The following is a 121,435-nucleotide window of genomic DNA, read 5'->3' as shown; positions in this document are numbered from 1 at the left end:
TGTCTACCATGCGCAGTGTCATCAATAAATTTACAGACCATGGCACTGTGGGTAACCTCCGTAGATGTGGACGGAAAAGTGAAATTGACGAGATTTCAACAAAAGATTGTGTGGATGGTTGATAAAAACCTCGACTAACATCCAAACAAGTTTAAATTGTTCTGCAGTCCGAGGGTACAACAGTGTCAATCCGTACTATCCGTCGGCGTCTGAATGTAAAGGGACTCTATGGTAGGATACCCAGACCCAGACATAAAAAGCCAGGCTGGATTTAGTCAAAACTTACCTGAGAAAGCCAAAAACGTTTTGTTCTCCAGTCAGACATAGAGTTTAGACAACAGAGTTTACAGAGGAAAAAAATGAGGCATTCAAAGAAAAGAACACAGCCCCCACAGTCAAACATAGTGGAGGTTCCCTGATGTTTTGCGGTTGCTTTGCTGCCTCTGGCACGGGACTGCTTGACCGTGTGCATGGCATTATGAAGTCTGATGATTACCAAAAAATTTCACAGCATAATGTAGGGCCTAGTGTGAGAAAGCTGAGTCTCCCTCAGAGGTCATGGGTCTTCCAGCAGGACAATGACCCAAAACACACTTCAAAAAGCACTAGAAAATGGTTTGAGAGAAAGCACTGGAGACTTTTAAAGTGGCCAGCAATAAGTCTAGACCTGAATCCCATAGAACATCTGTGGAGAGATCTGAAAATGACAGTTTGGAGAAGGCACCCTTCAAATCTCAGAGACCTGGAGCAGTTGGCCAAAGAAGAATGGTCTAAAACTTCAACAGAACATTGAAAGAATCTCATTGATGGCTACCGGAAGCGGTTGTTCGCAGTTATTTTGTCTAAAGGTTGTGCTACCAAGTGTTAGGCTAAGGGTGCCAATACTTTTTTCCGGCCCATTTTTGCAGTTTTGTGTAAAATGATAATGATTTAATTTTTTTTTCTTCTTCTCTTTTGGGTTTCTCACTGCAAACGAAATAAATGATTCAATGAATATATTACTACCAAAGCATTTGTAATTGCAATAATTTTCTGTGAGAAATTGAGCATTATCTGACAGAAATGCAGGGGTGCCAATACTTTTGACCAGCACTGTACATGGTTCTGTTTTGAAGGGGGGGGCACTTTATTGTACATGGTCAGTTTTATGGTCATTTTTGGAAGGAAAAAAGCCTTTTTTACCTCACTAAAAAACCTATTGAAATCAGGAAAAACTGCACGGTTTTGTTTTTGAGGGAAAGCTAAACATGATCATGGGGATCAGGGGTGTCCAAACTTTTTGCAAAGGAGGCCAGATTTAGTGTGGTAAAAATGTGGGGGGCCGACCTTGGCTGACGTCCTTTACATAGAAAAATATATTCAAGCAAATTTTAGCAAGCCATTATTTGTGTCACATTTGCTTTATTATTTTTTTTAATTAATAATTTCAACAATCTCGCAACTAGCCTTTGTGGCGTTCGCTTTCGACTCTCGGGCTCTTGCGAAATACCCCTGCTGTAAAATTAAACTAGCTTCAAGTTGCTTCAATTTCTTGCTACGTATCTTCCCTGTAATCCTGTCGTCCATGTCAGTGTGTCTTGTTTGGTCATATCGCCTCACATTGAACTCTTTAAAAACAGCGACTGTCTCTTTGCAAATGAGGGAGACACAGTTGCGTATTTTAGTGAAGAAGTAGTCCAATTTCCACCTATTCTTGAAGCGTCGGCCGTCGCAGTCAACTTTCTGTTTTTTTGTTGATTGTCGCCATTTTAGAAAATTGGGAGTAAAAGGTCACATGGGGTAATGTTGCTTTAGAGTGCTGGTGCCTTTTAGTGGGTAAATGATGAGCAGCATTTAGCGTGTAAGCTATTTCATATGCTGGTGACCAATTTATTAAGTCTGTGCGTGGGCCAGACGTCATTGATTTTATGAAAGAGGCTGGGGGCCGGATGAAATTTGACCACGGGCCGGACTTTGGAAATGTCTGCTTTACATGTTTTGTTTTTCAAGGAAAAAACGACATTGTTTTTAAAGGAGTCATTTTAGGGTCATTTTGGAGATGTTTTTCAAAAATCAACTTGTCCATGAAACCATCCTATCACCACCAAAAAAAAGTCAAGATTCCATCCCTGCAACAACACGGGAAAACAGCCATTTTGGTTCAAAGTTGTCGATTTAAACTTACACAAACACACAATATTTTTTATTTATCACAACACGCCATTATCTTCATTATCCTTATTGCATCACCAAATCCCACTTGAGCACTGTAACAATGACTCCTTTTGTTGTCAAAGAACAGGAGCGCTGCACAACAAGCTGTTTGCCATGCAGTAACACGGCACTCCAACTATTAATGAAGCAGGGAGAGTACAGGACTAACGCAAACAAGCGAAGGGGCTGAGCGAGACAATGAGGTGTGAGGAGTGGGGAGGAAGTATGACATGACAGCTTTAGAAAATGGAGGATGGGTGCGACTGATGAGATGAAGACAAATGGAAGCTGTAACCTCGCTCGGTGTCTTCTCGCACTTCCTGTCCAAGTGTGGTTTCTTGTTTTGACTTCCTGTCTGCGCAAATTGTTTGTAAATATGAAGACACCGTTCCATGATTAACTTTTGATCACATTTGCCCCCTCAAGAAAATATTCAGACGTACACAAATGTTAGCAAGCGTTTCCGCAATGAATGCAGCAACATGAACCACATATTGATTTAACCTTTGCCCTGACATCTTGCCTGCCTACGTGTCGTTGAGATGAACTCAATTTAGTGTTGAATCTCGACTCACCTTAGCTTTTGTGCGACATACTGAGAGCTAAATGAGTAAGACTCAAGTATGGACACAATTCACTTTACATTAAGCTAGCTGCTGGTAAATCTAACCATAGACTTCGAAACTCTATTGACCTGACACTTCGTCATTCTTTGTGTCACGCCCAGAGGCACCGTATAGGGGTGAAAAGTGAGACTGATTCTAAGGGCCCATGCCCTGATGGGGGCCCACAAAGAAAATTAGATCATTAGGTAATCATTTGCAAATTTAAATATTAATCATTATAATTTTAATAGGAATAAAACTAAGGGTTTTGTTTTCTTGTTTAGTTTTTGGCAAAAAGTAAACACCCAGAGAGCATATGTATCGCCAGCCACCCCCCCTTAACCCTTGTATTTTCATTAAATGGTTTGGTCCGCGCTTCCTTCATTCAGAAGGGGAGGAGTGGTGCGCACTTACACCAGTCAATGACTCGAAACGCGCAGAGCGCGGTAGTGCAGAAATGTTTTCAAAACAAAAATCGGGTTTTCAAAAGAGGAAAGAAAAGAAAGAAAAACAGGAGATGGGTAGAAAAGGCCATCAGGATGTGACAATGTACTTCACAAAGGAAGGTTGGTGTCTTGTGTCAGTAGCCACGTTTACATGCTGACTTTTATTCATACCGATTCAAATCATTCCGAATGGAAATTTCAGATCAGCTGTTTACATGTCACTTCATCTATTCCGATCCAGCGTTTACATGTGTCTGCCTTTATTTCGAAAGGACGTTTGACAACTGCCGTCTGACATGCGCAGATTAATCAAAACAAAGCGTCACGTTGCAAAACATGGAGATCGATCGTCAGAGTGCTGCTGTTTTAACTTTAACCCACTTGTTGTGTTTGTGGGGTCGTATCCGCTTCTGCTGTTTTGCTCTTTTGCCTCGTAGTAGCCGGTGTTCTGCCAAAATCTCCTACATTAGTCGAATTTGACACCCAAAGTACTACCGTGCGCTCTAAACTTGTTTTGTTTAGATGCATACAGGCATAACATACTAAAAAATGCCTGAAGAAAATACTTAAATGTAGTTAAATCAAATAAGGGTGGTTAAAATTCACTACGTGACTAATGTGGTCAACTGCTTCAAAGCTAACACAAAAAAAAAAACCAATGGTTAAAAGTATTTGAGTGTAATACATGCAAAAAGTACCTTTGAGGAAGTAAAAAGGTTCTAAAAACCTAAATAAAAACATAAATAGTGAGTTCTCGCCGCTTCTAACCGATGTGCGCATGCGTGCGGATGCTTGCGCAAGCGCGCTGAGCATTGTATAGGACGTTTCGCCACGTAGTAAGGAATGGCCGAACACCGGTTGTCAGCGTTTTCCACCGGTTTCTTATCTGGTCAACGCTCCGGTCTATTCCGGCTTCGTGTAACCTCTCGTGAACTTTTTTAAATAGTTCACTGTTCCTCGTTTTACGCCCGTCTAAGCGAGCAGTTATATTCAGTTCTTTTAAAGTTTGAATTAAATACAATCTTTCCGCCGGACTCCAATTAGGTGCGCTGTGCTTGGAAGCCATGTTGCAAGTGACGTTACTTACGTCACCAAGTGACGTCACCACGTCAGTACGGAGCATGTGCAGAGAGAACGCAACCAGACACCATTAAGCTTCCCTGTTTACATGATATAATTTTACTTCTAATCGGTTTGGGAAAAGGAATATTCCACCCCTGTGAATCGGAATGAAATTCCATTCGGTTTGGGCCTGTTCATTCCGAATGAGGTGTTTATATGGAACACATTTATTCGGTTTGAACCTCTAAACCGATGGTAATTGGAATATTTGGCTCCATGTAAACGTGGCAAGTGTAGTGCTGAAAATGAACCTGTTATCTTAGCTCCGAAGCGAGATCCCTGCTCACTCTGTAAGAAATAGGCCTACTGGATTTTCAATGAGTGACATGCACCTATTTAAAAACATGAATTCCAAATGATAACGGCATTTTTTGGTATCTTACAGATGTTGAAAGTTGGTGTGGACCTTAATGGAAAAAAAAAGAGAAAATTCCTACCTTCAATACAAGTGCATTCATTCAGTGGGGAAAAATCCCACATAAAGAAAAAAATATTTGACATCAAATAATGTGTGTCACAATTATTAGCACATCTGGTGTTAATACTTTGTACAACCCCCTTTTGCCTATAAAACAAGGTCTGGGGACTGAGATGGCCATGGGAGGAGCTTGATTTTGTGTCTGGTGAACCATTTCTGTGTAGATTTGGCCATATGTTTAGGGTCATTGTCTTGCTGAAAGACCCAGTGACGACCCATCTTTAGTTTTCGGGCAGAGGGCAACAGATTTTGATTGAAAATGTCCTGGTATTTCAAAGCATTCATGATGCCATGCACCCTGACAAGGTTCCCAGGGCCTTTGGAAGTGAAACGGCCCCACAGCATCACTGACCCACACCCATACTTCACAGTGGGTATGGGGTGCTTTTCAGCATGCGCATCTTTCGTGGCACGCCAGACCCACTTAGAGTGTTTGTTGCCAAAAAGCCCAATCTTGGTCTCATCTGACCAAAGCACACGGTCCCAGTTGAAGCCTGGGACCGTGTGTATTTTTGTGTGGGACCAAGATTGGCCAAATCTACACAGAAATGGTTCATCAGACACAAAATCAAGCTCCTCCCATGGCCATCTCAGTCCCCAGACCTTGTTTTGCATTGGCATCATAGTTCGCCATATTTAAGTAAAATATACGCTAACTGCAAGGTTTTTTTGTTGCTTTTAACCAAGAATCGATACTGTTTTACATCCATATCTATGAAGAATTGGGGGATTTAAGCATTTATTCACAAGAATTTTCACCAGAAAAGCTCTTTTTACATCAGGCGGCCACTAGCCTCATTCGCTAATATTAGCATTGTACTTGGACATATTTCCGTAAAATAAACGCTAACTGCATGGTTTCTTTGCTTTTAACCAAGAATCGAGACTGTTTTACGTTCATATCTATGAAGAATTCGGGGATTTAGGCATTTATTTATAAGAATTTTCGCCAGAAAAGTTCAGGTTACCTCAGGCGGCCACTAGCCTCATTTGCTAACAGAGTAACATTGTACTTTGACATATTTCCATAAAATAAACGCTAACTGCACGTTTTTTTTTTTTTTTTACTTTTAACCAAGAATCGAGACTGTTTTACATCCACATCTATGAAGAATTTGGGGATTTAAGCATTTATTCACAAGAATTTTCACCAGAAAAGCTCTGTTTACGTCAGGCGGCCACTAGCCTCAGTCACTAACAGAGTAGCATTGTACTTCAACATATTCAGGCGGCCACTAGCCTCAGTCGCTAACAGTAGCATTGTACTTCGACATATTTACGTAAAAGAAACGCTAACTGCACGTGTTTTTTTGCTTTTAACCAAGAATCGATACTGTTTTAATCCATATCTATGAAGAATTCGGGGATTTTAGCATTTATTCACAATAATTTTTAACAGAAAAGCTCTGTTTACGTCAGGCGGCCACTAGCCTCAGTCGCTAACAGAGTAGCATTGTACTTCAACATATTCAGGCGGCCACTAGCCTCAGTCGCTAACAGAGTAGCATTGTACTTCGACATATTTACGTAAAAGAAACGCTAACTGCACGTGTTTTTTTTGCTTTTAACCAAGAATCGATACTGTTTTACATCCATATCTATGAAGAATTCGGGGATTTAAGCATTTATTCACAAGAATTTCGCCAGAAAAGCTCTGTTTACGTCAGGCGGCCGCTAGCCTCAGTCGCTAACAGAGTAGCATTGTACTTCGACATATGTACGTAAAATAAACAACTGCACGGTTTTTTTTTGTTGTGTTTTTTTTTTTTTGCTTTTAACCAAGAATCGATACTGTTTTACATCCACATCTATAAAGAATTCGGGGATTTAGGCATTTATTTATAAGAATTTTCGCCAGAAAAGCTCCATTTACATCAGGCGGGCACTAGCCTCATTTGCTAACAGAGTAGCATTGTACTTCGACATATTTACGTAAAATAAACGCTGAATGCAAGGTTTCTTTGCTTTTAACCAAGAGTCAAGACTGTTTTATGTTAATATCTATGAAGAATTCGGGGATTTAAACATTTATTCACAAGAAGTTTCACTAGAAAAGCTCTGTTTGCGTCAGGCGGCCGCTAGCCTCATTCACCACTACTATATAATAGGGTGACCATATTTTGATTTCTAAAAAAGAGGACACTCAGCCCGGCCTCAAGATACTTGAATTTTACTCGAAGTTCACTCAAAGATGCCTATATCACTTCAATATATTTAAAGTGTGCCCCCTCACTCTGGATGGGAAAATGCAGTTTGAAAAAAAAAAAAAAAAAATATATATATATATATATATATATATATATATATATATATAATGCAGACCCATATAAATGTAGTCCAGTCAATACACATACACACAGTAGGCTATGTGCCAACTAAACATTTTTATAAATTACTATCACGACAATTGTCCTTGACAAATTGTTATTCCCATTCAATTGATGTTCTCATTCAATGTTCTAGATTGCACACAAACAAAACCGAAATAAACTGACAAACTATTCAATCAGCATGTTTCCAAACGTAGCAGTTCAAAACTACGTTTCCCATAATGCCTAGCGCGGTTTAGCTTACTGATACCTAGCTGAGGCAAAAATCAAACTTTGCTATGAAAGTTTACAATCATCGGCAGCACGCCGATGCGACACCAAACAGGATTTTACAGTCAAAGCTCCGACAGAAGTCAACAGTTGCCATTATATACGTATTTATCATTTAAAAAAAAAAAAAAAAAAAAACAGCCATTGTGGCCAAATTGTCAACCCAGTAGATGGCGGTAATGCCTCATGATAGGGGTAAACTGCCAACAAAAACAAGAAGAACTACTACTTCCCTCCATTCTTGTAGGAGCCATGTCAACTGCTGCCACCCAGCGGCCGGAGGGATTCTCATCAAAAAAAAATCATGAAAATCGTGAAAAATCATAAAAAACTGACATTTTTATGAATTTATAAAACCCGCCCGGACCACGAGGACACTACGTGAAAGTAGGACTTGTCCGGGCAAAAGAGGACGTTTGGTCACCCTACTATATAACTAACTATACAACTGTAAAATGACAATAAAGGGCTATTCTATTCTATAATAAATTATGATTGCATATAGAATTTATTAATAATCTATTTATAAATTTTTGATAATAGATTCGGCATGTTGTCCTCAAGTATTACGTTTCTCAAGTAGAAAATTGAATGATTTATTAGCAGTTGAAAATATTTAAGTTGATATTTTGGGCAAAAACTTACATGATATGTTAAATATTGCTACTGATCCTGAAAATATAGTAGATTATCTCTGCATTTGGTGAGTTGTGTGTATCTGGTGTAAAATCTGAGAATTTTATAGCCATTTTAAGTTTTGTTATACTTATATAAAAAATAATTAGGATTTTATGAGGGAACGACTTTGAATTTTTTGATGCCGCTGCTCATGGAGACTCATATATGGCTAAGGTAGGTGCCTGTTTTTGTTTAAGGTCGGTACCAGCTTTGGTTTTGAAAATATCTGAACTTTAAGTTTTTGAAAATAGGCCCCCTATGGATCGGCCCTGCGCCCAGTGTCATGTCAATATATTATGAAGTCTATGATCTAATATATTGACCAGTGGCAGAAAAAGCTAGCTAGTAATAAATAGATAAGTAGTGTTATTTACTACACACAGGTGGCGTTTACTAAGGACTGAGCCGCTAAGTCAATTTAGCAGAGACCACCTCTTGTCCTAAAGCTGCGTCACGTGAACTAAACTGAGGAAAATCAGGAACATAAAAGCGGTTAACGAATACTAATTTGTTCACCATTGATGACAGTCAACAACAACGAAACAAACTGTTTGCTTTATAAGCCTGGCGGGCAACCAGGTTTTTATTGCCCCTTCAGGCTTAAATTGTGCTACAAAATCAAGTAGGCTATAAAAAGTATATTTGAACTGTTTTATAGTTAACATGAGAACAAACATATCCCTCTCCTGCCAATGTACAGAACTGCTTTACATTTTTGTTTAAAACTACTTTTTTGTAAGACCACTATGTTTAAGTATTTTTAATAAATGGCTTGAAATAACCCAGAATTTTCATGATTTCAAAATTCCTGTCAACAAGGAGTGGGAACCTCGTTACCTCACGATAACGATGATCTGACGATATGGCGATACAACGATTATCGATACATCGGTCAGGAAATCATTTTAGGATATTCTACAAACAACTAATAAACAGAAAAACAAGGTTCTGCTGTGAATTGGAATGAGTTTATCACTAGTAGACGTCCAATCCGTTTGAACTGGGAGGGTGGCAGCGAATGAACATTCGTTCATTCGCTGCCATCCCTCCCACTTCAAATGGATTGAACGTCTATGGCAGTCAGTGACAGTCAATGCCAGGCAATGAGGTAATTTTGGACCATTTAAGGTCATTTCTCTGTTGATTTTCAGTTACTTCCTGTTGATTTTGGGGTATTTCATGGGTCACTTTCTGATTATTTTGAGTTACAGAACAGGAAGTGACCTGGGAATCAACCAAATGAATAGACCCTACTCACCAACGTCACAGAATGACGTGTCGCTGTATCCGGCCGCCATATTGTCCGTCTTTGTTTATCCGTATTCTCAATGGTTTCAATTTGTCGTGCAATTTATAATGCAATTCATGGAAGCCCCGGTGCTTTCAGACGCTGTAAACTCATTGGATGCGTTGCATAAAAGGTGTTATGTGGGAAAGCTTCAGTCTATCCATTCGCCAGATCCATATTTGATGCCTAAATCGTTATTTTTCGACTCGCTGTCTTCGCCCTCTCTGCCTGACATCTGCTACCCTGATATCTACAACTATCTTGTCCACACAAAATCAGCCAATTCTCACGAAAGTTTGAAAAACTTTAAGAGCAGCACACTAAGCAACATTACCCCGTGTGACACTTCCAATTTTCTAAAATGGCGACAATCAATACAAAAAAAAAGTTGACTGCGATGGCCGACGCATCAAGGATAGGTGGATATTGGACTATTTCTTCAATAAAACACGCAACAACTGTGTCTCCCTCATTTGCAAAGAAACAGTCTCTGTTTTCAAAGAGTTCGATGTAACGCAATATTACCAAACAAGACACGCTGACATGTACGACAACATTACAGGGAAGATACGCAGCGAGAAATTATATCAAATTGAAGCTAGTTTAATTTCACAGCAGCAGTATTTCGGAAGAGCCCGAGTGTCGAAAGAGAACGCCACAAAGACAAGACTGTTGAAATTATGAATTAAAAAAAACAATAAAGCAAACGTGACACACAGAAGGGCTTGCTAAAATTTGTTTAAATATATTGTTCTATGTAAATCAACCAAGGTAGCCCCCCGCATTTTTACCACACCAAATCTGGCCCCCTTTGCAAAAGGTTTGGATACATCTGTTTAACTGATGATCCGTAGACGAGGCCAGCTTCTTTCACTTGGTACCAGCTAAATATTATTCAAAATGTAATGATGGTGGAAGAAATAAGCATCTTGAATTTGAAACTGTATGTTGTCGGCGATTAGCCCCGCAATGATCTTAATTGTGGTTGTCAGCCCCAAACCCTCTAAATATATATTAAATGCATCTTACCAGATATAAAATGACTACTACATAATCTGTGGTAATCGTTTGGAGCCCAGTTTTCTCGTCGAATTGCGGCAGTCCATCTCGCTCTCCTCTCCGGGTCTCTCGGAATACGGTAGAACTTCAAGTCTCTCCGTCTATCTTCTCTGTTATTGCAACCAACCGCCACACACGCCTTCACCATTTTGATTATCAATGTTAACAAGCAGAAAAATGCCATAATAGGAGGAATTTACGTAGCGGTAATGCGTCAACACGACGAGTTGACGGACAATATGGCGTGGAGGCGTGGTTGTGACGTCATGTGAGTAGGCATGTGCCGGTATGAGATTTTCACGGTACGATACACGTGAGCAAAAATACCGCGGTTTCACAGTATCACGGTATTGCAATTATGGCTCCAAAATTTTGAGATGTATGGGTTTAAAAAAAAAAAAAAATTCCATTGAACAGGATTTTTTTTCAAAACATTTGTAAATTGGAACATGAATATAATGTGAAAATAAATAAATTAACACAAAATAACAAATATTTTATATAAAATTAAAATAAATAGAACCTAGACTATACCCACAGCCACAGCTCAACTTGCTCAACATTAGAGTAAGAACAAAATAATTGCTATAAAAAGTAAAAAGACTTCTAAATAAAATTAAAAATATATACTGCATGACTTTTTTTGAGGGGGGAAGCTCAAGTAAAGTTTTGCCATTTTCTGCCACCTTTTTCAACTCTAGTCTACATGATGCCATGCCTTTGTGTTAAAAAGAACAAAGAATTCATAAGTTAATAAGTTAGTTAAAAATGTATAAGTTAGTTTTATAAATGTTAAAATGTAAATATTGTTGAGGAAAGGTTTCATCTAATTAAAAAAAAAAAAAAAAAGTGAGGAGTGAGACCTCCTTTCTCAATTAGCAATCTTTGACGCGATTCTTTTTCTTTCCCCCCTTCATTCAAGCTTGTCTCTCTCTCTCAGCGGCTGTGAGACATAAAACCACAACGAAGCTGCTCTCCCAGCTTAGCCTAGGCTAACATTCGTCTTTGTAAATTTTAGTTAGTTTGTATATTGAATTTGAAATGAAAATGTGTGTTTTGTTTTTGGCGAACTTTTTATTGGTGCTACTGCTATCCTGTTGAACCTAATCACACGTGGAAAAATACAATTGTACAACGTTTTAAATGTATTCATTTGTATATTTCACCACGATTTGAGAGCTCAATAAATTGAAGAAAAGTACGCCTTGTGTTTGGAGGATTTGTATTTGGGTTTGCTGGCTATTTAGCAGAATAGCGTCACTGACACTCACGGCAACAAACGGGAAGGGGTGAGCGCTGCCGCACTAAGCCAATTCGGCTGCATTTTGGTACATGAAAAATAGCAAATACCGTACTAAGGTATGACGGAAAATTTTAGTGGTTTTGAAACCGCGACGTTTTCACACCACGGTAAACCGTGAAACCGGTAACCGGCACATGTCTACATGTGAGTAGGGTCTATAGGCAGTGACTCAAACTCAACAGGAAATGACCTGTAAATGCCCTAAAATGAACAGCAAGTGACCTGTAAATGCCCTGAAAATTGGACAGAATGACTGTGAATGCTCTGGTTTCGAATGAACAAACATTCCCAGTCTAAATGGATTGGGCGTCGAGCACGGTCAATGCAGCCTTAGAGTTAATTGAGACACTATTATCCCTTTCTTGCCAAATGTATCACATTTGATACACTTAGAATTTCATGATTTTGAGACTAATTCAGAAATTTGAAATATCTTTCCAAAAAAAAAAAAAAAAATGGATGCAAGTCAACTCATACATCTGCAGGTTCCATGAGAAAAATAAACAGGATTTAGCAAGGGTTATAGATATCAGAGCGCTTATTGCACATATATCTGTCATCTTTTTTTACAAATTTGAAAAAAAGGTTTCATTAAGACTAGAGATGTGCCGATCGATCGGGTCCGATCACTTCATTTTCAAAGTATCGGAATCGGCAAAAAAATATCGGCCATGCATTTTTTAATATATATGTATTTTTTAATTAAATCGTTTTCTAATTGTATTTAATGTTAAAGACATAATATGTTACACTCATCCAGTCTTTAGTTAAGGCTTAAGGTAGGGTTATCAAATTTATCCCTATAACAGCGGTAATTTTTTTTTTTTTTTTTTAAATGTATCACGTAAAAACATTTAATGCAATTACTGCATGCGCTGCACGACTCACTCACGCACTGTCGCGCTCAACCTGTAATGGCACCGTTTTACCAATATAGAGGGATAAAACACAGCGTAAAATGAGTACAGTGAATTTAGGCAGTCTTTGGAGCCTTTTTTTAATTGGCTAAAGCCTTACAATCCCTCTCCCTACGATTAGAATTATCAAGGGAAGCTATGTGGGGAAGCAAGGTAGCAATTGATCTTTTTCTTAACACCTTAAGTTGTTTCTCAACGCAGAGAAGATATATCAATTGGTAGCACTACACACAGTCATGGTTCCACTTCCCATCATGCATTTGGGTTGAATGGCTGCAGTATCATTTACTGAAAGCTCAACAAATACACTAGATGCCAATATTTAGTCACAATATACAAAGTCACAAGTCTTTCTATCCGTGGATCCCTCTCACAGAAAGAATGTTAATAATGTAAATGCCATCTTGAGGATTTATTGTCATATTAAACAAATACAGTACTTATGTACTGTATGTTGAATGTATATATTCGTCCGAGTTTTATTCATTTTTTTTCTTAATGCATCAATCAAAATTTATATGATCGGGAAAAATTATGGGGAATGATTGGAATTGAATCGGGAGCAAAAAAAAAAAAGCAATCGGATCGGGAAATATCGGGATCGGCAGATACTCAAACTAAAACGATCAGATCGGGAGCAAAAAAACGATCGGAACAACCCTAATTAAGACCTTATTTTTGAAATTTTGTCATTCTCTGACAATTGCTTCATATTGCAGGCATTAAAGGGTTAAGGTGGAAGATTTTGGTAGCAACTTTTTTTTTTTTAATTGACACCTTTTTAAAATGATCGCTCGATTCTTGGCAGGAGCATATCGATAACCTTTTGGTATACAAAGTATCACGATATGTCACCATTTCGATACTTTGTCACACCCCTACTGTCAACCTAACATTTTTTTTTGGTAGGCTGCCGCTGGGCTTCTCTACCAGCAGGCTTTGTAAGTTTTCTTGGGGAAACCCTGGAGCAAGTTAAGAAATGACGATTGGCTTTGTTTTCCCCGAAAATTTATTCAATTAAATATTTTTTTCATACAAACTATAATAAACTGGATATTGTCTTCTATTGTGTGGGATAAACTTTTTTTTTTTTTTACATTTCCAAGTGGTATCACAGAGGCTCATTGTTGAGTTCACATACAAATTGGCGACATGTCAAAAAAAAAGCCTTGCTTCCACCAAGTGGTTTTGTTTGGAAACTCTTGAGTATTCTGAAGCAACTTGGTGGAGAACATTGGCAAAAAAGTGTCAAGTGAGAATCTGATCTGTTGGCGTTGGTCACTTGTTTCTAGGCTGGGCTGCCATGTAGAGGGCCACCAGGCAGTAGAGCGCGCCCCCTATGGTCAGGGCCATGGTGGTGCGGTAAAGCAGCCGGTCGGGGTAGCCGCGCTTCAGGTGAATGGGGATGCCATCAGGTTTCTAAATTACACAAAAAAAAAAAAAAAATCTGGACTTGCATAAAAACAAATACCATATTTTTCGGACAATAAGTCGCAGTTTTTTTTCCCCCATAGTTTGGCTGGAGGTGCGACTTATACTCAGGAGCGACTTATGTGTGAAATTATTAACACGTTATGAGTGTTAATAATTTTTGTGAAACTGATGATTTGGACAATTTGTTAGCATGTTCTTTATGCTATAGTTATCTAAATAACTCTTATGGCCACGTTCGCGTTCAGCCTTTGGCAATGTGTGTTCAATTGTATTATTGACTTTTTTATATTGAAATGCATGCAATTAGTTTGTGGCACTTTCACGCCCAAGTGGGGGCGCACTCGCACTTGTTTACGCGAAGAAGAGCGCTCACACGGCAGAAGAAGACAAACAGCTACGCAGCATCCGAGCGAGTTGTGGTGGTGGTGGGGGGGGGGGGGCAGAGAGAGAGAGAGAAACAAATAGGCTGCGAACTTACGTTCATTGTTTATGCTTGTAAAATATCTCTTCAGAGGCAACGCCTGTGTGTATAATCTTTTCTGTTTTTGTTGTGTTTTCCACCCACGATCGGACACTTAGAGCCAGTTGTGTGGTTGTTTGAACGATGTGCTAATGCTAGCGAACGCATGCTAACCGTTTGTGTCATTGCTGTAATAGCAGTTAATTTTCATTTATTTACTATGATGCGAATCTGTTTGGTAGGGTTAGGGTTAGTGCGACTTATTTTTTTTCCCTCTTCGTTGGGCATTTTACGGCTGGTGCGACTTATACTCAGGTGCGACTTATGGTCCGAAAAATACGGTAAGTATTTTAGTATTGATTCCACAACATGATTACCTGGAATATCCTCTGGAGGTCAGGCACCTTATTGGTCCCCAAGTACTCCACAACAGGCTTCGCTTCTGACACCACTTTGGTAGGTGTGGCAAAGATCATTGAGGATGATTCGGCCGGAATGACTGGCTTCAAACCCTGCAAAATGAATGGACAACCAGTGAGCTCCAATGTTTAAAGACAAACATCATAGCGAATGACCTCTGTCAGCTCTTCAAATTGCTGCTATTGCAATCATTCTTTGCCAGCCTTTCCCAGTCAAAATGGATTGAAGTCTAGCGCCATCAAGTATTACTGTGTCCATCGCTAACATGTGCTGCACTGTAAAAGTGGTAAAGAAAAAACTTTTTGTATGATGGACTATTGCCATCACCGTCAATGCCAATAGAGAAGAAAGGGGTTTACAGGCATGAAAATGTGTTAGGGGTTAAAAAGTTGAGAAGGGTGTGGAGGAAATTTGTTCAGGTACACTGTGAGTTGTACAGTGTTGTACAGGGCTGTCCCAAACGACTAATTTTCTCCCGATTAGTCAGCCGACTAATTTTACAATTAGTCGACTAATCTAATAATTTCCCCCCCTTTTTTTAATTTTTTTTTTTTTTTTAAACTAATGTAGCAAATACATTTTTTTATGATGCTTATTAATTCACAAAAAACATTTTGGAACACTTAAAGTCTTAATTAAAGTACAAATAAACACGTAAATAACAACAATAAGTCACAAATAAACAATGAGGTCAAATGCTGATAGCCTTAACTAGTGCAAAAGAATGGAATGTAAACAGATTCAGAACACCGACTTCGCCTTTCCAACATGATTCAAAACAATTCTTTTAAAAAATATAGCATTCAATTATAGTATACTTCTATATATTATAGTAGTATAATAATTATTGATTGCCAATCAAATTTTCCATAAAAGGTGTCATTTTAAAGCTATTCTTAGTGTAGAATCTGACTTCTGAAGTATGTGGGATTAACTCCAGAAATCGTTATTTATATGACGAACATGACGTGCTTTTATTTTGAAATGTTCGCCGGAAGTATGTTCGCTAAACCACTAACCGTAAGCTTTACACTCGGCAAAAAAACTCTTTTTGTCATTGCATGTGGTGTCAATGATGAATTTTTTTTTCACTTTTCTCATTTGCAAATGCTGTTGACCAGCGATTTTTCATTTTTGAAGTGTCACCTTTAACCGCATGTTTGGGTTTTGGAGAAGACTGCCAATGTTTTATAGCAGGCTAATGTAGGTTGTCTTTTTCCCCCCAATAGCCTCAATGTAGCAATGCTAACGTTTACAGTGTTTAACCATTTAACACTTCAGCCTATTTTGGCCGAATTTGCATGCATTTGATGTTGCCTTTATATTTCAAAGAAAAAAATGTTTACAATGGCCAAGTTGGGTCTCTTTTTTCGGGACACCTTGAACTTCATGTCCAAACTGTTGTTTTCTTCACTGACAAATTATAATCCACATTTTGGACCCAAAAAGTAAAAAAAAATCTTTTTTCAAAAATTGTAATGTTGATGTCCCATTGACAACCAAACATGCTTGACCAACCGTTTTCAAGCTTGATCATATTTATTCAACTTGTTAGGATAAACATTCAATAGAAAAAAATAAGATTGAATAGTTTTATGTTTGACAATTCAACACAAACAGCGGGTATGGTCATAGGCGTTTTTGGCCTTTACACATACTAGGCAAGGCAAGGCAAGGCAAATTTATTTATATAGCACAATTCAACACAAGGCAATTCAAAGTGCTTTACATCACATGAAAACCATAAAAATCACATTTAAATCAACACAACGTAAAAACCAAGACAAAAGATCGCATTTAATCACAGAATAAAAATAAATAAATAAAAATAAAACAAAAATAGAAATAAAGCAAAAACTACTACTAATAATAATCATTGAAATCAGCAATGGAGATAAGCACAAGAGGAATAGAAGGCAGGTAGATTGAAATATATAGACAGTTATGGATATGCAGTGCTAAACAAAAGCGTTTTTAGCCCTGATTTAAATGAGCTAACGGTTTGAGCATACTTCAGACCTTCGGGTAACTTGTTCCAGAGGTGAGGAGCATAATAACTAAATGCTGCCTCACCCTGCTTGGTTCTTGTTCTTGGAACATGCAGAAGACCCGTTCCAGACGACCTTAGGGGTCTAGATGTCTCATAGGAATCTAACAAGTCAAGCATGTATTTTGGTCCAAGGCCATTAAGTGTTTTGTAGACGAGCAGTAGTATTTTATAGTCTATCCTTTGACTCACTGGAAGCCAGTGTAGCGATTTCAAAACCGGTGTAATGTGGTCCAGCTTCCTTGTATTTGTGAGGACTCTGGCTGCAGCATTCTGTACTAGCTGCAGCTTCCTGACTGATTTTTTATCAAGACCTGTAAATATACCGTTGCAGTAGTCCAATCTGCTGAAAACGAATGCATGCATAAGTTTTTCCATGTCTTGTTGAGTCAGAAGCCCCTTAATTCTGGTTATATTTTTTAGGTGGTAATAAGCGGATTTAGTGACGGACTTTAGATGGCTATCAAATTTTAGGTCTGAGTCAATAATTACGCCAAGGTTTCTGACTTGATTTGTAGCTGTAAGTGACATTGTGCTAAGTTGGCTGCTTATCTTTGACCTTTCCTTTTTTGGCCCAAAAATGATCACCTCTGTTTTCTCCACATTTAACTGGAGAAAATTCTGGCACATCCATTCATTGATTTGATGAATGCATTTACTCAGGGAGACTAAGGGACTATAATCATGTGGGGACACAGAAATGTACAGTTGTGTGTCATCTGCATAGGCGTGATAGGAGATGTCATACTGTTCCATTATCTGAGCTAACGGAAGCATATAGATGTTAAATAAGAGTGGTCCAAGAATTGACCCTTGAGGGACTCCACACGTGAATTTGGTTCGTTCTGACTGATAATTTCCGATTGACACAAAGAAATCCCTATCATGTAAATAGGATGTGAACCACTGAAGAATAGTGTCAGTAAGCCCTACCCACTGTTCCAATCTGCTGAGTAGTATGTTGTGATCAACCGTGTCAAATGCGGCGCTGAGATCCAATAGTAGCAGAACAGATGATTTGCCTGCATCGGTATTCCGACGAATATCATTTAGGACTTTGATAAGCACGGTCTCGGTGCTGTGTTGTGGCCGAAATCCAGACTGAAATGAGTCAAAAAGATTGTTTTGGATCATAAAAGTCTGGATCTGTTCAAACACAACCCTTTCGATAATTTTCCCCAGGAATGTCAGATTTGATATTGGCCTGTAATTACTAATGGTTGAGGCATCCAGATTAGGTTTTTTTAGGAGAGGTTTTATTACTGCAGTTTTTAAAGTCTGAGGAAACTCTCCTGTTTGGAGGGAAGTATTTATAATCTGAAGTATGTCTGGGGCTATGCAATGAAAAACAGTTTTGAAAAAGTTTGAAGGAAGGATGTCAAGGCAGCATGTTGTGGGCTTTAGTTTCGACACAATTTCTGTTAAAGTGGCATAGTCCAAGAGGCTAAACTGTCTAAGATTGACGTGGGGGACATGTTGGGAGGCATTTAGTGTAACATTTGTTAATCCGGAGTTGCACACAGTCTGTCTAATCATTAGTACTTTGTGTGTAAAAAATGCTGCGAAATTATTACAGGACACCTCAGATGCCAATTCCTGAGGTATTGATGCTTGTGGGTTTGTCAGTTTGTCAACAACAGAAAATAGTGTGCGAGTATTGTTGGTGTTTCTACTAATGATCTCTGAAAAATATGATTGTCTAGCATTTTTCAGTTCCTGGTTGTATTTGCGAAGACTCTCTTTGTAGATATCATAAAAAACTAGGAGTTTGTTTTTTCGCCATCTGCGTTCTGCTCGTCTACAAACTTGCTTTTGTTTTATAGCTAGTATGGCATTTCTCCAGGGTGACCTCTTCTTTCTTGACAAGGTTTTTGTCTTAATCGGGGCAATAGTGTCCATTACAGTCATCACACCGGAACTGAAACTATTTACAAGTTCTTCCACTGGAGCTATTGTAGGGGTTAATAATGAGGCATAGGCCTGTGTGAATAACGCACATGTGTTATCACTTATGTAACGCTTCCTAATAAACTCTGTTTCCCTTTTCAGAGGATGGACAGGGGTGGTCATTTTAAACATAATGCAGTAGTGATCAGACAGAGCAACATCATTCACTGTGACCTCAGAGATGTTAAGACCTTTGGATATTATTAAGTCCAGTATGTGCCCTCTGTTATGTGTTGGAACTGTGACATGCTGAGATAAACCAAATGTATCCAAAATATTTAAAAGCTCTCTAGCACATCCTTCTTCAGGATTATCAACATGAATGTTAAAGTCACCCACTAAAACAACACAATCAAAGTCCATGCACACGGAAGACAGTATTTTGGTAAACTCATCAAAGAACATTGTGTTATACTTCGGTGGTCTGTAAATTGTTACCAAGGCAGCTCTGCAAGGGCTTTTTAGCTGAATGACAATATACTCAAAGGAATCAAACTGACCACATGAAATATTCGTGCATTGAAAACTGTCCCTGATCAGACTGGCAACCCCACCTCCTTTCTTATGGGTTCTTGGCGCACTAAAGAAATTGAAGTTTGCGGGGGTTGCCTCGATCAGAACTGTCGAACTCTTATCTTGATCTAACCAAGTTTCTGTTAGGAACAACATGTCAAGGTTATGTTTGCAGATAAAATCATTAATTAAGAAAGATTTGCCAGCTAAAGATCTAATATTTAGCAGAGCCAATTGGAGATGCCAGACTGGATTCACTGGTGAGCTTTGGGAATGACATACTATGGTTAACAGGTTGGCAGAATTTATTGAACGTTTTTTATTTCTCACCAGTCTAGCCCTTTTTTTGTTGTTTATCACCACTGGGATTGTTGAGCATACATACTGTACTCCATAAGGCCCCGGCTTTTGCTGGGACAGAAAAGTCTTTGTAATGTTTTCACAGCCTGGACCCGGTGCACATCATATTGGTGTCGCAAACATGGCTTCCTCCATAGAAGGATAATACCGTGTAGTTCCAGAGTTGTAGTGCTTTGGCTTTGCCCCGAGAGAATTCCAGTGGAAGCTGGTTGGTTTGTTGCCATCTTCCCCTGGCACCTGTCGGGTGTGGCAGGTACAGGGTGGAAGCGAAGACATGAACTTGAGGAGATCAAGAGACTGGTTAACCTTGCTATCTAGACCCATGGAGTCCCAATCAGGTTGACTCATTATTCCATCCAAACTAAGTCGTCGGCGGGGTGGCTTCCGGGACTGTGGGGATTTAGGCCTTGATGAGGCCTTAGCCTGACTGAGTCGGCGGAGTGGTGGCGTCTTGGAGTGTGAGGATTTGGTGCTGGATGGGGCCTTATCCTGGAGTCGGCGGCGTGGTGGCGTCTTGGAGTGTGAGGATTTGGGGCTGGATGGGGCCTTAGCCTGGAGTCGGCGGCATGGTGGCGTCTTGGAGTGCGAGGATTTGGTGCTGGATGGGGCCTCGACAGCAGAGGATTGCACGGTCGGGTCGTTCTCCTCCTGTTGAGCTGATGGAGCCACTTCTTGAGTCTCGTCTGAAGGGGGTCGATCACCTGCTACCAGGGTCTCCTTCCGTTGAGGCAGTGGAGCCTCAGCAGAGGAGGGTTGGTCACAGCCTGGCGGGGCTAGCTTAGTCACTTCCCCTTCAGCGACTATCGGCTCCATTTTTGGAGGAGAGATTGATCCTGCGTGCACACTGTCTGATTCAGCACTCATCCCAGCCACCATGTTTATCCGATGTTTTGGGACAGCTTGCCTCCTTTCCTCGAGATAAGCAGACTGTCTGTGCCTCAAGAGATAAAACATGCTGCTGCTTAGTAACCGCACTCCTGACTTATTTAGGTGAAGGCCATCGTTCTTAAAGAGGTGCCTGCGCCCTGAAAATATGTTGAAATTGTCAATGAAGTACATCGATTGTCCAGCGCATGTTGCTTTGAGCCATTTGTTAAGCATCATCACTCTGCTGAAACTTTCATCCCCCAGCCTGGGCGCGGGTATGGGTCCACTGAAAAACACCTCAGTATTTAAAGTTCCGACTTTGTTTATCAGTTCAGTGAAGTCTTGCTTTAAAAGCTCTGATTTTTGTTTCGCAATATCGAGGGCTCCTGTGTGTATTATCAGACTAGTGGCTGTTGGATACTATGGTCAAAACAGGTTATATACAGTGCAAAATAGTGAGATAAAATATTATATATATCATCTAACGCACAAAGGGTTTGGAGGATATCTCTTTGTGAAGTTAGGTGTTCTACCCATCACCTTATCAAAAGTATATACATACATGCAATCAAGCTTCTCGAACACACATCTACATAAAATTCAAAAGTAGTTCAGTTCAATTAAAAATTTTCAGACATGCGACCCAATAAAGGTTTTTTTTTTTTTTTTGCGCACTCAATAAAGCTTCTTCTTGAACAGGTCACGGAGCTGCGTCACGGTCTCACACAATGTCACAACGCCTACTCTCACGGTGTTTACGCGCTGCTGTCACTTCTACTCGCCGAGACGGCGACTCATCAAAAGAAAACAACGACAAATACGGCTCATCTTCATCCTTGAGTTAATGAAATAATGCATTAGTTTGCGCTAAATGTAGTTTTAGATTTATTCTGCACGTTTCAAAGTCGCTCGCTCAAACCAACCGGCCGTTGCTTGCTTCGCATGCCTCCCTTTCATTAGTTGGTGCCTCGCTCGGAAATTTGTTAAAAATGATCACATTCAGTTCGTCCTTCTTGACATCACTACACAACGGCTCTTGGGATATGTAGTCTTTTGTGCTGCTTTCGGTTTTGAAAAAGGACAAGAAATGATGGAAATATGGAGATAGATGCATGGTCCATGCAGCGTTTTAATGCATATTTATGAGTGCAATAAAAATATAAAATTCAAATGACATTATCTCCCGTTTTTCTTGGTCGATTGACTTTAAATAAAAACTGGTGTGGACATCAACTTCCGAACTTTCAAATGAGACCAACCAGCGGCACGTGGGTGACATAATTACAGCGTGACGAAGCTTCAAAGACGATATGCGTAAACGCGTCGCTGCCGACACGTTCGGTGTTAAAGGGTTAATATACACGTTTTTCCTTATTTTGTATGTTTGAACTTTTATTGTACTGAGTGTTGATGACCAATAAGCATCTGTGAAAGGAACTGTTGTCTCATATGCCATCAGCATCCAAGCACAAATGTATGCACGCGTGCCTGGCCATAAAACGCAGCTGTGCAAATTACCGCCCTCATTTCTATTTACCGTGCGATAAATTGACTCATTGCATATCGCGACAGGCTTAGCAACTTTGATAAAAAATATCGTTAGTTAGTTAGATGGACTTACGATCTGCCAGCTTGTAATGATCTCCTGTCAGCTTCCAAAATTACAACTGGGTGACGGCGCTTTAGGTGTTCATTCACGGCCGACGTGCAGCCAAGCTTGGCATTGAAGAGAGAGGACACAACAGTGTACCCTCCTTTGGTTCGTTGAAATAAGTCAACGTTTTGGCCACTCTGGTGCGCTTTTTGGGCTTTGTGCCGCTTTCCCCCGAGCGTCCGACATTCATGAAAATCTCTCGACCCCCACCCCCCCCTTAAAAATATTCTCCTCGGATCTACACAATTCACGTAGGTCACCATATTTTACTTCAAAGTGGCGAATTTCGCCAAAAGGTGAGAGATTTTCATGCCTGGGTTTAAAACGAGTTTTTAATGCCGCTGATGCTGACATTGAAGCGAATATCTTTAGCCTGGGGAGGTGACCGAATTATGTGTGTAAGAAGCAGATGGTCGATAAGCGGGGGAATTAAATGTGGCATTTTAATATGTAAACATGAAAGATGATTCAAAATTAGCAATTCAGAAGGGGGATTAGCTTTAAAAACAGCAATGGCAGACGTTCGTCTGCTTTATTTTTGGAGAAGAAACTAGAAATACCATATGAGCATACATACACGGTACATGTGCATTTCTAAACTAATGATGTCATCACACGACCTACCTGTAGAGGTGCTAATTACGGTGCTGTGAAACCGCGATAAGATAAAGGTGCTAAGATGCAACGACTTCACAGACAATGTGCAGACCTTCAGTTCACCTGCGGAAATGAGGACCTCCTTTTTCCCACCTATAGTTCGAGCCAACTTTCACTCTACAGTAGTCAATGAAATACCACGGTTTATGTTGATGAGCGACAACAAAAAGTGAGAATAACAAAATCTTGTGTGAAAAAGATTGTAGCCAATAGTTTTGCTTGATAAATTAAATAACGTTACTGTATTAGCCCTTTTGAAATCTGGAAAAATTGAAAACCCTTAGTAATCTGATAAGACAAATAATTGCCCACAGGTCAGGCGGTCAATTCCTGGAAATACTGGCGGCCCTCCTGCGTCAATACTACTAGCTAGCAGACCGGAAGTCACTTGTGTAAAAATACGGTGTATCCGGTCGATTTTCAAACTAATATGCAATCGTAACCCACTTTTTGAGTCCATCAGATCTCTTGAGTGGTAGATCAGGGCACAGTTGACTTGTCTTTGTTGATTTACAGTTGTCTTCTCTGCTATAATAACAACCAACACGGCCCCGTGTTCAATACAATACCCTCCTACCGCAACAAAACAAGTAGGAACTAATATTCACATAGGAACTAAAGTTATACAACATAAAATATACAATATAAACAGGGGTGCACATAAGTGGTCCGCATGCGCGCATGCGTACTGGACGTAGACAAACGCGCTGGCCCTCAACGGCTTCCATACGCTTTTGCGTACCGATGGCTGACCACTGTATTTGCGGCGGACATGAGAAAATAACTTCTCAAAATGTCGAAGAGGCAGGCCACACTGAGTAATTACTTCCGTGGTTCCCCACCCCTGTCAAAAGACAGACAGACGACAGAGACGTCACCGGAGCTACCGAAAAAAAAGGACTTTTGCTGAAAAGTGGCTACAGGAGGTACCATGGCTAGAAGCAAATGATGCTCGCACGGAAATGCGGTACGAAATGTGCCGTGAGAATCCCAATGTCGCCGATAAGAGCAGCGCATTTTATGTAGGGTCAAAGAATTTCAGCCATCCAAACTTTGAAAAGCACGAAAAAAACAGAGAGCATGTGGTAATTAAGCAAACTATCGATATCAGACATGACCCCACTCGCCCTGTGGACAAGTCGCGGAATGAAGGTAATGAACAGCGACATGCACCGACAAACGTGTTTTTGCTCGCATTTTACAAAGCTAAACATGCACGTTCAATGAGGTCTTATGAGGAGGACATCCCATCCCATGGATTTAATGTGGGAGCCGCATAATGCCCTTTATTTTGAATTAGTGCTTTTATGTTTATTTCTTTACATTTCACTTCAAAGTAATGCCAATTTTGTTGTGCCAGTTGATGTTAATCAAGCATTAATTGTTGATATAATTAATTAAAGTTAATTGGCTCTAAGTAAAGCTTGTCATAAATTTATCGCATCAGGCGGGTCGGCTCTCAAGCTCAATGAGGACCAAGTCACATCTCCAGGTCCTCCTCTGAGAACCTGAGCGAAAAAATTATGTGCACCCCTGAATATAAATGAATACTACATCACATTTGTAAAATATAAACACATAATAAAATAAAAGGCCATTTAAATAACATAAATTGAAATGAGCTAAAACACCTGTAATTAAATAATAAAAATAATACACACATCCTGCTAACACAATTAAATTTATTCATTTCTGTGTGGCGCTTTAACTTGAGAAAATCCACCAATAAAGCTTTTGAAAACCCTTCATAAGAAAAAAAATTCATTGAGGCATTTCAATTGTAAAATACATGTTAAAATCTTTGTCATTGGGATTGCTTTTCTCATTAGCACAGGACTTCTTTTTTCTTCTTTCTTTCAGAAAGAAAGCTGACCAATACACGGGGTCTGAAAGGCAAATTGATTTTTGGATTATTATCTTCAAATATCCGCTACTTTTTGAGCAGAATTCTAGCTTTGTATAGGCTACTGTTCCTATTGTTGAAAACACAAAAGTGTGTAAAAATACTAGCACATTTATATTTTGCATTTTGTTTTCTTACTGTACCGAAAATGAACCGAACCATGACCTCAAAACCGAGGTACGTACCGAACCGATATTTTTGTGTACCATTACGCCCCTAACCATAACACATCAGAAAAATTCGATGTTGTCTTTTCCGTTAAACTAGAAGGACTAGTTGTGAATGTGCATGTTTTACAGCCACTGATGGCACTAGACGTCCAATTAATTTGACTAGGAGGCCTAGCAGAAATCATCTGCTGCCAGACTCACCCAGTCAAAGTTGATTTGCCATCGCTGCCAACTCTTCCTGTCCTAGATGAATCAGTCGACTACAATGTAATTTTGGCCTCTGGTATTCACCTTCAATTTGGTGCTAGACATGTGCTGATTACCAATTTCAAGAGATACCGTGGTATGAAAACGTCAAGGTTTCAAAACTGCAAACATTTTCTGTCATACCGTCCCTAAGGTATTACCTATTTTTTATGCCCCAAAAATGCAAGGAGAAATCTCTCGCTTTCAGCTGCAAGGCTCAACCCTCCCCCACTGGTTGTTGCTCAGTGTCAGTGAGTCAGCTGTGCTACACAATGGCTAAAAGAGGTGAAACTCCTGACCTTTTCTCCCCGTCGAAGAAAATTAAATCGCTGGTATGGGAATGCTTCGGCTACAGGAAAGTTACAGTCGGCCGCGGCTTAGAGGAGGAGGGCCAACCGACATGTAAAGGCCGAGTTATGCTTCCGCGTCAGATCTGCGCCGTCAAGACCCGATTTACGACCCTGCGCCATAGCCTCTCTGGGTCCTTTTTTTTTCCCTGACTTCGCGTCACGTCAACGCGTGTGACGTGGTGGAAACGGACTATGCTTGGTCCGCTCAGACTGTTGTTTCCAGTTCAGAGCGAAATCACCGCCATCCTCAAACATTATTTTTCTACACGCAAAAACGGACCAAGCCAAATACGGGGCTGGAGGTCAGCCAGCGATTGAATAAAAAAAAAATGGAAGAACCACCGAGACAAGTACAGTATGGGTGTTTTCGGAATCGAATGGCCACACGAAGCGGTGACCCAGTCGGCCAAAAACTGCCAGCTTTTTAACACTTTATGTCGTATGTTTGGTTGGTGCACTTCATCATTTATTGTGTAAATATATTTGCTGTGAGTCTGTGACTTATTTACGTGTCACACTTCATGTATATGAAGAATAAAGCACAGGTTTGGCGTCAAAAGAGTTGTTTTGATGTTTAATTTTCAACAAAAGACAGTTGATACACGATACGATACATCATCACTGATTGAGAGCGCCTAGGTGTTTTTATGATAACATTAACTCATTCACTCCCAGCCATTTTCACCGGAGCAAGGCCCTTCGCTCCCGGCCATTTTACTGGATTTTGACTGATTTTGCAAGGCCCACAAAAAATTCTGTTCTATTGCTATATAACCATGGAACCCACCAAAAGAAAGATTAGACTCTCTTCTTCCAGCAGAAAAAAAAGTAAGTTCATATCTTTTTCCATTCTTTAGAAATCAGCATTAGAAAATAGCTTAGTTTGAGCAATTCTCCAATTTCTGATGAAAACAACGGAGAAAATGAGCTTTTTGTAAACGCAAAAATTTCAAACATAACTTTGACTTTAACACGGCTATTTTTTGCTTCAGTGACATCCCAAACATCTGAATAATGTTTTCCTTTTACAAAATAACATGAACAACCAGCCAAATAGAGCTTTTGATAGCAAAGTAATAATTTATTCACACTTACCTAACTGAGAGATGACGTTTGGTGGCTGCGACATCGGTTAAACTTTTCCCTCATTGTCGACTGTCTCGTAAAGATGGATTTTTTTTTTTGGTCTTTTTTTTGTGGTGACCACTGTCTCGTTCGCCTGGGGAACTTATGTTCCTGGGGGGGAACTGGTTTGGCCGTGCGCGTTTCCGTGCAGGACACTCGAGCGTGCGGTGGACCTGAGCAGCGCGGCTCTGCTAACTTCCCTAATAAAGTTGTACTGTTTGAATTGGGTTGTGGCGTCTTAACAAATGCGCTACTGCCCTCCAGTGGTCAGTTTTATTGCTTTAAAATTGGTTTTGAGGCTTGTTTTTTGTTTCGGCGATAGATCGGAAGCTCTAGATGCTTCTTGTACAAAAAAACGCAAAAGACGTATAAATACGTTTGTGGGACAGTTAAGCATTTAAAAATAGAACGTCTTTATATGTTTCTGGGAGCAAATGAGTTAACATCAAGGCTTCCAACGCAGTTTGGGAAATTCCATAGACGCCAGAAATCTGCTATGGCTTCCCACTGGCCGGTTGTAGGACACAGCAAAAAAATCAGGCTGGAGGGCTTTGCAGACCTCGGACAAAACACTGGACCCAGCGATCGACGCCAGTTTGAAGCTAGCCGCTAGAGCTACCTGGTTTCCACCCAAGGCTAGAACTCTCTAAGCAGCATCAAAAGTTGGACAGACAGCCTCGAAACCGTCTTCTGCGTCGCCTGCGCCTCAACATTTGTATGATCAACATTAATTCAATGTTGATTAGCTGAAGATCCACATTCAAGCGTTCCATCTTGCATTGTTTATTTTTTCTCCGTTAAACTAGTCAAGAGGAAGTCAACAAGCATGCCCCAAAACCGTACAAACATAACGCCACACCCCTCTAGTGGCTTGGCGGTGAATTACAGAGCAACGCGTCACCTGGCCAGAGAACCATCGAATGTCAAATGACGCCGTAGTCGCTGCGCCTTCACCGCAACACAGGAGCATAACTCAGGCTTAAAACATGTTTGCGGAGGTTGGCTGCCGAGGAGGCAATACCTCCGATATGATTTCGGATTTATACAAAACTAAAGGTTAGTAAACACTCATGAACGTTTCCCACCAGCTAAAAAAGTAAACTCCAGCATGTTTAGCATGTCTAGCGGTTGTAAAAGATGTGGGGGTTTTTTGTCTCTGGAAATTGTCTGCGTTGAGAAAGAGAGTGCGTGTATAATGTAAACATGATTCGAGTGCTACACACATGCTTTTTATAGAAAATAATTATTTTTGTTCTGATGGTGATAATGTTGAGCTGTGGCTACAGGTTTAGACTCACCTAAAGAACTGCATTTATTTCAATTTTATTTGGAATATTTTTTTTAATGTATTTTAACGCTATGCTTATGTTTCGATTTGCTGTGTTTTGAAAAAAAAATATGTTCAATAGAAAAAATAATTTTTAAAACCCATTTATCTCAAAGTAACATATTTTAGAGCTGTAATTGCAATACCGTCATATTTTGGCGTAAGGTTATTATACCATCAGACTATAATACCAGCACATGCCTATTTGGGACAAAACAAAACAAATGGCACCAATAAATTGAGTACCGTAACTATCGTGTCCTAACAGGGGAAAGAAAAACACGCGAAGAGTCTTTATCGAAAGGTCACTTTTGACAGGAACACATCCTGTTGGTCCGATAGAATTTGAAACCATACAACACCTGATAATAAGATAACCTTTACCAACAATAGATTGAAGGTTTAAAAGGTCAGACGAGTTGTTTTGTCAGGATACAAATGCTTGATATGTCTTGTTACCATACTACAATAACCCTAGTATTTTACTTTATAATCACAATATGGAGGTGGCATTGAAATAATGAAGTTAATTATTGTATTTTACCCTAAAACGCAAAAGTGAGGTAAACAGGCTTAATATTTTAAACATTGCGGCTTGTCGAAAAAGTTGCATTTTACGCAGGCAGGCACGCAAGCGAACACAGCGCCATGAAGGTCACCGCCAACCGTGACCGTCCGTCTTTAGAATCACACGCCAACGTAAGAGCTCACCTGTGGGGCGTAAGCCGTCGACGGAGATGAACCCGCCAGCTTTTGCGTGATACCGCTGAATTTGTAGTACATATTTCTTGGGGGGAGGACGAGTGTACACGCTGTGCACAACAGAAACACCCGGCGAAAAGGTCTTCCTCCTTCGCGTGTCGAGGGAAAGTGACGTCACGGATCAGCTGACTCGGCCTTAGTTTTCTTATTGGAGGGCAGACAAAAATGCCGCCCCAATATAAGTGTATTTTATTTACAATACAATACAGTACAACTGAATTGATAAATGCTTATACCGTAGTGTCTCGCTTATATTGTTCGCCAAGAAATAAATAGCAAAAAATATGGAGGTGCGGAGGTTAAAGGGCTTTTTCAATTTTGTTTATTCTGTAAATATACAGTAAACATTACATATAAACACTGTACAAATGCGGTTATGTCTTTAATTAAAGCACAAATTGCCTTAACATATGTTGTAAAATGCAACAATTTTGGCTGAAGCATCTTCATGACGCTACCAAAACCAATTAGCCAATAAATGCACACATTAAAATGTACAACCCACTTAGAAACTTACTTATGAAGCAAAAAGAGTCCAGTTTGTGTGTGTATTGAATTGGCTGCCAATTTTTCCAGAGTAATTAACCTATAGCCATCTCTTATTATTACAATCATCAAAAACGATCAATACAGTACTATACAAAACACAATATAATAGTAACACCATTGTGTAGTGTTCATTTTCTGGAGAGGTTCAAAATCAATATTTAATCCACCGCATTACCATGAAAATGGTACCAAAAAAAAAAAAAATCACGAGAAATGTTGATAAATGGAAATTATATTCTAATGTGTTTTAAATACCAATTAACGGATCCGAGAGTTTTTAGGCTCGAATGTTTTGTGTCAGTATGTGTGTGTTTACTTCCGATTCCAGCTCTCCAATGTGCAATTTTCAATAAATGAAGTAATCACAGTTCTCAGCAATTCCTTTTATTCTTACAAAACTACTCTATACACCACAAATGGTGAAAAAAAAGTGTGTTATGGCGCCTTTGATACCAAAATACACAAGTGATTATAGTCTTTGTCACAGTTATGCTCCCGGAAAGACACACTAGATGAAAAGGATATCGATGTGGGAAGAGATGAAAAATCGACACTTAATTACAAAGAGATGAATTTCAGTCTGATCTTTGTTTGATGGGGTGACAGGAGAAACAGCTATAGTTGTCCAATACATTTGAACGGGGTGACACGAATGATCATGCTTAAGGATGTTCCGATCCAGGTTTTTGCACTTCCGATCCGATACCGGTATTGTTTTGCACTTCCGATCCGATACCGATACTGGCCGATACCGATACCGGCCTATCTGAGCATGTGTTAAAGTTTAAAGTTATTTAGCCTCCTTACTTAGTTGTCAGACTCATGTTGAAAAAGGTTTGATAACAACTAGCCAGCTGAATTAGGTGAGTCTGAATAACACACAACAGTTGGTAACAAGAAACTGACCTGCTTATTCAGTGACAAACACAAAACATTATAAATAACAAACAGAAATGGCATAGTCAGTCGGTAAAACGTGCAAATAATATTGTAAACTGTCTTAAAAAAGCAAAACACACCAACAACCTCAGTGGAAAATCCCACAAATCCCCCAAGCTATTAGATGCTTTTAATGTTTTGTGCATTAGTTACAAAAATTGTATAAAAAGCCTCTCAGGTTTAAATAAACGACTATTTCAGTATCAAGTTAACATTTTAAAACAGTAAATTAAATACTCAAGTCCCCATTCTGTATCAGCAGCTTTAAACTACATTCAATTCATTTAATTTTGCGAATCAACTGTTAAAGTTGTTAAAATTGCTCCCGTTATTCCATAATTTCCCTTCTGTCTACTTTCGACATGTGAAAGTTTTAAAACTGTTTGAAGATAGATTCAAGGCATGATTTTGCCGATTTAGGAGTATTTTAGATAAAAAGTTAATTAGGTTCGCTTGGAAGGTTCACAACAGCCTACTAGGGAAGTCTTCTGCTTTAAGATGGCGGCTGTTTACGAACGCATCTGGTTTTTTCAATACTTCAATGTTGCTAACGCCGTCGAGTCTGTCGTGTAGCATCTGGTTCTATATACATATGATATCTATTATCTCCAGTAAAACGATGTTGAGGTAGTTTTTAGCGGCTGTCAGCAGCAGTCAGGTATTCTTGTGTTTTTTATCCAGCGGCATGAGTTGAGCCAAAGTCGTGAGTTGAGCATTGGCATTACCCGCGTCTAAGACAAGTTATGTTTACTTTAGGGACGCAATGCGGTCAGTTTCTCATTGTGTCCCGAAGACCGCGGTGTGTATTAGTTCCGCTTTACTTGACATACAGTATTTCAATAATCGGAATTTGGATGTTTGTGAATCGTTCTCGAATCTTCCATGGCCGAATCGCATGTTGGATGGTGCGTCTTTACTCACGTGAGGTAATGGCTCGTCATCCAGAATGAATTCTTCGGCAATGACTCTTGTTACTCCCCGGGCTTTGGGACTGTCGAGTGCCAGTTTGTCACGCATAGCAAAAGTTTCTGCCAGTGTTAGTTGCGTAGGACCTTTCTTTTTGTCTTCGGTTTTCTTAACATACTCCTCATATTGTTTGTGGTGGTATTTCGCTAAATGCTTGATTAGGTTGGTTGTATTAAAAGTTCTTACAGCTTTACCATTATGCTTGACTTTATTGTAGCATATGTTGCTCTCTGCCTCTTCGTCTTTGTCATCCTTTAAGGTGAAATTATCCCACACAGCTGACATTTCTACCGACAAAGTCTCTCGGTAAATTGGGAGACGGTAATGTAAATGTAGTGTGTTGAAGGTGTGCCGTAAAATGCGGACCGGATTTTAGGGAAACCGAAGCAAAAACTGGAATGGATTATGTAAATCGGTGCGCTGGGAAACCCGGACCGGAGTTTTACAAAAACTGGATCGGAAGTCTGGATCAGAATTTTTCTCGTGTTCCGATCCGATACCGATGCGCATTTTTTTGCCCATATCGGTTGGTTTTGAAATGTCCTGGCGTCCATCGCAAGCAGCCAGCATGATTCACGGAGCGTCATAGCTTAATGATGTCATTTTGCCCTCACGTTGCAATGATGGCACGTGTGTTGCCTGTTTGTTTGTATCCACACAAAAATCAACAGCTTTTATGATTCGCACACCGGGGAACTCGGTTGCTGTGGAGATGAGAAATACTCAAAACTACTTCCTTACACAAGGGGAGAATAAAAACACAGACACACCCATTTATTCTTTTTGTTTTTAATCTTCACTTCACATTTCCCATCGGAATTGTCCTTTTACATTGTTTACATCAGTCAATTTACATCCATATTCCATTAGATCCTGATTTGAGCTCATTCTTTTCACAACAAATATCAGTATGAGTGTATGGCCTTCCTGTATACTCGCCTATATACATGCTAAATGCAACTAGGTCAAAAATCACTTTTGCGCACAGCCTCCGACAAATTGAATGGCTGAAGGCCACGACTCATAGTGCTGTAACCATGGCAATGCAGTGTAAACAACTATCCGTAGGGACAGCCCGATTGGTCCTGCCTTTAATAAATAATGATTTGTGTGCTTCTGAAGTGGTGCGCTCACTCTATAGGATGCCATTTGAAAACCTGATTACGTGAGAGTTTACCTTCTATTTCAAGTTTTTCGGTTAATTTCTATTGTGCATGGAAACAAACGCGCATGTGCTTGTTTATATTTGTCAAATTGAATCCACCCGCCTTACATCATCAGCAGATACCCGTAGATTACTTTTGTTTTAAATTCAGCACAGCTTTTGAGTTGAAGACAAGGATTAGGGGGTGAAATACATTGAAGTTTAACTACCTCACACAAGAACAGAGTATTTGAGTGTGAAGTACTAGTAGTATTTAGTAAGGGTGTAACGGTACATGTATTTGTATTGAACCGTTTCGGTTCGGGGTCCTCGGTTCGGAACGGAGGCGTACCGAACGAGTTTCTAACGTAATGTAACCCTTACTTTTTGAGGCTGTGAGTCGATCGGGTTACAGTTTCTTTGTGTAGATTATATTTACTCTGTCTTCTCTACTATAATGAGGACCAATACGGTAGTACAGTTAAGAAACGTCAACGGCGCGACAACGTGGCCGCCGCGAGAACGCAGTGAAATGCGGGCGTTAAAGTCAATCAGCCAATGCTCACCAGTTGCAGTGCGGCCGCGTGTTAGCCGCGTCCCAGAAGCGGCTCAACGCGACGCACGAGAACGACAGAGTTGATTATTTGACGCGAGACGCGACCCTCCTGCGTCAATACTACTACCGGTAGCTAGGATCGGGCTGGAAGTCACTCGTGTAAAAATACGGTGGATCCGGTCAATTTTCAAACTAATATGCAATCGTAACCCACTTTTTGAGTCCATCAGATCTCTTGAGTTGTAGATCAGGGCACAGTTGACTTGTCTTTGTTATTTACTGCTGTCTTCTCTGCTATAAAAATAACCAACACGGTTCCATGTTCAATACAAAATCCTCCTACCACAACAAAACAAGTAGGAACTAATATTCACATAGGAATTAAAGTTATACAACATAAAATATACAATATAAATGAATACTACACCACATTTGTAAAATATAAACACATAATAAAACAAATAATAGCCCATTTAAATAAAATTGAAATGAGCTAAAACACCTGTAATTAAATAATAAAAATAATACACACATCCTGCTTACACAATTAAATTTATTAATTTCTGTGTGGCGCTTTAACTTGAGAAAATCCACCAATAAAGCTTTTGATAACCGTTCATGAGAAAAAAAATGTTTCATTGAGGCATTGCATTTGTAAAATACATGTTAAAATCTTTGTCATTGGGATTGCTTTTCTCTTGAGCACAGGACTTCTTTTTTCTTCTTTCTTTCAGAAAGAAAGCTGACCAACCAATACGGGGGGTCTGAAAGGCAAATTGTTGTTGGATTATCTTTAAATACCCACTACTTTTTGAGCCGAATTCTAGCTTTGTATAGGCTAATGTTCCTATTGTTGAAAGCACAAAAGTGTGTAATAAACAACTAGCACGTTTATATTTTGCATTTTGTTTTCTTACTGTACCGAAAATGAACCGAACCGTGACCTCAAAACCGAGGTACGTACCGAACCAAGATTTTTGTGTACCGTTATACCCCTAGTATTTAGGTAGAAAAATCGTATCGCGAGAAAATAAATGTCATTGACATTCACCTCATTGTATTGGAATTAAGTAACAGATTTAATGGCATATTTAATTATTGATTTGATTCAATATTTTATGTCTTTAATTTTGTGCCTCTTGTTCCCCAAAGAGTACAAATTCAAAACACATCTAAATTGTGCTATGTTTTTTACCACTGTGTAACATTTCTACTTATTCCTTTTATTTCTATTGTGCAAAGCGAGAAAGAGTCATCCCGCTACCTCATTCGCTGCCATTTATGACAATAGCCGTCCAATTCATTTTGACTTGGAGGGCTTGCAGAAATCAAATGACAGTGTTAGACTGGTGTAAATTTGCAGCAAACCTCAAAGAGTTTCAGCTCGTTGTGGAAAGAGCCAGTCAAAATAAATTGGACGTTTATTGCCGTCAGTGGCAGCAGATGTGAATGAATAGGCAAAAAGTCATTGCAGCATTTCCGTTGAGAGACTACGGGCATACCTGGCTGATCGCAGTCTGAGTTCATGGTAGCACTGTACAAAACTGTGGTAGATAAACGTGATCGGTAGCGCTAGCAGGACGATCCCGCTGACCACGCACATGCCACCGAGAACCCGTCCCCCGATGGTAATGGGGTATACATCCCCGTATCCCACGGTCGTCATGGAGATGATGACCCACCAAGCGGCAGCAGGGATGCTAGCATAGTCCTGGTTGCGCGTGCCCAAATCCAATCCGTGTTCCAACAGCTGCGCCAGGGCGCTATAGATCGCCATGGCGACGCAGACAAACACCATCAGCATCACCATTTCCCGGTAGCAGCGGCGTAATGTCAGGCCCAGGGTCTGCAGGCCCAGGAAGTGGCGGGCTAGTTTCATCAACCAGAACACTCTCATCATGCGGAGCACGCGCAGGAACACGCCCGCAACTCCCAAGCCGGCACCCGGCATACCCGCGCGGGCCATCGCCATGGTGACGTAATACGGCGTGATGGCCACCACATCGATGATGTTGAGCGGACGCCGCAGGAAGTCCCACTTGTCCCGGGCCACTAAGAAGCGCAGGATGCACTCGGCGGTGAACCAGCCGATGCAGACGGCTTCCACTATCCTGTCGACAGGAAACGAGGGACACATTATCCCACAATCAGTCTAATTACGCCATATCGGGAAGTGGACCGACGTCCCGCAGAGATGAAGGACAAGAAAATTGCCGGGATTTGAGGAGAAAGGGGGAGAAGGGCCACACATTCCCCGGCGCGTAATTACACCATTGATTAGAAAGGCCAATTACTAGCCAAACACAATTACAGGAGACGCACGAAAAATGAACCCACTGTCAAGTATGAAATACATGTTGATACATTCATTCATCTTCTACTGCTTATCCCAACAAGGGTCCCAGGGATGCTGGAGCCTATGCCAGCTAATTATGGGCATGGGAAGGATATACCTTCCTTCAATAGGTTTCCAGCCAATCGCAGGGCTCTTGGTATATCATCATACAAAAACCTGAGCGGCACCATAATTCTATACACCGTAATTTTCGTACTATAAGCCACTACTTATGTCCCTCATTTTGAATCCTGCGGCTAATAGTCAAGTGGGCTTATTTATTGATTTATTTGGGTTGATAGGTAACACTTTATTTGACAGCGGCGTCATAAGACTGGCATAAGACCGTCATAATTGTGACATGACACTATCATGGGCATTAATGAATGCTTATGACAGATGTCATTAAGTATCATCCGGCAAATTATCTTACGAACTTCATTTATGTCCAGCTCAGATCTTTTACATTTATTCAAAAGTGAGAAGATTTGTCGTATGTAACAAAATGGCATCTCTCATCAGCATTTATTAATACTTATGGCAGTGTCATGTCATAATTATGATGGTCTTGTGACAGTTTTATGATGCCTCTGTTAAATAAAGTGTTCCCAGTTAATATCTTTTGGTGTAAATATCCAATAATATAATGAGGACTGTTGCGGCTTATGGTCCAGTGCGGCTTATCTATGAACAAATGTCGTTTTCGTGTCAAATTTAGTGAGCGGCAGCTTATAGTTCGAAAATTACACTATTAAAAACATGTTTAACTATAGGCCTATTCTAACCCTTTTAGCATTGTCTGCCATCGAAGACAAGAGACGTCCAATCATTTTGACTAGGACCATGCCGTAACAGATTTGGACATCCATCGCCGTCATTGACATTGAATTAATTAACCTGTGTTGTAAATAAATTTTCATCATTTTAGGAAACTTTTTTTTTTTTTTGCTGAAATTTTGTGTGGTGATGTAACATTTTTATCACGCAAAATTGTTATTGGTAAAAAGTGGTAAAGGTAGTGCACCCCTAAATTACCTGTGCTCCTCCACGGTATTTCTTTTGGCAGTGTCCCAGTCTGGCAACGTGCTGGCACACAGCATGACCATGGACACGATGACGAACACGACCGACACGGTGGCCAAGAGCTGCGCCACGATGGACGAATTGGGCTCCTCGAACGCCCTGCGTGCCGTCTCCAACCACTTCGCGCGCCGGGTGAGCTGTATCACCGCCACCGGTTCTCCCTGCCCCGGACTCTGGGTGTCCTCCCTTTCAACGCCATCACCCGACAGCCCAACCTCGGACAGCCCGATTTCAGAAAGTCGGTCATCCAGGCGCTTCTGGCAGCAGGAGTCCAAATGCGCGCTCTCCAGTCCCCAGTAGAGCATCTCGGTGTAGAAGGACAGTTCGCACACGCCGGGGACGAAGCGCAATTTTCCGGAGCGCACGTAGAGCATGATGAAGACGAACGCCTGCGCGTGGCGGTCAAAGAAAAACTCGTTGCGCTCGCGGTCGTAGTCATCGCACAGCTCCAGTACTTCCTTCTCGGTGGCGCACGCATGGAGACGGCTGACGCGTCGAAGAGGGAAATCCCGGATCACGTCGCGGGTGAATGCGTAGCGGGTCCCCCCGACGTTCAGCACGCAGATGCTCTTCCCGAACTTCATGGTTCAGACGTCCCTTCAGCGACTATTGGCTACTTCCATGAGGGAACCCGGGACACCTGCGGACCGGCGAGTCTCCCCCTGTTGCCGCCGCTTCTGCCCTCCTCCCGGGGCGTGGTTGGGCTCGGAGTGGAGTTGAGAATGAAGTGGGTCGGTCGGTATGGTTGCTCCCTGTAGCTTTGTCCTTCTCTTCCCACAGCCCCGGAGAGGACTCCCTCCCTCTCTCTCACCCCACCCGGGCCGAGGAGCGAGCCAATCCCATCACTTGGAAAAAGTCTCACACAGCCTGCGTGGAGTGGATGGATGTATAGTGGTGGCTTGAGATGACAGTTTAATTCGTTTCTTAACTAACCTCGTAACTCAAGGCATGCACTCACACCTCATATCATCTTTCGTCATTGAAATGACTGGATGTTCGGAGACTTCAAAGTGAGACACAATACTCAGTTTTAACTCATTGGCTGCCATTGACGATAATAGATGTCCAATCCATTTGTATTGAATGTCCAATTAATTTGTACTAAACCAGGGGTCCCCAAACTTTTTCCTGTGAGGGCCACATAACTTCCCTTCTCTGATGAGGGGCCGGGTCAGTTTGTAACAGAAAAAGTGTGACGATTGCAGAGGTGCCTAAATGTAAAAATGTATTGTTTTTCGGAAAGCCACAATCAAATAACCCCTTGTGGATTCTTCACGGAACAAAAGTAAATAAAATAAAAATAATAATAATACAATATAATATAACATGATATAATAATAAATAATAATAACACTATTAATTAAATAGATAATAACAAAATAACTCTCTCTGGGTTCCTTACAGAAAAAAGCCAGGAAATAAATAACACTATTGGAAAAAGAAAAAAAAAATGTTCAGGGGGCCGGACCAAATGTGGAGGCGCCCGTGGGCCGTAGTTTGGGGACCCCTGTACTAAACGATCTCTGCCAGCACCAATTCAAATGGATTGGAAGTACAGTGATCCCTCGCTACTACGCGCCCTCAGATGTATGTAAACCAAAGCTTCAAATGCGTCAATCATCGTTTAACTTGTTAAACAGTTGCTGTGGCAACTCATTGTGTGTAAGTGAGCAGCTGGAGCGAATTTGAGTGGACTCACTCAATGAAGCATTTAATAAACCCAAGCATTTTTCTACTGCTTTAGTCTTATTTCAAAATAATTAGTTGGGACAGTAACATGTGTAAAACGTATCATAATTATTACATTTGAAGTGCAATTTTAAAAAAAAATTATAGCTTGGGGAAAAAAGTGAAAAAATGTCTTATATGTATCTCTTTCCAATGCTAATTCTGAATAAATACATTGAACACATATTGGGGGGGCTACATTATGGTTTTTCCCTTATCACGGCGGGTTCTGGTCCCCATTAACCGCGAAAAACGAGGGATCACTGTATATTGCTTTCATTGATAGTGACACATGATCATTCTCTGCCAGCCTTTTGTCACCAATAATGGCACTGAAAGAGTTATAATGTCAGTCTGCATGCGTTGTGTGCCATGGTTTGTGTTTATATATCAACTGCGTAAAAGTTTATAACTCAGTTAGGGCAAATGGATAGATGGAGAGCACTCATAGAGTGCATTTATCTATATTATTACCATGCTCAAAGCGCTTTACATAAGCACAGATTTACCCATTCACACACACCAATAGTGCTGCGGCCATGCAAGGCGCTGCCAACCCATTGAGGGCAAATTAGTAGTTGTAGATCGAACCGCTGACCCTTCGGTTCCAGGACAATTCAAGCTACCGACTGCGCAAGTTAACTATTAGTCCCTAACTCCCTGGTTAACTCACTAATTACTTAATCAGTTATATTATTCTAATCATAGTTGAACATCCGAGCCACCAAAGAAAAAGTTAAGCGTTTTGTCTTTTTTAATCCCGTATTCTGAACAGATTCAACTGAGAAGAGCATGCCTCAAGACAGAGCAGAACACAACATCGTTCAGTGTTGTGGACCAAACATGTAGGTTCACTCCGAGGGTGGTGCTTGTATATACTACTATTGTTTAGTCTATACTACTATAAATAGCATTACAAGCTCATTCTGACTTAATTTACCGAGGGGACACACCTGATAGGACGGGAGAGGGGAGGCAGGAAAGATTTGGGTATGCCCTTTGAATGTATTATTCGTTTGTGTGTATGACAATGCGGTTAATTGAAGTTAACAAGAATATCATGCTATTAATCAATATTAAAAGTTTTATAACACCAAAACACTGATGCTATTCGGTAACGCATCTGCATTTTGTATTGTTTCTTAGGATCAAGCTAACATATCTCAAGTGATGCTGTGTGGTTCACTACACAATTTTTACTTTTCTTTGTTATTGGTTCTCTTTTAGGAGAAATATTTTAAAGTCAACGACCTGCCAAACTACTGTTGGTTGTTAAATAAGTTAAAATCAATGCCAACATGCACTCATATTCAGAGGTGGGTAGTGTAGCCAAAAATTTGACTCTAGTAAGAGTAGTGTTACTTGAAAATATTTTTACTCAAGTAAAAGTATAAGATGGTGTACTGCTGACCTCGACTCGGGACGTCGTGAGTCGGTGGGGAGAATACTTCGAAACCCTCCTCAATTCCACCGACACGCCTTCCTTTGAGGAAGCAGGGTCTGGGGACTCTGAGGTGGGCTCTTCGATCTCTGGGGTTGAAGTCACTGAGGCGGTTGGTAAGCTCCTCAGTGGCAAGGCCCCGGGGGTAGATGAGATCCGCCCGGAGTTCCTAAAGGCTCTGGATGTTGTAGGGCTGTCATGGCTGACACGCCTCTACAACATCGCGTGGACATCGGGGACAGTGCCTCTGGATTGGCAGACCGGGGTGGTGGTCCCTCTTTTCAAAAAGGGGAACCGGAGGGTGTGTTCCAATTATAGAGGGATCACACTCCTCAGCCTCCCCGGTAAAGTCTATTCAGGGGTGCTGGAGAGGAGGGTCCGTCGGGAAGTCGAATCTCGGATTCAGGAGGAGCAGTGTGGTTTTCGTCCCGGCCGTGGAATAGTGGACCAGCTCTACACCCTCGGCAGGGTCCTTGAGGGTGCATGGGAGTTCGCCCAACCAGTCTACATGTGTTTTGTGGATTTGGAGAAGGCGTTCGACCGTGTGCCTAGGGGAGTCCTGTGAAGGGTGCTCCGGGAGTACGGGGTCCCGAGCCCCTTGGTAAGGGCTGTTCGGTCCCTGTACGACCAGTGTCAGAGTCTGGTCCGCATTGCCGGCAGTAAGTCGAATTCGTTCCCAGTGAGGATTGGACTCTGCCAAGGCTGCCCTTTGTCACCGATTCTGTTCATAATTTTTATGGACAGAATTTCTAGGCGCAGCCGAAGTGTTGAGGGTGTCCGGTTTGGTGGCCTCAGCATTTCATCTCTGCTTTTTGCAGATGATGTGGTGCTGTTGGCTTCATCAAGCCGTGACCTCCAACTCTCATTGGGGCGGTTCGCAGCCGAGTGTGAAGCGGTTGGGATGAAGATCAGCACCTCCAAATCCGAGACCATGGTCCTCAGCCGGAAAAGGGTGGCATGCCCTCTCCGGGTCGGGGAGGAGATCCTGCCCCAAGTGGAGGAGTTCAAGTATCTTGGGGTCTTGTTCACGAGTGAGGGTAGGAGGGAGCGGGAGATTGACAGGCGGATCGGTGCAGCGTCTGCAGTGATGCGGACTCTGCACCGGTCCGTTGTGGTGAAGAAGGAGCTGAGCCAAAAGGCGAAGCTCTTGATTTACCGGTTGATCTACGTTCCTACCCTCACCTATGGTCACAAGCTGTGGGTCGTGACCGAAAGAACAAGATCCCGGTTACAAGCGGCCGAAATGAGTTTCCTCCGCAGGGTGTCCGGGCTCTCCCTTAGAGATAGGGTGAGAAGCTCGGTCATCCGGGAGGGGCTTGGTGTTGAGCCGCTACTCCTCCGCGTTGAGAGGAGCCAGTTGAGGTGCCTCGGGCATCTGGTTCGAATGCCTCCTGGACGCCTCCCTGGAGAGGTGTTCCGGGCATGTCCCACCGGCGGGAGGCCCCGGGGTCGACCCAGGACACGCTGGAGAGACTATGTCGCTCGGCTGGCCTGGGAACGCCTTGGAATCCCGCCGGAGGAGCTGGCTGAAGTGGCTGGGGAGAGGGAAGTCTGGGCTTCCCTGCTAAAGCTGCTGCCCCCGCGACCCGACCCCGGACTAAGCGGAAGATAATGGATGGATGGATAAAAGTATAAGTAGTCATCCAAAAAATGTACTCAAGTACAAATGAAAAAGGACTTGGTGAAAAGAATACTCAAGTAATAAGTAACATTGTGAGTAACTGCTTATATTTTTTAAACAATGTTTTTTTTCTCAGCACAAAATTTTCTATATGAACTGTTAATATTATACTGTACTATAACCAATTAAATAACCAGTAAGCCAAGGAAAGATGTATATATAAAAAACATTGAATTCCGGTGAGAGGAAAAAAAATACAGAAGCATCATCCGTCCAAAGAGCATGAGTGCTCTCTAGTGGCAAAAATAGTTCATAATTTGAAAAGTGAATAGTTCCTTTAATGAAAATAAAAGGATCATATCTCCAGGTTTCCGTGGTCAATCAGTGCCAAATAAAAAATGGGAGAGAGGGTAAAATCTGCACTTTCGAGTCATGTTAAGGGCGGCGCTCTATATCAAATACTTTATTTTTTTTATGGTGGTTTAAAGACGCCAGGTGAATGAACAGGCTGGCGTGATCATAGATTGGCAAGCTTGCGTCTGATTGGTATAATTAGTCATGTGATTATTGTTGCGACGTCTCATTGGTGAAATCGGTAGAGCTACTTGGCATACATGGCAAAAAAATAAATCTAATATGTAGAATGAAGAAGAAAAATATAACGGCTCTTGTGCAGGCCAAATTAGCGGAGTAAGAGTAGCGTTTTTTTCTTCACAAATATAGTAAAAAAGTACAAGTAAAAAGTACGGCTTGGTAAAACTACTCTTAGAAGTACATTTTTCTCAAAAGGTTACTCAAGTAAAAATAACGGAATACATGTAACGCGTTACTACCCACATCTGCTTATATTTCATTTTTTGCTCACAAGTCATAGGAAAACAAGTTTGAACTGAGGCAATTGGACTCCTAAACTTAAAAAAAATACAGTACTCAGTTATATTTATTATATGAAAAAAATACTTTTGATAGTAAAGCTCATGTCAATCTAAAACGATACAATTTCATTGTTACTTTTACTAGTGATTATTATGTTTGTGTAGGTAAGTAAGCCAGTGCGCGTGCGCGCCGCCTCCTGACGTCACGAGTGATTTTTTTTCGGGTTGCGACTGTATTGTGACTGTGAAGGCTACTGTGTGAACACCAGGCGGGGGGGTTTCAATTGACAAAAAAACAAAACAAAACCACAGAACAACAATCACGAAAAACAAGCTCCCCCTCCCGATTGTGTGCACACATCCGGAATCTCTTTTTACTACATATATAGTTTTAATTAATTTATTCTTATGATTTCTTAGTGGATGTTTTACGCTAACACTCCGGGAGTGCAGAAATGGCGGCCAACATGTACCGGGTCGGAGGTATGTACGTCAATGTGGATCTTTTCTCGTATCAAAACTGTGAAAAAGCAGCCGGGTTTGGTGCTTGTATTTTTTGCCGGGCTTGCAAACGGAACCGTCCGGGCGGCGTTTCCCGGCTTCGTTTGCGTCCCGACGGCGGCGTTAAGGGCTTTTGCCCACCCGGAGTCGACGTGATGCGGGCAGGAAGGGAATTCTAAATATTTGGGCTGCAAAATGGGTCAGGCCTCGCGTTGGCCACCGCTAGCCACTAGCTAGCTTAGCTTAGAATGTAAACATTTTACCGGCATGCTTTTAATTTGTCGTTCTCTGTTACAAAACGTTCTACCGTGCATGCACAAGGCACGTCTGGCTTCCCGGTCGCCGGTGCAATTAATTCGGCCAAATTGGCTTAGCTTCTCGGCTACGTCGCTAGCATGCCCACCGGAATTCATCATCAAGCGATTGTCTCGCTTCATGGCGTCGGGCCCTAATGAACACCTTGGAACAAACACGTCGTCCTTCGAGCATTTTAGTTTATATCCAGCGTTCTAGTGCGCTCTTTGTCCTCATTCGTAGCAGCGATAGTAATGCATTATACGTGAATTATGACATTTGGGCACAGGTGAAGGACACGTTCCTAAAATTCTGAACGTCGCTTAACTCATTCACTAGACGTCCAATCCATTTAAGCAGGAAGGACTGCCAGCAATGCCAGTTTAAATGGATTGGACGTCTGCAGCTGTCAATGTTTGTGAATAAGTGAAATCACTATATGCTTTTGTTAGCGTTTTAACCTGTACAATTTTGTTCAATGTGTTATATTTTTGGGGAGGGTTGAATAAGGTTTTGATTGAAACGAGTCAAAACTGCTATTTGTGCTACTCTTGTGCTTGATAAATCGTTTCAAGATAACACAATTTATCATTGTAGGACACATATTGCCCACAGTACAATTCTCACGAAAAAGGCTACATTTGTGATATTTAAATGACATTTTTTGGGAAGGAAAGGCATTACTACTATTATTTTAAGTCGTTCAAATTTTACGTAACCTAAGTTACTACACACGTGAGGAGAGCCTACTAGGACAGATGAATATTAATCTTAAAACCTTAATTTTTCACAACAAGTCCACTTTTTGGTTTGCTAATCTGCAACTAAAGCCCCTTTCACATATGCCGAAACACTGTTAAAATCCTGGGATTTAAACGGCCAGCCCTTGTGTGTGAAAGCAATTTCCCAGGTCGACTGACACAGAGATTACACGGACATTTCACGGGTCACGTCTTAGTATAATGTCCGGGAAAGTCCCGGGACGATGCGTATGTGAAAGCAAGCGTTGACTTCCCAGGCTGCAGCACGATGGCTGACGATGAAAATATGGCGGTCCGGTCGTCACGTCCTCTTCGCAGTAAGACGAAAAGCAGTAAACAAACATCGCAATTGTCAACATAGCAAGCTGGAAATAGCTAAATTAAACTGAAAACATTACGAAATTAAATTGCTACTGGATCGTAGAGCTGAGGAAGAGAGTCCATCGTCCATCTTTGGAAATGTGGGGTTTAGAGCTGAAATGAATACTCAAGCAACTCGAGTAACTTGAGTTTAAAAACTGATCCGAGTAATTTTATTCGCCTCAAGGAATCGTTTAATTTTGCCAGCTCGAATCATCACGTTTTGCCCGGACTCATTTTAATGCGGGACAACGCGCAGACGTCACGTGCGTAGAGGAAGAAGCAAATATACCCGACTGCAGCCGACAGCCGCTACAAACAACTCCCGCATGATGCTACGGTGGTTGCAGGTAGCGTCTGATGCGTCTCATAGATATCACATGTATATAGAACTAGATGCGAAATGACAGACTCGGCGGCGTTAGTAGTTAAAGCAGTAGACTTCTCAGCGCTAGTAGATAAGATTAATGTTACTGTCTCTTGCTCACGTAACGTTAGCCCTGCGAGGGCTAGGTTTCTTTTCATTATGACTACTAGAGGAGTGCGAAATTTCAAATTCTTATATTATTCGCGATTCGGCCGTGGAAGATTCGAGAACGACTCATAAACATCCAAATTCCGATTATTGAATTATACCAGGTAAAGCGGAATTAAACACAGCGCGGTCTTCGTGACGCAATGAGGAACGAACCGTGAATAAATATGTTCAACTCATCCCGCTAGATAAAAAAAAAAAACAATAATACCTGACTACGGCCGACAGATGCTGCAAACAACGGCCACTTGCTAGTTGCTACAAACATACTGCCACATACGGCTATGGTAGATATCACATATATGTAGAACTAGATGCGAAATGACAGACAACGGTGGCATTAGAACATGTATAGAGAACTAGATGCGAAATGACCGCCTTGCTGGCACTAGTAAACAGCCGCCATCTTAAAGCACTAGACTTCTCTAGAAGGCCCTGTTGTCGCAAACTTAATTAACTTTTTATCTAAAATACTCCTAAATTGGCAAAATCTTGACTTGAATCTATCTTTAAATGATGAAACAGTTTTAAAACTTAAACATGTTGAAAATAGACGGAAGGGAAATGATGGAATAACGGGAGCAAATATAACATTTTTAACGGTTGATTCACAACATTAAATTAATTGAAGGTAGTTTAAATCTGCTCATACAGAATGTGGACTTGAGTATTTAATTTACTGTTTTTAAATTAACTTGAAACTGAAATAGTTTGGTTTAGCCTGAGAGGATTTTTGAACAATTTTGGAACTAATGTACTACACATTAAAAGTGGGGGTTCGGGCACCAATAATCAATTTATAATCGAATCGGAGACCCTGAATCAGTATAATGTCTGGGAGAGTCCCGGGACGAAGCGTATGTGAAACCAAGCGTTGAAATCCCGGGTCACAGCACGATGGCTGATGACGTAAATATCATGGCGGTCCGATCGTGACTTCCTCTTTCTGCGCAGTAAGACGAAAAGCAGTAAACAAACATTGCAATAATCAACATAGCAAGCTGAAAATAGCAAAATTAAACTGAAAACATTATGAAATTCAATTGCTACTGGATCGTACAGCTGAGGAAGACAGTCCATCTTTGGAAATGTGTGGTTTATTTTGTTGCCAATGTTAGGGTCCGCAACTGTGGAAACAAGGTTGTACCTAAAAGCACAAAACAATGGAGGGATGCGTTCAAGGGTTTCTTAAATACACAAAAAAAGGCACGCCATCGTGGAAAAGGGAGAATAACACAATGGGTCCGTGACAGTCGGTCGACGGGGATCAATAATACTAACTTCAGCGGTAGGCAGAGAGCAGATAAGACAACAAATGCACTCAAATACCAGCAAAATGTAGAGGGGTTTTCAGAACAAGGGCGGCAGAGATGATGAATGGCGCCAAGCAAGTTAATATCTTGGCACCCTTCTCTTGGATAGCCTGGGCTTAAATACAGTCTTGATGAGCTTGAATTGGCTGCAGTTGCGACGTCGGGAACACTCCCACAACCGACTCTGTAACAAAACACGATTTGACCAACATTGTGACAGCCATTGCCGACCAAATATAATGTAATGTCTGGGTTATAAAATCGCGGCAGCAGCCCTCCGTGCATGGAGACCGCCAGGAACAAGTCTGTGAAAGTGTCCAACCCGCGTCATTACCAGATATCTCTACATGCGTGAAAGCAATGACGCGAGTAAATCCCACGTCACTTTACACGGGAATTTACCGGGATATGTTTGTCAAAGGGGTTTAAAAGTTTCTCATGAGTTGCTTTACTCTACTAGTAACAATACAAGAAGGCATTAGTGGAAGAAAACCAAGTTGTTGGATATCCAGCACTAGTAGAACAACGAGGACATTTTATTATGACCTAAAGATTCATATCAAGGATATACTGTAGTAGGAAAAACTCATTCATCAGATTGATGGTACATGTGCTAGTTCCCATTTTGTCTTCACTAGTACGACCCTTCGATTGAATGATGAGTTGTTTCGTAGAATGATTTCCTGACCAATGTATCGATAATTGTTGTATCGTCATATCGTGAGATCGTTATCGTGAGATTTGTATCGCAAATCATATTGTATTGTGAGGTACCAAGAGGTTCACATTCCTATTGCCTAGCAGAGATTTTTAGGCTCTTTCAGTTTGAGTCCGTGTTATTTGTTTAAATTATGGCTAACCAATGTTAATGACATTAAATTGTTTTAATTGTCGAATGGATTATCGGTAAATGTTAGATCAAATAAATGTCATTTTGGCCTTTCATGTTTTATCAAGCTTCACTGACATTAGAGAGGCAATTTTATACCATTTTTGACCCTCAATGTTTTCCACTTCCCATTCATCTTGTGTGTTTTCCCACCTTTGCAGATTATGTGTTTTTCGAGAACTCCTCCAGCAACCCTTACCTGATCCGGCGAATAGAAGAGCTTAACAAGGTATTGACATGTTCCTCATTTTCTGTTCGTGTCCGTCTGAGGCCTGAGGGGAATTTTCAGGATTCCTTCCAATTGCCACCCATTTACAATTTGCCAACCAAACAGGTCAGAATGTTGCATAGAGAGCCCCACTAATGGAATTGTAACAGAGTTGGTGATGTAATGACTGAGCAATACTTTTACTTTTGATTGGTCTTAATGGACATTGAATGAGCATGGTGTCATTTTGGTTGCAAGAAATAAACTGAAACAGTGTTACCTTCTAAACACTCATGTAAATGGATTGGGCATCTGTTGCTTTCAATGACAGATTTGTGATTACTGTAAAGTTATATGAAAATCCACGCTGCCATCAAGCATTTCAAGTTTGCTATTTGGAACGTAGCATAGCAACAGTAAATCTATTGTGCGACAGAGAGTTAATCAGCAGGCAGCATTTGTGCTCTTTTCTGTCCTTGATTAAAATAAATTAAGTGAATTCAATCTTAGGACCTGAATTTTCGGAACATTATCAACACATTTTTCAAATTGTGTTCATGACAATACAGTTCGAGATCTCGCTAACTCAAGGGTGCTAAAAAGTTTTCTGCTCCAAATCTTCACCTCCAGTCATCTGTTTTGTTTCATTAATAGCTGCACAATCTTTAATGTCGTCAACCTAATTGCACAGCTAGACAATCAATCAATCAATCAGTCAGTCGTGCTGCGAAATGGCCACCATTATTGCTTCTGGTCAGATTGTCATCACTGCTTTGACATAGACACAAAGGCGAGCGGTTCTCCAGGGAAATTAAAAAGCTTGTCATATGATGACTGCATTGAAAGGGAAGGTGGGGAAGTGGTTGAGCAACCGGGTGGAGAGTAGTTTTTCACCTTTTTTTTTTCTCCCTCCACCCCCCTCTTCTCTTTTGTCTTCAGACGGCCAGCGGCAATGTGGAGGCCAAGGTAGTGTGCTTCTACAGAAGGAGGGACATTTCGCACAGCCTCATCCAGCTAGCAGACAAACATGCAAGTAAGTGGAAAGACAATGACACGCCTCGGACTTAGGAACTCTGCTAAATGAGCTGTAATTGGCATAATGCAAAATATAACACAGGAATAAACAAAATACAGTGGTACCTCTACATACGATCGCTTCGACACACGAACTTTTCGACATCCGACGTAAAATTTGACTCGCCATTTGTTTCTACATCCGACGACATGCTCGAAATACGACGACAATGGCAGCACTGTAGACGAATGCACGGCGGATTTTCTTGTGTGACAAATCAACACTGGTTTCAGAAAAGGTTGGTACAGGTGGTGAAACAAGGAAAAAGTTGACGCTTACCTTCTAAATGAAGATGCAAATGACAGAAAAATATGAGCGTAGGGTGGGCATCCGTGAAATGGCTCAACAATACATCTCCACGGTCCTCCTCCGACCATCGTTCGCCAGTCTTTATAAGTTAAGCTGACAATTCTTATTGTGGTAACATCTCCAGAGAAATCGCCAACTTCGCCACGTTTTTATCATTTATTTCACAACTTATTCAAAACAAAAACACCTTCTGTCTGCCGCAATTGACGGTGTTCTCAAGAAAACATTCAAAGTGAAAGTGAAACTCAAGCTCACCGGTCTGTCTCTGGCACGTCAGCCCCGCGGTGCGTTCAGGGTCAGCAAAAAACGGCCGCCACATTAGAACCCGATTCGTTACATTAATACAGGAATTATTATTATTATTATTATTCCGATTTTGATTTATAATTTATTTGTTTTGCTATGTGTAATTGCCATTTGTAATAGTACCAGCAGTATTTTTTAAGGATTTAGGTTTAGGTTTTTGGGCTGTGGAACGAATTAATGGAATTATAATGTATTCCTATGGGAAAATCCTGCTCGACATACGACCATTTCGACTTACAAACAAGGTCCTGGAACGGATTAACTTTGTATGTAGAGGTACCACTGTACTATATAAATTAAGAGGAGACCAATTTCTACTCACGTAAGTCACAGCAATATCTTGACTACAGCAAAAAACATTTGAGTAGTATGAAGTTTTACAATAGCATGAAGTGTATCTTAAACAATCACAACACCCATAACATTACTATAAAAATTCACAATAATTTATTAAAATCTACAGGATCAAATTATGTACGGTAAGCAATGCAGGTAGTTAGTTTAGTACTGCATAAAATCGCAGTAATATACCATATTATAATTTTCATTAGGGCTGCAGCTATCGATAATTTTAGTAGTCGATTATTGTGTCATCTAGTTAGTTCGAATAATTGAGCAATCAGATTAGGAAAATATAATGTGTTGTAAAATAAATATTATGTAAAACAAAGGCTTGCTAAGATTGCACTTTCAAAAGAGCGAATACGAATACGAATACAAAATAACATTCCCCGAGTGTTTCTTCAAACTAAGCAGAATTGCACTTTCATCTAAAAATAAACTAAAATCCCTGAGCTTCGCCTCAAACGGCATAAAAAAATAAATAAATGAGGATCTAATTACTACAAAAGAACAATTGGCTAACTTGCACAGCAAAAGTCTGCTAGCTTAAATGCTATAAAATGCTAACGTTGTTTTAGAATGGTCTTAACAAATCGTTCAAACACAGATTCCCACAAAAAACTGCGAAATATTCCTATAACCTAAATTACGAATGCTTTAAAAAACATTATTTCAAACAAAAGGTTTCCTGATGTTGGTCTTAACAGGGAGCAGCTGGATTCAGTCATGTTAATGAGTTGTGTCATATTCACTGTTACCACTAGAGGGCAGTTTATCCACCCAAATCAATAAAACTAAATGTAACCGCTTTTAAAACAAACCATTACAACGCTACTCTAATTAAACGAATACTTGAAGCAGCAAAATTTGATTAGAAGTTTTTTTCCTCATCGAATTACTCGAGTTAATCGATTAATTGTAGCAGCACCAACTTTCAGTAACGTATCATTTACTGTAGGAAGGGGCGATGACCAGCACAGTACTATGAAAGTATCACTATCACTGTATTAAGGAAGCTTACTGTCAAATTGGTTGCTAGTCAGGAGGTTTAGCTTAGCGGCAGTGTTGTTTTTGGCAGCCGTTTTAATTTTTGTCTCAGTCTTTTGGATGACAATACTTATTAGTCTTAGTCATATTTTAGTTATTTCAAAATGTGTTTGTCTTTTTCTAGTTTTTGTTGATGAAAACTCAGACTAATTTTGTCTAGTTTTAGTTGCCAATTACTCAAAATGTTTTCATCTCTAAAATTCAAATGTTTTAGTCTAAAAATAGATACATAAAGGTTTCCAACAATTTCGAATTAACATTGGCAGACGAGCACATGTTGTAGCGTAGAGCAGGGGTCCCCAACCTATTCCACTAAGGCACACTGTGGGTGCAGGATTTCATTCTTACCAAACAAGATGACAACACTTTTTCCCCAATCTGGTGTTTTACAAGTGCAATCAGTTGATTGCAGTCAGGTGTGGCTTGTTTTAGCAGAAGCCTCATTGGTTCAACTGTCTCTGCTGGATCGGCTGGAACAAAAACCAGGACCCACAGTGTGCCTTGAGGACTGGGTTGAAAACCCCTGGCGTAGAGGACAATTTGGTGATAATACACATTTAGCGGGAAAACAGTACATTATTTTCAATTAATTATACCCACCTGGACGCCACCAACTGTATGTTAAAAAAAAAAAAAAAAAACAAGTTGAGAGTTTAAGAGGACGCTCGCTGTTAACATTAGCCTAATGCTCACGCGACGGTGAATGCTATGCTAATGCTACGAGTTACATTTGGTGTGTGATGGTCACTCAGCACAGACCTTTAAAGGCTAAAGCAATATTGCATATTCCCTCTTGCAAAGATAAGAAAACAAATTTTACCGTGTGTGTTTCAAAACAAGCAAGCTAAAAGAGGACACTGGTGATTTGGGATGTCACATGAGTGACACAGCCAGACATTGCTACGATGCAGGCTATCTACACATAACAATGTTACACAATACACATTGTGATCATGTGACAGAAACTGTGGCGCATTTTCATCTCGTTCTCGTCAGAGAAAACTGGCATTCGTCTCGTTATGTTTTAGTCTCCCAAGACACGTTTTTAGCTTGTTATCGTCTCGTCATCGTCATGAAAAATAAGTTTGTCAACGAAATATTTTCGTTATCGTCATCGTTGACAAAAACAACACTGCTCAGCAGTTAGCACACCTAACTTCCATGTGGAAGACACTGGTTTGAATGCTGTGTTCAGTTTGATAGTTGAAACACTTTTGTTTTTTTTTAAAATTATTATTCATTTCCTGTGACTTTATACTGTTACTCCTAACGGTGTAGCGAATGAACACACCCAAAACCGCAACGTCATCATGATGCTTATTAAAACGAGCAAACATAATGCTAGTTAGCCCGTAAAAATCCACTTAAAAAGCGGAGTTCAGAGGGAGAGAAAAACGTGGCGACTTTGTCTGAAAAATATGTTAACTTGATCAAATGCTCAGATAGAATTATCACTTTGGATTGACAAAGAACTCCAAAGTTTCACAAAAAACGTCTATTTTGACAGTATGCTAATACGCAGTGCCATTTTGTAACTGCTTTCAAACAAAATGTCTCCCTGAGCGTTGCTATTTTGACAGCAATGACAGCTGCACATGAACAAGGTTATGACTAAACATGACTCGCTTCCATCGCAGATGATTTATGTAAAAGGCAGCCACTACATGACATTCAGAGTCTGTCACAATGGAAGCGCTCACCAATACAAAGCGTAAGTGCCTTTTAAAAAAAAAAAAAAAAAAAATGAATTCACAGCAAGAGCTCTAATGCAACCTTTTGTACTTGTAGAAAGAGCGAGAGATGTTGCTCACGCAAGAGGGTTTTTCCCCCCATTTTGTACTGTTGCGGGCTACATCGCTAATTGATTTTTGAAACCACCAGATGCCCTCCTGCTGCTCCCCTCAGAAAAGCCACTCACTTCACTCCAGGGGTGATTCAACCACCAGGCAAAATGATGTCTTCCATTAAAATCCATCTCAGAAATAGAAAGGTTTTCAATTTGGGAGGGCCGCAGTGAATGATTTCAATGATTGATCACGTTCTGGTGCCGTTTTTCTGTAGGTTTTACACAACATTCTCCAAAAAGATGGGAAAATCTGGGCAGTGCAGAACTGTTTTGACAAGAGCTACTCTTGCAAGATGGTCCACGAAGACTCGAGTAGATGATTGAGAGTCGCCATAGCAACACTAGACTATGACTAAATTGCCAAATTGTTATTTTGAAAATGAGTTCCATCTTGTTCCTTGACATCTTTTGTTGTGTATTTCTATTGAGCCATTATGTTTGTGCATCTGCAGAAGAGCTGGAGGAGGAGAAGGAGAACCCCCCGGAGACGGAGCTCACAGACAAACAGAAGCACCAGCTTCGCCACAGAGAACTCTTCCTCTCGCGCCAGTATGAGAGCCTACCCGCCACGCACATCAGGTACACGCATATGCACGCCCTCAAGTACACTCGGATGAACAGTCCAGGCTCACTTCCTGTTTCTAATGCCACCGCCTTCTTTCTCTATAGGGGAAAGTGCAGCGTGGCGTTACTCAATGAGACTGAAGCAGTTCTTTCATACCTCGACAAGGAGGTTTGTAGACTTTTAAATGCTGTATTTGAACATTCTTGTTTAGGAAAATTGGCAGTAAAACAGTCCAAATACAAGTTCTTCTCATAACCAAATTTAGAGACAAGTGTAGTACCGTATTGGACCGAATATAAGACGGCCCTGATAATAAGACGACCCCCCTTTTTCAAGACTCAAGTTTGTAAAAAGACTGTTTGAACACCAAATTAATTTTTATACAGAAAATAATTACAGTACATCTGAAACAAATGATTATAACAATATATTTGAGAGGAAAAAGCATGTTATTTTGCCTCATTCAAATCTTAATATCTGAACATTTAAATAAACTAATCTATTGTGATAAAACAACAACATTGCAATAACTGCATTAACCATCAAGGTGAAGTCTAACTGTAACTGTAGTCTTGAAACAAATCTGAATGAGGAAAAACATTGCAATAAAATAATGCAAACTGGTTAAACTTGAGAGTAGCTGAGATCTGTCATGACAGAACATCGCTTCAACGATATCTGGCGCCATATAGCGTCGTGAATGGGTATAATGTCTAGACCGCGAATATAAGACGACCCCCACCTTTTCAGTCTTATTTCAATGCAAAAAAAACACCGTCTTATATTCGGGCCAATACGGTAGTTCTACACTAAACTGCTGTAAAATCACCCAATTACATCTTTTAATGTCTTTTCCGTCACCAACAGGATACTTTCTTCTACTCTCTGGTGTACGACCCGACACAGAAGACCCTACTGGCCGACAAAGGCGAGATCCGAGTGGGGCCACGCTTCCAGGCTGACGTGCCGGACATGCTTCCGGAGGGTTAGCACTCAAATTTGAAGCAAGTCTTTTGCTTAGCTTGTTAAAATAGTGGTTTTAAATGAGAAAATGTCTATCTCGGGATGTTTAGCTGGCCAAGCAGACGACAGGGACCAGGCCAAACTGGAGGAGAAACTCTGGGATCCTGACTGTCCGCTCACTAACAAACAGATCGACCAGTTTTTGGTGGTGGCGCGGTAAGAGACGGCCTCGGCGCCATAGTATTTTACGTATTTACTTAATGGTGCAAGGTAGGGCTGCCACAATTAATCGAAAACTATGACTAGGTTCATACTGCAGGTCTTAATGCACTAATTCGATTTTTTCATGTTTTTGCGACTCGAGTGAGGCATTAACTTGTGAGTGAGGCGGTCTGAACTGTCAAGTCTCCCAAATTGGAATTCACACTGCAAAAAATCCCACTTCTAAAATGAGTAAAAAATTATTTGAAATAAGTTCATGCAGCAATTACTTCAGCAAAGAGCTAGAGCGGCACACAAGACGGCAGCGATGTAGCTGTTAATTAGTGTTACCGCCTAGCACTTGCTACGCAGGAGGCGGGCTTGACAACAGTCATTAAAAAAAAAAAACAATGAGGAAAAGGATAAGCCAGATAATGCTCGGTTTCTTACTGTGCGGCAAATGAGCAATATTTCAGAATTGCTTACATGGTGAGTCGGGGCAAACTGATGCACACACATAAGGCTTATGTTTGCATTTTGCACACACAGTGCGTCGTTATTGGTAATACTTGAATAGACTCAATGGACAAAGGCAGTCTGAATGGGCATGCCAAAAAACAGATATGACAAAAAAAACGGAATTGTCCTTTAAGACCTATAGTATGAACCTAGCCTAGTTGACTCAAATTAGTCGACAACTGTTTTGATAGTCGATTTACCATTTCTAAGACAGTTTTTTAATTGGGAAAAAAAGGAAGAGGATGTGATTTCTTTTGTACTTATTTTGAAAATTTGATATATATATATATATATATATATATATATATATATATATATATATATATATATATATATATATATATATAGTAGGGCTGTCAAAATTATCGCGTTATCGCGTGGTAATTATTTTTTTATAATTAATCACGTTAAAATATTTGACGCAATTAACGCACATGTCCCGCTCAGACAGTATTCTGCCTTTTGATAAGTTTTACAGCAAGGCTTTTTGTGCTTTCTAACAGCGAACTCTTGTGGTCGCTTTGCGACATGGTTTATTGTTGTCTTGCCAGTTCAATATGGCTGCATGACGTCTCGGGCTGACGCCTACGTTGTAATGTTGTGCTTTCTGATTCTTGGACAAGATTAAGTACGGTTGTTGTAAAGAATGTACATATTATGTTAGTAAGCGAAATGTTATACAGTGGTACCTCTACATACGATCGCTTCGACACACGAACTTTTCGACATCCGACGTAAAATTTGACTCGCCATTTGTTTCTACATCCGACGACATGTTCGAAATACGACGACAATGGCAGCACCGCAGACGAATGCACGGCGGATTTTCTTGTGTGACAAATCAACACTGGTTTCAGAAGAGGTTGGTACAGGTGGTGAAACAAGGAAAAAGTTGACGCTTACCTTCTAAATGAAGATGCAAATGACAGAAAAATATGAGCGTAGGGTGGGCATCCGTGAAATGGCTCAACAATACATCTCCACGGTCCTCCTCCGACCATCGTTCGCCAGTCTTTATAAGTTAAGCTGACAATTCTTATTGTGGTAACATCTCCAGAGAAATCGCCAACTTCGCCACGTTTTTATCATTTATTTCACAACTTATTCAAAACAAAAACACCTTCTGTCTGCCGCAATTGACGGTGTTCTCAAGAAAGCACTCAAAGTGAAAGTGAAACTCAAGCTCACCGGTCTCTCTGGCACGTCAGCTCCGCGGTGCGTTCAGGGTCAGCAAAAAACGTCCGCCACATTAGAACCCGATTCGTTACATTAATACAGGAATTATTATTATTATTATTATTATTATTCCGATTTTGATTTATAATTTATTTGTTTTGCTATGTGTAATTGCCATTTGTAATAGTACCAGCAGTATTTTTTAAGGATTTAGTGAAGGTTTTTGGGCTGTGGAACGAATTAATGGAATTATAATGTATTCCTATGGGAAAATCCTGCTCGACATACGACCATTTCGACTTACAAACAAGGTCCTGGAACGGATTAACTTCGTATGTAGAGGTACCACTGTATTTTTTGTATGAGACGCTTTTTGTTTATGTTTAGTGAACCTGTATAGTGTGCTAAGCTAACGTTGTTGCTAATGCAATGCTTGTGTACTTTTTTTTTTTGTAGTTTTACGACGGTCTAAAGAGGACAATGGTTTGAGGCCATTTTATTAATAAATCAGATGAAAAAGCAAAAAGTCTGATTATTAAGGCGTCGTTCACTAGCTGTCTAGCTTTGGAAAAAGTAGACGCTTCGGAGTGAGGACAGCATAGACAGATTTAAATGACAGTAGAGTGAAATGCCCTTATGTCCTTATGTACCGTATGTTGAATGTATATATCCATTTTGTGTCTTATCTTTCCATTCCAACAATTTATTTTACAGAATATATATATAATTTACAGAAAAATATGGCATATTTTATAGATGGTTTGAATTGCGATCAATTGCGATTAATTAATTTTTAAGCTGTAATTAACTCGATTAAAAAATTTTAATCGTTTGACAGCCCTAATATATTGATAAATAGATAGATGGATAGATTGTGATAGCTATAGATAGCGATAGCTATAGGTAGGTAGCTAGCTAGCTAGATAGCTTTCTAGAACTAGATAGTAATAGGGAGGTAGCTAGCTATACAGTTAGCTAGCTAGATAGATAGACAGCTATCTAGAACTACAGTAGATAGATCGATAGCTTTTATTAACAGACTCAAGGTCCAGATTACAACAACACAATACAAGGAAACGATTAAAAATAAAAACTAAATAATAATTATAAAAAGTGTACTACAGTCTTGCAGCACTGGGTCTCCAGTGTCTCCAATATATATACAATATATACAAAGATATAGTATATAATATATAAAATAATTTGTATTTAATAACAAAAGATGATAAAATGTAATTTTAAAAAAATCAGTTTAGTTAATTAAAAAAAGTAAAGTAACTTGAAACTGAAATTTATGATTCATATACAAACAGCAAAAATAATCGGTGATTAGTGACTAGCAAAATAATCCTTAATGGATGCCCTATCATAACAAATGTGTTTATGTGCATTTTTACAGGGCGGTCGGCACCTTTGCCCGGGCGCTGGACTGCAGCAGCTCAGTCCGACAGCCAAGTTTACACATGAGCGCGGCGGCAGCGTCGCGTGACATCACACTGGTGAGTTCTACAAACATAATACAGTTACCATTGAAGCCCGGTCGACCAAATTCTATTTTCGTTTCTGCGCAGTTCGACGCTATGGACACGCTGCACCTTCACAACTACGACCTGTCGAGCGCGCTGAGCGTGCTGGTGCCGGCGGGCGGGCCTGTTCTCTGCCGAGACGAGATGGAGGAGTGGAGCGCCTCAGAAGCGGCCATGTTTGAGGAGGCGCTAGAGAAGTACGGCAAGGACTTCAACGACATCCGACAAGATTTTGTAAGTGGCTTTGCATGTTGAGCCGCCACTGCGGTGGCTTTTGTTACCAAGTGGTTCAGGTAATGATCAGGAATGTGCTCAAAAAGGCTTTTAAGCATGGAAATGTGAAGACGAGCACTGGGAAAATGAAAGGATTGATGATCTTTAGAACACAACGTTGCCGAGGTTCTCCCGCTTCCCTAATGTAGTTCTGCTTAAGTTAGAAATTAACGATAACGAAGTTAACGTACAGTTAAGTTCGTGATTTAGTTGGTTACCAAATATTTTTGGGGAAAAGTGAATTTTCTATCATTTCTGTCGTCCTCGATGTTTGGACATAAATGAAGTTCCTGAGATAATTTGCAAGATGACACTTCATGACATCTGTCATAAGCATTCATTAATGCCCATGATAGTGTCATGTCATAATTATGACGTTCTTATGACGCCGCTGTCAAATTAAGTGTTGCCTATTAACCCAAATAAATGAACAAATAAGTTGCACTGGACTATAAGCTGCAGGATTCAAAATGGGGTGAAAAGTAGCGTCTTATAGTCCAAAAATTGCAGTAATATGTCGGCTAATTTTCTGATTAATCTTATTTTGTGATTCATTCTAACACGTCCGTGGCACTAAAACATGATCATTGGTAGTGAATAAGTTAATTTTCCATTCAAGCCGCAATCATGATAATAGTTTGATTCAATTGCCTGTAAAACATTTTCCCGCGTATCCTGTAGATTCCGGTGCGTTGACACCAGGTGTTTATGAATACGTATGCCCATCTTCTCCAGGTCCAAAGCCTTTATAAGCCTGTCGCTTTCAGTGTTGTTTGGTCACGACGCCACTCATGAATATGCATGAAGGGACGCCCAGATGGCGAGAACATGAGAAATTAATGTCATTCATTTGCTCCCTGTCTTGCCTCCTGCCCTGTTTTTCCTCCCCCTCTTTTCTAGCTACCCTGGAAATCTCTGAGCAGTATCATAGAGTACTATTACATGTGGAAGACCACGGACAGATACGTGCAACAGGTGACACATGATAACACATGAAAATGTCAGCCAGTGAGTTACACATGTGGCTTCATCACCGTTATGTTCGCAGAAGAGGCTGAAGGCAGCTGAGGCCGAGAGCAAGCTGAAGCAAGTTTATATTCCTACATAGTAAGTCACACCGCCGAACGACGGGGATCATTAGTGTTCTCGTCGACTTCGTCGCTGTCAGACGGAAACATTCATGCATAATTGAATGCTTTTGATTGAAAGCACGGCCGACGACTAAATTCTTTCCTCTACCTCTCCTATTTTTCTGACAGCAATAAGCCCAACCCCAACCAGATCTCGCTGACCAATGGCAAGATGGCAACCGTCAATGGCGCTGGACCTGGAACCTTCCACGCGGCGGGCGGGGGCCGAGCCTGCGAGAGCTGCTACAGTGAGCCAATTTGCACTTCAATTAATGATATAGGACACATGGGAAGGAACTTAGGGGATTGTTGGGGGTGGTACCTGGGCCCAGGCCTATAGGGGGCCCGGTTTGCGGGTGTAATGGGGCGTGGTTGGGCAAGGGTAGGGTCAAACAGAAAGGTAAAGACTGAAATATAGTGTTTAAGTGTACCCCCCCCCCCCCCCCCCACGGTGCCCTTTTTGCGGGCGACATCGGATGATTGTCTTGAAGGGCCTGCAAAAGTGTGGAGGGGTTTGCGAATAATTATCCATTAGGACCTCCAGGGGGGCCCGTTTATATTCATTGCACCCATACCCTCTTCACATTTGTTCCTCCACTGGGACACAGGTGTCGAACTCAAGTAGGGCTGCAGCTATCGAATATTTTAGTAATCGAGTATTTTATTGAAAGTTCCATTGATTAATCAATAATCGGATAACACTTATTTATTTATTTATTTAGGTGTAGAGCAATTTTAAATATACACGGGAAAACAAGACATTTTACCTAATATCGAACTGTTTAGACGATGCCTTTATTTTAGATGTACATTGTTGAAAACCGCCAACAATTGCATCACAGATGTGAGGAGAAAAAAAACAATAAATTCAATGCTTTGACTCAAAAAACTTAGAAGAGCTTATAGAAAAATATTATTTCTTACCTTAAAATGTCATTACTCTTAATAACACATCACTTAAAAGTTTAGGTGTTTTTCCCACAATTTCAATTGAATTTCTATTTATGTCAAGCTATTTTTAAGTTCTAGTTACATTTTAATGTAGTCTAAATCGTAGGTCCTGATAGGATTTTGAGTTTTTGCAGTTTTCAAAATAAATATGATACCTGCTGTATTGGCGCGCAATAGGTACCAGTGCTACTCGGTGTGTTATCCATCAATGATGACTGAGCTAAAATTGACAGTTAGCTTTACTATATTTTTATTTTCAATCCTCATCGCTCTACAGCGCTGTGTTTTTACGGATGAAATAAAGCCTGTATGAAAACGGGTTAGCCATGCATCGACAGTAGTCATTAGAGGTGTGCAAAATTTCCGATTCTAAGATTATTCGTGATTCGGCCGTGGAAGATTCGAGAACGATTCACAAACATCCAAATTCCGATTATTGAAATATGCGAAGTAAAGCGGAAGTACACAACACTCAGCGCGCTGCGTGGTCTTCGGGACGGAACGGAGCGAGAGTAGCTAAACATCATGCTTCACATTACCCGGCCCCTCGGGTAATGCCAATGCTCAACTCACGGCTCTAGCTCAACTCATGCAACGACATAAAAAAAACACCACAACATACCTGACTGCTGCCGAAAAGCTGCTACAAAGTTTTCGGTGGATATCATTTATATAGGACTAGATGCAATATAGATTTGGTAGTGTTAGCAGCACATCTACAAAAAGCTATATGCGGGCGTTATAAACGGCCGCCATCTTAAAGCAGTACACTTCCCTGCAAGGCTGTTGTAGCGAACCTTCCAAGCAAACCTAATTAACTTTTTATCTAAAATACTCCTAAATCGGTAAAATATTGACTTGAATCTATCTTTAAAATAGTTTTAAAACTTTCACATGTCGAAAGTAGACAAAAGGGAAATTATGGAATAACGGGAGCAATTTTAACAAATTTAACGGTTGATTCACAACATTAAATTAATTGAATGTAGTTTAAAGCTGCTGATACAGAATGGGGACTGGAGTTTTTTATTTAATGTTATTTTTGTAAATTTGTTTACTGCTATATGTTAACTTGATACTGAAATAGTAGTGTGGTTTAGACTGAGAGTATTTTTGAACAATTTTGGAACTAATGTACAAAACATTAAAAAAAGAGAGAGAGAAAAAAAAAGGAGGGGGGTGCATCAATAATCGTTTTATAATCGAATCGGAGCCTCTGAATCGTAATCCTAATCGAATCGTTAGGTGCCCAAAGATTCCCAGCTCTAGTAGTCATAATTAATACAAACCTAGCCCTACGCAGGGCTAAAGTTACGTTAGCAAGGTACAGTAACATTATAATTTATTAGCGCTACGTTAACATAATTTTACCTTATCCAGAGTATTGCTCCTCCGGTCTCGGAGTAAACTGGGTGCCTTCGGTGGAGCTGCAACATAGTATAGCATAGCGCTGTCTTACAGTGAATACATAAAACAGTGCTCAACTTGGTCTCCAGCATGAAATGCTCCCACACTTTTGACATTTTCTGCTTTTTCTTGGTGCTTTTCTCTTCGCTTTTGTCGGCTACTTCGTCGTTACCTCTATACTTCGTCGTTACCTCTATATTCATGTATGGTTAAAATAAAATATATACTCTGCCTCTGTCTTCTTCCTGTACGCACATGATGTCCGCGTGTTGTGCAGCATTAAAAGTACTCAGGGCAAAACATCATGCTGGCAAAAATAAACGATTTCTCAAAGCGTAGAAAATTCCTCAATCAATTTTTAAAATCGACATACTCTAATTATTCGAGTAATCGTTTGAGCTCTAAACTCCAAGATTTGGCACATCATATTATTTTGTGTTTGTCTATTAGTCGATTAATTACCTTTCGAAGGAAACTACAATGTGGCGCGTGATAAAGTTGAGTTTTACATCCCAGTTGACTCCAATTCCAAATCGACCTACGTGATTAGCAGGCTTTTACCAATACATTAGTCCACACTGAGTTCACCAGAAAATCTACTCGCATATTGATTTGTCATTATTACAACGAGGTTACTAAAGAGTGCGGTTGTCATCGAGCGAGATCAATCGAGCACTCGCGAGTAGATGAACTCCTTTGGTAATCAATAAACGGGCTAATGCGCTTCCATTGTGATCCGCAGCGATGCAGTCGGCCCAGTGGTACTCGTGGGGGCCCCCCAACATGCAGTGCCGTCTGTGCGTGTCCTGCTGGATGTACTGGAAGAAGTACGGCGGTCTGAAGATGCCGAGTCGAGCCGAGGCGCCCGAAGAGAGGACCTCCCCAAGCCCAGCCGCTAACGTGAGTCCACTGTAGATGACGTGTTTGTGCACGTTGAAGCTACAGTAACGTGATTTATTGTGGCAGGCGTCAACATGAATTATTCAGTGAGCTGCAAACCTCTCACATGTTAGATTTTACATTCAGCACAGTGCATTTTTAATGAGTGGACAAGATGGCAACACCAATGCTAAATCATGCTAATTGGGAATGAAAACATGACTTTTCCTGCTTCGGCTGCCAGATATTGTTACTTCAAAGGTTGTTAAGTCACTAGGTGGCAATCTATTTTGGCTGTGATTGCTGCCAAACCTCCTTGTAAAATTGGATTGGCAGCAATACCAGTGAATAAGTTAGTAAGGTTTTATTTAGGTTTGATCATCTAGTATGGTTGCCCCAAGTTACCAAAGTGTTAACAAATATAATTCGGCTTCTATGTAAGTTACTAGTTTTATTTAGATACCAAATACTAGGACTGACACGACTCATTGATGATGAGCAAATTAATCAACTAATTTGATAGTCAATTACTAAGGGTGTAACTTTACATGTATTTGAATTGAACCGTTTCGGTACGTGGTGCTCGGTTTGGAACGGAGGCGTACCGAACGAGTTTCTGACGTAGTGTAACCCTTACTTTTCAAGGCTGTGAGTCGATCGGGTCACAGTTTCTTTGTGTAGATTATATTTACTCCGTCTTCTCTACTATAATGAGGACCAACACGGTAGGACAGTATAACCCAGAAACGTCAACAGCGCGACAACATGGCCGCCGCGAGAACGCAGTGAAACGCGGGCGTTAAAGTCAATCAGCCAATGCACACCAGTTGCAGTGCGGAAGCGTGTTAGATGCGTCCCAGAAACGGCTCAACACGACGCATGCGAAAAGAACGGCAGAGTTTATTATTTGACGCGAGACACGACCCTCCTGCGTCAATACAACTACCGGTAGCTAGGATCGGGCAGACAGGAAGTCACTCATGTAAAAATACGGTGGATCCGGTCGATTTTCAAACTGATATGCAATCGTAACCCACTTTTTGAGTCCGTCAGATCTCTTGAGTGGTAGATCGGGGCACAGTTGGCTTGTCTTTGTTGATTTACTGCTGTCTTCTCTGCTATAATAATAACCAACACGGCCCCATGTTCAATACAAAACCCTCCTACCACAACAAAACAAGTAGGAACTAATATTCACATAGGTCACATAGGTACTAAAGTTATACAACATAAAATATACAATATAAATGAATACTACATCACATTTGTAAAATATAAACACATAATAAAACAAATAATAGCCCATTTAAATAAATTGAAATGAGCTAAAACTAATCCTAAAACTGGCTAGCTAAAACTAGCTAAAATAATAAGAATAATAGACAGATCCTGCTTACACAATTAAATTTATTCATTTCTGTGTAGTGCTTTCACTTGAGAAAATCCACCGATAAAGCTTTTGAAAACCGTTCATAAGAAAAAATAATGATTCATTGAGGCATTTTATTTGTAAAATACATGTTAAAATCTTTGTCATTAGGATTGTTTTTCTCTTTAGCACAGGACTTCTTTTTTCTTCTTTCTTTTAGAACGAAAGCTGACCAATACGCTGGATCTGAAAGGCAAATTGTTGTTGGATTATCTTTAAATACCCGCTACTTTTTGAGCTGAATTCTAGCTTTGTATAGGCTAATGTTCCTATTGTTGAAAGCACAAAGGTGTGTAATAAACAACTAGCACATTTATATTTTGCATTTTGTTTTCTTACTGTACCGAAAATGAACCGAACCGTGACCTCAAAACCGAGGTATGTACTGAACCGAGATTTTTGTGTAACGTTACACCCCTATCAATTACTATATTTTTCGGCCTATAAATCGCAGTTTTTTTTTTCTCCATAGTTTAGCTGGGGGTGCGACTTATACTCTGGAGTGACTTATGTGTGTAATTATTAACACGTTATTATATAACTTCACATGTTATTTATGCTATAGTTATCTGAATAACTCTTAATGGCTGTGTTACGTTAATATACCTGGGCGCGTTCTAAGTTAGTTGTTTATGCGTTATATAACGTTAGCTTACCGTAAACTTATTCAGCCTGTTGTTCTCTATTGTATTTTAATTTTGTATTGCCTTTCAAGGTGACATGCCTGTTCTTGGTGTTGGATTTTATCAAATGAATTTCCCCCCAAAATGCAACTTATGTTTTTTTTCTCTTTATTGCGCATTTCTTGGCTGGTGCGACTTATAGTCCAAAAAATACGTTAATCGTTTATAGATATTTTCAACTTAAAAATGCTCTTTTTTTTTAAAGTCTTAACAGTCAAAAGTCTGTGGCGTATCATTCATTTTTAAAGAAAACTAAATATGGTTATCAGTCTGCACTTAAGTCACTGAATAGGGTTGCACATTGTTTCTGCATAGGTGAAATAGATAGAAAAATGGGGTTACCTGTCCGGTTACAAATACGTTTCGAATACTTTCTGCTGTTATTCCGCCTAAGTCGTTTCTTATTGGTCATTTGCAGGAGCCACGTTCGCGTAGCCACGCCCCACGCCAGTCTAACCACATTCCCATGCGCAACAGCGGCAGCCCTAAGTCGTCCATGAAGACCAAGCAGGCCTTCCTGCTGCAGGCTACGCGCCTCACTAAACTGGCGCGCCACATGTGCCGCGACGTCATCAGGCTGCGCCGTGCCGCGCGCCGCCCCTTTGTACCTATTAACTGCGGCGCCATAAAAGCAGAGTGTAAGAGCGCCTTTAATTCCTCCTAAGGTGGACACACACACACATTCTCACCCGCCATCAGCACCCCGTTCGTCTGTCTGTTCTTGTTTTTATTGTTATTATTTTTGGGGTTGTTTTTGTATTCTCCTATTCCATACTTCCCCCCCTTATTTCATTTCCAATAAAGGTTGCCTGTCCTCATCTTGAGTTTCAATCATATTTCTTTTCGGAGTCACTAGGAAGATGTTTAGTTTTTATACAAAGGAGCAGAACGGTGACATCATCACTCCATTGCCATCAATCAATGGACTTTCTCTCTTCACCCCTTCATCGCCATCTACCTCCACTTCCCGGTCGCTGTCGCGGACGTCCAAATAAAGCTCCACCTTGAAAGCATCTCCTCCGAGTCCTTGTGTGCTTTCGTGCGTCACGTGTGTGTTACTCGTCCATCGACTGATTGATTGGTCGCCAAAAAGACACAAACCCCCTCTCTCACTCCGCCGCATGGATCGTTGCGCCATCACCACGCCCTCATGTCTGTGTCGAGTGTAAGTGACCATCATCATCATCCGTTTTGTTTGGACTTTCAAGCTACTGCTGACATGTCAATTGTCTGTGTGTAGATATCACAAGGGCGTCTGAAGGTCACGGGACACGCCTCCCCAAGATCCGAGCGGCGCAACGGAGCACTTTGACCAGCGTGGTGCAGTTCCTCGGCAAGTCAGATGTGTCGAATTCTACCGTCGCCAGGGCGACAGAACCGTGACGCCGTTTTTTTGTGGTGTCATAGAGTCTCGTCCGGCGTCCCAGGCCCCGCGTTCGCACCGCACGGCCGGCCTGCAGACACCGCCGCCGCGTCGACTCCTGTCCTCGCTGCCGCACGGGCCCCATGGCATGCTGGGAAAGCGAAGCTTTCATCATCACAATAGAGGAGCGGAGTCTGACAGGCGCCCAGGTATGATTTACATATGGAAAAGTGTTCGTGCAGATTTGTCACAGTTCTTTTTTTCTGCTGCAGAGAATCCGGGAACCACAGGTGGCGCTCTAATGGTGAGTGAGAAATTTACTTGTTAGCTGCCATTGAACTTGGAGGGTTGTCAGCCTCTCACAGTTCAATTTATTGATAGTGTGATAGTCTGTCACCCTCAATGAAAGTGAATTAGTTAGCTGGTTTAAATTAGATTACAAAATACAGTTCTATTTGTGTTACTGTGGCAAATATTGTACAGTTTTGGTCTAGCACAGATTACCATATATGGTTTTGTTTGTATTATCCATTACTGTAGGTTACTAGATATGCTTTTTGCTAGATTACTAAATATGACTCCACTAAAGTCACTAAATATGGTTTATATGGATTATTAAATGACCAAATATTGAGACCTTTTCACAAAATAATTGACTGTAATGGAAAAGTTTATTTATATATTTACATGATATTAATTTTTTTCCTATTTTTTGTGATTGCAGTTATTTATCTTATTTATAATATAAGTCATTCATTATACAGTGGTACCTCTACTTAAGAATGTCTCGACATACAGAATTTTCAGGTTAACACGCCTCAACGGGAAAATATTGCCTCTTGTTAAGAAAGAAATTTCGGGATACAAAAGGCAAAAATACAGTATAGCTGGTACTTAAAGTTCCCATAGGTTACTTAACGTAAGCTACTTATAGGTGCTCTGCCATTGGCTATTGCCTAGCATTCCTGGCATCCAATTGGCTAAGAGGGACATCTACTGTATGTGTGTATCCCGGCGTCCTCTTCATTGGCCCTTTGTGTTCCAACAGCTTTACACGAGTGTATTAACTTTTATTCTTGGTTTTTTACATGATGCACAACTCAGATTTTATGTTTATTGTGCAATAATCTAATTGTAACATGTATTTGTTACATGTTTTGATGCATTTTTATGCATGATAAAAGATTAATGGCTGAATTTTGGGGGGCTTGGAATGGAGTAGTTGAATCCTTGAACAAATCACTTCTGAAACGTTCCTTCCTGTTTGTATGCGGTACAGCTTTCGTACTTTTTCAACAGAAATCCGGCATTAGATCGCTGCGTGCGTGTTTGTGAATAGCTCCTCTTGATGTGGGCGACCCCCTACTTGAACGCGAAGCGCAGTGCATGATTGATCTGACCCGTCAATACCATTATGAAGTTTATGAATAAATAATATTATGATATGTTTTTTTTCTTGATTCAAATGTTTAAGTTCTGTTTGTGTGTTTCTTATTGAAATAATATGGAAATAATCTCCATGATATTGACACTGTTGGAAATTACATTTTTGGGGGAAAGTTTGGAATTTCAAGAAACGACAATATCATTAAAAAGTAATTTCCATAATAAATATTAACTGTCTTTTAAATTATAATAAGAATTTAAAATTTTTTTAGGTTCAGTAGTTCAGTTGAACAAATATATTTTCTTAATTCACCAAATATGATTCCACTCCATTTTCCAAACAAAATCTTTAGATGTTTAGTTGTTTGTGACTGCACTCAGTTTGCCAGTTCTCATAAAAAGTGATTCCTAAGAGCTAATCTTGCCAAATATGGTCGTGTGTAGGTAGCAAATTACAACTTCATTTGCATACCTAACAATAGCCATCTCATAAATATCATTAATTATCCTCATGAATGCTTTTAATTTTTCGGTTAGCATAACGGACGCAGCAGCGGCAGCGGAAGCACCCGCGGAGGCGTGATGATCCGCAAGAGACGCCCCAACTGGATCGACGCCCCTGACGACAGCTTTTTCCTCGTCACCCGGGAGACCAGGTAAGCTAAAGGTGACGCACCCGCTGCCCGCCGCCGTCATGTACACCACATCTAATGCCGTGCCCGCGCTAGAGAGAAGTAGCATTAAAATTGGATGCCAGATTTGCACTTGAAACCTCATTTGAATGATGGAATTGAAATGAAAAACATGGCTGAAGGTCATGTGGGTAAAAAATGGTCTAATAAAAGCAGAAGCAGCAGCAATGTTCTTCCCGCAAAAGGCACGAGGACATGATGAAGTCAAGCAATAACATAGCAACGAAACGACAAATGGCTCAATTGCTCTGAGTGCTAACATCGTGACCACGTTTCAGCGCCGTTGACGGCAATAGACGCTCCAAGTCAAAATGAATTGGACGTTTTTGTCGCCATCAACGGCAGCTAATGTGTTAAAATGACACTGGTCATCAATTTTATTAGCTACAGTTTCCCTATTTTTTGAGTTGGGCCTGACTGCTGTTTTGAACAAATTTTTGAATGCAGAACCCAAAAATGATCCCAGTTTCTTTCTTTGACGCCAGGTTTTGTAACTACAAGATTTCAATTTTCTTACAAAATATGAAAAATGCTGTACTCAACATAAATTTACATTTAGTGAAATATGAAGGCAATTCAGGGTTTCTCTAGAAAACCTTCAAGATAAGCCCTACCAGGCATATACTGTAAGTGGTTGTTTTATATTTATTGAGGGCTATTTTTGTTTCTTCATTTGTTTTAGCAAAGGATATGACTACTTTTTAAATAATTTTGTGCACATAGCAATATAGACAAAAAATAAATAATTACCATTTTGGAACAAGCATGATCATTTTAGTTTTTATAGGCATAAAATTCAAACAGAACTGAACTATTTTTCCCCAAACTTGTTCCCTTGTGTTAAGGTTCTGCTTAAATTGCTAAGTTTACCAAATTTGCTTTCACATAGGTTGCCATGGTTCTGTCAAAGTGGAAAAATGTGCTTTATTTATTTATTTATTTTAAATACATGATTCTTTTTAACTCATTCACTTCCTGCCCAAGTATTCGTCTAAACTGTAAACAAAAAAAAATGTTAAATTTAAAGTAAATTACTGAAAGCTGTCGTTGCCAATGTATTACCTTTAACAAAATGGAAAATTATAAAATACACTTTTTTATACACAATTTTATAATTGGTTAGCCCTAACCCTTTCACACTAGTGGCAGCCCAGTGTGTAAAATGGCCCGCGGCAAGCGCAAAACGGGAGGAATCACGTAGGGTGACAAAGACGCTGTCCAGAAATAAAGAGCGAGTTGACTCCAGCAGTGGTCTAAAGCACCAATTAATTTATTTGTACTTTTCCTATTTCAAGGAATACAGGAGATTCTAATAGCCGTGTAAAGAGTTTTACTGGTTTCGGTGAGAAGTTGAATAGCTTTTTTTGTCATTTCCATATATTCCAAAATATTTAGCTTAGCATGGAGAGATGTAAGGGTCATTTTTCGAGTGTCCCAGAACTCGCAAAACCTAAAAACAGCGCATTTATCAAAGTTTTGTCGGCCAAGATTTGTGTGTATCTGCCCGTTAAAACAACCTGATAGCACAGATATCAGTACGCCTGCACCTCTGCTAGTGGATGTGTTCTCGACGTCATCATGGCAACGCTGTGAAAATAGAACAAGTTTCTATTTTGGGCCCCGCCTATCAGCAAAAAGTCACTCATTCTTAAACCAAAAGATATTAACCGGGAAAACTTTATTTGACAGCGGCATCATATGACTGTCAAAGGACCAAATGAACCACCATGAAGCTTTGAACCAATTGGCCGAGTTCATTGCTTCAAAAAGCTTCATTTGGCCGTCACTGCTCCGTTGGGGGAGATAGTCAACCTCTGCCGCCACCTGCTGTCAACACTGTTGTTGTCCAACATGCCTCCTAACATGCATTGCAACACTACAGATGTAAATAAAAATCAAAATTAATGTTCTGTGCTAATTATTTCTTTTCAGTTACTGTTCTAGTTGTTTTATTAATTACTGGTTTTGGTATTTGGTAACACTTTATTTGACAGTGGCGCCATAAGACTGTCATTAAACAATCATAATTAAGACATGACACTTTCATGAGCATTAATGAATGCTTATATAAGATATAAAGATTTGAGCTGGACATAAATGGAGTTAGTGACATAATTTGCCGGATGACAATGGCGTACCGCAAGCAACACGTCACTTCCGTTCTTTAATATTCATGACATTAGCTACTGTTGCTAAGTAGGGACAAGCCACCGTTTGTCCTTAATAGGAAATGAATGGAAATCGTGTACAAAGGAGATGTTTACAGAGCTAAACCTACTAATTCTGTCCGAAAATGATGCTTCTAGTGCCAAATTCACTGGCAAAGATGTGGAAGAACATAAAAATGTTCAGTTAATGTTCAGTTAAATGGCTTGAGTGTCAAAGGCTGAAAATAGCCTTAGCTTTTTTATCAACGCGAGTCACGCGACTGAAAATGACATTCTCCTGTTTCAACAAGCTATCCTTTACCATCAGCCCTGTCTTTCTTATATATCCTCTGGTTGTCCTACGTCGTTACCGTTCTTGGGTGTAATTTAGTTAGCTTTGTGTAGCGATAGCAAATGCTACACAGTGACAGCCAACGAACACTTTTAATTTTTTCATTGATAACATCTTAATTCTATAATTTATTTACACTTCCCCCGTTACTAAAGTTGTTATATATATATATATATATAACAGAAACGGTAACAGTGGCAGTCAGATACCATTGTAATTCTCAGGTCATTCATTGTCAGACAGAAGCAGTATGGCACAACGTTACGCTAAAAAAATGAGTTGAAAATATAAAAATGGCTTACCGGCTTTGTCCTCTCAAAGACCATGCCAACCCAACAAAATGTTTACTGCATATGAAATGAGAATGGATTCACCGAGCTGGTATTAAAGTCCGCGCAAGTTGATTCGGTCTTCACATTTTTTCCTCCTGAGTTTTTGGTTTCCGGAAACGTATGAAGAAAACATCCTTCATGTGTCGTAATGTCTAGAGTCGTTTCTACAAGTTCCAAAAAAGCAATGTGTGATTGTCATGTTTGTTTTTGAAAGATTACCGGCGAAAAGTAGCACAAATTACGTTGTTTCTATGCAAGGGTGGGTCTATAATGTCCCACGTCGGCTTTACTTCCGCTTTACGATGCGACGTCACGGTCTAAAAATAGCATGCGTGCGGTGCGCCATTAATGACATCTGTCATAAGCATTCAGTAATGCACATGATATTGCCATGTCATAATTATGACACCACTGTCAAATAAAGTGTTACCTATTAACCCAAATAAATCAACAAATAAGCTGCACTGGACTATAAGACGCAGGATTCAAAATTAAGGAAAAAAGTAGCGGTTTATAGTCCGAAAATTACGGTCATTTGCTGTAAAACAACAGTTAAAATAGTTTTTGTAAAATAGTACTTTGTTGTGTTTTGACAGTACCATACATTTAACAGGTTTATTTTTGTAGTTTAGTATTCGTTCAAAATATATATTAAAAACACTGACAGCCCTCACAGTTGAAATAAATTGTGTGTCGATGGCAGCAATTAAGTTAATTCAGGTGACCAGTTTCCACCCAATTTTCCAAACGTGGTTTTGACGCAACACAACTCATGTTCCAATCAAACTCAGAGTACTGCTTTCACACCACGAATGTGTGGGACAAAGATGTTCTCCCATCTAGCTGGCGCCTAATCAAGTCCAGACCCGTAGCACCGCTGCTAAAATTAGCGCCGGTAACTGGTGTAGACGGGCCTGCGAGGAGCCGCGCACGACGGTGTCCTGACTGCAAATGTCATTATCACATTAACGGGTGCTGCTGGGCTCATGTGGATCCAGAACACTGTGTGTGTGTGTGTGTGTGTGTGTGTGCGTGTGTGTGTGTGTGTGTGTGTGTGTGCGCGTGTCGGGAAAGTACACACACACAGAATTCTGATGAGGAAGTAATACATGTTAATGGTTGTGATGGGAGAAAAGACGGCGCTTTGCTAATGACTCCGACGTATTGGTTTTCTCTTCCATCTCTTTGTCCCTCTCTCTCATTCTCTCTCAGTGTGGTGAACAACGCCGTGAGGCACAACCCAGAGAGATGGGAGTGAGAAAGAGAGAGAGCACAGGAGTGGGGGACTGAGAGGTGGAAAAAAAAGAAATAGTCATAATTAAATCATTGGCTGCCATGAATGGCGAGACGTCCAATCCATTTGAACTGGGAGTGGATTGGACGTTTATCGCCGTGGTAGTTAATGAGTTAATACTTTTTTTGACGCAAGTTGAATTTTTAGGGTAAAAAAGTATCAGTGTTACTACTCTATGCAAGTGGAACCATATTTGGTTGCGGAAGTGGTTCTATATGTGCTCATTTAAACCTTTCAGGGACAGTGATCACTACAGTGGACATGTATTTAAAAGTTAATGGTAAGTCATTCACTGCAAGAGACAGTATGTGTTGTGGTAGTGAGTAAAAGAGGGAAATGGATATTAAAAAAAGTAATTGATGGCAATAGACATCCAATTGCTTCAACTGGGAGGGGCTGGAAGCGATTAGTCAAATGACCCGCAACGTGAATGTTTCCTACTGTTTGTTAAGCGTTTTAGCAGCCCGGGCGTCATTGCCCCTTTTTTTTTTTTTTTTTTAAACCTTTCATGTACGAATGATTTTTTTATACCCCTAAATGTTTTTTATAAATCTAATATAGAACAGGAATCTCAAACCTGAGGACCAGGTGCCAACTGCGGCCCATGGGAAACTATTTTACGGCCTCCGTTTGACATCCAATTTTAGTATTGCCCACATGTATTTTGCCTTCTCAGATACAATGAATGAATGGAGGGATACATTTTGTAAAACTAAAAAGTGATTTACATAGTAATCAATAACAAACAGAAATATAAAAATAAAAAATAAGACGAGTAATTAAAAAGTATACAAAAAGTTCAAATAAAATAGATTTATCGATTAAAACTTAAAACATTAAAACAAATGGTAATACAGTGATCCCTCACTTATTGCTGTCAATGGGGACCTGAACTGCCACTACTAACAGTCATGGTTGCCCAACTACATTCTTTTTCTTAACACGCCTAATTGAACACAACGCAGAACATGCTGAATACCATTTGCAGCCACCACTGACAGCCATTGTTGCCCAACTTCCCATCATGCATTTGGGCGGAGCAAGACACGTTCTTTTTCTTAACACGCCTAATAGAAGACAATGCAGAACATGATGTATACCATTTGCAGCCACCACTGACAGTCATGGTTGCCCAACTTCCCATCATGCATTTGGGCGGAAGAGTTAGGTCGCGACAGTATCATTCAGTGAAAGCACAACAAAAATAATATCCCTATCCCTCAAAAAAATAATGTCCACTAAAAGAAAAGCGACGTGGCTAAAAACGAAAATATTAAGAGGGGTTTTAATCTAAAATTACTATAACTTGTACTCAAATTTTATCTTTTAAGAACTACAAGTCTTTCTATCCGTGGATCCCTTTAACAGAAAGAATGTTAATAATGTTACTGCCATCTTGTGGATTTGTTTGCCTACTTGTGGATTTGTTATATTAAACAAATACAGTACATATGTATGTACAATATGTTGAATGTTTATGTCCGTCTTGTGTCTTATCTTTCCATTCCAACAGTAATTTACAGAAAAATATGGCGCATTTTAGAGATGATTTGAATTTGGATTAATTACGATTAATTAATTTTTAAGCTGTGATTAACTCGATTAAAATTTTTAATCATATATATATATATATTTAATATCAATAAGTGTCTAAAACCCTATAAATGCATAAATGCATATGTTATCATTAGAACATTGATGAATAGCTTGAAACATGTAGATATTAGTAATATACTTTGCGCTTTGAAGTACTGGTGTAAGTGTACATACATACGTAGATGTAAATAAAATGTACATGAATGTTTTTTTTTAAACTCTTTTTATTCTTATAAGAAAAGATACAACAAGATTAAAAAAAAAAAAAAAAGGCGATGCACTTAGGGCACGAAAGTTAAGCTGCGAAGAAGAAGGGATCACTGTAAATGCAGAAAAAACGTGAATGATTTTTTAGGGAAAGTGAAAGTTTCTAATGTGAGTTTATTCATGACTCACTAGCTGATACTGATGGTGAGAGACATTTGTTGTCAAATAGGTGTTTTCAATGTCAACTTCCTTCTTTTACTAACTACAACAATTTAGCTAAGCTGGCACTGAATGACTTAAAGAGCATATGACACGAGAAAAAAAGTCTTAAATGGCATTATTATGTGAATTAGAATCATATTTTGAGACGATTCGACTATATACAACAATTTAGCAAAGCGCAGATGACGAGAAATTAGTCTTTTAATCTGCCGGTTAGCCACGCCTACAATTATAGGGCTTTAGCGTCCCCAACAGGTGGATGACGTCAGCGGTAGACTAGGCTCATCGGTTTTACTATTCAGCCCATTGAGGGGGAATTGTTCAGAACGAGGAAAACGCGACGAAGAGAGCTGCAAAATGTCATTGTTTCAGTCTCTCTACTCCCAATATTTTTACAGGATATTCTTTTTATCCAAGTATTTTTCCCCAATAGCTATATAAATGGCTTGAGAAGGACCAGTCAGCCCGTCGAGGGGGAACTATTCACAATGAGGAAAACGAGACGAAGAGAGCGGCAAAATGTCATTGTTTCTGTCTCTTTACTTCAATATTTTTACAGGATATTCTTTTTACCCAAGTACTTTCCCAAATTGCTAAATAAATGGCATGGTCATGACAAATAACAATCTTGTGCTAAATGGAATATAAAATAATAAAAATCCATTTATTCAAGACGACATGGCAAAATTACTCCATAATGGTCAAAACAGTCGACTTCACCTTTACTGTCACACCTCCCGAACGATATTTTATGACACCTAAATCGGACATATGTAATTTCCCTTCCCCGGCTTCGGAGAATGTAAACAGACCAGAAGGAGTGACAGCTAGCCGACATGCTAACCCGAACCGAGGGATGTTTCAAAGTCTTCGAAGTGGAAAATCACACATAACTAGCCTGGATTATTTGACATGACGACCCGGTTGTCGAGTTTCTTTGCGGATCGGCAAACCGCCCGGCGGAGAGCAATTTACATTTCGTTCCCTGGAGGAGGGTGGCCGGAATTGTTGTGCAGCTAACGTGCTAACAGCTAACTGCTAATGAGCATGAGGATAGCGTTTTACATGCCTATCAATGATCAAACGTAAGTAGTCCTTTATTTAAAGGAATTTTATAGTGTTTACTTTGTAATCACTGTATTCGTATTTGACATAATACAAAACAAGATGTTTACTCACTTCCTTGTAAGTCCAATGGTCCCACAGTAAATATCCACGGTGAATGGGAACCTTTTGAAACTCCAAAAAGGCGCATACGCCTCTCCCGCATACAGAATGATTTTTCTGCAGCCGTTTGGCTGGCGTGATGCAAAAAATAAAAGTACTAATCCGCAAAATCAGCTGAATCCTTCGTCCTCATACACAACAGTACACTGTATAGTGAAGAGAACGTCTTCTACCGTACACGTCACAGCGCCCTCCTCCTCAATGCAAGACCGAAGCCGGAAGTCACTCATTTTCATGGCGCGGGATTCAAAAAACTAAATAAATATAGCGATCGCTTCCACACACATCCAAGCGGTCCATATCATTCAGGGGCATAAAATACCGCGTGTATTATGAAATAAACATGCTTTTTCGTGTCACAGGCACTTTAAGCCAGTGATAACTTTTGAACACATGACCACTCTTCCTGAGAGAGTTAAAAAAAAAAATAAGAGTGCAAACTAGCTTTGTAGCTCATGCCAGTTTACAGTGCTGGCCAAAAGTATCAGCACCCCTTCAATTCTGTCAAATAATGCTCAATTTCTCCCAGAAAATGATTGCAATTACAAATGCCTTGGTAGTAATATGTTCATTTATTTTGCTTGCAATGAAAAAACACAAAAGAGAACAGGAAAAAAATAAATTATTATACTTTTACACAAAATTCCAAAAATGAGCAGAACAAAGGTATTGGCACCCTCAGCCTAATACTTGGTAGCACAACCTTTACACAAAATAACTGCGAGCAACCGCTTCCGGTAACCATCATTCAGTTTCTTAAATGTTCTGCTGGAATTTTAGACCATTGTTCTTTGGCCAACTGCTTCAGGTCTCTGAGATTTGAAGGGTGCCTTCTCCAAACTGCCATTTTCAGATCTCTCCACAGGTGTTTTATGGGATTCAGGTTTGGACTCAATTGCTGGCCACTTTGGAAGTCTCCAGTGCTTTCTCTCAAACAATTTTCTAGTCCTCTTTGAATTGTGTTTTGGGTCATTGTCCTGCTTGAAGACCCATGACCTCTGAGGGAGACCCAACTTTCTCACACTGGGCCCTACATTATGCTGCAAAATTTGTTGGTAGTCTTCAGACTTCATGATTCCATGCACACGGTCAAGCAGTCCAGTGCCAGAGTCGGCAAAGCAACCCCAAAACACCAGGAAACCGCCGCCATGTTTGACTGTGGGGACCGTGCTCTTTTCTTTGAAGACGTTTTTTTTTTCCTGTAAACTCTATGTTGAGGCCTTTTCCCAAAAAGCTCTACTTTTGTCTCATTTGACTAGAGAACATTCTTCCAAAACGTTTTTGGCTTTCTCAGGTAAGTTTTGGCAAACTCCAGCCTGATTTTTTAATGTCTCTGGGTCAGAAGTGGGGTGTTCCTGGGTACGCTACCATAGAGTCCCTTTTCATTCAGACTCAGACTGATAGTACGGGTTGACACTGTTGTACTCTGACTGCAGGACAGCTTGAACTTGTTTGGATGTGAGTCGAGATTCTTTATCCACCACCCGCACAATCTTTCGTTGAAATCTCTTGTCAAGTTTTCTTTTCTGTCCTCATCTAGGGAGGTTAGCCACAGTGACAGGGGCTTTACACTCATTGATGACACTGCGCATGGTAGACACAGGCACATTCAGGTGTTTGGAGCCTTGAGATTGCCCATGCTTGCTCACAATTTTGCTCCTCAAGTCCTCAGACAGTTCTTTGGTCTTCTTTCTTTTCTCCATGCTCAATGTGGTACACACAAGGACACAGGACAGAGGTGGAGTCAACTTTAATCCATTTTAACTGGCTGCAGGTCTGATTTAAATATTGCCACCACCTGTTATGTGCTACAGTTAAGTAACAAGAGCTGTTAATTACAGAAATTAGAGAAGCATCACATGGTTTTTCAAAGGGTGCCAAAACTTTTTGGAGTTTTGTGTAAAATTATAATGATTTAATTATGTTTTCCATTCTCTTTTGTGTTTTTTCAGTGTGAGCAAAATAAATTAAGATAATACTACCAAAGCATTTATAATTGCAATCATTTTCTGGGAGAAATTGAGCAATATCTGACAGAATTGCAGGGGTGCCAATACTTTTGGCCAGCACTGTATGTGGAATACTGTACTTGATGAATCTGTCAGCCTCATATGTGCGTTTTGCGCCCCCTACAGGAGAGCGAGGCGTCTGCTGTCACGCTCGCAGCTGCGGCACGCTTGTAGACAACCATGTGAGCAGATCACCTTGCGAAGAGCATCCCAGGCGCCTCCTCCGCAGGGGCTGGTATTAGGGCCTCCGCACCCGCACCCCAGCTTGAGGATGCGGGGCCCCATCGTCATCCACGACTGAACGACACCGCCATCTTTTTCTCTCCTAACGTCAATGAGCCGCCATGCAATAGCAACACCTGACCCGACATTTTTTTTTTAGGTAAAACCAATCGAGTTGTACCACGTAAATTATCGGCGGTTTAATCCGTCAATGTGCACGAGTGTTTTTTAGTGGATGGACGTAAGAAGTTTTAGTCAACTGTGACTCGTGATGTTGGTTTGTATCATGTTTTTTGTTTTGAAAAACGGACAAATAGTTGATTCATTGGCTGCCATTGACAGAAATGAGCGTCTAATCCATTTGAGCTGGGTTTGCAGAGATTAAATTGATTAATTGTATGTCTATTGCCGTCAATGGCAGTAAATGGTTAGAAGACGTAGGAAATGGGTTGACTTGAAGTAGAATATTGGATTTGAAATCAGTTAAATTTCCCTTTAAATTAAAAATAATGATAATAAAAAAACTCATCTTCAGGCAGGTTGTGTTTAAATATGTACTATAGGACAAAATGACCAGTGACATCATTTGCATTAGCCATCATACAGTCGATAATGCTTGCATTTACAAATTTAAATTTTGAATTCATTCGCGTTTTTTCTTTTAAATCACAAAAAAATGTCGACTTACATGTCAATAACACTGCAAGCTAGTGCACTCATCTTTTCCCTGTCTTGGCCAGTTTTTATTTTTTTTAATTTGCAGACTATAAAAAATGTTACAGTAATAAAACGGGGTTCCAGATTTACCTTAGTTTATTTTTTTAATTGATGAAATTGTTTCATCAAAAAAAAAAAAAAAAAAAAAAAAAAAAAAAGGAAACAATATCAGGCATGATTTTGAGTTGACCACAATGGTCCTGTGATTTCTTCATTGAGAATGTGTTTTCTTGTCTGTATGTCACGTGTTAAACTCTGAATATGCCGATGACGCTCATAATAAAACAAACTCCCATCATCTCCCTCAGGATCTATTTTTGGCCTTTGGACCGTGCTCCCGAAATAGTTTTCCTGCAAATGAGAAACAGAAGGATAGGGTGAGAACCTGAAATAAGTGTAAGCTTTCGCCACGATTGCTGAAGAAAATGGTGTTTTCTGCAGTCACGCTTCTGGAACTGCTGAAAAATGTGAGTGAGACCAGAAGTTGGAGCAGCAAAATTGCATTTTTTTAAAGGATTAAATAGTATTTCAATAATGTTAAAGAAAGGATTTTTTTTTTTTTTTTTTTTGGGGGGATTATGATACCATCAATTTTGTGACGCGCACCAATCAATTCTGAATATCTACTTAGCTACATGTTTTCTGGTGGTCTGACAGCAAATTGGACAGGCAGTATTTTATTTTGTACAGAGGAAGATGATGTACGTGTAAAAAAAAAAAAGAACAATGTAGAGTACTTGAATGCAACTGAACTTGCTTTTAATCAGAAAGAAATTGCAAAGCCAGCTTTTAATTTAGTAAATCCAAGTTTCTGTCTGGAGTCTAAATTTTACTCATCAAACTAGTAATTCAATCACAATCGCTCCGTCAATTTGAATTTATGCCCTGCTTTTGATAAAGGAAGTGTAGATGTGTTATATTAAAATCAACTAACAGAAAAAAATAATTAGTTGCATCCTTATAAAAAATAAAAATCAACACAATTCACCCCCCCCCCCCGTTTTTTTTTTTTTTTTTTTTTTTAAACCGAGAAATAAAACATCAATTCCACAAGTATAAAATTCCTACTTTTGTCGCTGTTCTTGAACGCCGCTAAATTGTTACGTTTAAATTCGCCTGTGCCCGGAGGCACCAGAGAGTTTTCTTATATTTTTCTCCAATATTAAGCGTTTAAATCACCTTTAAATATCATTAGTGAACAAAAAACAGCTCCAGGTAAGAAGGAATGAAATCGAACTAACCAGAATTTGCGTTTTACAGAGGAAGACATACGTAATTGTAGGATTTCCTTTTTTAAAGGGAAGTATCTAAACACAGCACGACTGTGAGTGCTGCTTTCACGTCTCCCTGTTACGCCTGGCATTTTCTCCAGCTCTTTTGAACGTTTTTAGCCCAAAGACATACATTCAAGAGCTCTTTTTCCACAATATTCTCAGCATCCGTTATAAACCGTGTTTACGGGAGAATACCGTGAAGCTCCAGTGGCGCAATCGGTTAGCGCGCGGTACTTATAAGACAGTATTCAGCAGAGCAATGCCGAGGTTGTGAGTTCGAGCCTCACCTGGAGCACAGTTTTGATGCTCCTAAATTCAGATACGATCCTTTGAAGAATGTTAGGCCAGGTGTAAATCAGGAAAAGTGTCGATATGCTCCACAGTCAGTCACCATTCCAAATCAAATCCTCTATGGGCACATTATAAGATGTTCATCTAACTCATGAGGAAAATATTGTATTTAATAATACTGTAATTTGTTTTGGTTATAAATCCAAAATGGTTCATTATACTGTACGTCCCCTTTAAGAATAAGCCTGTCAAGATTTCTTTTTCAGCCGTCATACCTTTATGGCAAACCTTTGTTGTTGTAATGACCTGAATTTGCCGCTAGAGTGCAGTGTAACAACACCTGTCTAGTTTGATATTTAATTGTACCCCGCTTATTCGCGGTTGAAGACCTGTGGGTTTACACATTTGCTGAGTTCTTTTTAAACACTCATTTAAAGCAACTTTTCAACCTTTATAAAATTATATAATAACTAGGGCTGTCAAACGATTAAAATTTTTAATCGAGTTCATTACAGCTTAAAAATTAATTAATCGTAATTAATCGCAATTAATCGCAATTCAAACCATCTCTAAAATATGCCATATTTTTCTGTAAATTATATATGTATTCTGTAAATTAAATTGTTGGAATGGAAAGATCAGACACAAGATGGATATATACATTCAACATACGGTACATAAGGACTGTAGTGGGCATTTCACTCTACTGTCATCTAAATCTGTCTATGCTGTCCTCACTCCGAAGCGTCTACTTTTTCCATAGCTAGACAGCTAGTGAACGACGCCTTAATAATCAGACTTCTTCCTTTTTCATCTGATTTATTAATAAAATGGCCTCAAACCATTGTCCTCTTTAGACCGTCGTAAAACTACAAAAAAAAAGTACACAAGCATTGCATTAGCAACTACGTTAGCTTAGCACGCTATACAGGTTCACTAAACATAAACAAAAAGCGTCTCATACAAAAAAATATAACATTTCGCTTACTAACATAATATGTACATTCTTTACAACAACCATACTTACGGACAAATCTTGTCCAAGGATCATATAAGCACAACATTACAACGTAGGCGTCAGCCCGAGACGTCGTGCAGCCATATTGAACTGGCAAGAAAACAATAAACCATGTCGCAAAGCGACCGCAAGAGTTCGCTGTTAGACAGCCCAAAAAGCCTTGCGGTAAAACATACCAAAAGGCAGAATACTGTCTGAGCGGGACATGTGCGTTAATTGCGTCAAATATTTTAACGTGATTAATTTAAAAAATTAATTACCGCGCGTTAACGCGATAATTTTGACAGCCCTAATCATAACATTTGTGATAATATGTCGACTAACAACTAGTTGAAGGACACCTTTTTTATATCTTGAGGGGGTCTGTATCGCTTTCACCGGCACTAATTTTCGTTCAGGAGCGTGGCAGGAACCCTGCAGCTCAAAAAAAATAATCTGCAAACGTGCTGACTGCTTTACGACATACGTCACTTCCCCCTCTCCCTATTCATTATAAAGACGGAAGTCGATGGGAACGCTTTCACGCGAACTCGGCAAATGTGGCAGAGCAAAAAGAGACAAAAAGGTTTTTCTGAGGAGGAAAAAAAGAGAGGCTACCAGGATATACAGAATAAACATTGGCCTGGCTTTCACTCGAGTTTGGGTTGGAGGGGTTGTCACACTAAGCCACGTGGTTGCTAATCATCATATGCCATTGTTTAACCACAACTGGATTCATTACCCTATTACTATTCATCCTTCACACAGCCGCTGAAAACAGAAATGTTGTTCAATCCATCTGCAGCCGACCGGGAGATTGATTTTTGATTGATTGATGATTTTAACGACACTGCACGGTTGTACGCTGGTCCTCATGGGAAACGCAGTCTTCCTGAAAGGTCCACGGATAGAAAGACTTGTAGTTCTTAAAAGATAAACGTTACTTTAAGTAAAAATAATTTGATATTGTAACCTTTATATATATGTCGCCATTGTGGTTGACGTCGCAGGGCAGTGATGTCACACGGTTTCACTGCTGGGCTTCCTCAGTATGACTCTAGCGACATAAGCATGTCATCTGTTAAACCCTTTCAATTTGAACCCGAGAGGAACATTAATGAGCATCACAGCACTGTCAATTTTTCACAAAACGAGCAGCAAAAGCAAAATGAACAAGAAAGACGGGATGAAACGAGATGAGAGTAGGGGAAAAAATGGTGTTCTGCCAAAATCTGCTACACCGGTGAAACGTCCTACAAGAGGAAAATTTGGAAAAAAAAAAATAGACTGACACATTCAGCAAGTAAAAGGGGGTAAATTTCATGAAATTAATTCACTTAATAATGGTAGGGTCAATTCTATCCCTACAACATATCGGAAGACAATCGAAATTATCTATAAAATTGGAGTTATTACACTATATAATGCAAATCAGGTTGCTTAAAAGTTGGTGGGGACAGTTTGAGCATCCTGAAAAGTTGGTAGTGTTATGTCCCTATGCAAACCTATGCCCTTAATATCAACAATCTGCTTTGAAGCTGCCACAAGAAGACACAAGGTATGAGAGGGAAACACATGCAAGAAGTATTTTGAGGCAATGAAAAGGTAATAAAAGACTGAATAAAAACACAAATAGTAAGTACTCGCCGTTTTAAAGCTCAAGTGTTGGACGTCTCGCCGTGTAGAAGGAATTGCAGTAACCTGGTAGTTTCGTGAGTGAAAGTGACAATCTATGTCATCAACCCGAGCGTCCATTGCGCCCTCTTTAGGTCAAAACGTACTAAATATCATAGATTTTTAAATCAATGGCAATATTTTATGTGTTTCTAATAACATATTTTATTAAAAGAGAACAATTGTGGCTTATTAGATTCTGCAAGTCTCTAAATCCAAGGTTCACTTTAAAGCAAAACACTACTGCGTTTGTCAACCGGTGTCGCTAAAATCAACCAAAACTGAAAACCTACCAAGTGTCGCTTTAAACAAGAATTTTTAAGAATTTGGGGTTTAAAAAAATGTATTTTTTTTTCAATCCCTATCAGTTGTATGTGTTATATGCTGTTATGTACATCTTTTGTCTTCTTTCTGTATATGCGTTTTACTACCTTTGATGGGTTTTTAATAGAGATGTCCGCCGATCGATCGGGTCCGATCACGTCATTTTCAAAGTATCGGAATTGGCAAAATAATATCGGCCATGCCTTTTTTTAATGTATATATATATATATATATATATATATATATATATATATATATATATATAAATTAAATCGTTTTCTAATTGTATTTAACGTTACAGACATGTTACACTCCTCCAGAGTCTTTAGTTTAGGCTTAAGGTAGGGTTATCAAAAATATCCCCATAACGGCGGCAATTAATTTATTAAAAAATGTGTCACGTTAAAATTTTTAACGCAATTAATGTATGCACTGCACGACCCTCTCACTCATTGTCGCTCTCAATCTGTAATGATGCTGTTTCACCTATATAGAGAGATAAAAGGCAGCGCAAAATGAGTAGAGTGAATTTTGGCAGCCTTTGGGGCCTTTTTTTATTTGGCTAAAGCCTTGCAATCCCTCTCCCTATGATTAGAAATATCATGGGAAGCAATGTGGGGAAGCAAGGTGGCAACTGATCTTTGTGTTAACACCTTAAATTATTTCCCAACGCAGAGAAGATATATCAATTGGTAGCACGACGCACAGCCATGGTTCCACTTCCCATCATGCATTTGGGATGCCACAGTATCATTTACTGAAAGCTCAACAAATACACTAGATGGCAATATTTAGTCACAATATACAAAGTCACAAGTCTTTCTATCCGTGGATCCCTCTCACAGAAAGAATGTTAATAATGTAAATGCCATCTTGAGGCTTTATTGTCATAATAAACAAATACAGTACTTATGTACTGTATGTTGAATGTATATATTCGTCCGAGTTTTATTCATTTTTTTTCTTAATGCATTGCCAAAATGTATATGATCGGGGAAAATTACCGGGAATGATTGGAATTGAATCGGGAGCAAAAAAAAGCAATCGGATCGGCAGATACTCAAACTAAAACGATCGGATCGGGAGCAAAAAAACATGATCGGAACAACCCTAGTGAGAAATATGATAGGTAAAAATGTCAAACCTCCAGGACAGTAAATACTTCACAATATAAAAATCCAAAATGCAGATTGGCGTCAATACGACTAGCAGTAGGAGATTAAATCTTAAAAAAAAAAAAAAGAATAAACGTGTATATAAAGCTGTCATGTTGGATATCAGTGTGTGCGTGGGGTTTATCCGTTGTCATTTTGTGTTCCTCCCGCAGGATTAGACTCGGGTCTTGTTAATGAAAAACTCATCAGATATCAGAACGCGTCCCCAAGGAAGCAATTGGGGTGATGAGACAGGTCAGATTAAGACCTGATTTTTTTTTTCTTTTTAATAAGTGTGTGTGTATCTTTCAGACCCGAGTGGTATTTAATTTTCCAAGATGAGGGATTATCACTGGCAGAATTTGATCATTCCGCTCTGATCTCGCTGGATGTTCAATCACAGCTTATCCTGAATATTAAACTCTTGTTGTCTTTTGTCCCCCTTTTGACACACACACACACTTCTCATCCGCTAAAGTGGCCCGCTGAGCGATTGGTTGAGCCACCTGGTCTAACAAAAGGGGTCCCAAAAAAACTAAAGAGTAAATTAAAAAAAAAAAAGTGTTATGTCTAATCCGGACACACATACACACCCTGCTGTTAAATACCCCCACGAACGGACGGGAGGGGGTAACAAGGCCTCTTGATCTGCACTCTCATTTTCAGCCTGTCGCCACGACATCTGGGTCACGTCATTACTGCAATCTTCTGCTTGTTCATTCCCAGCTTTGCTAGGGCTTACAGTCGCACACGCACGCACACGGAAGGAATGGAACAGCTGGAAATGTCCCGAAAAAACGAAGACAAGAAATCCAGTCATTCGAGGTATAGACAAGTTTCCGAGGTACTTCCGCATTTCTGCTCGCGACTTCCATTTAACACTTTCTCCAACCGAAACAACAGTGGAGCTGGAGTGGCATCACTCATCAAAATCCCTCAAAAAAGACAATTTGGAAATGTCGCATCCATCTGCCATCATTAGGAAATGGGAGGACAACATGAAGAAATGGCCCCTCATAATGTTTTCGTTTTAATAAAATTTGTAAAATTTTCAATAAAAAAAAACAAACTAGTAGCTCGCCATTGTTGATGTCAATAAATACACAATGCTAATGGTGCATAAAATCAGTCGCACCCAAGCGGCAGCAGAGGGAGACAAAAAACACAAGTAACAAGTGGACATGACACTCTGCTGTCATTTTAATCTGTTTGAGCAGGGCATGTGCGTTAATTGTGTCAAATATTTTAACGTGATTAATGAAAAAAATTAATTACCGCCCGTTAACGCGATAACTTTGACAGCCCTAAATATAATATAATATAATATAATATAATATAATATAATATAATATAATATAATATAATATAATATAATATAATATAATATAATATAATATAATAATAACACTATTAATTAAATAGATAATAACCAAATAACCCTCTCTGGGTTCTTCACAGAAAAAAGCCGGGAAATAACGTTTTGTTCAGGGGGCCGGACCAAATATGGCTGCGGGCCGTAGTTTGGGGACCCCTGCTGTATACAGTCGAATCGTCTCAAAATATGATTCTAATTCACATAACAATGCTATTTAAGACTTTTTTTCTCCTGTCGTACGCACTTTAAATCAATAAAATAAAAACTAAGTTGTGGCGACTCTTCATGTCATGGCATGAATCTTAGCTGCCTCTTACATTCCTAACCATAAAAAGGGACAAATTCAGCAGCAGGATGGTGCTCCATCGCATACTTCGATCAAGATCCTCCAGGACTGGCCAGCCCAGTCACAAGACATGAACATCATTGAGCATGTCTGGGGTAGGATGAAAGAGGAAGCATGGAAGACGAAACCCAAGAATGTTGATGAACTCTGGGAGGCATGCGAGACTGCTTTCGTTGATGTTCCTGATGACTTTATCAATAAATGGTATGAATCCTTGCCGAAGCCCATGGAAGTCACACAAAATATTAAATTTGCATCTCACAGCAACACTACTTAATTCGCTTATGTTATGTAAAATATTTTTGTATTTGAAGTACATTTTTTGTTCAATTTTCAGACTACTTTCTGTAGGCGACAAAACTTTTGTCTTGCCAAAATTTGACCTTTATGTCTTCATTAAATGATAAATCTCTTTTCAGTGAAACAAATATATTTTTGTACATTGAACATCATTTGGGAGGGTCTTAGCTTGCATATGAGCCATTTCTGAAACCGATTGAATAATTAAAAGTCAGGTTATTGGCAATTTAAACATTTTAAAACATCTTGAAATGTTCACCGGAAGTATGTTTGCTAAACCGCTAACCGTAAGCTTTACACTCCGCAAAAAGTCATTGCATGTGGTGTCAGTGTTAATAGAAATTTTTTCATGCTGTTTTCCAGTGATTTTTCATGTTTGAAGTGTCACGTTTTAACCACAAGTTTGCGTTTTGGAGAAGACTGCTAATGTTTTATAGCAGGCTAAAGTAGGTTGTCTTTTTTCACCATTAGCCTCAAAGTGGCAAAGCTAACATTTACAGTGTTTAAGATAGATGTGTTTCCTTATTTTGAATGTCTGAGGTTTAATTCTACGGCGTGTTGATGACCAATAAACATCTGTGAAAGAAACTGAAGTCTCATATGCAATCAGCACGCACGCTAAAATGTATGCACGCACGCGCGCGCGGGGTGATGAAACGCAGCCGTGAAAATTACGGCCTTCATTTTTATTTACCGATCAATTGACTCATTGCATATCGTGACAGGCTTAGCAACTTCAATAAAACGTGTCGTTAGTTAGTTAGATGGACTTACGATCTGCCAGCTTGTAATTGTCTCCTGTCATCTTCCAAAATTACAACTGGGTGACAGCGCTTTAGGTGTTCAGTCACGGCCGACGTGCAGCCAAGCTTGGCATTGAAGAGACAGGACACAACAGTGTACCCTACTTCGTTTCGTTGAAATGAGTTAATGTTTTGGCCACTTTTGTGCGCTTTTTTTTTTTGGGGGCTTTGTGCCGCTTTCCCCGCTTGCATACCAAGCGTCCGACATAAAAAAAAAAAATTAAAAAAAATCTCCCGACCAACCCCTCCCCCCAAAAAATTTCTCCTCGGATCTACACATTTCATTTTGGTCACCCTTTTTGGGTGAGAGATTTTCATTCCTGAAAAAGTACAGATACATGCTGTAAAGTGTAGTGTACTAAAAAAAGTACAACTTCATATTTGTGCACAAGTTAAGTACAGATACACAAAAATATACTTAAGTACGGTAACTTCGTTTCATTTCACCACTGCGGGGCCCCAGGCAACTGCTTGGATTTCCTGTCCGCTAGCCCCGCCTCTGACTGCCATTGACGCGATCGACATCCAAACTGTCCCCCAGTTCAAATGAATTCGACGTCTGTCACCACCCCACCTTAAGCCAAACCTCTTGTATGTCTTTACAATGTAGACAGCAGTGATTACATGATGTGTCTACATGATAAACCAGGCGGGGCTCAATGTTCAAAGTGTAGCAATGCAAGCAACTTTACACGCTTCGAAAAGACAGTCAATTATCTTTTATCTTGATTTTATTCACCTTTGAGGGCCGGTTTTCAAACCGCACCTTCAAGAGGACTGACGTTCCTCCCCGTTTTGAGCTCCGCCTTTCCGGGGCACCCAAGTGACATCAAACGAGCGCGTAACTTAGTGTCAGCCAATAGACCAATAAAAGCGTGGCATCCAGCTAATTGACACGGAAACCAGCAAATTAGCTTACGTCTTGGCCTCGTGGATTTTTCCACCAATGAGCGAGCCCGTAGCCAAAAATAACACCTCCTCTTGTTCAGCACCCAAAGTCGAAGGAAAGCTCTGCTTGTGGGCCTCTCAATGGAGGAAAGTACTTCATTTGTCTCTCTTGTATAACATTGCCCACTTCCCAGTCCCCCTGTTTTTTTTTGTTTTGTTTTTCTAAAACATTAACTGCTGAGGGGGTGACCGAAGTAGCGTCAAACATGAGTAAAAATCAACGCCATCCAAGCAGGGAACCACCGAGAGAGGATTTAACGCCGCTCGTCTGAAGCCAACCTCGAATTATTATTATTTCTCCCCCTCCCTCAACTCTCCTTCTCGGTCAAATAAGGAAACTCATCTTGGCGCTAGCTCCACAGAGAAGCTTCTAGAGGCCTTTTCGTCGACGCCAATCCAGCCGAGATTGGACCCGGACTCGCGGAGCGACGGGAAAACGTAAGTAGCCCTTGCTAAGTCGGAGTATATGTGTGTGCGCGTGCTAGCGCTTAGCATGAGCACGCAACACTTGCTAGGCCTTAACCCACCATAATGGGGTCTATATAAGTTAATTCTTTGCGAATTGTTCATCGTTTAATCGCGCAAATGTGCGTTAGATAAACGTAAACGTGTGCGTTTGAACGTTGCGGCCTAGTAGAGCGTCAAAAGCCTTTGGCGACAAGTTTTCAAAGTATTCGCCGTCATAAACAGCACGGACGCTCCAAAGCGGTTTTATTTGGAAATACTCGTAAGTGTGACGCAAAGCCGGCAATATGGCTTATTTTGTGGGGGCAACATATAAAGGCTATTACTAAAAGAGGTTTAGGTGGACTCCCTTGTCATTACCTTGCAATGGTTAGCATGTTAGCTTAGCCGCCGGCTTGGAACACTGCACAAATTACACTAGCGTTGACACAATGTCAAAAATCACATGAGTGCCTTCACTTACGAGTTGGATTCGTATCCCAAATCAGTTTCCACATTCAAATGAATTGAAATGAGAAATAATGGAGTCGACCCAAGCATACAGTTTGGGACCAAACCTATTAATGTTTTTCAAGTATTTTTAAATAAATAAAAAAAATGGATAGGCAACTAACACCTGGAAACACTTATTACAAGTTGATCTCCACTTATTCAATTCTTTTTGGGGTTAAAGTAATATTTACTGTATTCTCAATAAGTCATATACATTTTTCATGACACAGCCACACAAGACACAAAACTACTATAAATACTGTATTCATAATCGTCCAACACTACTTCTCATGTACCTCTGAAACTGAAACATGATTTGAAAATTGAAATGTTCCCGTTTCCCATCCGTGGAAAATCTGCTCCAAATATCGATTATCTGCAACTTAACAGCTAATAGACAGCAGGTTATTTGTAACTGCCAGTCAAATGCATAATTTTTTAAACTTTTTGTTTGTATAGATGTACAATATTAGACTACATATTTGATTTTGTGAATTAGCAATGACTTTTTCCTCTTAATTTGATGAGCAGCGTACAAAAATTCGAAGCCAAATGCCACGTGTCATACGCTAACTCGCTGCCATATATTCTGTTTATATATTTAGCGACACGTTACATTATACATTACATGCATCTCAAGACCCTTTTATAGGGCGAGTTGTGCGAGGTGAGTGAATTGCAGCTGGACATTTTAGTAGTTTTAGTACCATTGGCAGGATAGAAGTCTACTCTGTAAAATAAAATTACTTTGTAGTGCCATGAGCTACCAAATAGTTGAAAGTATTATTCTTACAGTACGTTTGCGAATTATGCTTTATTGCCATTGACTTGAATAGGTTGGACGTCTATCACCGTCAATGGCAACAGTTCATGTTGACCTTAATAACGGCCAATGTCACAGTTTTACAATTTTTTGTGTACTTCTTTATTTCTTTATTTTTTTAAGTGGTCGTTTTAAAGAATGAAACATGAAACTCGAGTAGACATTTTATCTGGCTATGAAGTAAATATTATATTAACATTAGCAACACTGAATGCCTGATTACTCTCGCGAACAACAATATATATTGTTGTCAGTATTAGAGGCGTGCGAAATTTCCGATTCTTAGATTATTCGCGATTCGGCCGTGGAAGATTCGAGAAAAGATTGTCAAACATCCAAATTCCAATTATTTAATTATACCAGGTAAAGAGGAAGTAAAACACAGTGAGTGCGGTCTTCAGGACGCAATCAGGAACGGACTGAGAGTAAATATCATGTTCAACTCATGCCGCTTGATAAAAAAACAATAATACCTGACTGTGGCCGACAGCCGCTACAAACAACGCCCACTTGCTAGTTGCTACAAACATACGGCCACATAATGCTACGGTAGAGATGACATATATATATAGAACTAGATGCGAAATGACAGACAACGGCGGCGGCGTTAGAACATGTATAGAGGACTAGATGCAAAATGACAGACTTGCCGGAGTTGGTAAACAGCCGCCATCTTAAAGCAGTAGACTTTTCTGGAAGGCTGTTGTAGCGAACCTAATTAACGTTTTATCTAAAATGCTCCTAAATAGGCAAAATCTTCATCTTTAAAACAGTTTTAAAACTTTCATTTGTCGAAAGTAGACAGAAGGGAAATTATGGAATAACTGGAGCAATTTTAACAATGTTAACGGTTGATTCACAACATTAAATTAATTAAATGTAGTTTAAAGCTGCTGATACAGAATGGGGAATTGAGTATTTTATTTACTGTTTTCAACTGTTAACTTGATAGTGAAATAGTAGTTTGGTTTAGTCTGAGAGGATTTTTGAATAATTTTGGAACTAATGTACAAAACGTTAAAAGCGGGGGGGAAGGGGGTGTCGTACCGTAGCCTCTGAATCATAATCGAATCATTAGGTGCCCCACGATTCCCACCTCTAATAATAATAGTAATAATAATAATAACAATACCTGCAATGATGTAACGAATCGGGTTCTAATGTGGCGGATGTGTTTTGCATGGTGTACCTGAGCGTGGCTGACTTGACAGAGTGAGAGAGGACTTTTTACTTTTCATGTTCAGCTGCGGCGGACAGAAGGCATGTTGTATTGCACATGTTCGGAAATAGATGAGTAAAGACCTGACGAAGCTGGCGTTTTTTTTTTTTTTTTTTTTTGGTGACGTTACCACAATAATAATTGTCACCTTATAAAGACGGGCAAACGGAGGTCGGATGAGGACTGTCGAGATCGTAGACATTCTACGGCCGTATTGTCGAGCCAGTTCACGGATGCGCACACCACGCTTATATTTTTCTATCATTTCCATCTTCATTTCAATGGCAAGCCTCACGTTTATCCTTTTTTCACCACCTGCACTAACATTCTTGGAGCCCATGTTGATTTCTCTCTCACAAGAAAATCCGCCGTCTTGCGGGAAAACGAGCATGTCGTCGGAAGTAGAAACAAATGGCGAGTCAAATTTTACATCGTATGTCGAAGCGATCGTATGTCGAAGCGGTCGTATGTCGAGGTACCACTGTAACCTATTTTTGGCAGCCTAATTTGATATAACTTTTTTGTAGTGTACAAAAATTCAATTCAATTCAATTCAATTTTATTTGTATAGCCCTGGATCACAACAACGTTGTCTCAAAGGGCTTTGCAGAGGCAGTATGATGCACAATCAGAAACAGCAAATGAAGCAACAAAGATGAATAAATAAATTCAAGTCCTGAGTATCCCCCATCCTTAGACCCTTCATGTCGGCAAGGAAAAACTCCAAAAACTCCAGAGTCTTCGGGAGAAAATGAGAAACCTTGGGGAGTACCACAGTCAGGAGAGATCCACTCCCAGGACGGATAGACAGGAAGCCCCAGGACCGCTAATGGGAATTAGCAGACGAAGTTACAGTCCGTAAAGATGCAGTGGAGTAAAGGAACAAGAAGGGGTCCAAAAAGCATCCCCTCGTGTTTTACAGTTGTTTGTGAGTGTTACCGAGGCATTTGTGTGCGCCAATTTTTGTGAGTGAATGGCGTATTCCATTGTGTGTTAACATTAAGCTAGTTTTTCAAATGCCCTCTTTACTCATTCACTCGCAGCCATTTTCACCGGTGCAGCCCCCTTCACTCCCGGCTGTTTTAATGGATTTTGACTGATTTTGCAAGGCCCGCAGAAAATTCTGTTCAATTGCTATATAAACATGGAACCCACCAAAAGAAAGATTAGAGTCTCTTCTTTCAGCAGGAAAAAAAAGTTAGTTCATATCTTTTTCCATTCTTTAGAAATCAGCATTAGAAAATAGCTTAGTTTGAGCAATTTTCCAATTTCTGCTGAAAAAAGAGAAATTGAGGTTTTTGTGAAAGCATACATTTCAAACATAACTTTGACTTTAACACAGCTATTTTTTGCTTTAGTTACATCCCAAACATTTGAAATAATGTTTTCTTTTTACAAAAAAACAAAAACAACAAGACAAATAGAGCTTTTGATAGCAAAGTAACAATTTATTTACACATAACACAGTCGGGGTAAACTTTTCCCTCATCGCCGCCTGTCTCTGCTCGGCGAGCAGCATGGACTCAATGGCATCGTTCGCTGCGCTAGTGGTCCCGGTCGTTCTGCTCAGTTGTCCGCCGCCTGGCATCGTGGACGCCCATTCGGTCGTCTTTCGGCGGCGCCCTGGCCGTGTGGTCCGGCCGTTTGTTCCGTTATATCGGGTTGCGGGTCTTACCAAATGCGCTACTGCCCTCCAGTGGCCAGTTTTATTGCTTTAAAATGGATTTTCAGCGTTGTGCTTTGGAGCTATGTTGAATCAGAACCCAGCGATGTCTCTTGTGAAAAAAATTGTAAAAGACGTATAAATACGTCTTTGGGACAAGACAATGAAACAATTAAAAATAGAATGTATTTATATGTTTTTGGGAAGAAATGAGTTAATGTATTTCAGTGCAAAATGTGTGTAATTTGTGTGTTTTTAGCTTTACAGTTTACCTCACTTGTAGTGTAATATACTGCGAGCAAACTAGGAATATTGAGTTGTTAAGATAGTCAGTTTGCTGCTGCATATGATGGATTAAATTAGGGCTGCAGCTATAGATTATTTAAGTAGTCGATTAATCGATGAACTAGTTTGAATAATCAAGTAATCGGATAAGAAACATGAAAAATCAAAATACCTGAGCTGAGCCTCAAACGGTATAGAAAATTAATTATTGAGGATCTATGTACAACAAAAGAAAAATTGGCTAACTTGCATAGCAAATGTCCGCTAGCTTAAATGCTATAAAGTTCTAACGTTTTTTTACAATGTTCTTAAGAAATGGTTCAGACACATATTCCCACAAAAACGGCAACTATATTTATAAACTTATTTACGAATGCGTTAAAAAAACATTAGCTCAAACAAAAACTTAGCTTACGTTGGTCTTAACAGGAAGCAGTTGGATTCAGCCATGTAATATGAGGCAATGTATCCACCTTAATCAATAAAACTAAATGCAAACACTTTCAAAATAAACCAATACAACGCCACTTTTAGTAAGCGAATACTCAACGCTACAAAATTTAATTCGAATATTGTATTCTAATCGAATACTCAGCTTTCAGCTTGGCCCTTAAAACATCTATTTTGAAGTGTCTGTTCTGACCAGATTTTTTTTTTTACTTTTACTGAGAATATCTTGTTGTCTTCAGACAGCAGCTACTTAATCAGTGGATACAGCAATTCTTACAGGTATTTATCAAAAAGCATCAGAATCCTTTATACATAGTATTAGCGGCCAGGAGCTAGCGTGTTAACCATGTCTCCACTCGCCGCAGTGTTACGTAATCCTCCTCGCTTCCCTCTTGATAGTCACTGCTTTTTTGGCAGACGTGCGGGGGCGGGTTTCGGGGCTGACCCGCGGTCAGAGCGCAGGTGACGAGATGTTTTTGAGGGGCTTTGCGGTGTTAAAGAGCGTAGCGGGCGCACGGCGTGTTTATTTTGGCAGCCTTCTGGGTGTCTTCTCTCTGCTTTTAAAGGCAGGATGATGCAATGTGCCTTCCTTCCTTCTCATGTGAGACACGCTAGTCGGCGCGGGAGGGGGGTGTCGCTGAATGAAGCTAAGCCTGGATGTTTGCACTGCAAGGGTGGGCGGTCGCTAAGCGACGGCGGCGTGTTTGTTTTATTTTTAGCCGGAATCACTGCCGGCGCGAACGCACCGCATTTCTGCGCTTGCGTTCTCCTCTACGTCGCCGCGTGGGGTTTCGTTTTTCACAATGGCGTCGCCCTGGTTGTGAAATTCAAAGCGGCGTATTAATAGTGTGGCTACACATGCACACATTCCGTTGAAAACAGTTGTAGTCATCCCTGGAGTGGAGCAGTGGCCTTTTTTGGGCACATGCCCGCTACTGCTGGGCAATATGATGACAGATAGTGCCAAAACGATAGTAAATAATGTATCGTCATGAGCCCCTCGTATTGTCATTATCGGCAGTTTTAATAATTGTTTGGATGTTTTGCAAAACCGGAAAGTGTTCACAGTGTTTTTTTTTTTTTTTTTTTTTTTTTTTTTTTTTTTTTTTTGGACAAAGAAAGCCCCATTCATTTCCAAAAGCCAAAATATTTCAAGTTTTCAGCCCATTTTTTTTTTCTCGCTCAAACTCTGCCAAATTTTGACAAAATTTCATTTCCAATGGCTCGTTCATGTTGCATGTTTTTGTCTTTCACACTTGCTGCAAAACATACTGTATTGGCCCGAATATAAGACGGCCCTGATTATAAGACGACCCCCTCTTTTTCAAGACTCAAGTTTGAAAAAAGACTTTTTAAACACCAAATTTTTATGCAGAAAATAATTACAGTATATCTGAAACAAATGATTATAACAATATATTTGAGAGAAAAAGCATGTTATTTTACCTCATACAAATCTTAATATCTGAACATTTAAATATGTAAACTAAAGTGCAATCACATTCGTAAATGAATGGCTTCTGGTTTTTGAAATGTAAATAAACCAATCTATTGTGATAAAACAACAAAATTGCAATAACTGCATTAACCATCAAATTGAAGCCTAACTGTAACTGTAGTCTTGAAACAAATTTGACTAAGGAAAAACATTGCAATAAAGTAATGCAAACTGGTTAAACTTAAGAGGAGCTGAGATCTGTCATGACAGAACATCGCTTCAATGATATCTGGCGACATCTAGCGTCGTGAATGGGTATAATGTCTAGACCGCGAATATTAGACGACCCCCACTTTTTCAGTCTTTCAATGCAAAAAAACACAGTCTTCGGGCCAATACGGTATTTTGTTTTTACAAAAAAAGCCCCATTCATTGCCAAAAGCAAAATGTACAATTCTGCAAAATTTTGACAAAAATTAATTTCCAATGGCTCATTCGACACCCACAAAAACGTATCTAGACAAGTTTCCTGAGCGAAACATGGGCGGTGCCATCTTGGAAAATGTCTCTTCCGAACTTCCGTTTTAGAAAAAACCTCATTAGTTGCGGTTGAAGTAAGCAGTGTGTTGATAAAGTTAAAACTGCAAAATTAAAGCAGAGGAACTCACGGAATCTCCAAAAATAGATTCAGCACGACGTAGATGAGACGTAGATGAGATTGTATGATTGTTCTTATCACTTCGTTGTTCATTTGTGGACAAAATTATAACAACCTGTCAGCCTGTGTTGAAGTGAGGTGTAGATTGATATGCCGGCCACTTGAGTGACCAAAATTAAATTGAATTGAGTGAAATTACAAAACGTTTTACCTCCTATTGGTGCGTTGAATACGGCAACACGACCCTCATATTGGTGCGTTGAATAAGGCAACACGGCGTTCATATTGGTGCGTTCAATACGGCAACGCGGTACTCTTACTGGTGCATTCAATTAAGCCTGTCGCAATATGCAATAATTCCATTTATCGCGCGATAAATAAAAATGAAGGCGGTAATTTTTCCGCTGCGATTTATTGCCTTGCGTGCACGTGCGTGCGCGCGTGCGGCAGACGTGCTGTTAAAAGTTCGGATTCCTCGTTACCAACTGCGCAAAATGCATCTTCGTTCCAGGTCCGGCAAAAACTAGCGCCGGGGCCAGTCGTTCCCATTATATCCTATTGTTCAACGTATACCGGCCGCGTCAGTGCTCCGGAGTGACTGTGGACCATCTACGGCGCGCCGGTGTTGTTGACATGTGGGCGCTCCCATCAGGAGTGACATTTCACGCGGGGCGGCTATTTTTCGGCACAACGCCGGATATTTACAACAAAGTCCGCCAAAAAATTGTTACCGACTTGGCTGCTACGAACAACCTCGCTTTGACAACGAACAGCTGAATGAAATTAAGAGCGCTGTGCTTCAAACTCGTCCTGTTTATGAAAGTCGATTGTCATATGCTGGTGTTGTGTAGTAATGAGCAGACGTGACTTCAGCAGCGCTTGCTAACTTTTTTAATGCATGCACACACTAGATATCATGAAATGGCAAACTAGATGTGCTACATCCCATGCCATTGGCTACGTGAGCCCAGAGTGATTATGGGACACGTAGTCCATATACTACATCGATGAATTCTAAACTGTCATGACTGAATGGAAGTTAAGAAGGCCAAGTTAATCCATACCAGTGACTATAGATAATGTTGCAAATATTGTTAATTCAGTACGTGACACAGATGGATCCGGACCACAAATAGGATGTCTTGCTCATGTAGTAAACCTAGCTGCTAAGAGAGCTGTAGCAATCAACAGTGTGCCACTTTACAAACAGTAAAACTTGTTCTCAGCACTTTTATACAAAATTTCTTCAGATCAGTAAGAAGTAAGCACATAAATATTATGCACTAAAATACATGTTTATATGATGGCAATTTAATTTTTGCTCGTTAGCAAAAAAAACAACAAAAAACAACGAAACAAAAAATATAATTGTTATTTTTTTACAGCACATTAAATGTATTGAATCGGATCGAAAATTGTGTCCCCCGTATCAAAAATCGTGCCGAACCGTGACTTAACTGTATCGTTGCATCCCTATGGAACACCATTGCAGAAGCTATGAGGGGAAAAGTTTTCATTTGCCTAAATGCTTAAGTTATTAAGTGCATTTTTTTTTTCAACACATTTTATTTATTCTGTATTTCTGTGTGGTATCAATATTGTTGTTTACTTAAGAGGCATGGTCTATTGTTTTTAGTTGTGATTTCTTAAAAAGTATTTTTGAATTCAAGAGTAAATATTTATCGCGTTTAAATGGGTGTACTTGATCTATTAATATATACAGTATTCTCACTGTGTTATTGTAAATTGGTTTTTAAAAAATTGGGGGGGTGAGCGCAATAATATCGCATATCACTATAATTTATGAGAATAATTATCGCACGCTAAAATTTATTATCGCGACAGGCCTACGTTCAATACGGCAACGCGGCGCTCTTATTGGTGAGTTCAATACGGCAACGCGGCGCTCTTATTGGTGCGTTCAATACGGCAACTCGGCACTCTTATTGGTGCGTTCGATACGGCGACGCTCCCATTGGTGGAGAAAAGTGAGTTTGACTCCTCTGCTGATTTACTGACGCAACATTCCGCTGCCAATCTTTGCAAGTGCTGCAGTATTAATGATTATCTAATTTTAGAACTAATTTAGTGAATTATTTAGTTAGACCAACAAAATTGTTTTCTGTACCATTTTGCAATGTAATTCAATGCGTGACAGGTGTCTAAAAAATGCTTTCAAATGATGTTTTGAACAATATACTTGAATTAAGACACCCCACACCAGCGCGCCCAATCACAACCAGCTGCACGCGAGCCCTTTTTTAAATCAAAGCAGCGGAACAGCTACTAGATGTCCCTATGCAAGTATACCAGTGGTGCGAGAAATCCCCACACCACACACACATGGTGCCAAAATCAGAGCCACTCCAACATTGTACAACAAGAAAAACATGTAATTATTTGCTCTTTTTAAAGAGCATATGACACGAGAAAAAAAGTCTTAAATGGCATTATTATGTGAATTAGAATCATATTTTGAGGCGATTCGACTATATACAACAATTTAACAAAGCACAGATGACGAGAAATTAGTCTTTTAATCTGCCGGTTAGCCACGCCTACCATTATAGGGCTTTAGCGTCCCCAACAGGTGGATGACGTCAGCGGTAGACTGGGCTCATCGGTTTTACTATTCAGCCCATTGAGGGGGAATTATTCAGAACGAGGAAAACGCGACGAAGAGAGCCGCAAAATGTCATTGTTTCAGTCTCTCTACTCTAATATTTTTACAGGATATTCTTTTTATCCAAGTATTTTTCCCCAATAGCTATATAAATGGCTTGAGAAGGACCAGTCAGCCCGTCGAGGGGGAACTATTCACAACGAGGAAAACGCGACGAAGAGAGCGGCAAAATGTAATTGTTTCTGTCTCTTTACTTCAATATTTTTACAGGATATTCTTTTTATCCAAATATTTTCCCCAATTGCTAAATAAATGGCATGGTCATGACAAATAACAGTCTTGTGCTGAATGGAATAGGAAATAATGAAAATGCATTCATTCAGGACGACATGGCAAAATTACTCCATAATGGTCAAAACTGTCGACTTCACCTTTACTGTCGCACCTCCCGAACGATATTTTATGACACCTAAATCGGACATATGTCATTTCCCTTCCCCGGCTTCGGAGAATGTAAACAAACCAGAAGGCGTGACAGCTAGCCGACATGCTAACCCGAACCGAGTGATGTTTCAAAGTCTTCGAAGCGGAAAATCACACATAACTATCCTGGATTATTTGACATGACGACCCGGTTGTCGATTGTCTTCGCGGATCAGCAAACCGCCCGGCGGAGAGCAATTTACAGTTCGTTCCCCGGAGGAGGGTGGCTGGAGTTGTTGTGCAGCTAATGTGCTGCTGCTAATGAGCATTAGGAGAGCTTTTTACATGCCTATCAATGATCAAACGTAAGTAGTCCTTCATTTAAAGGAAGTTTGTAGTGTTTGCTTTGTAATCGCTGTATTCGTATTTGACATAATACAAAACAAGATGTTTACTCACTTCCTCGTAAGTCCAATGGTCCTACAGTAAATATCCACGGTGAATGGGAACCTTTTGAAACTCCAAAAAGGCGCATACGCCTCTCCCTCATACAGAATGATTTTTCTGCAGCCGTTTGGCTGGCGTGATGAGAAAAATAAACGTATTAATCCGCAAAATCAGCTGAATCCTTCGTCCTCATACACAACAGTACACTGTAGCGTGAAGAGGACGTCTTCTACCGTACACGTCACAGCGCCCTCCTCCTCAATGCAAAACCGAAGCCGGAAGTCACTCATTTTCATGGCGCGGGATTCAAAAAACTAAATAAAAATAGCGATCGCTTCCACACACATCCAAGCGGCCCATATCATTCAGGGGCATAAAATACCGCGTGTATTATGAAATAAACATGCTTTTTTCGTGTCACAGGCACTTTAATATCTTTTTTAGGGCTGTCAAATGATTTAAATTTTTAATCGAGTTAATTACAGCTTAAAAATTAATTAATCGCCTACTGCCCGAAGTTAGCTGGGATAGGCTCCAGCACCTCCGCGACCCTCGTGAGGAATAAGCGGCATGGAAAATGAATGAATGAATAATCGCAATTAATCGCAATTCAAACCATCTATAAAATATGCCATATTTTTCTGTAAATTATATATATATATTCTATAAAACGTTGGAATGGAAAGATAAGACACAAGATGGATATATACATTCAACATACGGTACAAAAGGACTGTAGTGGGCATTTCACTCTACTGTCATTTAAATCTGTCTATGCTGTCCTCACTCCGAAGCGTCTACTTTTTCCAAAGCTAGACAGCTAGTGAACGACGCCTTAATAATCAGACTTATTCCTTTTTCATCTGATTTATTAATAAAATGGCCTCAAACCATTGTCCTCTTTAGACCGTCGCATTGCATTAGCAACAACGTTAGCTTAGCACGCTATACAGGTTCACTAAACATAAACAAAAAGCGTCTTATACAAAAAATAGAACATTTCGCTTACTAACATAATATGTACATTCTTTACAACAACCATACTTACGGACAAATCTTGTCGAAGGATCATATAAGCACAACATTATCAGCCCAAGACGTCGTGCAGACATAATGAACTGGAAAGAAAACAATAAACCATGTCGCAAAGCAACCACAAGAGTTCGCTGTTGGACAGCACAAAATGTCTTGCTGTAAAACTTACCAAAAGGCAGAATACTTTCTGAGCGGGACATGTGCGTTAATTGCGTCAAATATTTTAACGTGATTAATTTAAAAAATTAATTACCGCGCGTAAACGCGATAATTTTGACAGCCCTAATCTTTTTATTTAATCAAATCATTAAATATATACTAAATCGTAGGGTATCGTGATATCAGATTTTTTTCCATTTTGCCAGCACTAATGTATGGAGCCAACTTGTCAGGTAGAACTTTGACCCAGTGAGGCTCCGGCGTGACTGTTTGTTTCCCGGCCGACCAGGCTAATAGCATTAATAGTGTAGCGCCGTGTGTACTGGAAGAGGCTTTACAGACAGCGCTGTAATCCTGCTCCTCTTCCTTCTCCGCTGCGATCTTGGTCTGTATTGTCAGGAACTCTGGCGTGAAGTCATTAAAAGTGCTCCATCACTTAGCAAGCGTTTAGGCCATCCAAAGTGCTGACGCGCACCAAAAAATACAAGCAGATGATTTACAGAGGGCTCATTGGAGCGGCTACTCAGGGAATGTTTCAAGCACTAAACTGTTTAACACGTCCGGGTTTTATGACTGGACTGGAGAGGCCTTTCTGAGTAAACTCACTGACTGATTATACTGACAAGTAATCAATTAACAAATTAAGTGTCGTTTAATTGTTTGGAGACTTTGAAAATTGGCTGTATGCTCTTTTTTTGGACTCTGTCAATAGTGAATTGCAATGACAATAAAGGAATTGAATTGAATTGAATTGAACTGAATTGAATTGAATTTTCTCTTATGTGTTTACTATGTAAAGTTTTTCATAATTCATTCATCTTATGTACCACTCATCCTCACGAGGGTGATGGAGTCTATTCCAGCTGACTATGGGCACTAGGTGACGTACACCCTGAATTGTTTTTTTTTCATTATTTTATTACTTAAAAGGGATGTCTCGATCCTATCACGTGATTGGAAATCGGGCCGATCACGCCATCTTTCAGAAGATCGGAATCGGAATAAAAGATTCAGGTTTTTAATAAACAAAATATACATTTTTTCTGCTTAATGCTCGTGAAGCCTCTCTCTCTCTCCCTCCTGCTGCTTTTCTCGGTTTCCTAGAGTTATCTATTTAAAGTTAACGATGATTGACGGGGGTAGCTTTTATCTTGCCAGAGAAGCTTGGTAGCTCTACCATCAAAGGCGCACTTGTGTCAATCATCGTTTAGCTTGTTAAACACTAGCGGGAGTGTGCTGTGGCAAGTCATTGTGTAAGTGAGAGGCTTACACAAGAAAAAAAGACAAGCATTTTTCTACGTTATTCTTGTTTTAAAATAATTCATATTATGAAGGCGGCACGTGTGACAGTAAAGTGTTTAAAACTTTTTTTAACAAGGTAAGGTGAAATATGGCACATCATCGTTACAGCTCAAGCTCGACATTCATGGTGGAATCGATGCTGCTGACAATGAAAACTCAGTGTCTTTACTAGAGGTGCACGATAATTATCAGTCTGATAATTGCCGATCCAATAATAGGAATTATGAATAAATCCGATAACATTATTAATAGGCCCGATAAAATTTTTTTTTTGCACTGTGTCAGTGGATTGGGATGTGTGCGTTTGTTTCCACTCCTGTTTTGCCATCATGGAAAGTTTTGTTACTGTTGTAGACGCTGTATTTTACCATCACTATGTCTGAGAGCAGGCTCTACCATCGAAGGCACGGATGTGTTAATCATCGTTTAGCTTGTTGAGGCCGAGTTATGCTTCCGCGTCAGACCTGCGCCGTCAAGGAAGACCCGATTAATGACCCTGCGCAGTAGCCTGACATAGTCCTATTGAATTTTCAAACCCTAGCGTCACGTCGACACATATGACGTGGCGGAAATGGACTATGATTGGTCCGCTCAGATTGTTGTTTCCGGTTCAGCGCGAAATCACCGCCATTATCAAACATGATTTTGATACGCGCAAAAACGGACCAAGCCGACGAGAGTATCAACAAAGAGCAAGCATGACAACTTCTACAATGGTTCGTTAAGACATTGTGAAGATTTCCAAATGGCAAGCAATTCTTGGGAGTAGATTGCTGAAAATACGGGGCTGGAGGTCAGCCAGCGATTGAATAAAAGAATGGAAGGACCACACAAGAATGTGCGTGTTGGGAATCGAATGGCCACTTGAAGCGGTGACCCAGTCGGCCAGAAACGGCCAGCTTTTTATCACTTTATGCCGTATTTTTTGTTGCTGCACTTCATCATTTATTGTGTACATATGTTTGCTGTGAGTCTGACTTATTTACGTGTCACACTTCAAGTATATGAAGAATAAAGCACAAGTTTGGTGTCAAAAAAGTTGTTTTGATGTTTAATTTTCCACAACAGACATTTCACACTCAATACATCATCAGTGATTGAGAGTGCCTCGGTGCTTTTATGATAACGTTAACATCAAGGCTTCAAACGCATTTTGGGAAGTTCCATAGCCGCCATAAATCTGCTATGGCTTCCCACTGGCTGGTTGTAGGACACTGCAATCAAATCGGGATGGAGGGCTTTGCAGACTTCGGACGCAGTGCTCGACGCCAGTTTGAAGCTAGCCGCCACAGCTAGCTGGTCTCCACCGGAGTCTAGAACTCTCTGTGTCAAAAGTCGGCCAGACCACCTCGAAACAGTCTTCTGCGTCGCCTGTGCCTCAACATTTGTGTGATCAACATTCATACAATGTTGATGAGCTGAAGATTTACATTCAAGCATTCCATCTTGCATTATTTTTTTCTCCGTTAAGCTAGACTAGCGGAAGTCAACAAGTATGCCCCAAACCCGTACAAACATAACGCCACACCCCTCTAGTGGCTCGGCGGTAAATTACAGAGCAACGCGTTCCCTCACCGCAGAACTATCGAATGCTCATTGACGCCGTAGTCACTTCCCCATCACCGCAACGCAGGAGCATAATTCAGGCTTTAAACACACTTTAAAACGTCTACCCTAGGACGGATAATCGCCTTAAACTTGTAATGGTAAATGGTCAGTACTTGTAGAGCGCATTTATCTGCATGGTTACCATGCCCAAAGCGCTTTACATTAGCACACATTTACCCGTTCACACACACAATCACACACCAATGAGGCTGCTGCCATGCAAGGCGCTATCAACCCATTGGAGGCAAATCAGGGTTCAGTGCCTTGCCCAAGGGCACTTGGACAGTGGGCAGTCGTAGCCGGGAATCGAACCACTGACCCTTCGGTCCAAGGACAACTCCAGCTACCAACTGCGCCATGGCCGCCCAGATTAGTTAATTAGTTAGACTATATGGCATGTCAGCTACACTAATATTGTCCGGAGATTTTATTACACGGGCGAGAGGAGCACATCATTTTTTGAATGGCACCTAGAGTACCAAGTATAGCCAGGCTATCCGTATAATAATCTGATACAAAGGAAGTGACGTCGTAGAGCGCGCCATTACGCATTACGGCATTGTAAACAATGGAGGCGAATGGTACAGACTCGGCTTTCCTGCTCCTCTCTTTACAACTGAAAGAGCTTGTAAATTTTACGCTTGAATATGTCCGGAGAAGACACTGAACAACGCCGAAAAATTGTAAGCTTCCGGTTCAGAGGTGACCCGTGCATTAGATCGGGGGTGTCCAAACTTTTTGCAAAGGGGGCCAGATTTAGTTTGGTAAAAATGTGGGGGCCGACCTTGGCTGATGTCCTTTATGTAGAACAATATATTTAAGCACATTTTAGCAAGCCATTCTGTGTGTGACATTTACGTTATTATTATTTTTTTAATTATTAATTTCAACAATCTCGCAACTAGCCTTTGTTCGACTTGGCCTGAACGATATTGGGAAAAACTATTGCTGCGATTTTTTTTTTGGGTTTGCGATATATTGCGATAATATATTGCGATATTAAAAAAAATTAATATATATTTTTTTTCAAGATATTTTCACAAGATGACTTAAATAGCTGTTTGGAAAGACTTTAGATCACCACAGTGTACAGTCATCCCTTGTTTTTCGCGGTTAATGGGGACCAGAACCCGCCGCGATAAGTGAAAAACCGCGAAGTAGCCCACCCCCCCATTTAAATTTTTTTTTTTTTTTTGTGTGTGGTTTTTTGCCCAATGTATTTATTCAGATTTAGCATTGGAAAGAGATACATACAGGTTGACCCCAAAAAAAGTTTACACTCAGTTGACTGCTTGTTTAAAAGCCATTGAAACATATCTAAATAGGTTGTCATGCTTAAGTGATTCATTGAGGTCACTCAATGCAGTTGGTAATCTCTTGTCTCTACAATTCCTGTGCTTCTGCTGAAAATGAAGAAAACTTTAGCTGTACCTGAATTGCTGCGTGCCGGTCTGACACCTACTGAGATTGCAGCAAATCTGAGAATATCCAGATGTGCAGTCTACAAAGTTAAAAAGAAGCTGAAAGATATTGGAACAGCCTCACGAAAACCTGGGTCTGGAAGTGCCGATCTGTGCGGACCAAAAAGTTGATTGACAAGGTGATATGTGGCCACCCCAGAGTCCAGATCTCAATCCCCTGGATTATAGCATATGGGCAACTGTGGAGGACAGTGCCTGTAAGAAGCCACAAACTTCTGTGGCAGCCTTGGAGAGGTCCATTGTTAGATCTTGGGAAAAGATGACAGCATCCTACATAAAGAAGCGTTCCGCAGGCGCCTGGAGGCTGTTGTGACACTTAAGGGAGGACACATTGAAAAATAGAGTGTACTGTACATGTTCTTTACAATAATGTATAATTTGTGATTCAATTCTAATTCTAAGCTGAATAAACATGGCATTTAAGTTGTATTATGGCAGTGTAAACTTTTTTTTGGGTCACCATGTATAAGACATGCCCCCCCCAACTCCCCCCCCAAAGTGATTTAAAAAATGTATATAAATGTTTTTTAAGCACTTCAAATTTCATAATTATGATAAGTTTTAAACATAACTGTCCAACCAAATCATTTTTGAACAAGAATAAAGTACTGTAGCAGATAAATGCTTGGCTTTATTAAATGCTTCTGTTTATCTACTTTAGCTGTGACCGTTGAAGTGACATGTAGAAATTTCAAACTCCTCATGATCACTTCTGGCATTTAAATGTCTCCAACGTCCCCACAGTACACACATTCATTCCAGAGCGGCTTCCTTGCAACTGTTTAACAAGTTAAACGATGATTGACAGATGCCCGTGTGAAGTCTGCTTCTTTGGCCAGATCAGAGCCATTGTTGTGCCGCAGTGACTGAGAGGATCAAAAGGCTGGGAGAGGGAGGGTAGGAGGCTGTGCGCAGACCAGAAAGTGAGGCGTATGTGGAAAAGAAAAACTACCGCACGTGCTTGCGATGGGACTATTGCGCACACGCACATCGCGATGGCGATGTTTAAACGATATATCGTTCAGGCTTACTTTCGACTCTCGGGATCTTGCGAAATACTGCTACTGTGAAATTAAACTAGCTTCAAGTTAGTTCAATTTCTCGCTACGTATCTTCCCTGTAATCTTGTCATACATGTCAGTGTGTCTTGTTTGGTTATATCGCCTAACATTGAACTCTTTAAAAACAGCGACTGACTCTTTGCAAATGAGGCAGACACAGTTGTTGCATATTTTAGTGACGAAATAGTCCAATTTCTATCTATCCTTGAAGCATTGGCCGTTGCAGTCAACTTTCTTTTTTTTGTTGATTGTCACCATTTTAGAAAATTGGGAGGAAAGGGTCACACGGTGTAATGTTGCTTACAGTGCTGCTGCCTTTTAGTGGGTACATGAGCAGCAGCATTTACTGTGTAAGCTAATTCATATGCTGGTAGCAGTACTGCTGACCAGTTTATTAAGTCTGTGTGCGGGCTAGAGCAGGGCGGTAAACCGAAAATTTACCGTCACCGAAATTCTTAACGATGACCGACGTAATTTTGACCATGTCGGTAAATTCGGTAAATTAATAAAACAAGAAAATATAGTCTTTTCATCCCGCTTTGATTCTGTGTTGTTCGTCTATGTTCATTCCCCTTTAAGAAAGCAGTGAATGTGCTTACGTAGGGAGTCACGTGATCATCAGGAAGCCAATCAAACAAAAGCCCGGTAAGCTAACGCTAGCAGCTAACGCTACAAGCAAAACGTGATGGAGTGTGGCTTAAGGGAGGTTCACCAAACTTTAAACCGACATTTAGTAGACTCTTGGTGGCATCCAGACGGGCTTTCACCCGATGTCCTCCTTTGTTCTCACGATTTCCGGAGATGGTGCTTTCAGTGCTTTCTACTGATAGCCAGGCTAACGCTAGCTAGCGGCTAACGCTACAAATGAACGTTATGGAGTCGGATGTGAGGCTCTAACCTTGTCAAAACGGCTGAACTTAATGAGTGGATTGGGCACGGACTGCATCTAGCAATTACTATGTGGCGTTATTTTGTATCTGTCTGTGTGTGATTCCTCTAATAGCTTTTGTGATGGTAAAGAATTCCGCATAAAGTACAATCCAACGGCGAAACTTATAATGACCGAGAAATGGCCCCAGCTATTTTTATTGTGCGTGCATTTATTAAAAATTGCACTGGGGAGGGGGGGGGGGGACCTTAAACCATAAAGTAAACACTTGTATTTAATAATTATATCACATCAGCCATTAACAATAAGTTGTCTTTTTGAAGTGTACTATTCAAGCTGCAAGTCATTTGTGTTACAATTACATGTTTGCACAGTCATATTGATTTTGACAATGTACATTGTTCAAGTCATACACGCTGTTATAAATGTTCATACTTGAATTCTTATTGCTTACAATACATTTTTATAAACTTAATGTTTAGACTGCATGTACAATTATGAAATACAGTATATGAAATTGAATGCTGGTAAATAAATCAACAAGATATAGTTAATCTGTATTTCATGCGTTGATTCAGATTTTCAAATTACCGTATTTTTCGGACTACAAGTCGCTCCTGAGTATAAGTCGATCCAGCCATAAAATGCCCAACGAAGAGAAAAAAAACATGTACAAGTCGCACCGGAGTATAAGTCGAATTTTGGGGGGAAATTTACTTGATAAAATCCAACACATAGAACAGACATGTCATCTTGAAAGGCAATTTAATATAAAAATACAATAGAGAACAACATGCTAAATAAATATACAGTGTACAGTGCATGAACAACGAAATGTGAATATACTGTCCTACGCTACAGCTCGGTCCTGGCTGTACAGCGAACTCCCAAAAGACAATACTGGACGTCCGTATAATTTGCTGAATCAATTTGGTCCTCGATAGAAAACAGGTTCGGATCAACGTAAATAAATGATAATTAGGTACTATTAGTAATAAGTAACAGGTTAGCATGCGTTCGCTATCATTAGCACATCGTTCAAACAACCACACAACTGGCTCTAAGTGTCCGATCGCGGGTGGAAAACACACAACAACAACAGAAAAGATGATACACGCAGGCGTTGCCTCTGTAGAGATGATTTTAAAGCATAAACAATGAAAGTAGGCTCGCAGCCGTCTATTCTCTCTCGCTGTAACTCGCCCACTCACTCAGAGCTACGTAGCTGTCCGTCTTCTTCTGGCGTGTGAGCACTCTTCTCCACGTAAACAAGTGCGAGTGCGCCCTCACGTGGGCATGAAAGCGCCACAAACTAAATGCATCCATTTCAAGATAAAAAAGTCAATAATACAATTGAACATACACTGCCAAAGGCAGAACGCGAAAGTGGCCATAGCTATAAAGAGTTATTCAGATAACTATAGCATAAGAACATGCTAACAACTTTACAAAACCATCAGTGTCACTGCAAAACACCAAAATAACATGTGAAATTATATCATAATGTGTTAATAATTCCACACATAAGTCGCTCCTGAGTATAAGTCGCACCCCCAGCCAAAATATGAAAAAAACCGCGACTTATAGTCCGAAAAATACTGTATATAACAGTCCGCTTGGGCGATTTTATCGTCATTTATCGTTATCGAGATAAATCTGCTCAATTTATCGTGATACATGTTTAAGGCCATATCGCCCAGCCCTAGTGCGGGCCAGGTGTTATTGATTTTATGACAGAGGCTGGGGGCCGGATGAAATTTGACCGCGGGCCGCATTTGGCCCCCTGGCCAGACTTTGGACATGTCTGCATTAGATGAAGTCACACACCTGGCTGCTCCTATTTGCACAGACGCCCTTTGTCGGAGCGTGGCGTTTATAAACACCCCTTAAATGTAGTGTGGACATGTATAAAATATTGTCCGAATTACAAGGCAAAAAAATTATCTGTTCAAGTATAGAAGTAGCCTCTTCGTATAAGTGAGAGGCTGTTCTAAGCAGCGTGAGCGGATTTGAGTGGACTCATTCAATGAAGCATTAAATAAGGACAATTCTTTTTCTACATTATTCTTGTTTAAAATTACTTCACATAATGAAGGCGGCACGGTGGGACAGTAACATGTTTAAGATTTTTTTTTTTTTTTCGGTATCGGATCGGGACTGTGTCGGCAGATTTTCAAAATATGGTGACTCGGGATCTGGTACAAAAATATGCGATCGGGATGAATATTCTTTTTGTTTTTGTATTTTTTAAAATATTTACAGTGCACGTCATAATTGAGTACGCCCCATCTGATGTTTCAGAAAACAGCTAACTACACTAGAAAACTCGTCATTGGCTGAAAATGACTGTCTATTAAGGATGTAAAGTTTTTTATTTTTAAATTTTTTTTTTTTTTTTTTTTTTCAAGCTGTAGGCAGCGATGGGTGCATTCCTGGACAAGCCGAAGACGGAGAAGCACAGCGCCCACGGCGATGGCAATGGTCTCCGTTACGGTCTGAGCTCCATGCAGGGCTGGCGGGTGGAGATGGAGGACGCCCACACGGCAGTGGTGGGCCTCCCGCACGGACTGTCCGACTGGTCGTTCTTCGCCGTGTACGACGGGCACGCCGGTTCCCGGGTGGCCAATTACTGCTCGGGTCATCTGCTGGAGCACATCCTCTCGGGCGGCACAGAGTTCGGGTCGGGGCCCGGCTCAGTGGAGGGCGTGAAGGACGGCATCCGCGCAGGCTTCCTGAAAATTGACGAGTATATGCGCGGCTTCTCCGACCTGCGGCAGGGCCTGGACCGCAGCGGCTCCACCGCCGTCTGCGTGCTGCTCAGCCCCAGCCACCTCTACTTTATTAACTGCGGAGACTCTCGGGCTGTGCTGAGCCGCCACAGCGAGGTGGGCTTTTCTACGCAGGACCACAAACCCTGCAACCCCCGCGAGAAGGAGCGCATCCAGAAGGCCGGCGGCTCTGTCATGATTCAGCGGGTCAACGGCTCACTGGCGGTCTCCCGGGCGTTGGGGGACTACGACTACAAGTGTGTCGACGGCAAGGGTCCCACCGAGCAGCTCGTCAGCCCCGAGCCCGAAGTCTGCGTGCTGGAGCGGGCGGCCGACGCTGACGAGTTCGTGGTGCTGGCCTGCGACGGGATATGGGACGTCATGTCCAACGAGGAGCTTTGCGAGTTTGTGCGCTCGCGCCTTCTGGTCTGCGAGGACCTGGAGAAGGTGTGCAACTCAGTGGTGGACACCTGCCTGCACAAGGTGAGCATCGGAATATGCGTGCCAGTATGCAATCGTATTGCCAAAATGATCCTCCAAAAACAATAAGACCAGTATCATGTAAAAACAAAAAGTAATTGAACTAAAATCCATGTAATTAAGATTTTAAATTGTTTTATTCTTACTGTAAAATCATTATAGGTATTAAATTTCTGGACAGTACATTTAATGCTGATTGGAATGTACTATGACATGAAAACACACTCACATTCACAACATAATGGTGATTTGAAACAGAATAGGTACTGTATGATGGTATAGTTGGAGCTAGCCGTCTCAGGTTGCGTCGCAATGTCACAAAGATCTGTTTCCCCGATACACTCTGCTTTGGCCACGTTGCAGCGCTACCGTAAAACTGCGTTTTTTGACTTCCTAGTTCGAGATGTAGTCCACCGATCTCCCCATCATTGTTGTGTTGAAATTTTGAAATTGGTTGAAATCCTCCATCCAGAAGCGAAGCATATTAAAATTGAAATTTCTCGAAATTTAGTCTTGTATAAACCGCCCCTAACTCACCCGATGGAAAGGAAGGTTGTAAAATTAAGTAGTACTATGTGAATTTAGAAGGGAATTGTACAATGCACCAAGGTTCGTCTTTGCAATCAGATATTTTAAGTTAGATTTTTTTGTGTGAGGTGTGCTGTGAAGTTTGCATATTTCTGGAATTTAATTCTTTTTAAGTGGTCTTAAAAAGGAATTAAAAAGCTTTACATTTAACTTTTTGAAACTTGCAAGGACTCTGATGGAATATCTAACATTTTTTGTGTTTATTACATTCATACATAATAATTATACTAAGAGTGTGACAATAACTCGATACAGCGATATATCGCGATATTTTGTAACCCGATATGTTATCGATATGCTCCCGCCAAGTATCGATACTTTTATTTGACATATTGGCCATTGAATTAGTTAAACTGCTCAGTGTTTGTCTAGCAATTCATTGGCGGTCCACTAGGGGCGCTCAAGAGTGGCGGTGAAGGTAAAGTGCGTACAAGTCTAGAGAAGAAGAGAGGAAGCTCCAAGTGGGTTGGAAAAAAAAAAAAAAAAGCTTCGCGGGAAAGGTGGAGGTGGAGGACTGTTAATTTTTTTTTAGAAGATTTATAACTTTAAAGAAATTAAGGGTGCCATTAATCATTAGCTCTCCAAGAGATATGAGTGGTTGTGGTTTGTTTCCTCTATATGTGAAGATAAACAATTTGCAGTAGTAGATTCATATTTTACAGCAACGTTGCACAGAAAAAGTGTCACTGTTTAATAAATGACTTAAAAAAAAGTATTTTTTTCTATTTTGAAATCTTTTTTCGTTTCAACAGTTGTATCGTAGAATAGCATGCATCAAATTTCTGACCAATATATCGATAATCGCTGCATTGTGATATCGTCAGATAATCGTTACCGTGAGCCTTGTATCGCGAATTGTATCGTGAGGTGCCCTGAGGTTCCCACTCCTACATTATACTGTATCTAACATTTTTACATAATACTCTTAACATAACTGTTTAAAGCAGTGGTCTCCAAACTATTCCACATAGGGCCGCAGTGGATGCAGGATTTCCCTTCAACAAAACAAGACCACACCTTTTCACCAATCTGGTGTTTTATAAGTGTAATCAATTGATTGCAGTCAGGTGCTGCTTGTTTTAGGAGAAACCACATTGGTTAAAAGGTCTGTGCTTAATCGGTATGAATAAAAACCATTACCCACAATGGCCCTCGAGGACTGGTTTGGAGACCCCTGGTTTAAAGGGAACTTCAGACTTAAGGCCCAAGTACACCGCATGCGTGATCGTTGCGTTTGCGGTCCGGTTCAGTGTTGCCTGCATGCCACGCAGTCCGTCAAAAACAGGCAAATCATACCGGCTGCTGCACGGCTGCGGTCCGCCAACCTCGTCCCCCCCGTGAGCTCTCGCGTGATCGCGCGCGATAATGTGCCATTTAAAACAACGAAAAACACACGGAGTCTATACTCATCAGAGAAGCAGAGAGAGAGCACATATTTTCTTTGCATATTGATATTTTAGTTAATCTGGAATTAAGAGACAGACATGACTGCATCATGATGAGATCAGGACAGAAAAACACACATAATAGGACACCTTGCAGCTTCCTTTTTTATATTGTCCTTATAGAAAGGATTGCTGCATCATAAATGATTTTGTGGGTTTCCACCTCCATGATGAAGCGCTCATCATCCATGTTCGCTGGTGTTTAAACCGTGATTAGGCACCTGGGTTGTTACGTCCAGGCCCAGCTCCGCCCATTTTGCCGGATGCGTGTCCGGCAAAAATAGAAAATAGCCTATACCATGCAGCAGGCATGCGGCACGCCGGAGGTGGTTCGCAGTCAAGCCGGAGCACTGACGCGGCCGGTATACGTTGAACAATAGGATATAATGGGAACGGATTGGCTCCGGCGCTATTTTTTACCGGAGTCGGACCGCAAACGCAACGATCACGCATGCGGTGTACTTGGGCCCTTAGACTTGTAGGCTCTAATAAGCCACAATTGTTCTCCCTTACTAAAATGTTATTAGAAACATAAAACATTGCCATTGATTTAAAAATATGTAATATTTAGTACATGTTTTGACCTATGGAGGGCGTCATGTTTTATGCACGCAATGGACGCTCGGGGTGATGACTAGGGTTGGGCGTCGATGGGATCCGGGACTAACACTCTGGTTCTCTTGGAACCATTCAAATTTTTAAAATTTCAATTACAAGTTTCGATGCCCTGACCGCCGAACGGAAAAAATAGCTGCTGAACACCATGAAGGAGATGCTACATGAAGACTAGCTCCGTTATGAGCAAATCAAATGAAGTGGCAAATTTAGCTTAGCACAAAAACGTGTTGCTTGGCTTCACACAAATGACAACAAAGTAACAGAATAAACACACGGAAATGATATCAGTGGCCTATACTACGAACTGAGTTCAACCTCCCCAGAAGTAATCCAGTTTACCAGCGGGTAACCGGAGTTGACAAAACCTGGTTGTCTAGTTTGTGGTCAGTCGGTGCTACGACGCTGATTATGAGGTTGATTAGTCGAACCTGTGTCAACCCAGTCAGAGTTACTGTGCGTTCACATTAAAGGGGGCGGACACCAGAGTCAAACACTACTTGTGACGGTGGCACGGGCACCTTACTTCACGGAGGAGGAATGCGCGATGATCATGCGGAGTTATGAGGGATTAAAATCCACCCTCACCGCAAAATCGAACACCGTTTCAGCGAGTAGAACGCAACGGGTCTGTTGACAGCGAATTTACGGATCGTGTGATTTGTGAATGCGTCAATATGCCAGTTTACTTATGTCCATGCAAAGAAATAAAGCCTGCTGTCAGGACAATAAAATAAGATTTGGTACGTTAACAGTAAGAAATAATTTATCGCACATCATCACATGAAGCAGGATAATTGTATGTTTAGTCCCATTGACTGTATGAATACGTATGTCCTTTTTTTCCCCCCCTTAGTTTAGGCCTAAAAAATCAAGCCCGACCCGAGCCCGATCATCATATTCAAGTTCAAAGACTGATATTTATATACAAGTTAAAAATAGCCCTGTGAGAAATTTATAGCAAAGTTAATTGAAAGTTCATATAATTTAAAAATTAATCAAAGTTAAAGAATTAATATAAAATATTATTCAATTGTTTTACCCTGCCTATTAAAAGAATCTGAATTGAGAATCGTTCGGAACCGGAGTTGAAATATGGGAACCGTTCAAATTCAAAGGATCCCCAACCCCAGTGATGACGTTGTTTCTCACTGTCACTAGACGAACACTACTGGGTTACGGCAATTCCTTCTACGCGGCGAGATGTCCAACACATGCGAACATAGGTTAAAAGCGGCGAGTACTTACTATTTGTGTTTTTGTCGAGTTCTTTTCATTTCCTCATAATACTTTTTGCATGTGTTTCCCTCTCATACTTCAAGCATTTTTTTTTTGTGGTAGCTTTAAAGAAATTGTTGACCACATTAGTCGCGTAGCGTATTTAAATTACCCTTATTTGATATTACAATATTTATGTATTGTTCTGTTTGTATTAATCTAAACAAAACAAGCAAACAATTCGCCTCTTGTAGACTGTTCGCTGGTGTAGCACATTTTGGCAGAACAGTTTTCCCCCCCCCCTACTCTCGTCTTGTCTCATCCCGTCTTTCCTGTTCATTGTGCTTTTGCTGCTCATTTTGTGAAATCTCGACAGTGCTGTCATGCTCATTAATGGTCTTCTGGGGTTGAACAGATGACATGTTTTTGTCGCTAGAATTATATTGTGGAAGACCGGCAGCGTAACCATGTGATGTCACCGCCCTGTGACGTCAATAACTAATTTTAAACAAACTAATTTTACAAATTGTGTTAAAACGAAAACATAAAGAGGGGTTTTTAAATTATTTTAACATAACCTACATCTTTTAAGAACTACAAGTTTTTATATCCATCGTTCCCTATAGGTTTTTACAGAACTCACATTTTTAAGTACCTAAGTTTTCATTATTGTAACTCGTTTTTACATGTTCTTACACAATAGATATCTCGTTTTTAAAGGATAGGTTGTCACATTTCTATTTGTTACTATCATGTAAAATGTGGTAATCTGGGGGTGGCGGCAACACGATTCCGTATAGTGATTGATTCAGTTGCTTTTTTACATTTTGATTAACTATTGTAGGGGAGCAGAGACAACATGAGCGTGGTTCTGGTGTGTCTACCTGGTGCCCCTAAGATCTGTGAGGAGGCTGTGAAGAAAGAGGAGGAGTTGGACAAATTTCTGGAGGCCCGCGTTGAAGGTCTGCACACAATTGCAGTTTACACAAATGCTTCAAGACTTTGAAGCTGGTTTATTTTGTCTTCTTTGAACATTTTCAGAACTCCTCACCAACTGCGGTGAAGCCGGAACGCCGGACCTGGTGTCTGTGCTGAGGAGTATCGCCACGGAGAACATCCCCAACCTCCCACCAGGTGGAGGACTGGCAAGCAAGTAGGTAACACACGAGCAAGTTTTATGGAGATGGACGTCAAATTCTTTTGGAGTGGAGGCTCCAAAGTGCTAGCTGAAGCTAAATCTAGGGGTCCCCTTGTGTTTGTTTATTTTGCAGACGAAGCGTGATCGAAGCAGTGTACAACAAGCTGAACCCCCACAAAGAAGAAGAAGGGGTGAGTGTCCATTGTTCTTTACACTACCACAACCTCACATCTCTTCAGCCATGCAACGCCAGTCCGGCTTAGCGTGTGTTTTTTGTCAGGCCGTAGTTAATTGACACTATAAAGAATCCGTTGTGGCGAAAGGTTGAGTGTAGCGTGTCACCTCAGGCTTGTGCGGAGGGAGAGGAGGAGAGTGAGGAGGGAGGCGGCGGCCCGGCGGCTCACCTGCTGGAGGCGTTGCGGCAGTTCCGCCTCCACCACCGGGGGCAGTACCGCGCAGCCCTCGAGGACTCGCTGGCCAGCTACCAGGCACGAAGGACCGACGGCGACGATGACGACGGCGAACGGGAGCGGACCGCCTCCCCTCTCTCTCCCCCCTCGCCCCCGCCCTCACCCGCCGTGGCCGAGCCCGACGCCCGCCAGGATCCCGCTTTTTGACTGCTTCCTCCTCTTCCTCCTTGTTTTCTTCCGTCATAGACACTTCTTCTTTATTATCCAAAGTTTTAATAACTGCTCCAGTGCGCTTTCCCTTCCCTTGCTCGCTTGTCACCTAGCCAGGCGGCCATTTTGAAGTCCTTCTAGACATTTTCACTTTGAAACCCCTCCACCCTACCCACCTTCTCCCACTCCTCACGCAACAAGTGGACAGGACAAAGAGTGCACGCTCAGAACTGCCTTCTTTAACACGTGGCGCCATTTTCTTTACAGACTCCAAACACACGCTTGTTTGTGTGTTGCCATGTTAGATTGTACTGTATGTGTAAGAATGAGCTGGCGACCAATCATTGCTGCTATGATTAATCTTTTGACAGTGTTTTTTTTTTTTTTTTTCCAGTTGTTTAATTCATTCACTGTCATTGGACGGAAATAGTTGTCCATTTCAAATCTGAGATTTGGCAGTGACTGAATTAACTCGTGATGTTTTACACAATTTTTTAACACCTAGCATTAATTATGGTTAGGTACACATCGATTCAATTCATGCGTGTATCCAAAGCAGAACGCAATTAACTCATTCACTGCCATTGACGGCAAGAGACGTCCAATGAATTTTGAATGGGAAGTGATTGCCCCTCCCAGTCAAAATGGATTAGACATCAATCACAGTCAATGGCAATCAATAATTTAATCAATCTGACAACCTAAACTAATAAACTATTAAACTACTTGAGATATGTTTTACTCTTTTGAGGGATGAGTTAAATGTTGACAGGTGTTCTTATGACACAAAACCAGGTGAGTCAACGTACATCTCGTAACCTTTTGGTTAAACTCTGTACAAAAGCTCACATTGCGGTTAAACAGAGCGACATTTTAAGATAGTCTTAAAGCTAACACGCCATTTTCCTCCATTTACTTTCTCCGCCCAGTGCACCAGCGAGCTGGAAGACCCCTGGTAGCCGTGGCGACCACTCACACCCCTGCTTGGAGGATCAGCAACAGTCGTCGTCGTCTCTCCACGACGCCATCTTCTTTCTCCACTTTACGGGGACTCTCGGTGTGTGTGTTGGAGTGTATGTCGGTTGCGTGTGCGTGTTTGTGCCGGCCGAACGACAACGCGATGCACATGCCACCGCCTCAAAATGGGAGGAGTCAAGATTTTATGAACTCGAGCATTAATTTTTTTTTTTTTTTTTTTTTGAATGTTGACGCCGGACTTGACAAGGACAGCGTGCGTGTTTATGTGTGTACATGTGTGAGAAGTGGATAAAGACTTTGTACGCACTTCTTTTCTCCTGGACTTCTTTGGACGCAACACGCGCATTTACACTTTCACCCGTGCACGTACTGTATGTTGTGCCGCCCTCGCAGGCCACACTGCATGAGGACATGTTCAACTTTGATTGACACTGACTGACCCCGCCTCCGGACTCTGATTGGAAGATTTGCGCAACGGCAAGGTGATAATAATCAGACATGGACGTCGTGGATGTGGGTAAGATTTAAAAAACGGTGGTGTTGGTGGTGGTATATCACTGGTTGGAATTTATTGTTGCGACCCTGAAATGCGACCCCTTGCTAGCACACTTGGAAGCGCACATGGAGGCATGTTTTTTCCTCATTTAAATTTTTTTTTTTTTTTTTTTTATGTTGTCCATGAGATTCCTTAGCTGAAGTGGTGGTTTTCAAAATAATCCAGTATGTTTCTGGTTCTCATGTTTGTATTGCTGTTGTTTGTTTGCACTCAACATTTGATTACAGAAAAAGACTATATATGAAATAAAACCAGAGAGGGGGAGCGAGAAACCCCGCCACGGATTATGTTGGTTCTTTTCTGCTGCCAGACGAAGTTTTTTTGTTTTCAAAATAAAATGTGGAAGTTGAGTAACAAGAAGTCAAGTAAGTAGCTTAGTAGTACTTGAGTTGTAACTCATTCACTGCTATTACCGGGCATAGATGGAGTTCAGTCATAGTAATTTGATGTTTATTGCTGTCAATGGTAGCCGTAAAGTATGACTGTCACAAGCGATTGAGATAAATCGTTGAATCGTTATTTAAAAAAAACATACAGTACAGGCCAAAAGTTTGGACTAGGGCTGCAGCTATCAAATATTTTAGAGGTCGATTAATCGATTAACTAGTTAGTTCGGATAATCGAGTAATTGGATAAGGAACATGAAAAATTAAAATACCTGAGCTGAGCCTCAAACTGTAGTATTTATTTTTTTAATCGGGACCTATGTACAACAAAAGAACAATTGGCTAACTTGCATAGAAAAAGTACACTAGCTTAAATGCTATAAAATGCTAAAGTTTTTTTTAAACAATGCTCTTAACCAGGGGTGTCCAAACTTTTTGCAAAGGGGGCCAGATTAGGTGTGGTAAAAATGTGGGGGGCCGACCTTGGCTGATGTCTTTTATGTAGAACAATATATTTAAGCAAATTTTAGCAAGCCATTCTGTGCGTCACATTTGCTTTATTATTATTTTTTTATTAATAATTTCAACAATTTCGCAACTAGCCTTTGTGGCGTTCTCTTTCGACTCGGGCTCTTGCGAAATACTGCTACTGTGAAATTAAACTAGCTTCAAGTTAGTTCAATTTCTCGCTACGTATCTTGCCTGTATCTTGTCGTACATGTCAGCGTGTCTTGTTTAGTAATATCGCTTCACACTGAACTCTTTAAAAACAGCGACGGTCTCTTTGCAAATAAGGCAGACAGTTGCGTATTTTAGTGAAGAAATAAAGTCCAATTTCCACCTATCTTTGAAGCGCCAGCCGTCGCAGTCAACTGTCTTTTTTTGTTGATTGTCGCCATTTTAAAAAATTGGAAGTAAAGGGTCACACGGGGTAATGCTGCTTAGAGTGCTGCTGCCTTTTCGTGGGTAAATGAGGAGCAGCATTTAGTGTGTAAGATACTTCATATGCTGGTAGCAGTACTGCTGACCAATTTATTTAAGTCTGTGTGGGCCAGACGTTATTGATTTTATGACAGAGGCTGGGGGCCGGATAAAATTTGACCACAGGCCGCATTTGGCCTCCGGGCCGGACTTTGGACATGTCTGCTCTTAACAAATGGTTCACATATTCCCACAAAAAACTGCTAAATGTACCTATAACAAAACACATAAACAGTGTTGTTAATAACGGCGTTAGAATATAACGGCGTTACTAATGGCGTTATTTTTTTCAGTAGTGAGTAATCTAATTAATCACTTTTCTCATTTTGGCAACGCCGTTACCGTTACTGAGGCAGGAAAGGCGTGCGTTACTATGCGTTACTAGGTTGGTTGAATAAAAAAAGTCAGACAGACGGACTCACGGAGACGAGAGCACAGCAGGAGTGGGGAAGACGCCGTTGCTAACGCGATGCTAGGTAGCTCCAATAATACCTGACTGTAGCCTACAAAGTACGCCCACATGATACGGTAGATATCACACATTATAGAACTAGATGCAAATGATAGACACGGCTGCATTGGCAACATGTTTTAAGGACTACATGCGTTAGTAAACAGCGGCCATCTTAAAGCAGTAGACCTCTCAGGAAGGCTCTGTTGTAGAGATCCTTCCTAGCGAACCTACTTTTTTTCTAAATTTATTTTTTATCTAAAATGGTCCTAAATCGGCAAAATCTTGACTTAAATCTATCTTTAAATTATGAAACAGTTTTAAAACTTACACATGTTGAAAGACAGAAGGGAACTAATGCAATAGCGGGAGCAATTTTAACAACTTTAACGGTTGATTCACAATGACAATGACTTCCACACATAGCAAAGGTTACTATCTAGTTATCGCAATACCCTTGTGTCTAGTTAAGTGGAGGGTAAAGAATTGGGCTCGGGCCAATTTTTTTTTTTTGGGGGGGAAAAAAAAAAAAAAAAACAACATGAAAATTATCACTAGTTACTTTGCCAAGTAACTAATTACTCTTAAATTCAGGTAACTGAGTTACTAACGCAGTTACTTTTTGGGAGAAGTAATTTGTAACTGTAATTAATTACTTTTTTAAAGTAAAATTAACAACACTGCACATAAAACATTATCTCAAACAAAAATTTAGCTTACGTTGGTCTCAACAGGGAGCAGTTGGATTCAGCCATGTAAAAAGGCAGACCCAAGGGCAGTGTATCCACCCTAATCAATAAAACTAAATGCAAACACTTTCAAAATAAACCATTACAATGCCACTTTAATTAAACGAATACTGGAAGCAACAACATTTAATTGGAATATTTTTTTTCTAATCGAATACTCGAGTTAATCAATTAATTGTTGCAGCACTAGTTTGGACACTCCTCATTCAAAGCAACACAAATAAAGGTCCCAGCCCCATTATTGATAAATAATTAAATTCCAATAATCAACCCTGAAAAGGCGTACCTGAAAAGTCAAAAAACATTTTAGTGACTCCCTCCTGAAGCTCATCAAAAAAATTGCTACAGTGTGCAAAAAAGTAATCGCTACTTTAAAGATACTTGAATATTACTCATGTTTTAAGTTCAGCTTTTTTTCCCTTCCTTTTCTTAGTGCTGTAAATTTCGGATTATAAGACGCCACTTTTTTTCCATCATTTGGAATCCTGCGGCTGAAAGTCCTGTACGTCTTATTTGTTGAATTAGCTGGGAACCAGTTCAGGGTGTACCCTGCCTACTGCCATAGTTAGCTGGGATAGGCTCCAGCACCTCCGCGACCCTCGTGAGGAAAAAGCGGCATGGAAAATGAATGAATCAATGAATTTTCGGTTAATAGGTAACTCTTCAATTGACAGTGGCGTCATAAGACTGTCATAAGAAAGTCATAATTATGACATGAAACTATCATGGGCATTACTGAATGCTTATGACAGATGTCATGAAGTGTCAGTCGGCAAATTATGTCACTAACTCCATTTATTTCCAGTAGGGGTGTGACAAAATATCAAAATGGTGATATACCGTGATACTTTCTATCACAAAAGGTTATCAATATGCTCCTGTCAAGAATCGAGATATCGTTTAAAAAAGTTGACAAAAAATAAAAGGCTGCCATTGACGGTGGTCGACGCCCAATCCATTTAGACTGGGAACGTTCGTTCATTCAAAACCAGAGGATTCGCAGTCATTCGGTCCGATTTTCGGGGCATTTACAGTCTTATTGCAGTCTTATGGCACCACAGTCAAAGAAAGTGGTATCAAATACCATAACTAACAATTAATGAAACAACTGGAACAGTAACTGAAGAAATAATTAGCACAGAACAGAGTTTTGATTATTTACATCTGTAGCACTGCAATGCATGCTTGGAGGTATGTTGGACGACATCAGTGTTGACAGCAGGTGGCAGCAGAGGTTGACTGTCTCCCTCAAGGGAGCAGTGATGGTCAAATGAAGCTTCATCAAGATTCAAAGCTTCCCGGTGGTTCATTTGTTCTTATGACAGTCTTTTGATGCCGCTGTCAAATAGTGTTACCGGTTAATATCTTTTGGTGTGAATAGCCCACAATACAGTAAGGACAGCTGCGGTTTATAGTCCAATGCGGGTTATCGATGAGCAAATGTTGTTTTCGTGTCAAATATGGTGGGTGGTGGCTTATAGTCAGGTGCGCCTTATATTCAGAAAATTACGGTACATAATTCCACATGTGTTCATTCATAGTTTTATTAACTTCAGTGAGAATTTACAATGTAAATAGTCATGGGAAAAAAAACAACTTTTGGCTAGTACTGTATAAATTAATATAATTAATAAAAAGTGAAAATATAAAAAAATATATTAAGCAAATTAAAAAAAAATATATAATATATATATATATATATCATTCATACATATACATTTGAAAGTATGTTGAATATTTCATTTTTCACCCTATTTGGTGTTTTTATTAAAATGTCGAAAAATAAATTATTAAAATTTTATGACTTTAAAAAAAATTGAATGGAAAACAAAATCAAATAGGGCATTTTTAAAAATATATTTTGACAAGTACAGTACATCGACCACATGTATTGCATGTTTTTTTATACTTTTTTTTTTTTGAAAGAAGAGTTTTTAAAAATAAGATTTTCACATTTATTTAGAAATATATATGTACAGTATATATTAGGGCTGTCAAAATGATCGCGTTAACGGGCGGAATTTTTTTTAATTAATCACGTTGAAATATTTAATGCATGTAACGCATGTGCAGAACAACCCACTCACGCATTACTGCGAGCAGACTACAATGACGCCGTTTTATGTATATTAAGAGCTAAGAGGCAAAGACAAGCGAGTGGCGTGGACACAGGCATTCATTGGAGCCACGCTATTTATTGGTACAAGCTTTGGCATCTCTTCCACAACAATTATAACTATTGTGGCGAGCGATGTGGGGAAGAATAACAGGAGATGATCTTTTTCTTTATACCCTGTATTGAACACAACACAGAGAAGATATACCATTTGCAGCCACCACTGACAGTCATGGCTGCCCATCTTCCCATCATGCATTTGGGCAGTTAAGAACAGTTAAGTGGCTACAGTATCATTTAGTGGAAGCACAACAAAAATAATATTCCTCTCTCTCAAAAAACAATGTTCACAAAAAGAAAAACGCTCAATGCAAAGAGAACAGGCATTCCCAATCAAACTAGCTATGCTAAATAATACTCACTTTGGTCAAACTCTTCATACATTTCGTGTAGCTCAACAAATACATTAGATGGCAATATTTATATTAACTATCGCAATTACTATAACTTGTACTCACAATGGTGATGGTTTGAATTGCGATTGATAATGATTAATTAATTTTTAAGCTGTGATTAACTCAATTAAAAATTTTAATCGTTTGACAGCCAGACAGACAATTACTGTACGTTCCACACTAAAAGGTGCATCTAAAAGCCTCCAATTTTCTCAAAAGCCGACAGTGCGCCTTATAATCCGATGCACTTTATACATGGTTTAATATTGGTTATTCATCATTACATGACCATCTCTTTAGCGCAGCCCCATCTAGTGTATGCATAACGCAGCCCCAACTACAACTACTACTGCGCCTTATAATGCGGTGCGCCCTATATACAGTGGTACCTCTACATACGATCACTTCGACACACGATCTTTTCGACATCCGACGTAAAATTTGAGCTGCCATTTGTTTCTA

The 121,435-nt window shown here is 40.3% G+C and overlaps 4 protein-coding genes and 1 non-coding gene across 8 annotated transcripts; 3 read left to right on the top strand and 2 right to left on the bottom strand.

The window, feature by feature from the left end:
* Window positions 1-13,680: 13,680 nt before the first annotated feature.
* Window positions 13,681-29,047, bottom strand: LOC130910041 (cytochrome c oxidase subunit 7A-related protein, mitochondrial). Its single transcript, XM_057827069.1, has 3 exons — window positions 28,881-29,047; window positions 14,961-15,095; window positions 13,681-14,108 (listed from the first exon to the last, which is right to left on the bottom strand). The coding sequence occupies exons 1-3, from the start codon at window positions 28,950-28,952 to the stop codon at window positions 13,968-13,970; spliced, it is 348 nt and encodes a 115-aa protein (XP_057683052.1). The 5' UTR covers window positions 28,953-29,047; the 3' UTR covers window positions 13,681-13,967.
* Window positions 29,048-32,236: 3,189 nt separating this feature from the next.
* On the bottom strand, window positions 32,237-37,249 carry kcng3 (potassium voltage-gated channel, subfamily G, member 3). Its single transcript, XM_057826463.1, has 2 exons — window positions 36,456-37,249; window positions 32,237-35,196 (listed from the first exon to the last, which is right to left on the bottom strand). The coding sequence occupies exons 1-2, from the start codon at window positions 37,085-37,087 to the stop codon at window positions 34,551-34,553; spliced, it is 1,278 nt and encodes a 425-aa protein (XP_057682446.1). The 5' UTR covers window positions 37,088-37,249; the 3' UTR covers window positions 32,237-34,550.
* A 5,134-nt stretch (window positions 37,250-42,383) lies between these two features.
* mta3 (metastasis associated 1 family, member 3) lies at window positions 42,384-77,978 on the top strand. Of its 3 annotated transcripts, XM_057826461.1 has the most exons (20): window positions 42,384-42,651; window positions 46,983-47,050; window positions 47,969-48,062; window positions 52,407-52,533; window positions 52,624-52,687; window positions 53,387-53,504; window positions 53,593-53,698; window positions 56,778-56,877; window positions 56,950-57,138; window positions 58,078-58,152; window positions 58,226-58,284; window positions 58,437-58,555; window positions 61,408-61,565; window positions 64,075-64,294; window positions 64,897-64,989; window positions 65,064-65,228; window positions 65,292-65,323; window positions 66,943-67,061; window positions 71,141-71,221; window positions 76,610-76,757. In XM_057826461.1, exons 1-19 carry the CDS (start codon window positions 42,624-42,626, stop codon window positions 71,184-71,186), a joined length of 1,980 nt encoding a protein of 659 aa, XP_057682444.1. In that variant the 5' UTR covers window positions 42,384-42,623; the 3' UTR covers window positions 71,187-71,221; window positions 76,610-76,757. The 3 variants fall into 3 exon arrangements, with proteins under 3 accessions (XP_057682444.1, XP_057682443.1, XP_057682445.1); XM_057826460.1 differs by lacking the exon at window positions 71,141-71,221 and having other exon boundaries at window positions 76,610-77,978; XM_057826462.1 differs by lacking the exon at window positions 71,141-71,221 and having other exon boundaries at window positions 66,943-67,072; window positions 76,610-76,756.
* Window positions 77,979-78,897: 919 nt separating this feature from the next.
* On the top strand, window positions 78,898-78,991 carry trnai-uau (transfer RNA isoleucine (anticodon UAU)). Its single transcript has 2 exons — window positions 78,898-78,935; window positions 78,956-78,991. It is a non-coding gene; the product is annotated as a tRNA-Ile (tRNA).
* Window positions 78,992-86,927: 7,936 nt separating this feature from the next.
* On the top strand, window positions 86,928-116,119 carry ppm1bb (protein phosphatase, Mg2+/Mn2+ dependent, 1Bb). 2 transcript variants are annotated; one of them, XM_057826740.1, is made up of 6 exons: window positions 86,928-87,346; window positions 107,838-108,680; window positions 113,388-113,505; window positions 113,585-113,696; window positions 113,815-113,872; window positions 114,029-115,216. In XM_057826740.1, exons 2-6 carry the CDS (start codon window positions 107,850-107,852, stop codon window positions 114,296-114,298), a joined length of 1,389 nt encoding a protein of 462 aa, XP_057682723.1. In that variant the 5' UTR covers window positions 86,928-87,346; window positions 107,838-107,849; the 3' UTR covers window positions 114,299-115,216. The 2 variants fall into 2 exon arrangements, with proteins under 2 accessions (XP_057682723.1, XP_057682724.1); XM_057826741.1 differs by lacking the exon at window positions 114,029-115,216 and adding an exon at window positions 115,231-116,119 and having other exon boundaries at window positions 86,930-87,346.
* Window positions 116,120-121,435: the final 5,316 nt, after the last annotated feature.

Source organism: Corythoichthys intestinalis, chromosome 21, assembly GCF_030265065.1.
Source record: "Corythoichthys intestinalis isolate RoL2023-P3 chromosome 21, ASM3026506v1, whole genome shotgun sequence".
In the NCBI taxonomy this organism is placed as follows: domain Eukaryota; kingdom Metazoa; phylum Chordata; class Actinopteri; order Syngnathiformes; family Syngnathidae; genus Corythoichthys; species Corythoichthys intestinalis.
Note: the sequence above shows the minus strand (reverse complement) of the source record. Positions and strands in the feature narration are given on the sequence as shown.

Excerpts from the sequence above, each read along its gene's own strand:
- mta3 (XM_057826460.1), top strand. The coding sequence starts at position 42,624 with ATGGCGGCCAACATGTACCGGGTCGGAG. Across the intron at positions 57,139-58,077 it reads ACGACATCCGACAAGATTTT|CTACCCTGGAAATCTCTGAG; the intron begins GTAAGTGGCTTT and ends CCTCTTTTCTAG. Across the intron at positions 58,153-58,225 it reads CGGACAGATACGTGCAACAG|AAGAGGCTGAAGGCAGCTGA; the intron begins GTGACACATGAT and ends TTATGTTCGCAG.
- LOC130910041 (XM_057827069.1), bottom strand. The coding sequence starts at position 28,952 with ATGTACTACAAATTCAGCGGTATCACGCAAAAGCTGGCGGGTTCATCT. Across the intron at positions 15,096-28,880 it reads CGACGGCTTACGCCCCACAG|GGTTTGAAGCCAGTCATTCC; the intron begins GTGAGCTCTTAC and ends TTCATTTTGCAG. Across the intron at positions 14,109-14,960 it reads ACCTCCAGAGGATATTCCAG|AAACCTGATGGCATCCCCAT; the intron begins GTAATCATGTTG and ends TGTGTAATTTAG.
- ppm1bb (XM_057826740.1), top strand. The coding sequence starts at position 107,850 with ATGGGTGCATTCCTGGACAAGCCGAAGACGGAGAAGCACAGCGCCCAC. Across the intron at positions 108,681-113,387 it reads TGGACACCTGCCTGCACAAG|GGGAGCAGAGACAACATGAG; the intron begins GTGAGCATCGGA and ends TAACTATTGTAG. Across the intron at positions 113,506-113,584 it reads TCTGGAGGCCCGCGTTGAAG|AACTCCTCACCAACTGCGGT; the intron begins GTCTGCACACAA and ends GAACATTTTCAG.
- kcng3 (XM_057826463.1), bottom strand. The coding sequence starts at position 37,087 with ATGAAGTTCGGGAAGAGCATCTGCGTGCTGAACGTCGGGGGGACCCGC. Across the intron at positions 35,197-36,455 it reads AATACCGTGGAGGAGCACAG|GATAGTGGAAGCCGTCTGCA; the intron begins GTAATTTAGGGG and ends TCCTGTCGACAG.